This window comes from Tursiops truncatus, chromosome 8 (genome assembly GCF_011762595.2).
Source record: "Tursiops truncatus isolate mTurTru1 chromosome 8, mTurTru1.mat.Y, whole genome shotgun sequence".
NCBI classification, from domain to species: domain Eukaryota; kingdom Metazoa; phylum Chordata; class Mammalia; order Artiodactyla; family Delphinidae; genus Tursiops; species Tursiops truncatus.
In genome coordinates, this window is record NC_047041.1 from 31,189,167 (window position 1) to 31,311,865 (window position 122,699).

Below are 122,699 nucleotides of genomic sequence, written 5' to 3' on the forward strand. Positions count from 1 at the left end.
CCATTTCTTCCAGGTTGTCCCTTTTATTGGCATAGAGTTGCTTGTAGTAATCTCTCATGATCTTTTTTATTTCTGCAGTGTCAGTTGTTACTTCTCCTTTTTCATTTCTAATTCTATTGATTTGAGTCTTCCTTTTTTTCTTGATGAGTCTGGCTACTGGTTTATCAATTTTGTTTATCTTCTCAAAGAACCAACTTTTAGTTTTATTGATCTTTGCTATCGTTTCCTTCATTTCTTTTTCATTTATTTCTGATCCGATCTTTATGATTTCTTTCCTTCTGCTAACTTTGGGGTTTTTTTGTTCTTATTTCTCTAATTGCTTTAGGTGCAAGGTTAGGTTGTTTAATTGAGATGTTTCCTGTTTCTTAAGGTAGGATTGTATTGCTATAAACTTCCCTCTCAGAAATGCTTTTGCTGCATCCCATAGGTTTTGGGTCATCGTGTCTCCATTGTCATTTGTTTCTAGGTATTTTTTGATTTCCTCTTTGATTTCTTCAGTGATCACTTCATTATTAAGTAGTGCATTGTTTAACCTCCATATGTTTTTATTTTTTACAGATCTTTTCCTGCAATTGATATCTAGTCTCATAGCAGTGTTGTCGGAAAAGATACTTGATTACTTGATAAAATTTCAATTTTCTTAAATTTACCAAGGCTTGATTTGTGACCCAAGATATGATCTATCCTGGAGAATGTTCTATGAGCACTTGAGAAAAATGTGTATTCTGTTGTTTTTGGATGGAATGTCTTATAAATATCAATTAAGTCCATCTTGTTTAATGTATCATTTAAAGTTTGTGTTTCCTTATTTACTTTCATTTTGGATGATCTGTCCATGGGTGAAAGTTGGGTGTTAAAGTCCCCTACTATGAATGTGTTACTGTCGATTTCCCCTTTTATGGCTGTTAGTGTTTGCCTTATGTATTGAGGTGCTCCTATGTTGGGGGCATAAATATTTACAATTGTTATATCTTCTTCTTGGATCGATCCCTTGATCATTATGTAGTGTCCTTCTTTGTCTCTTCTAATAGTCTTTATTTTAAAGTCTATTTTGTCTGATATGAGAATTGCTACTCCAGCTTTCTTTTGGTTTCCATTTGCATGGAATATCTTATTCCATCCCCTCACTTTCAGTCTGTATGTGTCTCTAGGTCTGAAGTGGGTCTCTTGTAGACAGCATATATATGGGTCTTGTTTTTGTATCCATTCAGCCAGTCTGTCTTTTGGTGGGAGCATTTAATCCATTTACATTTAAGGTAATTATCGATATGTATGTTCCTATTCCCATTTTCTTAATTGTTTTGGGTTGGTTATTGTAGGTCTTTTCCTTCTCTTGAGTTTCTTGCCTAGAGAAGATCCTTTAGCATTTGTTGTAAAGCTGGTTTGGTGGTGCTGAACTCTCTCAGCTTTTGCTTGTCTGTAAAGCTTTTAATTTCTCCATCAAATCTGAATGAGATCCTTGCTGGGTAGGGTAATCTTGGTTGTAGGTTTTTCTCCTTCGTTACTTTAAATATGTCCTGCCAGTCCCTTCTGGCTTGCAGAGTTTCTGCTGAAAGATTAGCTATTAACCTTATGGGGATTCCCTTGTGTGTTATTTGTTGTTTTTCCCTTGCTACTTTTAATATGTTTTCTTTGTATTTAATTTTTGACAGTTTGATTAATATGTGTCTTGGCGTGTTTCTCCTTGGACTTATCCTGTATGGGACTCTCTGTGCTTCCTGGACTTCATTAAGTATTTCCTTTCCCATATTAGGGAAGTTTTCAACTATAATCTCTTCAAATATTTTCTCAGTCCCTTTCTTTTTCTCTTCTTCTTCTGGAACCCCTATAATTCTAATGTTGGTGCATTTAATGTTGTCCCAGAGGTCTCTGAGATTGTCCTCAATTCTTTTCATTCTTTTTTCTTTATTCTGCTCTACAGTAGTTATTTCCACTATTTTATCTTCCAGGTCACTTATCCGTTCTTCTGCCTCAGCTATTCTGCTATTGATCCCTTCTAGAGTATTTTTAATTTCATTTATTGTGTTGTTCATCTTTGCTCGTTTCATCTTTAGTTCTTTTAGGTCCTTGTTAAATGTTTCTTGCATTTTCTCTTTCTATTTCCAAGATTTTGGATTATCTTTACTATTATTATTCTGAATTTTTTTCAGGTAGACTGCCTATTTCCTCTTCATTTGTTAGGTCTGGTGGGTTTTTATCTTCCTCCTTCATCTACTGTGTGTTCTTCTGTCTTCTCATTTTTCTTATCTTACTGTGTTTGGGGTCTCCTTTTTGCAGTCCACAGGTTCATAGTTCCCATTGTTTTTGGTGTCTGTCCCCAGTGGCTAAAGTTGGTTCAGTGGGTTGTGTAGCCTTCCTGGTGGAGGGGACTAGTGCTTGTGTTCTGGTGGATGAGGCTGGATCTTGTCTTTCTGGTGGGCAGGTCCATGTCTGGTGGTGTGTTTTGGGGTGCCTGTGGCCTTATTATTATTTTAGGCAGCCTCTCTGCTAATGGGTGGGGTTGTGTTCCTGTCTTGCTAGTTGTTTGGCATAGGGTGTCCAACACTGTAGCTTGCTGGTCATTGAGTGAAGCTGGGTATTGGTGTTGAGGTGGAGATCTCTGGGAGATTTTCACCATTTGATATTACTTGGAGCTGGGAAGTCTCTTGTGGACCAGTATCCTGAAGTTGGCTCTCCCACCTCAGAGGCACAGCACTGGCTCCAGTCTGTAGCACCAAGAGCCTTTCCTCCACATGGCTCTGAATAAAAGGGAGAAAAAGTAGAAAGAAAGAAGGAAAGAAAGAAAGAAAGAAAGAAAGAAAGAAAGGAAGGAAGAAAGAAAGAAAGAAAGAAAGGATTAAAAGAAGTAAAATAAAGTAAGATAAAATAAAGTTATTAAAATAAAAAATAATTATTAAGAAAAAAAATTTTTTTTAAGTAAAAAAACAAAAAACAAAAAAACACACGGATGGATAGAACCCTAGGACAAATGGTGAAAGCAAAGCTATACAGACAAAATCTCACACAGAAGCATACACATACACACTCACCAAAAGAGGAAAAGGCGAAAAAATAAATCTTGCTCTCAAAGTTCACCTCCTCAATTTGGGATGATATGTTATCTATTCAGGTATTCCACAGATGCAGGGTACATCAAGTTGATTGTGGAGATTTAATTCGCTGCTCCTGAGGCTGCTGGGAGAGACTTCCCTTTCTCTTCTTTGTTCACACATCTCCCAGGGCTCAGCTTTGGATTTGGCCCCGCCTCTGCGTGTAGGTCGCCTGAGGGCGTCTGTTCTTCGCTCAGACAGGACGGGGTTAAAGGAGCCGCTGATTCGGGGGCTCTGGCTCACTCAGGCCGGGGGGAGGGAGGGACACGATGCGGGGCGAGGCTGCAGTGGCAGAGGCTGGCAGGACTTTGCACCAGCCTGAGGTGCGCCGTGCGTTGTCCTGGGTAAGTTGTCCATGCATCCCGGGACCCTGCAGTGGCGGGCTGCACAGGCTCCCCGGAAGTGGGGTGTGGATAGTGACCTGTGCTCGCACACAGGCTTCTTGGTGGCGGCAGCAGCAGCCTTAGCATCTCATGCCCGTCTCTGGGGTCCACGCTGTTAGCCGTGGCTCACGCCCATCTCTGGAGCTCCTTTAAGCAGCGCTCTTAATTCCCTCTCCTCGCGCACCAGGAAACAAAGAGGGAAGAAGAAGTCTCTTGCCTCTTCAGCAGGTCCAGACTTTTCCCCGGACTCTCTCCTGGCTAGCAGTGGTGCACTAACCCCTTCAGGCTGTGTTCACGCCGCCAACCCCAGTCCTCTCCCTGTGCTCCGACCGAAGCCCGAGCCTCAGCTCGCAGCCCCGCCCGCCCCGGCGGGTGAGCAGACAAGCCTCTCGGGCTGGTGAGTGCCGGTCGGCACCGATCCTCTGTGCGGGAATCTCCCCGCTTTGCCCTCCACACCCCTGTTGCTGCGCTCTCTTCCGCGGCTCCGAAGCTTCCCCCCTCTGCCACCTGCAGTGTCCGCCCACGAAGGGGCTTCCTAGTGTGTGGAAACCTTTTCCTCCTTGACAGCTCCCTCCCCCTGGTGCAGGGTCCGTCCCTATTCTTTTGTCTCTGTTTATTCTTTTTTCTTTTGCCCTACCCAGGTACGTGGGTAGTTTCTTGCCTTTTGGGAGGTCTGAGGTCTTCTGCCAGCGTTCAGTGGTGTTCTATAGGAGCGGTTCCGTGTGTAGATGTATTTCTGATGTATATGTGGGGAGGAAGCTGATCTCCGCGTCTTAGTCTTCCGCCATCTTAGGGAATTCCCAGCCAACGTAATGTCTTAAGCAAAATCAAAAGACTAGGGACAAACTGGGAAACATTTCTACATCTTGTATCACAGATCGAGAACAAATTTCCCATAAAGAACTGTTTCGTATTCATGAGAAAAAAATCCAGCAACTCAAGAATAAAATGGGAAAAATGACCTGAATGGAAAATTAAAAGAAATACAAATGAGCCTTAAATTTATGAAAGATGCTCAGTTTGACTTATAATAAATGACATGCAAATTAAACCTGCAGAGGTATCATTGCTTACCGGTTGAATTGGCAAAATGCCAAAAGCAGGACATCGCACTGTGTCGGTAAGGTAGAACTGGCACTCTTATAATTTACTGGTGGGAGTATGAAAATGGAACAACCTCTAAGCTCTAAAATTTGTCTGTATTCATTCATCAAATTACAAATGCTTGCACACTTTCCTTTAATTCAGCATTCTCACTTCTAGGACTCTAACCTATAGATATACTTGTGTATGTACAAAATGATGCATGTATGAGGGGATTTATTGCAGCATTATTTGAAATGGCAAAAGATTGGAAATAATACATGTTACTAATAGGAAGCCGTTATGTTATATCCACACAACCCAATTCTGTGCAGCTGTGGAAAAAATTGTGAGTTTTATATATTGATATAGGAGATATGTAGGATATATTAAGTGAAAAAGCAAGGTGCAGAGCAGTGTGTATAATATGCTACTATTTGTGTAAGTAAGGTGAGGGGGATTAAGAATATTTGTTGCTGTTGCTTAAGAGGGCTTAAAACCCCTCTTAGCTGACAGAGCAAGGAAATACATGTGTGTATACTCACCCATGTATATACACATATCTATAAATATTTTAATACATAATCACTTGTGTCTAAATTAAACTAAACATGAGTTCATACCAGTGTCTCCAATTCTAACCCATTACCACGTGGATCACTTTAGCCTCCTCCCCTTGCTTCTCTGTAACCCCTGCTCTAACAGTGAGAAACCTGGCTCTCACGGTCCCTCATCAATTTAGTTAATTATTTAGTTTCAGCAGACATTCACGGTGGTATCAGAATTGTTAACACATACGACTGTGGGAAACAACTTTATCAATCAGACTACAAGGTTTGTGTGCAGTTCCTTTTTCCTTTAGTCTTACAGACTCCCTTCATTTCCAAGGTTACATAGGTCAGCAACTTTTCCCCCATTCCTTTCAGTGAGGTTGTTTCATAGACTTGTAACACTTTTAGATTCTTTGTCAATTTCTGTATTCCATCCCGGGATCCCTTACCTCCTAAACGATCTTCTAAATATTTTCATACTTTAAGGATAACTCTTTGTGTTGTAAAGTTATATGGGTTTTGACAAGTGAAGTGCAGTGTCATGTATGCACCATTACAGTATCATACAGAATTCGTACCCTAAAAAATCTAGAGGTAACATTTTAAAAACAGCTTTATGAGATATAAATCACATGTAGTAACTGTACTTACTTAAAGCAAGTGATGAGCAAAGTTTCAGATTGGAGATGCATCACTTTACAAGGTCTTCAGAAATATAAATCCCCTGAAGGAATATCATCTACTCAAAGACAGACATAGAGATGTATAAGTCACAAGTCTGAAGCTTTTTTATTTTTATTTTTTAACTTAACAAAAGTAATACACACTCATTGTAGAAAAATGAGCAAATAGAGATAAATAAAAAGGAATAAAAATGACATATAATCCTACCACTCAGAGATAATCTCTGTAAATACTTTAATGTCTATAATTCTCTTTTAAAAATGTATTTAGCTTTTTTTAAACAAAAATGGATATAAATGTTTAATATTATTGTTTCGCTACTCAATACTGCTTTGTGTTAGTCATGAGGTTGGTCCTAGGAATATAACTTTGTATCCTGTCTTTTCGTCAAAGAGTATGCAATATTATAAACATCTTTTCATGTCAATCAATATGCTTCTTTAACATCATTCCTGATGGTTGCATAGTATTTTATTTTATGGATATTACATAATTAATTTTGTAATCACAAATTTGTAATTACAAATCCTCCATTTTGGAAAACTAAATTATTCCCAGAGTTTTTGCTCTTGTTTTGCTAAATCTTTACACACATCTTCAATTCGTTTCTTGGGATAAGGTGCTAGAAGCAGAAACTACTGGTAATCTTGTTAGACAACTTCAAATTAGATCTCCCATCACTCATCTTTGTTCCCTGGGCCCCTAGGCTGCTGAGTTCCCTGTGGTGATGCAGATGAATGGCCTGCTCACACGCACCACTGCCTCGGAGAAGATCTGCACGTCCCATGTCTCTCACCTACAGGACTGAAGGTCACTTACAGTAAGGCCAGGAGGTTTCATTTCATCCACTGTCATTTGTGTATAACTTGCTTTCAAAAATTCAAAATGTATCAACAGAAAGTCTGAAAATTTTAAAGTTTTAGTCAATTTGCAAAATGTTTTCAAGTAAATTTTTAACCAGCCTCCCGTTTTGTTCTACATATTAAACAATTTGGTGTATGGCACATTGATGTAGTTAGGCCAAATGTGGATTTTTAAATACAATATTTTGGGAATTCCCTGGTGGTCCAGTGGTTAGGACTCTGTGCTTTCACTGCTGAGGGCCTGGGTTCAAACCCTGGTCAGGGAACAAAGATCCCACAAGCCTCGCGGTGCGACTAAAAAATAAAATAAAATACAATATTTTACATCTTATACCCACTTTATCAGTTCTGATTAATATCTCGGAATGTAATGTATACCATACAGACTCAATTTCCGTAGCTAGAACATATTCTAAGAATTCTTTGCCCGTTGATTGTTTGGAACTAGAATGTTTACCCATCAAAAGCAATGTTATGAATGGTTCTCAGTCCCTAAATTAGCACAAAAAATCCATCTCATTTATAGTGCGGCTGTAATATTAATCAGGAGTTCTGTGGTCAAGACCCCAACTCGGGTTACGCCGAGAAGGGAAGTTCCTCAAACAAGCCAGATGCCCAGTCCTGTTCAGTCGCTCCTGGGCACAGAGGCTCTGCTGCTGACAAACACAGGCAGAAGATAGGCACCTCCTGTCGGTGTGAAAGCCAGTACCTGGCTTTGTGGGGGGACCTCTTACCCTCACAAGTGCTGGTTTGACCTTAACTGGCTCAGGCTCTTTAAAACTAGAAGTTTCCATCTGGGACAGGGCCAACTGGGTAGCTGTGAGTGAAAGCAGCATGATGGGAACAGACTCCCCTTGGACACACCTTGGTGAGATAGGCCTGGAGTGATGCTCTCTCACATTTCACTTCCTCTGGGAATCTATTCCTGACTCTCGGTATCTGGGTCAGGTGTCCCACCTATGGGCTCTCTTAGCACACAGGGATGACCCAGACTGTGGCACACTCACCTGTCACTGCAGGTTTACACATCTGTGTGCTTTACCTTGGCTCAGTGGTTCTCAATCGTGGCTGCACATTAGAATTTTCTGGAGAGCTTCAAAAAATCCTGGTGCTCAGGCTATCCCCCTATCCGATTAAAGCACAATCTCTGGAGCTAGAGCCCACACATTAGGGTGTTCTCAAAGCTCCCCAAGGGATTCTAATATTCAACCACTTCCCTGAACAATGAGTTCTTTGAAAGCGGGCACTTGCTTATTCATCAATGGTATTAGAGGAGTTAATAAATCTCTTAGAATAGTGGTGGCATATACTCAGCTCTTAATACCTTGGTTATATTATTATTATTATCAGCAGTAACACTGGCAGTAGCAGTAGCAGTAACTCCCCACTGGCCAGTAGGATTCCTGACGCATAGTGGGCGCCTTACCACCCACTGAACTCACACAAACTATATATTCTGAAGACAAAGAGAAGAGAGCACGAAAAAAATAATGTTTTAGAAGGCTGGGTGATTCCATGGCCCCTTCCACTCTATAAAAATAGATGCTAGAGTAATCATGCAACTGGTGATCTGGGCCAGCTTTTCCTTCCCTCGGTCGTAGTCCTGAGTGCCTGCTTTCCAAATGAGCATCTTGTTGTCCCTATATATGGGCAATTTAAGGAGTTTTTGAGGGTAATTTTGACTCTATGTGATTTTTACCAATGTAGTTAACAGGATAAATTCATTGGGAGTCAAAAGTCTAAGGTTCTGTTCCTGGCTCTGCCACTTATTAGCTGTATGGCTTTGAGCAAGTTTCTCCGAACTTCTGGGCCTCGTTCTTCTCTCCCGAGTTCCTCCATTCTCTGATTTTGAAACCTGGATGAACCCCGTCTTATACCATCTTGTCTGCCTCTGTGAGTCTGATGAATCAGGCTCCCCAGTCATGACTGTGTTGACCTCACTCCCGGCTACCCTGCCCCCTTGCCCGGCAAGGCTCTCTCCCCACCAATGCCCCACGAGGCCTCCCCACGCCTGGGGTGGTGCAAGGGAAGTTGTTCGTATCAGTCCTGACTAGTTCAGCAGCGATGTGAGTTGAATAGTCTTGGAAACAGTTGCCATTTACACCTTTAGCCCTAAGGAAAAACACTCTGCTGTGGCCAAGGGGAAAGGGCAGTACCATAAACAAGTCTCTTCTTTCCTAGATGCTGGTTCTGGGGAATAAAGAGAGCTCTAGGAGTCCAGCTCAGGCTTTAGGGCATTTCTTTAAAAAAGAAAAAGGAAAAAACAGGACCATTTGATGTTTTACTCAGTCAGCTTGGCCTTTGCCCTACTTGTCCCGATCAAGGGAGGTTTCTCAGCCTGGCGGCCTCATCAGGAACAGCTGGACAGATGCCAACAGCAGCCCTCCCACCCCCCCAAACGCCATATACTGTAAACAAGGTGTGAAGTGCTAATCAAACACACATGTCATTCTGGTCAATTTTAAAATACACAAAGCCAATTGGAGAAATGAGGTCAATTCCTGTCAGGGATGAAATAACAGAATTGCCAACATTCTCTTGTTGTACTTAAAATTCTAAATGAGAGGCTTTGGGTAGGACCAGGGATTTTTATTTTAACTATGTACAGATATGTTCTAACGGGATTTGACCTGAACTTAAAAACTGTGAAGTGACAAATCTTTTAGATCCATGTTGTGCATTTGGAACTGTTGTATGTTAGTTTGGGTTTCTTTCAGTTTTGCTCTTGATTTTAAAGGGGTTGTGGATTGAGCTTATTTGTGGAGTTTCCTGGGTGTCATGTTAGAGTTTAATGAGATCAAACACACTCTAGAGTTGCCCATTAAATTCATCACCTAAATCAGTTGTTCTTCATAACAAAACAGGATTAACAGAGCAGCAACCTCTATTTTTTATCTCCATTTAGCCAACACATCTCTCATGGCTCCCCAAATCTTTATGGGTTAACAACGATCACAGTCATAGTTAGATAACTGTGAAATTCAGGTTGGCCTCTCTCTTGAGATGGTCAGCTCCATGAGCGCAGGGATGTTGCCCTGTTCATCACCTAGCAGGTGCTCTCTCTATACATTGACTGAAGAGTTTCTCCTATGTGGGTTGCTTACTCTCTGGCATTTGTTTTACTCTACAAATTCATTTATCTTTTTCCCAGACACGATTCAATCTTCTCTTGAATGGAAAGGCCGGAGACAATTCCTTCAGGACTTATCCCTCTCTGGAGGAGTGAACTGTGAAGGGTACTAGGAACTCATCAACACCGAGCCACCGAGGTCTTGTTGTGACTCCTCTTATAGGCAGCCACCTTTGAGAGCTTCTGGAACCACCTATCACCCATCACCTGTTCTCTGGTGGCACAGCTGCACTCGTCTGTTGCCACGGGTCTTCAGGGAGCCACACAGAAATGAGGTTAAACTGAGGTAGTACTTTAAGATACTTTTCAAGTGTCATCTCTGCTCATACTGGCTTGTGATTGCTGCACACCAGCTGAGTTGCTTGTGCCGTCACTGAAGTGCCGACATCATATCTCAACTCATGGGCAGTGCTGAAGAGTTTCGACTGGATTTTTGCTTTAGCACATATGGAAGCACTACTGCCTCTTGTTGACAGTAAGTCTGTGACTTCAGTTTTCTTCAGGCCTTTTAGTTGGTCCATTTCTGTTCAAAGACCCACCCCCCTCCCCCTGCCACAATGGGGTCATGGCCTTTTAGCCTATGAGTAGCTACTCTTGGTGGACTCATGAGGTTAGATTTTCCATAGTTTTTCTTTGCTTGAGGTAAGTTTCACAAGTTAGGAATCTGCTCAGACACCAGATTTCCTAATTTCTATCTCTGTATGATAAATAGAATTATTACCATCTACAGTACTTCACTGTCTGAGCAAAGTCTGATTATACCATTGGAGAAACTAATTCAGTTGCCTTTGAAATGACTCCCCCTCCTGTCTTCCATTTGCCATGTAGAAAAAAACTGACCCATAGTATTATGGGAGTGGATCAAAGGTACCCTGAGTTCACTGTTAATCTCTGGGACTGTATATGCAGGTATCTATATTTTTTTCTCTCTTGTGTTCAGCCCATTTTGTTACCCTTTGGATAAGTTCAATCATAATGCCCTTAAATTATGATTGGATAGCCTGTACTTCAAATAATTTTTCATGGCATCGTAAGACCTTCAAAGGCCTCCATTGTTCATTGAATATTAAAAATTTTCACCCAGGAACTCAAGCCATACACAGCACATGGTGGCAAGAGGTCAGGTTTTGGAGCCAGACTGCCCAAATCCTCTACTCAAAGGTGTGGGAACTCTATGCTAGTTTTCTTATCTGCAGAACTAGGATAGGACCTACCTCACTGGGTTGTTGCCAGGATTAAATGAGTTAATACATGGAAAGTGCTTGCCTACAGTGAGCACTCAATACATACTATTATCATCTGGTCCTGGCCATGGAGTGTGGTAAACTCCATGATGGCAGGGATTTGTGTCTACCATAAGAGAGTAGTCCCAGGAGGAAGTAATCTTTCCCTAGACAATACTCTCATGGTACATTGTGTGAACTACTCTTCAGCACTTAGCAGTCTTATCTCTTCTAATTTTGTGAGCAACTTGAGGAAGTTACCATACCATTTATTGCTCAAGACTAGAATATTACCTGGTAGTGTGTTTGCTGAATCTACGTATACATGATTCCTAAAAATGGACAGAAGACTTAATAACCTATTAGAGCATTGCCATTGTTGTGGCAATCTTTCTAGGATTAGCTCTGTGTGGAAGGCACAGTCCCGTCTGCGGTGGGGCAAGGGATAGGGAAGAGGCCCCATGAGTATGGTTAGCCTGTACACACAGTTTCCCAGTTATGGGCTATGCCCTCAACTTCTACCAGTCACTTCACATAGTGTGGGATTTGGACCTAGGTTTGAGGCACTTAATTAGGAATAGCAGTAATAATACCTATAACATATCCTATAGGACTTGGAGTGATCAAATAAGGTAACATGTACAAATGTTTTGATAATTATTATAGAATATTCTTCATTATTGTTGAAAACAAACAGCATACTTACATAAAAATGGGAAGGGATAGGTTACTTGCTGTGTATACTAACGAGAGCAGGCAGAGAGGTTCATGCACCTATGCAAGTACCCTGAGTAGACTAAGTTTGAAGGACCATGTTGAATTATCCAATAACAACATATTGTTGTTGCCATCTAAACAAGATGATGAGAAAGATCGTATTCATGTTGAAAAACAATATTGCTTTTAAAGAATGTCAATAGTTTACCAGTTATCCCTATAACATTTTGTTTTGGTCCGTATAACCAGTGTCAGAGGCTGTATAAATTACAGTATTTTCATTTTACCCTTGATAGCAAAAGTTTCAGAGTCTTCAAGCCCCACAGTAAGTGATGGCAGTGGGATGTCAGCTTGATGGGGAAGAACCTGCTTTTGAAATCTGCCATATTTAGCACGGTACAACGATGAAACTGTTGGAAATGTTCAGGCCTTGAGAACTTTGATGATTTTAGAAGACTGATCGGGATTCGGTCAATAGCTAATTTTTAGTTCAAATCAATGTTAAATTTCCTAAACAACATTCCAGATGTAGCCAGGGCTTTCCACTCCATTCCAGATCAAAGATGTGCCCTCAAAGGGGAGTTCGGAGCTGTTTAACATACACATGTCCCATGAGGCATCAGCTGTTTTTCGATTGGACAGTACATGGGCTCATGCTGTGTAAGGTTTGGATTGTAAAAGACAACTAAATCTCAAGTCCATATTCTACTCTGGCCAGTCTTGTTGAGGTTGTATTATAGGGCTCAAGAGACTTGTTGGTGTCCAGAAGAAACACTTCAGCAGATGGCCTCCTTCAGAAGATACTGCGCATGTAGCTTTGCACAGTGTGACTTCAAGCTACTCAGTAGGCTGGCAGTTCATGAATATGATTCTTTGTATCTTTCATAAAATCTAAGGTCCTGATTCATGGTCACCCCAGTGATTGGAATCTCATACAGCTGTGATATTCTGATCATCATTCAGATCTTCATCACTGAGCCAATGAGATGCCTCTGTTGAACCCTGGCTATAGATACGCTTACCTCTTAATTGGTAGAAAGTGGTGCTTAAAAACAAGTTGCTACAAAGCTCACTTAAGGAGAAATGATCTTCAGCCCAGTTTCCTAGTCCATTTATCACTATGTTGGCTTTGGTAGCTCATAGAGATACTACCGAAATGCAGCAGTGCGTTTTCCTCAGATTCTGCCACTTAATCCACAGCTTTGAGAAAATGAATTTCTCTTCTAACTGGCTACATAGAGCATCATTTTAATCCTGTGTAAATCCACTATACACAAGAACTTGATTTGTAACTGATAAAAACATCCTTAAATGGAACTGAGGTGTGATTTCTAATAATATCCTACAATGAAAATTATACTCAAAGGGTGATGTTTAGGGGCCTCTCTGGTGGCGCAGTGCTTGAGAGTCTGCCTGCCGATGCAGGGGACGTGGGTTCGTGCCCCGGTCTGGGAAGATCCCACATGCCGCGGAGCGGCTGGGGCTGTGAGCCATGGCCGCTGAGCCTGCGCATCCGGAGCCTGTGCTCCGCAACGGGAGAGGCCACAACAGTGAGAGGCCCGCGTACCAAGATGAAAAAAAAAAAAAAAAAAAAAAAGGTGATGTTTAGCTCACAGACTACTTTATAGGGACTCTGTGAAGGTCATAGGAACTATAGTCTCAACATAAAATATACTTGAGACATAAGGAAATATGGGTAAAGTTGTGTCCTAACCCTAAGAAATAATTTAACAGCCTTAAAAGTCACGTTAAGTAACAGGACATCTTCCTGATTTAGATGCTATTTTTTTCTTTTGTTGTTTCTTAGAGAGGTTTCCTTTAGTAAGAATTAAGCACTGTCCATTCATTTACTTTGCATATAAACCAGTATCAACTTCACAAAGTTACAGTAACTCTAGTATTTAATAGTTTCACTTAAAAAAAAAAATTCCAAGTGCCAGGTTAGCTGCTTAGGAATTTTACATAATTAGACTCTTTGCTCAGATTATCTCCAAATAGCACACACACAGATCCAGTTTTGTTTCGAACTTCTAACAGGGTCCTCACAGCTTAGATATCAAGTCACCTAGTTCAGGAATTTTGTTTTTGGTTAAAATATGACAGATTAAAAAATTCAGAGTATCTTTTCAATATCATCTTATTTGCTAGTGTCTTGATTCTGCAACTGTTTTCATTTGTGGTAGTATTAAGTTTGCCAGCTTAAGGCTATGTTTATGGTTAGAAAAATATTAATTTTACTTATATCAGAGCTTTTTGTATCCAAATATTGGAAAAAATATTCCATGTTTGATTTGGAAAAACTGTAGTACTAAATGTCACAGAATTCTCATCTGATATCTAATTCAGTAAATTTTTAATTGAAGAAGACTGTTCAAGTTTTTCAGGATTACTTAAATAAAGCAATTAAATGCCAACAGTTTAAAGCAGGATAGGGACAACATGGAGACACCCTGCCAAAGACATGGTTGATTCCAGAAGCAACAGTGCACATGCAACCCTGAAGCCCAGGGGAAAGCAGTATGTGAATTTACCCATAAATACCAAATAAAGCCAGATTTTCAATATAATTGACAGTTGCCAAGACCAGGGATGGTCTAGTTGCCATTACAGGAGGTAAGAAAATGTGATGGGGGTCCCTTGGGGCTGCTCTTCTTTTACAACCTCAGCTGACAAGATGGAAATCAAGGGAGATTAAATGCAACTCACTGGTCTGCAGACCACCCCCTGCAGTTATCACCAATGTTTCCTTTTGTTACCAGTCCTTGTTCTCTCTAGAGGCTATTTCTCCTGAGTATTTTACTGACTCAGACTGACTAAATCAGTTACCTAAAAGGTTGTACAATTCTGGTTCACAGGCTCCAGAATGACTTCAAGTCATCCAAAAGGCACACCACCTCTTAGAGCAACTCCCTAGTAAGAGGTGCAATGTCTATAGATACAAGGTATGGTTTTGAGCTAAAATCTACAACCACTACATTTTGCACAAGGGGAACGATAAATTTCAAGCTCCACAAAATTAGTGTTCTACTATCATAAAGAAATTATACATAATAAAACACTGTTTTCAGATTTGCCTCACCAAAAATGATGTGTCAATAATTGAAGACATTATATACACAAACACAGAAGTAAACCATTTTCAAAGACAATCAAATCTACCTCTTATTCAAAGTTTAGGACCTACCATTTAAATTTGTGTTTTTATTTATAAAATAATAACTGATAATTTTCACTAATATAAGTATTATATTTTGGAGATCATTAAGAGAATATTTTGGAGAAATAAAACCAAAGGCTATTTTGAAAGAAACCGCAGTTTCTTCTGTGCTGTTACATGAAGTAAAATCATTTAAGAATGAAGCTGATACAATTCAGCTCACACACACACACTATTATTGATGAGGATGGTCTACAGGAAGAGTACAGAACATAAAGTTCAAAGAATTATATCCATACTACAAAAGTTCCAAATGCCAAACCAACCTTAAGTTTAATCTGTCTACCAGTTACCACTGTAATCACCTTTTATTACTAATACTTGTTCTACTGGAAGACCATTAAGAAGCCAAAAAAGTTTTAAATATATTAATCGTTAAAAACAACAAAGAACAGTTTAAAGAAAGAATATATTTGAACCATATAAACAAAAAGGTATTACAATAAGAAAAAATAATGTAACAATTTATGTAAGTACCTAACATATGAGCATGCTCTTAACATCTAAAACAAAAAATAAAAAGGTAACATTGGTACTATATATATATATTTGACAAGTGTGCATTAAAGAATTCTCTAATATAAAACATTTAAAATGTGGAGAATACTTTTTCAAGATACAGAAAACAATTGTTAAGATAGGCACACCCACAACTCTTTTAAAACCGTGCTTATGGAAGATAAAATTGATCCGAGCATTCCTTCTCAGATGTGCAGAAGCTCTGAAATTGTAAATCATTTGATATTGCCTCCCACTTTTGCACTGTTTGAATTTCAACATTGATTGGTATGAATTACACAATTAAGTAGTTTTTCAGTGTTTCTGCCAAGGTTCCATATAGAATGCATCTATTTAGTATGAATACTTAAAACAGCAACATCGTTTGTATAAAAGTCACTTCCTTATATTTTTTCCTTTTTTTAAAAAGGCACTATATTTAGAAAATAGTAATTATAACAAATAGTGCTCTGGAAAATCTGAAACTCCAAATCAATGTGCTCCATCAACCATAAGTAGATCTAAGAAGCACTAACTAAAAAGAACACGACTGTAAAAAGCTGATAAATTTAAAGATTATAAAATTGGTTTATTGTAAAAGCAATTCAAGAATACCCAGTTAAAATCTTATCCCAATGCCACCCAATACAACCAAGAAGCAGTTAAACACGTTACATTAGGAATAAGGACATAAAACAAGGAAGAGCACGTCAAGGCTGTGATTCAAACTCAGAAAGAGAAAGGCTTAGGTCTCCTTCAGGTGAGTACAGAGGGTACGATAAGATCAAAGCACCATGTCTGTTAGGTACCACGGTGCTGCTTCAACACTGAGGTATAACTGGGTAAATTAAAGGTGAGAGGAAATGAAGAACTCCGTAGTTTTGTTTTGTGGGTGTACTTGAGTGATTAAAATTTTAGGAACAACTGACTTTAATGACAGCAAGATGCAAGACAAGTCTTTATTGAAGAAAAAGAAGCTTATAAAGTTCTCTATCAAGGTCCCACTAAGTCTTCACAACTCCCCTCCCACCTTCCCACCCTCTCCCCTAATCTAAAGCTACTCTGCTGATATATAAAATGCGATCTTAATTTGTGGCTTAATGGCAAATTGTAAGCACTCCTTCCAAGTAGCTTTGATCTTCTGCACATAAAAAAGCCAACATGCTGTATCATCCATCCATAAACTCAATTATGCATTCTAGGCAGAATTTCATTATTCCTCTAAAAAAATCAATACATCTGCACAGTGGCCATTTCCCCCCAGACTTAATTCAAGATTTAATCTTTCTTCTGTTTTCTTAATAATAGCCTTAGAGTCAATTATTATGAATGATCAACCTATGAATCATTATATACAACACAGTGATTGCATTTTGAGCACTGAAATTACTTAATATAAAACTTCTTACTTCCAACTTTTGCACTCCTCTAAATTGAAGGGTCAAAATGCTTAGATTCTGTAATCAGAAAGAAAAAAAAAAAACAATACTTGTCTTCCTAAGCTGAGGCTTTTCATAGCAGTTTTAGCCAGGAAAAGAGATTTTATGTCTTATAAACCCTTGAAAATAAGGGCTTACTCTAGAAACACTGAAAGACCCTTAATCATAGAGGTGCTAGCTGATACCACTATAATTCACAACCAAGTATTACTTCATAGCTTATACTGAAGGTTTGATTCATGCTCATTTTGTTCCTTTAAAAATACTCTTTGGAAAACATTATTACTCCTGTAGACACATACTCTAGTTATATCTCTTCCAGTAAAAATAAAAGTATAATCATGATTATCTCTATTTCTTTGCTAAATTCAACTACCAATATACATTAATCTGATCACTTTACCAGCTAACTTATGACCTTACAGTATTCTATACACTATCCAGGGTCAATTCTCAGCATACAGAAGCAGAAGCAAGTCTTAGAAGAACGATTTTGTAGGTAATATTTCAATGTAGTCCTTAATGTGTTCATTACAAAAGAGAACTAGAGTACTAGAATTTACTTCCAAAACTAAGGCAAAGGTAAACTTTCAAAGCTAAAGGAAGGTAAACCACTATATAAAGCTTACTTCTGTCATGTACACTATGAACCTAACTCAGTGATTTCCCATCAAGACGTAAATTAGTCTGAGGGACTAACCAGGGGATAATAAAGCCATTTCTTGTTTGCTTCTTTCAAATTCATCAGATAATATCCATTGTGTGCCCAGAGGGCATACAGGACTCCGCTAGGCACTACCCATAGTAACAGCCCTTTCTAGAACACTAAACTACCACCAACATTTGCAGACTGCCCCAACCAGATTTAAACTACCTGTGAAATATAAACTACTAGTCATGTATTCTAAATGCATACATTCAAAGCTACCATTTTAAAATAAATTGGAAAGTAGGGAAAACTTAAAAAAAAAAAAGATACATTCTGCTATCACACTATCATAAACATTGTAAGTGTGTGTGTGGGTATATATAGAGAGAGCAGATTACCAAGATTTAAATAAGATGGTAAAAAAAACCAGGACATGTAGATTTACCAAAGGAACTACAATAACTGTCCCAAGCTACAAGTATAAACAGATTCACTATAATGGTAATTTGCCTAAGTTCTGAGAAACAACAACAACAACAACAACAAAAAAAAAAAAAAAGAAAAGAAAAGAAAAAGAAACCCCCAAACAATAAAAACCCCAACCAAGACAAAAAACAAACAAAAAAGAAACCAAAAACAACAACAACAAAAAACCACAATAAAACCCACCAAAACCTATACTAGAGTATGTGGCAATAATTAATATATTTCTATGGAAATTATCTCAAGCCTTATAAGCTCCTAAAATAAAATCAAGGTCACTATGTGACTAATGATAGCACTAGGAGGAAAAAAAACCCACTGAAAGTAAAACAGTCTTCAGCCTTGGTTTCAGCTATCTCTTCAAATCAGCATAAGTACTTAATATCAGATACAACATTTTTGGCTTGTCAGACCAGTAAGTCATGTTTTTCCACTGGCCAAAGGCAGCTGAAGAAACAATTGCTTGAACAAACTAAATGCTGTGACGTGAAGCATTTGACTTCCAAGTCTGAGTATTTAGTTAAAATGACTGGTGAACGTCTAACTGGGCAAAAGGAATGGCATCCATCATCCAAACAGGCTCACTTCCCCCAGCCCCCAAAACAAACAGTAGTTATAATAGCAAAAGAAACAAAAAAAGTTTTTTTTGATTCTTTAGAGCCAAACATGGAAGAGGTCAGCAATATATTAACAGCAGCAATGGACAAGGAAGAGCAAAATAGTGGATGAAAGAATCTTGCTGGACGTTTGTTCATCTTTTTCTGTATTAGCCAGAAGATCACAACCGGCTTATTTGGAAATTTCAGGTATATCTCCTTAGATCCTTCACAGATTTAGAATTCAGTCTACCTGAGGGCTCTATAACCATGTAAGAAAGCTTTCTTTATCTAGCTTGGTGGCGGCCAAAACAGACTCCATGTCATTAAGGATGTCAGAACTCAAAGCTTCTTGTAGACTTGGCATCAACTCCTCTCCTTCTATGTTCATTCCATCTCCTTCCAGTGTTCCAAGGTCCACATTTGTCCCAGGAATGGCTTCAAGATAGTCTGGGAAACGGTTCTGCTGTGAGGGTAGGGTGCTTTGGTTGATAGTGTCACCTAGATGGAACAGGGAGAAAGAGAACAGGTCCTTTTTGAAAAGCTAACATCAGAGCCGTATCATGTGAGTATACATATAAATGCACAGGGAAAGAAACGCATTCCTGACCGACCTCCTCCACTGGCCCACAGTTTACTTAAGGTCAAACAACTCACAGATAGCAAAGTAACAACGCAAGTTTCCTTTTGCTTCAAAATTGTTCAGATATTGAACAAGCTTGATTGCTTACTACTGTGTGCTGAGCGGTGAAGGGGGTCCTGAAAAGAAATTCCTTAAAAAACTATATACAGCAAGAGAGAAAGAACAAGTATGACACAACAGCATCACTACTTGACTCTCTTCCAGGTATGCACCACCATAATAAGATAAAATATAAAAATGAATGGTATAGACCTGTCTTTCTCTGAAGTACACACTGGGGAACAGAATAAAAGAACTGCACAAAACTATTCCACCCTTAGGAGATTCACATTCACAACAGTAAAAACAAGCCTCCCAAAAAGTCCTTGGATAGGTAAGTCTTCCTAGCTTTGCTTCTAGGTTTCCCAAACTTACCTTGCCAAGAAACCTTTTTGTCCATGACAATGTTAACATTCCTTAACACTTCAATGGAACATGCTTTCAGAAAAACTAATATAAATCATTAAGTGTTAAAGAGAGAAATGGGGGGACAGAGGAGTCAGGAAAGGTGTTATGAATGAGATGGGTTTGAAGCAACGCCTATGGATGATTTAAGATTTAGATGAAGAGAGGGCGCTGTGGATTCCCAGAAGCATCAAAGCCATAAGCTGGATGAGCACAGGTACAGAAGACTTGCCAAACACTTTTAGAAGCTGCCGGCTAAAGAACTAGCTAGCTGGAGAACTGCTTCATTTCCCCGCCAATTCGTGCCCTCTGAGAGCTGCCAAGGCCAGGGTCACCGGGTAAGCCACAGGAAAAAGGGTTCTATAATTACCCTGTGACGCAGGTACTTCTTAGCTTCTGCAAGATCCCTGAAACTATTCTAACAATAATGGAGGTAAGCCCCACCACCTAGCCTTTCCTACCTGGCTTCCTGAGCCCCATATCACCTAAGTTGGACCAAAGACCCTCACAAAAAAGAGGGAAGCAGACAATGAATCACATATAGAGACATATGAATCACATATAGAGATCTTCTCCAAAATTAAGAACACAAATCCAGGGGCTTCCCTGGTGGTGCAGTGGTTAAGAATCCGCCTGACAATGCAGGGGACACGGGTTCGAGCCCTGGCTCGGGAAGATCCCACATGCCACGGAGCAACTAAACCCGTGCACCACAACTACTGAGCCTGCACTCTAGAGCCTGCGAGCCACAACTACTGAAGCCCGTGTTCCGCAACAAGAAAAGCCACCACAATCAGAAGCCTGTGCACTGCAACGAAGAGTAGCCCCCGCTCGCTGCAACTAGAGAAAGCCCGCGAGCAGCAATAGAGATCCAACACAGCCAAATAAAATAAAATAAAATAAATTTATTTTAAAAAAAAGAAAAAAGAATACAAATCCATATAACAGAGACTTCTAATAGGGTCCTCAACTGCTCTGTCAATTAACTCAATGTTTTAAATGCTAAAATATAAAATAAGTCATGTCAAATAGAGCTGAGATATTCATGACATTTAAAAACTGGGAAGAGACTGAAATTACAAGATGCCAACAAAACAAACAAAAAAACCCCACAAAGCAAACTTAATTTGAATTGAAGTTTACAGGATCTCAATTGGTTTTCTTCTGAATAATAGTTTGCTCACAATAGTTTATTGCTCACAATAGTTTAATTTGCTCACAATAGTTTAATTAGACCTGGTAATACAATGACTACTTCTCACTGAAAGCTAGAGGAATAAAGAATACCAACCTGTATCCATTTCATCAACACTGTTCAAGAAGTCGTCTGGGGTCCGAGGGACACTGTAGCTGCTCATGCTTAGTCCGCTGTCTGTGCTCTCATCTCGAGAGTGATAGGTGCCACTACAAAGAATGAGAGTTAAAGACCAACACAAAAAATTTAAGAAATGATTTCAAGGTAAAAATATAAACACCTGCTGAGTACCAACATGATTCTCAAAGAGGATTAGTGAAAATTCTTGCCCTGCAGCATCTGAAACAAGCACCCTCCCTTCAGGGCCCATACAAAGCTCTTTTGCTATGAGGTGAAACAGACAAGTTAATCCTAATTGAAACTGGCAACTTTAGGGGGCCAAAATTTTCCTAAGGTTCTGGGGCTTGGTGGCAATAAGGGAAAAGAAAGATATTTCCAGTTTTCCTAGGTGACAGAAAATTCTCTGTGTAGATATTCTCTAGTATCATTTGAATCTAGGGGCTCCACATGGCTCATTTGTTTCAAGGTCTCAATTCCCCAAGTGGCAGTGGTCACAGGCATAGGTCAAAACACAACCTCCAGGTGGGTGGTGAGACAGGTCTGCACTAGATTCGTGCTAAATTCCTAGCTCTCATGCAGAGAGTTTAAGCCAGAAAAATCAAACCAAAATAAAGAACCAGAATTTCTTTTTCGACTGGGCCAAAACATGAGTCACTGCCGATAAGAACTGAACTCCCTAGCTTGATCTCCTTGTTTCTGTTTGGGAAAGGCGGGGAGCTGCAAACAAACACCTTAGCATGAGATAGGAGTCCTGAGAGTCCCAGATGAAGGAAAGATTAAAAACAAAAAACAAAAAAACTACAAGGCACATACCTTGAGAAAAACAGAAAACTATGAGCCAAGACAGATTTTTACTTTAGGCTAAATGAAAAGTATCACAGATTTACATACAAGTATGGTAAATATCCTTAGACTATTACTTTCATAAATACAACACTCTCCTAACCTAGTAGCACGCAGACACCAGGTGGCATCGCCTGTAGAATTGGGGGTTCTGCTAATTGTAGAAAAACTATGGCAAAGTGTGAAATAAAGGCAATTGTTCGTAATGGTCTCTGACTACAGGGCAAACTCTAACTTTCTCCACAGCTTGGACACTTAAACAGCTGTTTAGCTTACACAAAAGTTAAACAAAAAATAACTAAGCTTTAAAAACAAGATTTAATAGTTGCTCAAGGTCGAAAGCTCAGTCCCCTAAATTTCTTTCCTAAATTACTCAATGCACTTGCCTTGTTCTCCCTCCCCTTCACTCTGTATATTGCAACCACTAGTTTAATGCTTCTGTCAGATTTTGGCAAGATTCAAAAGCCTCACACAGATCCAAGAAAACACAAATTTGCCTCTGAGACCATTTGTATACAATGCAGCTACTTTGGAGAAGGTCTCAGGATGTGGTTTGTTTTTATTTTGCCTGTCTTGATCTGGGACAAGGGCCTGGTCCTAGTCATCACTCTATTCCCACTGCTGAGAACGGAGCACGTATCAAGACACTCAAGACTCTGTTACAGAATAGCTGAATGTACACAGTTGTTCAGAGTTCTTTCCAAGCCCCAGGGGAAGCACATGGGCACTCCTGAGGACCGAGTTCACAAGGCCATTTCCCTGGTTAGGGACTGCTCCCTGCAGCCCCCCAACCTCCCTTCAATAAACATTCACTGAGCATCTGCTACTACGTGATAGGGATTAGAATAGTCTGAGGATACAACAAAAATCTACAACTGATGCTTTCTGAGAGGCTCACAACTTCAGGGAGGGAGGTGCACAAATACGTTAATGAATCATATACAAGGGCTACGTGAGCAAAGTGCTTTCAGAACAAAGAGGAGTAAGCTTGAAACGTACAGGGGAAAGGTTTCATGGAAGGGAATGTGGGAGCTGGCCTTGAAAGACCTCAGAGTAAAAGGGAGATGAGGGGATGTTCCACCACTACTAAGAGTCAACTCCATGGCAAGTTAGGGGAACAAGTGTTTAGGGCTTAAGGAATATGTATAAATCGAATGATGGGCAGTGGGGAAACCATCAAGAGTTTCTGAAAAGAAAAATGTTATAGTCAGATGTGTGTTTTAGAACCTGGGGGTACTACAGAGAGTAGACATGGAATTTTGCCCTGAGACTAACAACACGGGTAATGTTCCACTCTGTGATCTTTACCAGAAAATAGAATCTTAAACTGTAGCTCAGCTCTTATCAAAAGTTTTAAGAAACAATCTGCACAAATGACTATCAGGAGGAAATGCAGTCTATCCATTTTTTTCCAAATGGTCTAATTTTATCCCTGGATCAATAGAGGCCTTCAATAAGACGGGTACTGGAATTATATTGATCTGAAATTTCCTCTGTGGAAAAGAAAGTTCTGTGGCTATGGACCTTTCCTAATTAACCTCAGTTTAAGCTTACAACTACAGTCTTATATAAATATACTCAATTTTTGGCAGAACTTTAAACTGCATATATCAGAAGAGTAAATACAAACTTAAATACCCTTTAGATGGCCTTTGAAACCAAACTTACCAATTAGGGCACCAGCACTAACTAACCTTAAGACAGAGCAAATGACAGAAAATTCTATTGTACTAAATATTTTGGTATGACAAGGTATTTTGTTTTTATCTTAGGATCAGGATGTTTTCAATTCAATTGGTGAGAATTGAAAGGGTAGCATTATAGCCTTCTTAAACAAAAATACCTTTAAATGTTTTAAAAAGTACACTGTTTAAAATTGGTTAAAAAAAACAAAAGCAAAGACCAGAAAGCATTTGTTCCTTACTTTAAAAGCTGAAACTCCATAAATATTTGACAATCTAGAAGAAAGAATTGTAGTCAAATCTTAATTTTAAACGGCCTTCTAGGCAAAGAATATGTTCTGTCTCAGCTTGCAGTTTTCAACATAGCCCTCCCTACATATAATAACATCTTTGCAATATGCCTGAAACCCAAGATTTGTGGTAACTCACTAAAAATCATCCTTAAACTATGTTATTTTCAATACTCTTTAATGTTAATACATTATTTGAAAGAGGCACAACCTTACTTTTTATCTCCTTGACCTATAGCCCTTAAGAACATGAGGCCTTACAGTGCTCCTGCAGTGAAACTTCTCAGGCTGAACACTTACTTGGAAAATTCCTTCTAATGATCCTTACAATGCAGCCCTAAGTAGGTTTAAGATGCAGTTCATTTGCTTTTATAGAAAGGCATTCACATGTTCCTTCATGATTCTGCAAGTAACTGTTTTTCAACAGTATAGGCACAAGCAAACACGTGACTGTGAATAAGTATCCCCTCTACAAGTCTGAACAGCTCATTTCCTCTCACATGAGCCAGCTTTTAATCCTCAAGTTTTATTGTACTAGCCATTTATGGAGAGATTCATTTACAGCTATGGTTTTTGGCCCACAAAGATGTTCAAACAGCTTATTACAAGTACTAAGGAGAATCACCTTAAAACTATGATCTTTTTCAGATGTTGGCCAGTAGCAACTCTTACCAACCTGTTAAGAAAGGGATCTGAGCTATTGGTCGTCATTGTTCTCAATTCCTGAGACATCCCAGGAGAAGATACTGGATTTTGAGTCCCACCATCCTGCTCCAGTGTTGGTAACTGGCTACGGAGAGCTAATTCCTAGAAAAAAAATCAACACAAATGAACAGAATCAATCTATTGATTAACAAAGTTATCGTTAGGTTTAAAGTAATAAACTTGTACGTATAAAGCTGAAGTATTAACATCTAAAAGTTAATGAGTTTCCCAATCAGAAGGACCAGGTTCTTCTATCCATTTCAAGTGATTAAACATTAAATTATATAAACTGAAAGTTTAATTAGTCTTATTAACCCCAAAACATATATACTTAACTACTTAGCTTCCTTTTGGTATTTTCCTTTTCTGGCAGACACTCCTAAATCCCTCCTTTGGGGTAGGATGGCAAGTCTGATCTTTACAAAAGAGAATTCTTCTTACAGTTTATTTTTACTCACCAACCCTCATATGGTTTTATATGTTTGGCACCAGTAATAAAAATAAAGTCAAAAGAACAAAATTTGGTGATTTACCAAGACACCAACACTCCTCACTGCCCTCCTGCATTGTTTTACACTTTGGTATCAAGTAACTCATTCTGACTTCAGGTTTTTCAATCTTGAACTGTCTTCGGGGGCATCCAACAATTTCTCAGCAAGATTCTACCTGGAAACTGAGCAGAAGCTATGGGCCATTACTACCCTGATCATTTCAGAAGGGCTGCCTCAACGTGCTTCCAAACATTCCAGGCCTCAGCTTTATATTTGCCTGGGGCTTCAAGGCTAGTTCACCTCACTCTGGCCAACTCTTACACCTTCATACCTCACCCCCTGCAGCCTTCCTGAGCCAAGCCTGCTCGCTGAGGCACACACCATCTCCAGCATCCTCACTCCCAGTCACCACTGGGTCCAGAAGCAGTGGAGATATTCTCTGAGCTCTGCACCACCACTTCTAGACTATGCAACAACCACTTCTTTTTACTCAGGTTTCTGCCTCCTAGATACCCCATCCTTTAAATGGGTTTCTTAACCGGAGGATCATGACAGAATGCAGAGGGTATGTGAACTTGGATGGAGAAAAAAATTTACATCTTTATTTTCATTAACCTATAACTAAAATCTAGCATTTTCTTCAATTATAAATATAGGCAACAAACAGTAGTATTTACTATACCTTGGACTTTTCATCAATAGAAAACATTTTCATATCATGCTCTAGTTGTTGCAAATGTATCATAATACCATTTATATTCATTACTATTTTAATATTATATTAATTTTAAGACATGCCACTGTATCTTATTACTTATACATTACATAGATGATTCACTCAACATGAGTTCCTTGAATTTCTGTATTCCAGTGATCTTCATCCCTACCTACCTCAATCACCCACTTACACAGCCAAGACCTTGTTATTCCAAAACCAAACCTACCTCTACAATCTTTACTCATGTTTGGGACAATGATCATTGTTTCACTTCATTGCAACTGCATCTATCACCCGGGAACTGTCAACATCCATGCACAAAATCTATACAGTAATCTAATGCTGAAATTCCTGGCTCTCTAAATTGCAATGATATTGACCACTTTACCATTGTATTTCAGTCATTAACTTCCTCGGTCACACCCTGAGCTGGTTTAGAAACTTCTTCCCCAGAAATCTTACATGTACTCATCCCGCTTTCTGGAACCGTATTTTTTCTTTCCATCCAGTTTCTTCTGCCTCCTACTATTCCAATCTATTGGCTCTCCTTCCCTACAAGTTTAAATGCAGGGCTGATCATTTTAAATACACATGATTACCTTTCAGATTCCTGATACACACATAATTTTATTTCAACACAGCAAATTCCAACCATGAATCAATATTAAAAATGTGCTTGCTTCATTTCTATACTGAGACTGCTAAGAAATGCTACAGAAAAATCATATAACTATCCAGACTGTTATAAACTAATAGTCTTTGGCCTTGGCTGGGCCCTCCTTAGTACCACTCATTGTTTTTTTGTTTTTTCTTGGGTCCTTGGTTACTTTTTTCTCACATTCTCATGATTACTACTCCAAATCTGGCACACTCTCTCAAGACCCTGTTGACTTAAGTGCTTTTCCTTTTTCAAGCTCTCTCGCATTTAAATAAGAACACTGAGGTCATCAGGAACAATCTGTTGTTTTCTGGATCCTCCTGTCATCTCTTCCTGCTCCCCCAAAGCCATCTTCATTCATCACCTTTATAACTTTTCTTCCAGTCTCAGAAAATGGATTCCCTCCCGCTGTCTCCTGTTCTAGGCCAACCCACACTCCTAGCAGCTTCTGGGGATCCATTTTACTTGTTTTCTCTATCTTCTATCTTTGATGTGCCCCTTGCCCCCATTTTCACCTTACAAAGTGAGAAGTGACTTTAAAACAAAGTGCACTCCCTGCAGGTCTTTAATATGAAATGTTTTCTCTTGGTACCATGTCTTTCCATATACTCTTGACTAGAACACTTTTCTTTCTTATTATTTAAGACACCTTAACCTTTAACCTTCTCTACGTTAATTCTCCAGAATGATCCCATTTCCATCTTCGGATTGGATTAGATTAGACAGATAGATAATATGTCTTTCACACCCTGAGCATATGTATGTAACATGATCTTAGCACTTAACACATGATATTGTAATTATTTCTTCTCTGTCCCTTAAGGGCACAAAATGAATAAATGAATGACTATTTTGGAGCATAAAACAAGAGCTTCTAAATACTTTGAAGAATTTATGTTGCTATTAAAATATAAGGATGTTAAAAACAATAGATTTTATTTTACTTTAAAATATTTATTTATTTGGTTGGTTGGTTGGTTGCGCTGGGTCTTAGTTGCAGCATGCGTGTGGGATCTAGTTCCCTGACCAGGGATCAAACTCAGGCCCCCTGCATTGGGAGCACGGAGTCCTATCCACCAAGGAAGCCCCAAAAGCAATAAATTTTAAAATGAATAAAATTATAGGCTCTGGATGAGGCTGATGCCTAGGGAATGTATGCTCATGTTTCTGTGTACCTAGTTTTGAACCTTGCAGCACAAAGCAAATACATCATTACTGAAATAACTTAATAAATTGGCTATAATTTTCATATTGTTTTTACAACTTTTATTTTACCCCTTTTGATGGTTTCCACTTTTTCAAGGTTTTATGAAGTTAAAGCTAATTGTTATGTGCAAAATCTCCATGTTCTCGCTACTTGGAATTCTGCCACATTGCTTGTTTGAAGCTATCAGATTTTTACTTTTTGCTGCGTTTAACAACTGAATTTCTACTGTCAGCAGACAGTAAAGAACCAACTATCCACATTTACAGTGAAAGGTAATTTAGAGATGTGAATAAGAAGGCCAATGTTTACAAGTTGCCTAAGAAGACAGTCAACCCCCTGAAAGGCTATGGAAATACTTCTCATCAAATCCATATTTGAGCCAGGACTAAGAGTAACTAACCTAGAGATTCATGTAAACTGAACTTGAAAGGAATAAGGGGAAAAAAGTGCCACTTTATTTACTGGTGGTGGTGGTAGGACGGTGTTAGCATTATCAACCAAATAGTGAAGAATACAGCATGAAAACAAACGTAATGTGGTAAGGCCAATGATATAAATAACATATACATAGATTATAGAACCCATATACCAGGTATGGATATTCAGCTCAGGTTTGAAACTTCTAGTTACAGGAAAGACAAACAAACAAAACCCCAACACCAACCAACCAGGGTTGATTAGAAGTAATTTTTGAAGTATTATTGAGGTATAATTGATATATAATAACTTACACGTACATCATCCAAAAATGGGTATATATTCTTACATAGCTCAGTATTTGCTAGAAACAAAATTACTTTAACTAAACTTGACTACTTGGTAGCCCCCTCCCCAGGGCATTCGTTCGTTCGTCCTTCCTTCCTTCCTTCCTTCCTTTCTTCTTCCTCCCTCCCTCCCTTCCTCCCTCCCTTTCTCCATCTCTTTCTTTTCTTTCCTTCTTTCTTTCCTTCCTTCCTTTCTTTTCTTATTAGTCATCCATTTTATACACATCAGTGTATATATGTCAATCCCAATTAATTCTTTTGTTAATATTTTCATCTGTGAACATAATTTATTTCACTGGGTTCAATAAGATGAAACATTTCTGTTGATATTTTAAGGAAATTGTCAAAAATTGGGGAGGAAAACCATATGTATTTTGTAGGAAAACAGGCCAACTTCCCCCTCCCCTTAACATATATCAATAAGTTCAGAGTTCAACTGAATATAAAAACAGTAACATCCACTTCCACATAAACACACACACATGCATGCATGCATACACACCCCCACATAGAGATGTGGAAATCTGCGAAAGTATCCTACTCCATGCTTTACCTAGTCAGACTTTGAAGGAGAGTCAATGTGGAGTCAGAACTAACTGAAAGAGCTCCTCCCTAAGCTGTCCTGCTGCCAGTGAGGAATAGTTAAATCATGGGTTTCATTGTGAGTAAGCTTTGTAATTCCTTGTATCCTTAGCCAAGGATTGTAAATGTGAAAGTGAACACACTGCATAAAATTAATAATTTTAGAAGTAAAATATTTAAAATTTGTTTCAGAGTTGTACAGAGTTTTGGCCAGTGATTTTAGAGAAAAATAATTAATATGGATAAGTATGAAATGAATTTAAATAATCTGAATTTTTTAATCAAAAATATTTCATATAAACTTTCTCCATTATAGGCATTTAAAAATAATTCCTGGGCTTCCCTGGTGGCGCAGTGGGTGAGTGTCCGTCTGCCGACGCAGGGGACACGGGGTCGTGCCCTGGTTCGGGAAGATCCCACATGCCGCGAAGCGGCTAGGCCCGTGAGCCATGGCCGGTGAGCCTGCGCTCCGCAACGGAAGAGGCCACAACGGTGAGAGGCCCATGTACCACAAAAAAAAAAAAAAAAAAAAAAATCCTCTATATATCTACATGTACCTATGTAGAATAAACCCATTCTGTTGCAATAAATTAATTTTGTCAAAACACATTTTGGATGAATATGAACATCATTTTGTAATTGAGTAAATCTGGCATAGCTGTTTTAAAAATCAGCCTTGGGACATAATTGGATTGTCTACAAAAACTGATTTCAGTTGAAACACTTCATGTTGAAAGTTATGTCTATCTCTAAGGAGTTTTTTATCCTGAACAAATGTCTAATATTAGAATACTGAGCTAAAAATACAAGTTCGTTAAGCTTCTCTTTTTCCCAAAGGTAGTCAGAATAAACAGTTTGACAGACTTTCAAAAATGGAGAAGTAAGCAAGTTATAGGAAATTCAGCCAAAATTTATCATACTTCTGTATTTCAAAGGTCAAACAGTTCTTTTAGAGTATTTGACTTTTTCTAAAGGAAGCAAATATTTTTAGCTCATTTTCTTCTGTAATAATACAAAAATGTGGTGGCTTTTCCCATTGAGCTTGTAAATCTTAGCTAATCTGGGACGCATGTGGAGTCAGAGCTATCTGCAACTATAAGTAAAACTGATGGTCCCAGCTTGGTCTGGAGGGAACTTTCCAGGATGGTTTATAAAGGAAAACATGATTTGCCTGGTTCACATAGTGGACTTTTATGGACTCAGGATCCAGCCATGAGCCATTGGTCCTTTTTGTATTTCCCTTCTCTCATTTAAATAGGAGTATCATTTCTCATAGGGTAAAAAAGATACTTTAAGATAATATATATCTGGTAGTAAAGTATTTTGGCTCCATATAAAACTGATGCTTTGGTTCACATCATTTAGAAAAATAAGGAGAAAGGCAGTAGAAGAAGTCAGTAGTCTGGAAACATTTAGAATATCTCTAGGTTATTAAATTCTTTAGAGTATCCAAGAGACATGGAAGCATATGTCTACACAAGTCAAAATTTAGAAACAAGTCAAATATCTATCAGTAGGTGAACAGATAAACAATTGTAGTATATCCCTACAATGGAATACTACTTAGCAATAAAAAGGAACGAACTATAAATACAACATGAATGAATCTCAAAATAATCATGCTAAGGTGAAAAAGTTATGATTCCATTTATAGAAAATTCTGTAAAGCTAATGTCAACTTTACTTTCTTAAAGCAATTTTATCTTCAGCAAATACTATGTAAGAGTGTTTCATTTCTGGATAATATACGGCACACAAATGAAGGTCCCCCCTCTCCAACCTAATCAATTTATTTAAGGTAGGTTAGTTTAGCGAACTAGAAATCCAAATTTAGAAATGAAGAATAACTCTGAAAATACACATCTTTTAAACAGTTTGTCTTAGTAACAGCAGTTTATGTCAACAATTTAAAAAACAAACAAACAAAAAGCCATTTCTTCCAACTGTTCAAGATAGGTCTTGCCATACCCCATTTTCCAACACAGCTTTAAACATTCACAGAATATTTAATTATGTTGGAAGTTATTAAAACATTTAGCCAATGTTTAGAATGCTTTTTGTTTTTTAGTATTTGTGCCATTTGCCAAAGTATCTTCAACTTCAGAACAACCTTTTTGACTAAAAACATGTGTATCTATGATTCAAATTCATAGAATGATTCACAGAATCATTAGAATCTATGATTTATTCAATATTAGGACTTCAAAAAGAAGAGAGATAAACTTGGAAAAGGTATTAATTGGATTCTGAAAAAGCTTTTCTAGTATCTGCTAACATAAAAGAGTTTGGAGGGAAAAAAAAAGCCAAAACTTTGCTATTATTAAATTCAGAAAAAAAAAAAAACTGTGGTGATTATTTTCACATGGCTCTGAACAGGGGTCCTGTACTATTTTGCTCTATTTGACTAAAACTATGGACATCTGAATCTCTTCACCATTTCGGGCTAACAGTGTAGTACAATATCCTCAACATTAATACTGTGGGTTTTATCCAGCATTAACCCAGTAACTGACCCTGGTGTGTATTTATTACTGTCCACAGGAATGGCGACTACACAATATTCATTAGTTGCAAAAAATTTATAGCTATAATTTCTATGAAGAGTAAAGCAATTATTTGCTCAGAGATAAGCTATCTATACACAGCAGTCTTGTTTCTATTTTCTGGGTCGTTTCAAGCATTCTGATGAGGGCACTTGGGGATGCGTTTTGACCTAGGCCTTATGAAGGAAATGGAGAATCTTTATCAGTAAAAGGGAAGGGGAAAAGTCAGGTACTCCTTATGGGGAAAAGCTCATGAGTGGAATCATGGCAACAAGACAGAGGAGTGCACTTGGCTGAAGGAAGGTAATTGGCTTAACCAGAATTGAGAGAGAGAAAGAAGGCTACTGACCACAGACCACAAATGAGCTAGGTTGCAGAGTTTAGGCTTGATCTCATACGTATTAGGGAACCGCAGGTACTAAGAACCACATTCTTAAGCATAAGAGAAGGTAAAAACATTCACACTCAGGGGGAACTATCTTTCCTCAAAGTGTTAGTTTCAAAAGACTTTGAAACAGAAGCTGGGATGCATTCCTAACCCACTCTCTCAAAGGTTTCCCTCCAGTCACAGAGGAGAAACTGATGTATTAGTAAGAGTTATACAGAGAAAATTGAGCATTCCATACATGTTCAATCTCATGGAGCAAAGACGATGTTTATACTTTTAAAAAGTTTTTTTTTTCTTCTGAGACCAGAAATTGCTTTAGAAAGAAAAATAGTGAATAATCAAAATGAAATTTAAAAATTTAAAGCTCTATGAGGAGAAATTTTTCCAAAATTCTGCCAACAAACCCTAACAAATTAAGGCAATAATTTCCATTTTTAACTAAGAAAATATACTAACCCCTTTAAAGTTGTCTCAATTTTTCAGAATTTTGTATTAACCTCACCCATACTGACAGTAGTTTATAAGACCAGGAAATTCTACAACAGACAGGTTTTGTTAATCCTATGCAGAAGTACTTAAGGATAGCTTTTGAAACAAGTAATTTGTGAACATTCTGAAGTCTGGTACCTTCCCACAGCAAATGTGGTATATAATTACAAAACAATGCCACTGGTTTCATGTTGCTTGTTAACTTATCTGCACTGATTTCTATTAGAAAAGTAAAAACAAACAACAAACAGAACCCAATCCCCCCACAGCACTGAACAGGAGTGCCTTGCGCTCAAGTATTGAATGGATCCATCCCTTTTTCTTCATTATTCCTGTTTTTTGAGACTGGAAAGCTCTTTCTGGCTTTCTTGATTATCCTGGTAACCTTATTTAGAGGCATCTTCACTTAAGATATGACCCTTCTTTGTGGAATCTTTCCTGGCACCTACCTTAAGATAATCTAGAAAATATGTAGGATGAGAAAAACACAGATACTTGCTTGATACAAATACAACCATATTCTGGGTATTTGAGCAACTCCAAATTTAGCCCTATACTGGAATTTCATACATTTTCACAATTGTGCCAGGTAAATACATTGACAACTGAATCTTATATAACAAGGCAGTATTTTATTATCCACATATGCAAAGTTAAATTTAAAAAACCTTTTATAAAACCTATCTCTTTCAGGTTTTCTGCTCTGGCTTAGACAAATCTAAGGAATCAACTCTGTAATTTTAATACCATACAAATTTAATAGAAATTCAATTTACAAACCTTAACTTTTCTGAAGCTTTACTACTAAAAGAAGTATCTAAAAACTCCTGATAATTTTAATGAGCAACTGTTTACACTTATACTGATGTAAGAAATAAAGACCTGAAGGTATTTAATTACTTATCAAATTTAAAGTTTAAGATCTTAGTAGGAAAAAATAAAAAGGAAACAATTTCAAAACACTTTAACATGGAGAACCTTTTGCTTGATTCCGAATCTCATTTGAATTAATTTTTGCTCCTATGTTTCTACTTCATTTATTACAAATAAAAGAAACACTTCAGAGAAAAAGCAAGGAAAAATGTCTTCACTTTATATAAAGATCCAATGCTACAGTGCTCTTCCCAGTCAAATGTGGTATTAGAGGTCCTCATTGTAAGAATGTCTGCTCTGCTTTAGCAAAGATGACGTTCATTAGTTATTCCCTGGATTTCTTGATTAAAGGAGGCATTTATGAGAGAGACAATGAATAGAGTTTTTCCTCTCACAAAGTAAACTGGTCTCTATGAAGATTCTATCTGGTGCTCCAAATGGACCAGTTAACAGTATCTAAAATGAGTGGAGTTCTGCCAATTCCCACACTTCCACAGCTCATTCTAACACAATGCACTTGTTAGCCTAGTGCAGAAGAGCTCCACAGAATATGAGGTGTTTCATGGTTGCTTCTGGCAATCTGAGAAAAGTGCAATAATCCCCCAGCTCCTAATTCCTTCAAATCTGTGAACCCTGAACAAACAGAATCTCTTTGGTTTCAAGAATGAGATTCTTTCCATGAGTCAGATAAGTGCCTATGTTATAGAAGGAAAAAATGGCCACAATCTTTCCATCTAAATAAGGTACCTTCACAACCAGTGTTCCTTTGGGTTCACCAGGGAGGAATGCTGATAAAAGCCAACAAAGAAACCCAAAACAGTACTCAGGTAGATCCTTTGCTCTTCTGATAATTTTAATATTCTTTCTTTGGAGTGTTCACTAAAAGAAACTTTTCCTTTCCTCGTAGTATGATTATAATTCTTAATAAGATTTCCTAAAGTAGCCTACCCAAGTAAATAACCTGTACTACCTTTGTTACTGTTCAAATTATTAACCTCTATAAATCATTGTAAGTACTATTTTAGGCTATGCAAATAAAAAATCAGGCACACTTCAAGGCTGACAGGGTGTATATACTACATATCAAATGTGGGGAAAAAAAAGACCTCGACGGAGTTTTGAATACTACTCTGGGAGGAGTGGGGAGGGAGCAGATAGTGTAAACTTTCTGGGAACAGCAATGTTAACTTAAGTATCATGGTAGAAAGATGCCTCAAAGTTACTCTGGGCTAATCTTCAGTGAGGACAGGCCCCTGGAGCACAAGTTTTTCTCTTTCCTAATTTAATATCTGTTTTCAATGCTAAAACATCAGATAAGAGCCTACCTGACATTTTGGAGAATTTGCTGTGCTGGGATTGATATTCCGCATTGCCTAAGAGTGAAAAATAAGATGGATAAAAATTACTTTAAGCCACATGGTTTGGCTGTGTAGGCTGACTTACAAATTGTATCCAGACATATCACCATAGCACAGAATTCCCAAGCTAGCCCAAGAAGAAGCAGACTGAGGACAGGAGCCAACGGAGTCGCCACATAACAAACGGAAACCTCAGAAGTGTTAAACAGCATTGAGGATAGGACAGTAAGACTTTAGGTGTCAGGGTTCAAATAAAACTGGATATTGGTCAGGTAGGTTCTTTACTTCTGAATATTAGATGAAGCAGGAAAAATATAATTTGATGCTTCAGTGATAAGAGAAACTATCAATGGAAGAAGTTCACAGGAAGCCAAAAGGCTTAAGATATACTGAATTTATACTGATTGCTAAAAAACAAAACCAAAAAATCTTAGAAAACACACCATTAGTATAAGAATAGAGCAGATCTGTCACTTCAACAAAAGAAAAGACAACACAGTAGGTGGTAAAGAAGAAATAAAGAAGTTACCTTTAAAGGAAACTATTCTGTCTAGGACCCATCACCCAGAGTAAGAGTGAGAATAAGATTTAGAAAAATTCTTTAGAATGAAGAATTTTATAAGTAGCAGCATTTTGCCCATTGGGCGGGAAGGGGGTGGGGGAGAGCTGAGCTACGGCAACAACAAAATGATGGATGGCCCATTCCCAGACTTTAACCTTTCTTATTAATAAGGTTTCTTTTTTTTTGGTAGTCTTTAATTCGTATGTGAAATTATATACGTATACGCCATCTAGTACTCAGTAACAACAAAATGAAAACAGCCTGCGTAAAACATACCCTTAAATTGCTTTATTTCTTCTAAGAGCTATATAACTATAATTTTGATGGTGCTACCTTGTTCCGATGATAAAGTTTTATTTAAATGAAAAATATCTTTCCTTTATAGTAATATGTTAAAAAGTCCATCAGAGATACATTAATCTTGTTAATGTGCTTCCTTTCTCTACCTTCTTAAAGGCGGATGAGGGAATATTTCTTTCAAGACCACTTCTTGACATCATATGCTGGCATCATCTTTCTTACTCACTTTGGTGCCAACCACACTAGAATTACACTGGCAGGTTACTGATAGCACAAACAGTTTAAAGGTGTGCCTGTCTGGGATTCCATGGCTTAGTTTAATTCTTAGGTACTAGTTCTTCAAATCCCAAATCTGAGTTCAAAGACTGTATCAAGTTCATGTATTTCCATTAACACGTGACACTATTAAAATGTAACACTCATGAAAAAAAAGTACCTTGTTCAAATGTCTGCATCCTGACTACAAAAATGGAGAGTATAATGATATTTTTAATGCCTATACTTAGTATGCTATGACTTACGTGAGGAAAAATAGTACAGATATGTATATTTCACGTTCGCAAACAGAGAGAATGTCTCTGGGGGGAAAAAAAAAATACAAGAAACTGATAGCTACTTACAACCAGAAAAGAGAACTAGGGAAATGGAAAAGGAGATTTCATTTTCACTGTACGTTTACCTTTTGTACACTTTCAAAATCACATCATGTTTATTATCCAAAATATTTACATAAAAATTTAAAAATATACTGCTTTGAGAAGATCACACTCCCAAAATCTGAACTTAGATTTTATCACTCTGAAATAAGATAAAGTAAAAATTCATTTTGAGATGAGGGATTATATATTCTTATAGCACATAAAGACCAACAGTATTTCTGAAAGAAAACTGATAAAAATGGTCGTAAAGTTTTCCAGCTCTCTAACGTTAGAAACTACCCATCCCAACATGAAAAAATATCCATAAGTAGATAATTTTAAAGCACTGTGGGATCTTCTAAACTTGGGATAGCCTGTATTGTTTTAAATAAAACATCTTAGATTCAGCAATACTGAAACATTTATCATTTGAGAAATATCATATTGTGTATTCCCCTAGACAAATAATTCATTTAAAGTAAAAGATGTTTCTCCCCAAGTGATGTCCCAGAGTTTCCCCCTTAGTGAAATCCTCAGATATATAGTAGTCTGCAATTCCATGTACAGACATACCTCATCTTATTGCACTTTGCAGACACTGCAATTTTTGTTTTTAAACATACTGAAGGTTTGTGGCAACCCTGTGTCTAGCAAGTCTATCAGAGCCATTTTTCCAACATTTGCTCACTTCATGCCTCGGTGTCACATTTTGGTAATTCTCACAATATTTCAGTCTTTTTCATTGTTATTATATTTGTTATGGTGATCTGTGATCAGTGATCTTTGATGTTACTATTACAAAAAGATGACTCACTGAAGGCTCACATGATGGTTAATATTGTTTAACAATCAAGTATTTTAAAATTAAGGTATTTAATTTTACATTAAATTTACTTAAATTTACATTAAATTTTACAATAAACAATTTACATTGTTTATTTTAAGACAATGCTATTGCACACTTAATAGACTACAGTACGGTGTAAACATTAACTTTCATATGCAACGGGAAACCAAAAAATTCATGTGATTCACTTTATTGTAATAGTTGCTTTATTGTGGTGGTCTGGAACTGACCGGCAATATCTCCGAGGTATGCCTGTATATTTGAGGAAAAGCACCCTTGCTTCCTTCGATTTTTGCTTGACTGCAATGAATACGACCAAAACATCTCTTTGTGATACAGGTTTACAAGTTATAGCCTATGTGATCAAAGGCCAGTTAAGAAACTAGAAACTAAGATGAAAGCTGGATAGAATGTTTCTGTGTCACTCTAGTTTCAGAGAAACAACATTCTTCTGTAACTAATAAATGTCAAAATGAAACACACCCAACTTTATGTAGGAAAACAAAACCCCAAGAGTGGAAGGCTGGTCTCTAACCTGTGGCCTCACCTGCCGAAGCAGTTCTTGCTGCTTCAGTCGCAGTCTCTCTTTCTCCATCTGCAACTGCTGCAGCCGCATCTGTTGCTGCTGGTTGGAATTGCCACCACCCATGACTCCTCCCTGAGGGCTCTGGGGGGCCAGGGGTGGTGGCTGTTTCACTGGAGCACTCTGACTGATTCTCTGGTTCATGGCTGAAATGAAACAGAAGATCTATCCTAAAAAACTAGCAAGAAAAAGGATATTTAGTTATTCAAAAGCAACTGGGGATATTCAACATAGCCTTTTCTGTAGTAACACTATAAATAACCTAAAAATCCACCAATAGTACAATGGTTACATTAATTTATTATTATTGTAGTCATCTTCGTCATTATCCTAGGATGCAAGGCAGCCATAAGAGAAAAGAAACAAGTAACTCTAATAGGCAGTGACATGGAACAGTCTAAGACATACTAAGTTAAAAGCATAGTACAGAATAGATAGTATTAAAAAAAAAGGGGACAGGTGGAACATATATTACATGCATATCCAGAGAATCTGAACTGAAGGACAGCCAAGAAGCAATTAACATCTGTTGGTTCTGGACCTGGGGAACTAGATGACTAGAGGACCAAGTTCAAGAGAGACATTTTTTATAACTTTTCAAGTTTGAATAATGTGAATATATTGCTTATTATAAAATATAATATATATTTAATTTAAAATAAATCTCTCGAAGTAACTGAGACAAAGCATCCTAAGCATTAAAGCTCATCAAGATTATTAATCTTTAAATATAACTCTAATAAATCAAGTAGATTAAATGATCTGATGCATGCTCATAATAAATTAAGCCTACAAGAATCTGGATGGGACTTCCCTGATGGTGCAGTGGTTAAGAATCCGCCTGCCAATGCAGGGAACACAGGTTCGAGCCCTGGTCCGGGAAGATCCCACATGCCGCAGAGCAACTAAGCCCGTGTGCCACAACTACTGAGCCTGCGCTCTAGAGCCCATGAGCCACAACTACTGAGCCCGTGAGCCACAACTGCTGAAGCCACGTGCCTAGAGCCCATGCTCTGCAACAAGAGAAGCCACTGCAAGGAGATGTCCGTGCACCACAACGAAGAGTAGCCCCCGCTCGCTGCAACTAGAGAAAGCCTGAGCACAGCAACGAGGACCCAATGCAGCAATCAATCAATCAATAAATTAAAAAAAAAAAAAAAAAAGAATCGGCCTGACAATGCAGGAACATGGGTTTGATCCCTGGTCCGGGAAGATCCCACATGCTGTGGAGTAACTAAGCCCGTGCTCCACAACTACTGAGCCTGCGCTCTAGAGCCCGCGAGCCACAACTACTGAATCTCGTGTGTCTCGGGCCTGTGTTCTGCAACAAGAGAAGCCACCACAATGAGAAGCCTGTGCACTGCAATGAAGAGTAGCCCCTGCTCACTGCAACTAGAGAAAGCCTGCACACAGCAAGGAAGACCCAATGCAGCCAAAAATAAATAAATAAACAAACAAATAAATTTATTTAAAAAAAAGAATCTGGATGGCATAGATTGGTCTCATTCAACAGCTCAGGTAGTCATTGTTATTTTTTTAGTTGAACATAGAATATACCATTTGACAATTAGAAACAGACTGGATTCCTACACTAGTGAATTTCTCTCACTGATACAACATTGACCAAACTGTGGATTGTGGTAACCTTGGTGAACAGATGGAAGTTTTATTATGTGAAAATGGCAATAAGAATGATGTATCACCTTTTCAGACACATATTCAACATTTTAAGGTGAAATTTCAGGTCACTGTTTCTACTAAATGTTTAATACACACTGACCAAAGAAAACCTCTGGCCCAAATGACTTCACAAACACTCGAGGAAGAAATAATACTAATCTTATAAAACCTTTTCCAGAGAACAGCAAAGAAGGAAACTCCACAACACCTTTGAGACCAGCATAACCCTAATACCTTACAAGGACATTAAAACAAAGAAAAATTACAGATCACGTTCTCTAATGAACCTTGCTACCAAAATCTGAAATGACATTCACTGACAGCTCTCATGACGTACTGGCTCCCAGCCAAGTGGCAAACTCCTTCTGGTGATTTTTCACGTGTCCTCTGTTGAAGGCACAGAGGCTGCTTGGTAAATGCCAACTCTTCTTGGAGGCTACTTGACCAAACCTCCCCAGCCTTCCCCAGAGTCTGCCATGTGCATTAAGAATCATCTTCCTTCAGGGCACTGCCCTGGGACATTTGTTTACTGACATTTCTCACATGACTGTAATTTTTTATTTACAAATTTGCATCTGCTCTTAGACTGGAGTGCCACAGGAGTGGGGAGAGTATCCTAATTGTGTATATATTCTCAGTGCCTAGTCCAGCATCTTTGCACAAAACTTGTGCTGAAAAAAAACACTGTAATGTTTCTAAGTCAGTTAAGTATTCACTGACGCAGATATTTAACTATTTAATATATGATAATATAGAAATCCTACCAATTTCCCCTTAGACTGACCAACTCTTCCATGAGACTGCATAACATTGATATAGAACCAAGGATATTAGAAGAAAGGAAAATTACAGACCAACTCTCTCCTAGCATGCCTTAGTTCAAGTCAACCTACTGAGATAGTTATATAAGGTGATGGTATTTTTGTTCTTACTCTTCCCCTCAATTTTTTCTGTATTTCTTTTTCTAATTTCTTGAGTTGAACTTACTTAGTTTAAGTCTTTTCTTAGAGCACTTAAGTCAATAAATTTACTTTTAAGTACAGTATTTCCTGCATGGCATACAGTTGAAATAGTACGTAAAATTCATGATTGTTCTACCCCAAATATCTGTAATTTCTATTGTGATTTCCATTTAACTCATGAGTTACTAAGGAGTACACTTTTATGCTCTCAAGCATACATTTAAATTTTTAAAAATAATTTCCATAAACAAATAGAGAAGCAGAAAAAATAATACAGATGATGAATCCTCATGTAGTCATCATCCGGGTTCCCAATGATCAATACATAACCAATTTTGTTTTACATCTATTCTCATCGACTTTTCCCTCAATTATTTTCAAGCAAATAATACAGTATTTCATCCATAAATAATCACAATATGTATCATTCGGGTTTTTGCTTAGATTCTTAGATCTTATAACTATATTTTCTGTCTAATGCTGAAAAATTTGCTTCCAATAACATTAATATGTACTATCCTTCTATACATATGCAAGTATTTCAAAATAACATATGACCGATTATTAAAGTTATGATCAACAAAATGATTATTAAAAGTCTGGTCCTTAAGATATTTCATTAGGTGTATCCAGCCAAATCACTGTGGTTAAGTGTCATCTGAAATAATTCTTTTCTGTGTGACTCAGCCAACTCAATATACAGGCTCACTTGTGGATATGCTTCTGAATTTCAGACACTGGCTTTACTTGCCACTCCCCACTGCTCCTAGCAGTTTGTTTATTCCGTTTATAAAAATCAAAGCAAACACACAGATATGGTAGCATACTTCTTAGATATATGGTGGCATACTCTTAATACTTAACTTCATTTTGCCTTTTTGCTAATAACATATCCTTGAGACTACTCCAAAGCAGTATATAGAGGTTCCCCCCCGCCATTTTCTTTTAAAAATAGCATAGTATTTCATTCAACTAATTTCCTATTAGGTACCACAGTTTTAATTATAACCTATATGTTTAATAGCTGGTAGAGCAAGCCATATTTTTTTTGAAGCTAACTTTTTATTATTGGGATCTAATTTTATTGCTTTGTGGTTAAAAGAATCTGGTCTGTATACTGATTCTTGAAATTTGTGACTTGACATGTGGTCAGTCGTTGCTTTTGTACCAGGTCAGGGGCAGACGGCTACACGCCTGGCTTTCACCATTGAGAGTGTTTCATGTATCTCTGTCTTTGTTCTTAACACTTTGAGTTCCTGATATCCTGACTGGCTGACTGGTCCCTAGCCCTGCCCTTGCTCACTGCTTTGTGTGGTTTTGTTTTCTGACCAGCAGAGACTTTTTCTAAATTTATGATCCCAGTTAAGTCTTTCTGGTTATCTCTTTTAAATGTTTTGTCTGGCATAGCAGAGAAGGGATGTCAAAAAAAACATGACTCGCTGCTTCATATTGTTCAAAGCCTTATTAATCTCTTTTATGACCAAAAACAAAAACACCCCACATTTATAAAATGTCTTTACAAAGAATAAATGGCTAAAACCTTAATAATTACGGTTTATAGTTAGTATTTTACAGGGGAATGGGTAGAAAAAAAGCCAAAAAATTTTAATGGCTAAGATTTGCCAATCAATAACCTCATTTAATACAATTGCTTATACTTTCCTGTCACCAACATTATTAGATGCACAATTGACAGGCCTCATAGTATGATATAAAAAATATGGCCTTTAGAGTCAAACAAACCATGATTAGAGTTGGGCACACCAGTTCGTGGTTCATCTAATCCTCAGTTTCCTCAGCTATACCTGCAGACATTAACATCACCCTTTCGGATCACTGTGGGGCTTATAAGTAATATGTAAAGCATCTATTATAGTCCTGGAATACAACAGATGCTCCAAAAATGTTAGCCTCCTCCCTTTTCCGAATAGTTCTTTCTAAACTTTAAGATTACCAGTCCTGCAGATAATCATCTTGGCTTGAATTCCCATACCTTCCCTCCCCCGTCCTTCCACTTCACCATGCCACTCACTGTTTCTAAGTATTCTATGATTCATAAAGATATGCATATTTACCTTTCCTGTAAGATCTAAACAGAAAAAAATAGGTGGGGGAGTTTGAGCCTTAGCTTAACCTCCCTAGGGATCCTTCTCTTTTGGTGAACATGTTCTTGGCATTCCCATAGGGCACTCCCTCAACATATTTATTTTCCCAAAGAGATGTTTTCTTACGTTGTGCTATGTCAGGTTCAATCATATGAGTTAAATATGAATTGGGGGACTGATCTGAGTATCTATCACACATGGTGACCATCTCACAAACTGAGGCCTAGTGCAAACAACTACTGGGGAAAAAATGTTTTCCATTCCAAGCAGTTAAATAAATTAAAAAATTTAAAAAACTGCTAGGAAATAACCCATTAGTAAGTGTTGAAATGATAAAATCTGATTGATTTCAAAACAGATTCTAGAGCTATACAGTGTTAAATATTTCATCTATTAAGAAACATTTTTAAAAAAGCTCTTGAGCTTTCCATACTGATTTTTATTAAGTAATATAGCATTTAACAAGTTAATGTAAATATTCCTTGTGAAAACTAATTGGACAATAACAGTATTGTATGAAAATAAACAGGTAAATATCCTCTGCTTCCCACCAGTTTCTCAGAATTAGATACCATTAGCAGTAATCATTAATGACAGTGACCACTGCTGATGGCACACTCAATTGGTTGGGAAAGTCTTTTTCAAATCTAAGCTTATCTGACTATTAAAAACCACAGAAAGGGAAAAATAAGCGTATCAAAAGATGGAGTAAGAACTCCACAGAATTAAACAGAAATTTGCACAAATTATGCAATAGAAATAGTCTCTCTGGCTAATAATGGTGAGCACTTTTGGTTGTGTTTACCTAAATGCTGTTACCTATGGATACAAGCAGTGCTACAAGCTTCCATATAAAGAGCTCACTTAAATGACCAATTCAAACAACCGAGTTTATCTACAGAAGCTGGGATTTCTTCTCTTCAGAAGCATCCTGTTCTTTACCTTCCGACTATCTCAAGCATTTCAACAAAGCACAGAGCAGTGCACCCACATGGGGTGCAGCAGAGACCTCACAAGCAGGCAAGAAACAAAACAAGCTTTGTTTCTTGGGGGAAGGGGGCAGGGCAGCTAAAAAAGAAAAGAACTGCATTACCACCTTCTTCCCCTCCATGACCAACTACCAAAATCTCAATGTTTCCAGTTTTAACAAAATTTCTAAAAGGTAAAGGAGAAAACAAATCCCTAAAATATGACAAATTTTTTTTTAAAATGCTACATTTTAAATTCAGCCTTTGCTGCCTGAACTATGAAATAGTAACTGTTTCAAGTTTTTCTTAACCGATCAGTCCTGACAGCTTTATGGTAGCAAATCATACACTCAGCAATTACTGAAAAAGAAGAGACGACCTTCTCAAAAACAAAGGAGGTCATCACCACGGGTTCTTTCCAGATTTTATTCTGAACATCTGAATTTTCAAACTTCACACAAATTTTAGATTTGCATAATTTGTATCTTCAACCTTGGAATATTACAAAGTACTACAGATGTGGTAATCAATCGTAGACTTCGAGATAATAAATTCAATCCTAGTAACCTCATTAAGTGTAAATTTAAAATCAGAAAATTATTTTGAGCTTTTAAAATAATAACTCACATCAAATCTCCCACAACACAAGAAAGCACCTTTTTACTTTGTCTAATATTTTATCAAGTTTCAGATATTACATGGTTACATGTTAGAATGGCTATATTAGTTTGCTTATAACATTTAGAAACAAATTTTAGGTTTTTCCCCCATACCTACAAGGGTACTTAAGACTGTAAAATTAAAAGAAATGAATGCTTTTCTAAAAACACAAACTAACAGGCCAACTCTGTCAGTCTTAAAACAGTAAAAACAAAACACAAAACACCCACTGCTAACTAAGTCTTTCAATATGACCTAGGGGATTGAATTGTCTACAAAAAGTTGCTACTAACTGGCACAAAAATTTATGTATTTAAATACAAAATGATGGTTTTTTCAGTGAAAATTACTTACTATTTGATTCACACTGAAAATCTGTCTCTTACACAAGGAGCAAAAGGCCAGGGTCCTTATCTCATGACTGAATATAACTTTTTATTATCAATATGCAAAAGACATCTCCCAACACTCAATTAAGCTACACCTAAATGATAACACCATGCCCAGGAATGACTTTTTTAAAAAAGTTATACTGAGATATTTCACCCCTTTAGTAATTTTAATATATTCATAGAATTGTATAACCATCACCACTATCTAATTTCAGAACACTTTCATCATCCCCAAAAGAAACCCTGTATCCTTTAGCAGTACACATCCTATTGCCCCTCCCCCAGTCCCTGGTAACCATTAATCTACTTTGTTTCTTTGGATTTGTCATATATATGGAATATATATGACATGTCATATATATGGAATCAATTTTGTGACTGGCTTGTTTCACTTAATATATTTTCCAGATTCATCCATGTTACAGTATGTACCAGCATTTTATTCCTTTTTATTGCCAAATAATATTCCACTGTACAGATATACTACATTTTGTTAGTCTGTTAATCAACTGATGGATATCTGTGTTATTTTCACTTTTTGTTTATTATGAATCACGTGGCTACAAACATACAAATGTGCAGGTTTTTGTGTGGACATGTGGTTTCCTTTTTTGGGCAATATATATCTAGGAATGGAATTGCTAGGTCATATGGTAACTATATGTTTAACTTTTTGAGGAACTGCCAAACTGTTTTCTAAAGTGGCTGCATCATTTTTCAATCACATCAGAAATGTATGAGGGTTCCAACTGCTCCATATTCTGGTCAACACTTGTTAATGCCTGTCTTTCATTTTAGCCATCTTACTGAGAATAAAGTGGCATCTCATTGTGGTTTTGCTTTGTATGATGTGGTTACAGTTAACCTCCCCTAAAACTCTACCCCAGGTCTTACCATAAGCAAAATAATCTCTCCCTCCCACACTCTGTACTTCTCTCCCTTACCAAACATCAACTTCCAGGCCCCCTAACCTGGGTTAAAGTATTTTAATCTTTAAACTGTTCAAAAATACCAATAACACCTTTTTTTAGGTCAATTCGACACTGTCTTCCTTCAACCACCTATCAAAAGTCTGGCATGAAAATTTATTATAATGGTATTTTTCAAACAATACAATTGAGAATGGAGCTTCAAAAACATTCAACAGAACATTTTCTCCTCATCACCTCATTAAGCAGTTTGGGGCAGGACACAGGAGTTGCTAAATGAGGTGAGGAGAAGGGAGAAAGCAGTCTAACTAGACTTCGGCTCTCTCTGTCCCCCGGATATAACTGTGTTTTTTCCCTCTACTATGAAAATAAAGTTTAAAGGCTAGTTTGGAGAGAAAGTACAGATAATGAAACTATTAGTCTAAAGAGAAGGGGAATAACATTTTAAAATCTACCTGCCATCATGAATTCATGTTAATGAGCAAACAGTTCCATTAACAGCTTTATTCCTAATTACATATAATGTATTACTATTAATCCTCTTTCGCTAGGGGAATTTATAATTTAGAAGAGATGAATCCGAGTTCTGACTGATAAGCACAAAAACTGGCCCTTTTACATAGTGTAGAGCTTGACTGGCTTTTTCTTACCTTTTAATGTCCCTCACAGCACCTTATTTATGATCCCTCATTGTACTTAACACATTTTGTAATAATTATTTATTTTGTAGCTGACAACCCCATGCATGCCTGCTAGCATAGTACCTGGTACATAACTGGCATTCATCAGTTGAATGAGTAAATAAATACTCAAATAGTTTCTATCCCTAGTTAGTAGGATGCTAATTAGTAATACACAGGAGAATCTCCAAGCTGAAGCAAGTCCAGAATGAGTTCTGAAGCAACCTCAGCAACCAAGGTAGCAGAACAACAGGAGTATAAAACAAAGCAAAGAATATGAACCACTCCTCTTCTAAATCATTCCAATTTATTTCAGCAGAAATCTATTTATTTGACTTTTCCCTCAAGAAGTCTATAATCTCTTTTTCTGTTTCTTATAACTGAGTCTCTGGGTTGTCACAAAAAGCAACATCACCAAATGGCTCTCGTCTCCAGCACATTTTATGAGATATTTGCTATTAATGCAGAGTTGATATAAATATGACTTGAAACATAGTTTTCTTTTAAAAATGAATTAAGTTTTCTTGTGTTTGATGTGAGGGGCTTTAGTAACACAAATAAACCATTAATTTAAATTATCATTCAGTGACTTTAAGTTTTAAAATTCTATATGAAAAACTCATTATGTAAACAAAGAAAAATATTTCTTCACTGTATAATTATTTGTATCATTGAACCATCATCAAGTAGAAACTACATATTAATTTAACTTCATTAACGTATGTCTATTCACCCTTGGCAAGTAGGAGAGACTGCTTACCATGATTGATAAACTATTTTGACACCATCCTCCTGACTGTAACATAAAAAAAAAAACAACCTAAAACTGCAAACCTCTAATACTGAACTAATTTTGATATTCTATAACCTTACGTATTAAAATGTTCATTTCGGCTAGTGTTTGTTTTTTAAGTAAAACAAAAAAAAAAATGTAGTGAGGGCAACAATTAGTAACAATCTCCAACAGTATGTTTTAAATAGGACTTCACTAAGCACATGGCCTAGAAGTATACTTCAAATCAGCTTACATCAGGCTCCTAACATGGTAACTTTATGAGAGTTCTAAATTTTAGAAACAAAGCATACTAAAAATGCATCATCTTTAAGGCAGTTTAAACTCCTATATATGTCAGAGCTGATAGCGCGGACAAAACTTAACTATTCCATCTAGCGCTGCCCATCCCCCATCAGATTTGTTTGCCTGGGCATACCCACCATGTGATAAGGCTTATCTTTAAAGGTTGAAAGATTTCCTGGTCTCCTCTTCAAAAGTAATTCCCAGCTGTGACCAGAGGGCCAAAAGCTAAACTTAAGTGGTGCAATAAATAGTTCAAAAATATCTCTGAAAGCTCAGTGCACTCAAATCCATAAAGCTATTGAGAAGTAACCTTAAGCAAGGATCCAAAACAGTCACTGAAGAATTCATAATCTAGCATATTATATTAATTAAGGACTGGAAATATTCTTAAAAGCATCTAGTATATGAGTCCAATTAAGTCAAGAGAAGTCAGGTATCTTTCTGAATGAGTTGGTTACACTGTTGATACCAGAAGAACTTGGGTCTCTTGATTCCCAATTGAATAGGTAAATTTTTCTATGACACAATTTAATTCATTTGAATTCACATGTAGAAAAGAGGATGCTAGCTAACTTCTACTAATGGATTTTTGAAGGGCGTATAAAATGTCAGGTCAGAGCAATGTCATAACTATTTTTCTCACTGGATAATGTGCATTTAAAAACTACATTGAGTATCACATTTAAAGAGGCATCCAGAGAAGGGAAGTCTTAATGCATAAAAAAAAACAAAACTCAGAACTCTTAATGCATAAAAAAACTGGAGAAACCACAGTTAAAAGAGAACACTCTGGGATTAGAAATGTATTCACAAATTTGAAGGGAAGTAAATTTCTGAGTAATAAAGGGACACATATTTTCTGGTCATTAGAACCTTCCTTAAATAGAATGGACTGCCTTGTAACGGGGTAAGCTCCTAGTCAAGGGAAAGGGAAAGGTCAAAGGTGAGGTTGGAAGGTAATCTCTTAAGGATATGGTAGAGGTGAGGCATGATAATTCATCTAGATGGCTTCACTTCTGTAATTAGAAACTCATTACCTTTGGGTAATTTCCTTAAGATGAGTCACAATACAGTATATAAGTAAATGCTTCAACCATTGTCATCTTCCTCCCTCTGAAATTTCCATGTGTTAGTATTGGTGACTTAGGTGTGCTTTTGAAAAGATTAACTGCATGTAATCTAAATTTCTTTAAAATTCTGGGTGTCAAAAGATCAAGTCCAGATTCTAGTTCTGTCACTCAACTATATAACTGTGGGTAGTCACAATTTCCCTAGATCTCAGAGAAACTCAGATTTGGGGCAAAATCCCTACCTCTACCAGTTATTTTATTTTATTTTTTTATTGCGGTACGCGGGCCTCTCACTGTTGTGGCCTCTCCCGTTGCGGAGCACAGGCTCCGGATGCGCAGGCTCAGCAGCCATGGCTCACGGGCCCAGCCGCTCTGCGGCATGTGGGATCTTCCCGGACCGGGGCACGAACCCGTGTCCCCTGCATCGGCAGGCGGACTCTCAACCACTGCGCCACCAGGGAAGCCCTCTACCAGTTATTTTTCAAAAAATATACGTTGGTGGCTTGGGGAGTCACAAGGACTGGGTGGCACTACGGCATTTAGTGGGCAACCGTCAGGGATGTTGAACGTTCTTCAGTGCCCAGGATACACCCTCCCTCCTCCTTTGAGAAATGTTGATTAGAAGAATTACAAATTCCTTTTCAGGGCCAAATTTTATGAGGTTTATTTGTTTTAAGAAGTTTTAGTTAGCAACAGCTCTATTTACCTAAAACACACTGAAACATCTTTTCCTCCCTACCCTAAGTAGTTAATAATATAATTCACAACCAAATACTGACATTTTAGGATCACCAGGCGAGATTTAAAAGAGGGTAAGGAGGGCTTCCCTGATGGCGCAGTGGTTGAGAGTCCGCCTGCTGAGGCAGGGCACACGGGTTCGTGCCCCGGTTCAGGAAGATCCCACATGTCGCGGAGCGGCTGGGCCCGTGAGCCGTGGCCGCTGAACCTGTGGGAGAGGCCACAACAGTAAGAGGCCCGCGTACCGCAAAAAAAAAAAAAAAAAAAAAAAAAAAGAGGGTAAGGAAAACAAAACAAAAAACCAAAGAACTTGTTTTTAATGCACGAATATAAAGAGACTTGCTTCAATAAAATTCAAATGATTTGATGTTGGTATTCTAGCTACCCAAGACTCCATTAATGGAGTTACAGATTTAGTTTCTACAGCCTTTAGTGTTTTTTCCTACCTCTACCAGAACAGGCTTAGGTACATTTAGGTACATTTTCATCAAAAGTAAAATATTACTTATAACAGCTATCAGAAATATTTAGTCTTCAAGGAAAAAGGTTAATGAATGTCTGAACAGTTAAAAAATTTAACAGACCTTTAATTATTGATGCAAAATATTTAACTTTGATAAGAAAGATGTGAACAACTTTTGGCTTTTGACTTAATAGCAAGTTTTGGGAAACTTTGAAACCAAGGACCAAAATCAACACGTAGGTTTTAATTAGCTGTGACATTTCCATACACAGAATTTCTATGCACAGAATTACTGATAGTAATTATAAAGGATATTCTGAATTCGCCAACTAGGTTGTTTATTACCTCCTTTAAGTCTCAAAAGATACACCTTTTAATCCAAATCTCTAGTTCCAGTTCTAGTTCTGTTTATTTTATTTACACCCAACGTGTTTTTAATCCCAGTGGTCCCATCAGCACTTATTTCCAGAAACACAGATTCTAACACTACTTATTATGTCCTTTTATATAAACAGGGACAACAACATTACATAAAAGATCAGTTCATTGACCATTAATATTCTGGAATAGAGTTTTCATTCTGAAAAACAGGAATTATAATTTTTGTGTATGTTTTCATTAGGGCTTTTACTGGAAAATATTCAAATGGCTATTATTATATAAAACAATAAATAATTTTACAACATACAAGAAAATATTTAAACCTGAGACTCTTCATGTTTGCAAGTATAAAATCTCTAGGAAAAAGAGTGTTAATAAGAAATAATTTAATGACCTGCATAATACTCAAGCATCAACTTTCTTTAATACAGTGTGAAAACATTCCTAATATGATTCCTTAAAAACAAACAAAAGCCCTCCTTTTTTCGAAGTCAGTAAATATCAGCTAATTCTTATTGGCACTGGATGTCACTTCATGATTTGTTACAAATTACTAATCAATGCTGTAAAATAATATGTCAACGATATATAGTTTTTAGGGAGGGGCAAGATAAGGGTATGGGATTAAGAGATACAAACTACTATGTATAAAACAAATAAACAACAAGAATACATTGTACAGCACAGGGAAATAGTCATTATCATATAACTTTAAATGGAGTATAAGCTTTAAAAATGTTGAATCACTGCTATACACCTGAAACTAATATTGTAAGTCAACGTAAAATAAAAACTTCAATAAAAATTTTTAAAAGATACATAGTTTTTAAATGTTAAAGAATAAAAAATCAGATAAAAAAGAAACAATGCATAACTAATTATTTAATTTCCTGAATTTATGTTACATGGATAATTTATTAACTTCATGTGGGATGTGAATTATTCTAAATATAATTATTCTAAAGCAGCTGATAAAGAACAGAAATATAAAAGAGGCTGGTGTTTGAAGGAGGTGAGTGATAAAGTCAAGCTTATCAGATGTAAGGTGTATCTTCTACTCTAAAATGTCAAAAGACATAGGTCAATTTGACTTAAGGTAAAAAATGGTAAATACTTTCATATAGATTTGGGGAATATAGGAAAACAAATTTCACAACCATGAAAGCAATAACCTATCATTTGTTGGTGTCTGCATGGTTCAAAGGGTCAGAAAGGGGATAGTCTATATTTTTTTGGCAGATAAAATGCAATCCACCATAGAACTTCAGATTTCAAGGAAAACTCCTTCAAATTCAGCAGCTAACAGCTTGTCTCTATTTGCTGTCACTCTGGATCAGAGAAACCCACACTTTTTTTTTTCCCTTTCCTGCTCCCCTTCAGTTACACTTGAGCTCTCTGACTGAAAAGGTCTGGAACAGATTAAAAGTCGGGCCACAAAATAAAAAGCTTTGGCATGTTGTCAAGCCTGTCTGGAATACACATACACAGTGGGCCCAAAAAGGGAAACTAAACGCAGTAAGAGTATTTTATGAAAACTTTTCTTGGCATAGCTAACTGTACGCTGTGTGTACATACGTGTTGAAGGTGGGAGGGAGATTATCATTATTTTTTTTTGGTACTTTCTCCCATTTAAAAAAAAAGACCAAGCTGTGTGTGTAGTTAATGAATCTACTTAAGCTCACAGCCAAGTTGTTTTATTTCACTTTTTATTAACTGAAAATACTTAAAAAAAAAAAAAAGCTTTGTTCCAATTGCTGATTTCTACAGTTAGCTAAGGGTTAATCATCATTTTTCATAATCTCGTGTAGAGGGAAAAAAAATCCCACAGTACCATTTTTTAAAATTTCCAAAACATGGACAAGCAGAATTCATTTCATTAAAGATGATTTAAGGAAACATGTCTGTTATCGTTCTAGTCCATACAAACGGCAACATTTATTAAATTCTCTACCTTACTTGGTTTCCTGTTTCAACCACAAGGGCTTATTCAAGCATTAAATAGAATCTGAAGTTGCAAATTATTAACATGCCACATTACTTTTTTAACACTCAAATAGGTCTTGAAACTCAAAAGGCTAGCATTTAAGCCAAACCGGATATCTGTCAAAATGACAGTCTCTGCCCTGATCCCACCTTTGACTTGACTTGAATAGGGGATTCAATCAGTTCATAAAGCTGGCCAATCAGTAAGCTTGGGGCAAACCCAAATGTTGGGGGTTTAAAAAGGTATACATATAGATATAGGAGAACTGCTCAGAATGTTCCTGACGGGGAAGTTATTTTACCCAACCAGCTCTGGGTAGAGTTTTTCTTTCTCTTTTTCCCCCAGGACTGTGTTTTGATGGCATTCACAGAGTTAATTCCTCTTTCCCATAAGGGCCCCACAGTTGTTGTTAGGTCAACCCCTGTAAAGCTTCAAAGGTTCCGAGTTCCCTCAGTCTGACCTACTCAGTGATCTGCACATTGTTTTCATTTAGCTGCATCCAGTCCAAGACGAAAGCTTTAAAACCACAATGATCTGCTCCTTTTTAAATACATTTTTCCATGGCTTTGGAAAAATGTCTCAGAAACCCAACTGAAGAAACTGAAAACAGTGAAAAAAAATGTGTAAAAAGGCCCTAAAAAAATGTATACTATTATCAAAATATGCACATTTGGGAGGCGAGTATTTCTTTGTGCAAATGGTGATTTTTGTCATTTGATTTGGAGGGAAATATGGCTTATTTTGGGTTTGTTTCCTAAATGAAAAACAAAGGAAAAACCCCCTTTACTTAAAAAAGGGGGGGGGGGGCAGAAGCGAAGAGAAGGAAAAAAAGGCTTTCATTGGTCTATCTCTAGGGTGACGGGGTACCCACCCCCCCTAGGATAGAAAACATTATAATACCCAGGCACAGGATGGTACTCGTTGCTCTCTTAAGTTAAGCATAAGCAGACACCACGTTACTGACAAAAGTTGATATCCCAGGTTTTAGATGAAGCGACAGACTGATTATTTCTGTAGCTAGAAAGATCATTTTAAACACGATCACTGCGTTTTCCCAAAATGTGAAAGGAACAGCGAGTCTGGTTAGTAAACCACCACAACATTCCTCCAACCCCATCCCAAGAAGTCCAAGCTAAAAGGCTGATTTAGACCTGAATTTCTCAAGTTTAAAGTGAAAGGTATAAAAACAGTACTTGGATAAGTTGGATGGGCATTTTTTAAAATTATGAAGCATTGCAATTTAATTTAAATGTACCTTCCCAAATTCACATACCAAAAAACAGTCATCAAAAATATCTAAAAAGATTTTGAGATGAACCTTTACCAAAACGAGGGTCAAGCCTGGGGTCTAGCCAAGAGGTGGTCTTGTTCTTATGGTTTATATAGTATATTTCTCCATCCTGAGTCATGGCTTGTTCCCATCCATCAGGAAGAGGACCTATAAATACAGAAAAAAAATCACGGTTGGTTTTTAACTTGGTGCATCTAAAAAAAAGTGAGAGGGGTGCTAATTTAAAAAGAAAACACATCCTGACATAAAACAACTCATTAATGCAGAATTAACAATGTGCTCAGAGAAGAAAGGTAAACCTGTATACTTGATTCTTCTCCACTAAAAGGAAATTACCCAATAATAAAATCTATACCCCCAAAGACACAGATGTAAAAAAGGTCAGATTTTTAGAAAATGCTCTGGAAGTCATGACCCAAATAACTGTTATTAGTGTTAATATAAGACATGGAGTGCTGCAGCTCAGGGACCATCCCCCAATCCAGTCAGTTTTGGGACAGTATCTTCCTAGAGACCCCAAAAGGTTCTTTAATAAGGAATATATGCAAGTGTTCTCAGAGTACCTACAGTATCATAAACATTCTGCTTAATATAAAGCACAGTTTAGCTAAGACTGCCAAGTACCATTTATTTCCATTATTTATGTGACTGACTCACACCAAGAAAACTATAATAGAGAAAACATGGTTCAAAAAAGCTTATTCTTAAGCAGACTGGAAGTTGCTAGGAGGTGGGGATTGTGGCTAGAAGTTTAAGTTTGTCAGAGACTTGGGAAGGGTGCAGAGTAAACACCACAACTGCCGGAAGGCAAATTTCTCAGGAAGAAAAAGAGAAAAGGTACAAATTTCAAAGCTACGGAGTGAGGAAGTAATACCTGGGAGATAGGGCTAAAGAATATAGAAAGTATAAGAAGATTATTCTATCTTTATGAGGGAAGGGAGGCTAGATAGTTGCTTTTAAGAGGTAATAGCAATGAAAAGAGAGGCCCAGTATAAACCACTAAATTCAGGCATATTTCCTCCTTGTCTCTCCCACTCCCCGGCTTCCACTTCCCACTCCCACCAGGAATCAGAAAAGGCAAAGGTAAATTGGGAGAGTCTGAGCAAATGCCTAAAATTTTCCATCTGTGGACCAACACGAATTGACTGCTTACTGTGTGCCAGTCCCTGTGCTAAGTATATTAGGTACATTAACTCGTTTAATCCTTACAATGACCAAGGACATAAGCAGTAGTACTATCTCCATTCTAATGGGGAAACTGAGGCACAGAGTGGTTTAGTCGGTACATCACAAAGCTAGTGTCAGAGATGATAAACTTAGCAGCCTAATTCCTGAGACATTTTTCTCATAACAACACTTCTTTTTATTCACCTCCCACATCCAAGATCAGAGACTAAGTATGTTTCCTGTGCAAAAATGGAACAAGTTCCTTCTTTCTATACTGGCAGTCCAACAGCCTTAAGAGTAATGCTGAAAGAGTAACTTTGGTTAAACAAACCACTCACACAGGCCCATGGGACCCAAGGCCCTAATTCTAGGCCAGTTTCATTTGTATTAGGAACAGACCAATTTGCTCCTATAGTATTATCAAAGATCTACTTTGATGGGGTCAAAATCCTGTTAGGGAATGCAGGCATGTGGAACCAGAGTGTTCTGTACTCCTAGACAGGCCACAGGGGGAAGACCCTTCTCCAATCCTGAATATGGAACTCTGCACACAATGCTAACCATGTCCAGAGTTGAACTTTGCTGCAGAAATCCTGTGTTTACTAAAAAGTGAATGGGAAGCAGATCTGTTTAACACATGTAAATCAAACAAACCACTTTTCTCAGCAGCCTTCAGTGTCACTTTGGGTTCTATTTCCCCACTAGGAAGACAGAACCTCCAGAACTGAATATTAAGGGTTTGTTACTGACTTTAATTGCGAAGATGGCTCAATTGTAAAATGCTTCTGAAAAACAAGTAATTAAAATTCTAACTTCCTAAGATATCATGATGATGAACAAGTCAACAAAAGTCACTGGATGCCTTTGGAAGCATCAACCCAATGGCCCTAACAGACCTCATTATAGCCTCCAAACCTGCCTCCTGAGTAAATGGATTCCCTACTTTTTTTGTTTTTAAACAATACCACTCTCTACCTTTGTTGTCTGAGTTAGAACCAAGAACAGTATCTTGGATACAAATCAACTTTCCCTTTCTGCTCCACCCACTCCATGCTGTAGACTCCACTTAACACTCTGATCTGTTACAGCCCGTCTCTAAGAATTCAACCATCAATAATTTTCAGCTCTTTTTCTTAACCACTACAGATCTTTGTTCCTGGTGTCTGACTTCTTGTTTCCTCTCCTCATTCCAGTGTCTCCTATCCAGCAGCCACCAGGGTTTTCTTCTTAAAATACTACCCAATCAACATTTATATGTTACTCACTGATTTTAAAAACGTTTCCCTTGCTCTCTACCATCAAAAGGAAAATGCCAGCTGGACTCATTTCTTAATAAGTCTTCCTCACACACCCAACCCTCACTCTACTTCCCCAAGTTTTCACAAAATCATGCCATCTCCTTGTATGTACTATTCATGTTATCACAGACAGCCTTCTGCCCCATCTCTTATAAACTCTTATTCACCTTAAAAGAGAAAGCTCAGATGTCACCCCTTTGATTCAGCCTTCCCTGATTACCCCACATAAAATCATTAACTTCCTCTTCTACTCTGTATTAATGTTTTAACAGATAGAGCTGTATTTATTTGCTTACATGTCTGCCTTCCTGACAATGACCAGGCCACTTATCTTTTAACTCGTGTCCAGTATCTGAGTAATTGCTCACTAGATATTTAATGGAAGAATGAACATCCTGCCTTCTAATACTTTGAACTTTCTATAAACAAGCTTAAAATCATATAGTACATATATGGGGTTGGCCAAAAAGTTCGTTTGGGTTTTCCCATAAGATGTATACGGAAGATAAATATCACAAATATATCAAAAGCTTCAAATTGTCTATGCATTCACACACTGACATGAGCCACAAACATTCCTTCACAGCGACTGTACTCATTAGCCTATCACAGAACCAGATTTTGTCATAAACTATAAAACTTTTAATACAAAATTGTATTTATATATTTATAATTCATATACATGCCCTATCTGTGATTTTAAAAAATAAAAGCTACACACTGTACAGACACTCTTAACTCATAGCTGTAGGCAACATTTTTGGATGGAATTTCTCCCCCAATAAAATCAACGGCATATTTTATGTACATGAAGGCTAAACTGCATAAAGACAGTTCAGTTTCCCAGATATGCATCTCCTTTTAGGGCAGGTTTATAAATTTTAAAAGGTGGGCTTCCCTGGTGGCTCAGTGGTTAAGAAATCTGCCTGCCAATGCAGGGGACAGGGGTTCGAGCCCTGGTCTGGGAAGATCCCATATGCTGTGGAGCAACTAAGCCTGTGGGCCACAACTACTGAGCCTGTGCTCTAGAACCCGCGAGCCAAAACTACTGAGCCTATGTGCCACAACTACTGAAGCCTATGTACCTAGAGCCTGTGCTCCGCAACAAGAGAAGCTACCGCAATGAGAAGCCCCATGCACCACAACAAAGAGTAGCCTCGCTCACCACAGCTAGAGAAAGCCCACGCACAGCAACGAAGACACAACGCAGCCAAAAAAAAAAAAAAAAAAAAAAAAAATTAAAAAGGCAAGACAAATGTACACCTCAGAATCACTTTCTTAGCTACAAGAGTTGTCATGTAATTTCTGTGAAGTTTCTGATACATGCATTTATGTAATACTGGTATTGAAGGCAGTAAAGCAATATATACTTTTAATGTCGTGGCCTAATAAAGGCTTCATTGTCATTCCAATCTGATTCTTGATATAGTGATTCATAACTTCTCTAAAAATTAAAATTTCAATGGGACACTGTGTTAAAGAGACTCTAAATAGATTTCTTAAAATATTTCCCTGAAATATCCTTTACATAAGACAAATTTCACTAACATTAGATTAAGTAAAAAGGGAAAAAAAAGAATTAAATATGGCACAAGATGTTAAGGAAAAACCCAAAACAACTTTTTTTCAATTAATAAGCTTATAAGCAGAATATGTGAATGACGTTATTAATGCAGTGTTTTTTGCACCTTAAACCTTTTGTTCATAAGTGTATTTCACTTTTACAGTTCATCTGAAATTTTTAAAAAGTGTTTAAGATTTGTAGAAATGCATAATGGAAAAGTGAAAGTTTCTTGTAATCTATTCCCTGGGGGAAAAACTGAACAACTTTAGTTTTGTGATATGTTCTGGATTTTTTTCTTGTGCACAGTTTGTGACACACATGCATAACCACTGATGTCATGCTCTACCTGAACCATACTTGCTATATTCACTTAATATATATTATAGACATCTTTTCTTAACACAACACATAAGTCTCTCTCATTCTTTTTAATGGCTTCACAGATCTTACTGCACAGATATATTAGAATTCATTTATCCCTTTTCCCAGTGTTACATATCAGTTCTTTGTAAATTTTTTTGCTCTTATAAATAATAGTGCAATGCACAACCTCTGGGGGGCAGCAATGGCAGCAACACCTCTACCACTAACTAGCTCCATTAGTACCATCACACACCATGTTCTTAGCCATATCATACAGATGAAACACAGTTACATTCAGACAGATCACTTGCCCAAGGTAAACAATAAAGTAAACTTCCCTAAGGTAAAGATTTAAACCCAGGCAGTCTGACTTCAGAGCTTCTGCTTTTAAACCATACAACACACTGCTTCCCAAAGATATAAATACATTCCCCAAAACTTATGCAGGTGTTTCCATACATTAAATTTGCAAACAATCAAAAACAAAGCTCTAACTAATTTTAGACATGAGGATATAAAGGAGAGACAAGCCCAGTATACAAATAAAGAGCATAGTGATTTCTGCCTATTTTCTCATCATATTTCTAATTAAAGAATTAAATAATGTACATATGAAATAGAATAATTACTATATAATTAATTTTATAAGCACTCAAATTGATACCAAATATACATACTAAACACAAAAGAATGCTTTTATATTCACGTATGTTGTTCATTTAACATTGGATAAAAATTTAATGTTGTGTGTAAAGAGACTGTCTAAAATAGGATGTCCGGGCTTCCCTGGTGGCGCAGTGGTTGAGAGTCTGCCTGCCAATGCAGGGGATACGGGTTCGTGCCCCGGTCCGGGAAGATCCCACATGCTGTGGAGCGGCTGGGCCCGTGAGCCACAACTACTGAGCCTGAGCGTCTGGAGCTTGTGCTCCGTAACAAGAGAGGCCGCGGCAGTGAGAGGCCCGCGCACCGCGATGAAGAGTGGCCCCCGCTCGCCGCAACTAGAGAAAGCCGACGCACAGAAAAGAAGACCCAGCACAGCCAAAAATAAATAAATAAATGAAATTTAAAAAAAATTAAAAAATAAAATAAAATAGGATGTCCGCTTTATAAAAAAAGAAAGCTACTACTGATAAAGGCAAAGGAGTAGAGGAGGAAAGATTACCTTTAAACAGCTTTGCACCACAATCGAATTCTTAGTAATAGAAAAAAGAAAACTGAAAAGAAACAAATCTTCAATCTTAAATGTGAACTAAATAAACAACAATCGATCTGGGCTTTATTCACCCACAAAAAGAATTTTCAGTTAAATGCTCTCTCTTTAGAAGAAATTTGGTGACCTGATAATGCAAGGTTTCTATGTCATTATGGTTAAACTAACTGCCGAATAACCATAAGAAGGTGAGAAAGCAAGAGTGATATATTTTCTGAATCATCAAGCTGCACAGGCTACTGAAAGTTTGATGCAAGCATCTGTTTGGTCTAGAGTTGGAATGGAGTAAGGTCAGTAAGTCTAAGGGGAAATCTAGGCTTCTCACAAAACTAGATTTATAATAAGAGGAGACTACAGGGACAGATCAAAATAAATGTAGAATACCTTTGAGTTCAATTTACATCTTGATTTTAGTGTCATAAATATTCTAACTTCTCCAAGAAGGAGTATATAAAATGAAGCAAACAGAAGTAGCAATATTTTATTTACTTAAGATAAATACAAGCTGAGCCCCACCCCTAGAATTTCTGACTCAGTAGGTTTGGGGCTGGGCCTGAAAATTCCCAGATGATGCTGATGCTGCTGGTCCAAGGAACATACTTTTGACAAACACTGACCTAAAAATAACTACTTAGAATTCTTTGGCTGGTATAGAACTGTTTCTTGAATTTATGTAACTTGTATAAAACTATAATTATTCACTGTTAGGCATCATGGGCAGTTCAGAGGCCGAACTATCAAGCACTGCATGTCTGAGAATGGCACACAGCCACATCTGCTAGAATAAGATGAGGCAAATGGCTCAACATCTATCAGGATAAATAAAGTCATAAGAAGGGCGATGCTTCTTTTTTTAAAAAACTGAAATGGCTCAAGCAACTATCATGGAGAAGTAGACCAAAATACATTATCTTGTTTGTCCTCTAATGACCAGATGGAAATGAAGAGTAGGACTCTGGAGGCAAGTAAACTGATGTGATCCATGGGAACTACTACTCGTAACTTAGCTTTAAACCATTTTTAGCTGAGAACTCTTCACTTTCTCAATTCAAATGAAGAGTCATCTCTCTGTGCTGGCAAAATATTTTCTTTATTAACTAATGCCATAAAATTGATCACACAGTATTATTTGTTTATATGCATTTTCTTCCAGGCTAGACTGTGAAATACCTAACACAGGAGTGTATATTTTGCATTTTTCTATTTTACTGTCGAGTAGGATGCCTACTACTCAGCAAGGGCAGGAATTTACATGTTGGCTGACATTAATGTAATCAAAACAAAATTCAATTAAAATTCTTTATTTATGCTTGTCAGAGAAAAATATCCCGTTTCATCCTCTCCACGTAAGTTCAATTTCTCCATTATTTGGTATCACTTAAATTGAAGGCACAGGGATATAGCAAATTCTTTTATTCAGTTAAGTATTTATTGAGTCCCTACTATATTCAGGCTCTAATCTAGACCCCTGGACATACAGAGATAAGCAAAACAGTTCCTGTTTCATGGAATTTATGTTCTAGCCAGGAAGACAGGCAGATATGTATAGTACAATGTTGGCTAACAATAAGTGCAGTGAAAAAAAAAACAAAAAACAAAATGAGTGCAAAAAAAACAACAACAAAAAACAAACCAGCATGAGTGCAAAACCAAAACAACCAAAACAACAAAAACATAAACCTGGAAATGGTGTTTTCAAAATGTGGACTAAGAAGGGCCAAACTGAGAAAGTGACCTTAAAGCTGAGACTCGTACACAATGCAAGCCAGCGTGTGGTGATGTGGGGCATGAGCATTCCAGTCAGGGAAACAGCGAGGAGGCCAGTATGAAGGGGGTAGAATAAGCAAGGAATGAGGTACGGTGATTCACTTTGTTTTTATGATCCAGACTTGATCAGAAAACCTCTCAGCATTTTAACCAGTAAATAGTTGAATGGGTTATACCTAAAGGGGACCACCAATACTAAAGGATAATAACAACGTCTCCAAACTCATGGACAACCTCTAAACATGTGAGAGTGGGCAATAAACATTTTCATCCCAGATTATGCTTACATACACTAAAGGCAGGCCCTTTGACATGGGAAAGATATGGGAGTTTTCCAAGGCTGGGCTATCATGCCTAACCACCACATCAAAGTCTTTTGGAAAAAGGAGGAGATAAAAAATAAGCCCTGGATCAAGAAGGTAAACAGAAAGAGGTCATCATTTTAATAATATGTAAAGAGGGTGAGAAATTTGAATTAGGACAAGCAAGAGAGAGCGGTAGGCTATAATTAAAGTAATTCATAAATTAGAATTACTTACCCTTGGGGGAAATAAATTTTTATGTAGGATTTACTACTATTGGTTGAATGATAACTACTATAACAAATACTAACTTCCTGCAATGTTTTGAAAACAAATAAAATATTCTATGTCATAATACTGAAGGTGACTCAACATCAACTTCCTGCTCTTGCCTAAGGACCTTCTTGCATTAGTAATGACTAACAAACCATTTGCAATGTCTAATCAAGCCAGAAAGTCTTGATTATGCCACAAGATGAACAACCTCTCCCTCTCACCTGCCCCACAATTCAGGAATAAAGATGTCACCCAGGACACTGAAAGTTTACTAAACACACCCCTATCATGGTTCAAAGTACAGGGCTATCAAGAAGTTGTTTCCTTAGAATGTAAGAGGAGTGGCTGGAGAAGTAGATGCAATACATCTTTCAAAGGAATCTAACTTTGAAGAATTTGTTTTGAAATTCTGGTCTCTTACATTTATGATGAATCACAAACTCTATTATTATACGTAAAGCATTGTTCTAAGTTTTTGCAAGCAAATTAACTCATTTAACAGTCCCATGGCATAGGCCCTATTATTATTCCCACTTTACAAATGAGGAAACTATTGCCTCAGATCACTTAGCCCAGACTAGTAACTGGCAGAGCCTGGATTCAAACCCAGATAGTTCTAGCTCTCCAGAACTCATGCTCTTAAGTACTACACTGCAAATACGACAAACATTAATGAAAAGTAGTGTTTTTTAAAATTTCTTTTCCTAGAACTTTCATGAAATCCCATTGCTTCAGTCATATTCACATAGATGGCTCCTACATCTTTAATGCTTCTCACAAGGTCAACACTAGTCTTTCTTCTCCACCAACTGGACACCAACACTTCAAAGAACATGTCCTCATATTTTGAGTTGACGTTACTTTAAAATTCAATTGCCCCTGTTCCTCAAATCAAACTTTACTGTAGACTTTCGTATTTCCATGACTAAACTTTAGCAGTAGCCTACCAATTGGTTTTTTCTTTTTTCTTTTTTTTTTTTTTTCGGTACGCGGGCCTCTCACTGTTGTGGCCTCTCCCGTTGCGGAGCACAGGCTCCGAATGCGCAGGCTCAGCGGCCATGGCTCACGGGCCCAGCCGCTCCGCGGCATGTGGGATCTTCCCGGACCGGGGCACGAACCCATGTCCCCTGCATCGGCAGGCGGACTCAACCACTGCGCCACCAGGGAAGCCCTACCCATTGGTTTTAATCAACTGCAACATTAAACATTATATGTACCTTAAGAGCATCTTGCCTCACACCTTCTCTGGGGAAGTAGCTCTATGACTCAGGGCTCCCTAAAGCCCACAGGAAAGATTCTCAAATCTTAATTGGGTTATTCAAGGTCCTCTGTTGTCACGCATTACATAGCACAGTGCACAGGTTCTGAAAGCATCACCACTACCATTCATACCTCTCCTCACCCAGTCTTCTTTCAGTCCTTCAAACTCTTCCTCCTCTCCTCTCTCCAGGACCACCCTGCAGGCACCTTTCTCCCTGCCCTCCTTGCTTAGCTAACGCCTTACTCGTCCCTCCCCAATGTGAATGCCCCTTCCTCAAGAGGGCTTTGCTTACATATACAGTAGTTTCCTCTACTATTGCACCCGGTGCTCTCTCTTTGGTAAGATGATCCTATCACATTAGTAATTTAGTAATCCATTCAAAGTTAGTCCTCCTGCTGCATGGCCTGTCTTTCCAGTACTTAGCAGGGTCATGCACTTTTCACCTCCACACATATCCCCAATGCACACACCCCAGCCTGTCTCCTCCTAGCCTCCACTATTTTTACCCACTGAAATTCCACTCCATTTTCATGCTGTATCTTTGCAAAGCTTTTCTCAATTCCTATCCCACTAGTAAGAGTCCTCCCCACCTGTGAACTGAAATTGCACTTGTTTTTGATTTCGTGGATGCTCACTGAAGATTGTCTTGTATTTGTTCTTTTACACTGAGTTTAATTCAGAATTTATCATTCTGCCCTAGAATACAGAAAAAGAGTTTTCCTTTTTTTTTTGAGTGGGTATGTTCAATTTTGCAAGGTTGCTCAGGACAAGGATGGCATCATTCATCAGAAACTACCACCAGGTTAGACTGTGATTCTTTGATCTTGCAGACGTGTGGTTTTTAAAGTATTTGAGAACTAAAATATATGCACCCCTGACTCTTCTGCAGTTTTGCTTCTAAGGGAGTCTTTCATAACCACTAACATCTGAAATTCATATGCTTGACCTCATAAGTCCTAAACAATCCTTAACAAAATTCTGTCCACACTACTAAAATTTTTAGGTAGACTCAATGGAAAAGGTTGTCGTGTATAATAAACCCTATAATATCACTGTCACTAACTTTTTTTGTGGCTTCAATAAGCAAAACACGGGATAAGCGTGTATAAATGCATTTGTTGAAGAAAAAGCAGGTTATAAAATCAAGGTTTGGTAAAAAAAATGATTTCTCTTCTGGCTTCCAAAGTAACTGTTTTATTTTCAGGGTGAAAACTGATTTAAAGTGTGCAGCTCTAAGTTATGAGCTCAGGTTTTGTCATTTTTGTGTACTGACCTAGAGGCTGGAAACTAAAAAGATTATAAATATACCGATGAAAATCTGCTTCAGGCAAATAAATGCAAGGGTGGTAGCCAAGCCATTTCTTTTTTTTCCCCCTCGAGTTCAGGTGTTCTCCTATGTCATAAGTAGCTAGAAGGTTCTTCTGCCCAACTACTAGAACATACTGATGAGCCCAAACCCCCTGTAGATCACAATGCAGTGTAAGAGGAAACTCTGGCCCATACATCTGCAGGCTTAGATTGGAATTCTGGCAATGTTACTTATCTGTATTCTACTCACTAGCATATACTGTGTCCCCAAGCACCAAGCTCATGTCCTGTTTTAGCAGATGCCTCACTGAACTCTACTCATTTGCCTACATCCTGACATTTCTCCCCATCAAGCTCTAAGTCTTGAAGGAATCACCTTGATTTTTTTGCTCTTTATATCCGTAGAGCTTAGCACTACCACCAAATACAACCGAAGTTTGCTGAGCTGAAATGATTAAGAACTTATCTGTGAAAAGAAGCATTGATTGATCTTGGTCAAGTCATCTCTCCGATCTTTAGTTTGTGCTTTTATAGATGACAGACTTTTTTTATAAGTTGGTAACGTTTTGCAGCTTTTTTTTTTTTTGCAGCACGTGGGCCTCTCCCGTTGCGGAGCACAGGCTCCGGATGCGCAGGCTCAGCAGCCATGGCTTACGGGCCTAGCTGCTCCGTGGCATGTGGGATCTTCTCAGACCGGGGCACGAACCCATGTCCCCTGCATCGGCAGGCGGACTCTCAACCACTGCGCCACCAGGGAAGCCCCTGCAGCATTTTTATATTAAATGAGCTCTCATATGAAATGGTGGAGTCATCCATTTGTATTAGGCACTTAGTAAAGGTTTTTTCCCAACTGAAAATAGAAATATTAATAAAATAAAACAAGGAATAACAAAGTGGATCTTTAATAACATTTCTATGGTTTTAAGTTCACCATTCTAGAGTCTTCTATCTGTGTAGTCCATGAACCAGCATTATAGCACCTCCTGCAAATCTGTTAGAAATGCAGAATTTTACATCTCACCCCTGACCTATGGAATCAGAATCTGCATTGAAAAAAAATCCCCAGGCGATTCCTTTACACGTTACAAATTGAGAACCACTGATTTAAAATATGGAAAACTAACAATGCTTACTTTAAAACTCTTTTATAGAACTACCTACCACTAACCCAAATTTTACCAGTATAGCAAAAGTACCATTTGATGTTACTTGGTTAAAAAAACAAAAACCAATCATCTTTGATGCATTATAAATGAAATTAAACTCTAGAGACAGCATACTTTAAAGAAAACTGTGAAAGGTTTAGATTCAGACAGACCTGGTTTCAAATCCTGAATCCAAGATTTAATTATTAGCCTTCTAACCTTGGGCAAGTTACTAATCTGCTTGATGCTCACTTTCTTTATCCAGAAAATGGAGACAAAGATCTTCTCAATTAATTGTTGAAAGGATTAAAGGAGAAAGTGCTTGACAAAGGGAAGGGCTTATAGTAGGTACTTATAAAAAAAAAAGTCGTTCCCTACTCTTTCCTGGAAGTTTTGCCATTTTGTTCTAACAATATATTTAACTTATGAAAACTTGTGTATAATAATATTGAGATAGGTTTATGAGAAAATAAACCTGGATCTCAAAGAGGAAATGACTGAATAACAACAATAGGGAACCCATAGAAGGTTTTCCCTTAGATAGTGGAAGAACCCTAGAGAGGAGTCATTTTTAATGGGCTCCCAAATTTTTCAGGATAAAGCTCAAACTTCTTAGTTGATCACACAAAGGCCTTCTTTAGATGTCCTTAGTCTCATCTCCCCACCATTCCATCACTACTTATATGGTGCTGGGGGGTGTCAGGCTCAGTAATCTCTCACATAATGCTATCTTTATCTTCCCTTTTCTTCCGTAAACTTAACTCCCACTCATCTACTAAAATTCAGGTTCTAAATTCAACCACTTCTCACCACTTCCCTTCCACCACCTTGGTTCACTGTTTCCCCTGAGTTATTGCAATTGCCCCCTAACTAATCTCCGTACTTTTAGAAAACTTACTCAGATCGTATCACTCCTCTGTTCAAAACCTACAAGTCCCTATATAATAGGGCTTCCGTGCTACCTTTCAGTGACTGTTCCAGTTGCAATGGCCTTCTTACTGTGCCTCAAATGTGCCTCAGCAACTCTAAATCAGCTGTTGTGTTATGCATGGAACATTCCTCCCCTTTTGCCCAGATATCTTCATGGCTCTCAGTTCATTCAGATCTTTGCTCAAAAATCATCAAGTATAGAGGCCTACACTGGAGAAACTATCTAAAATGATCATTTCCCTCCTCCATCCCCCAGTCAGTCACTCTCTGGCCCTTAACTGGTTTACTTTTCTTTTCTCTTTCCATTTGTAACTACCTGACACATTGTGTACTTGTTTCTATTCTGTACTCTCACGATTTAGAATCGTGTCCTGCACATATTTTCAATTTTTGTTGAGGGAACGAACAAACCTCTGGCTCCTTAAAGATGTCTGCTCTACCCTCCCGACCACTTATTCACTTGTTCCTCCTCCACTTTCTCGGCACTTGGTGCATGTCTCCCATAACATTTATTGTTATAATTATATGGGAAAAAAAATGTTTTACCTTGACTCCATAATCTGAGGCCATTACAATGATGTCTAGTACAAAGTAGAGCATTTGATATTTGTTGAATGAATGATGTGGAAAGAGAACAATTCAATTGTCTCAAGGTGAATAATAAGACTGTTAAAAATCATCTGTCTCTTTGTCTGTTATAACTAGATGAACTTCGTAGAGGAAAAGGCCAAGTATAAGTTCAGAGAACTTTCTAATATGCAACTCTTCAGATTTTCTTCAGCGTAACTTGAGTGTTTTAGATTTTAACTTAATAGCTTACAGAGTTTTAGTATGTAAATTTATAAAAGATTAGCTTTCTATAAAGTTCATTTAGACTTCAGACATGTTCAAATAAAGCAATGACCTTTTGGTAAAATTTTAACCTAAAGTTTTATCACCTCTTTACCTTATTGACATCAAAAGAAAATATTTTGGAAAACTCTATTGTTGCAGGATTTTTTTCATTTCACTGATGCTGCCTATATATGGTAGTCTATGGATATCATTTTTAAAGAATTAGCATCTTAATCTTTCACACAAATATTTCTCTTATGAGTCATAAAATTATTGTAGCAAGAGAATAGCCAGAAGGATTTAGAAATCAGTAGGAAAGACAAAAATAATATTCTAACACTTATCAAGAGAAAAAACAGGCATTTATTTGGTTCTTAAATGTAAATAATTTAATCTCTTTCTCATCCTTTCTACTCCAAAGCTGAGCAAAGTTTCCAAATAATCACTACAAATAATCACTGGAGAAAAGTTGAACATGGACACCTATATTTTTAAACACCACTATCTAATAACTCATTATACTAAGAAAGCTGGTGGCAAGGATACATATCAAATTTTTTTCTTTATACTCTTTACAATATTATCCTACTCTTCTAAGTTAGTCTCTTGGTTAACATAACAGAAATAAGCTTATATCCTTTTCTTCTTCATTAGGTTCAGTATTTACAATAAAATCTCAGTAACTTTCAGAATTCAAATGAACTTTACTTTCCCAAATGATTACTTAAGAGACTTCTAATAGATTTTTTAAAATATTTGTTATTCATGCTCTAAGATCAGGTCAAGGGACATCAACAATCTTGAGTTTCTATATATCTCCCTTTGCTTTAGAAGAAAACCCCTAAAGTAAAGCAAAGACAGAAAGGAATTACCTTGTCTGAAATAATAGGGCATATAACTAAATGTATGAATACGGTACTGCCTAACACACTTGAGATTTAGATAATTATTTGGGATATCACAATTCCCAAGTGGACACAATCTTAGGAAAATGTTGACACTATAAAAAATACTGTTCTGAAGGTACTGAAAAACCAAGTAACTATATGTCCACTTTTCAACATGATTATTTTGGGCTTCTTTAATAAAGGAATGAAGAAATGAGTACTACTTTAAAAATAGTTCTATATCGTACATGCCAATAGCTTAAGTAATACATAAGCACACGCCTCGATTCCAGAATAACTGAATTTAAAGTTCTGCTGATATATTTGGGGTGAAGGGTGTCTTGCTCTGGGAGTCATTTTAGAAGTGTAGCTGGGTAGAATCAGAATAAAGAATGATAATTTATCAGCCAACATCTATTGTTCCATTTGCTAAATGTTGCTGCCTTGCCCAGGTATTCTGAGTTTTAATATTATTTAGAAAATACTTTTAAGTTAAAAATCATGACTGGAATCAGTTAATATCAAGAGTGATCCAGGGGGACTTCCCTGGTGGCGCAGTGGTAAAGAGTCCACCTGCCAATGCAGGGGACATGGGTTTGATCCCTGGTCCAGGAAGATCCCACATGCCGCGTCACAACTAAGCCTGTGCGCCACAACTACTGAGCCTGCACTCTAGAGCCCGCGAGCCACAATTACTGAGCCTGCGTGCTGCAACTATTGAAGCCCATGCACCTAGAGCTCGTGCTCCACAACGAGAAGCTACCACAATGAGAAGCCCACGCACCGCAACTGAAGACCAGCCCCCGCTCGCCGCAACTAGAGAAAGCCCGTGTGCAGCAACAAAGATCCAATGCAGCCCCCCCCTCCAAAAAAAAAAGACTGATCCCCAGTATATAGGGAGTGAAAAGCTCTCGCCATCAGAGTAAAGTAGAGGCCATTAGCTGCTCGGACACAAGTGGCATGTTTCATCAAGCAGCAAAGTCATGAAGCCATCAAGATTTTAAAATACCATGTGTAGGGCATCACGGGGTTTAACAAAGACTTCAGAAGAACTCCTATATACTGAAGATATGATAATTGCAAGCTATGTCATCTGCAACTTGCTTGGACATTCTCACTGAATTATTTTTTCTATTTCACAAATAAATATTTTTACCTTCATAATCCCTATACATTGTTTACTGATAACTTTTATTAAAATGAAATGGACTGGTCCATATTTTTAAACAGGAAAAATGGTTCTTGTTTCCATATTACTAACCATTTTTTCAGGAACTTAACAAGTAAATCAAGATACAAACTAAATAAAACAAACAGTTTCTTAAGGATTATATTCATTTGGATTATGCTTTTGCTTTTTACTATTTTCCCTTTTCCTGTGGCCATCTTTTCTTAATTTACCAAAATTTGCAGATGAGAAAAAAGCAAGCACTAATTCTGGTTTCAAAAAGATTATTTGGGATAAGAGATTGAGAGTAATAAAGTATACTGCCTTCGTCTCATACTTCATTCATTGCTTTGACTTTGGGCTTTATTACAGTTTTATTCCTGTTTGGTATACTTAAGTGTTGTTCCATATATTACGATTTCAGACTGACAAACAATTTCCATCTTACAATAATAAAAAACTTTAAGAATCAGAAAAGGTTTGACCCATGAGAAGAAAACCATATTTATATTTAACACTCTTATCAACACTCTCACGCTTGGAGAATCTATGTGAAACTAAAAGCCAGAAGACAACGCATGACTTGCGTAAGAACCAATGATGCATATTTGATGATAAAAAGCTTACAGAGATAAACATAACCCTAAAAAATAGTGTGGTAACAGATTTAAAAACTTATTTTAAATGAAGTAACAGTAATTACCAGGCAATGTAAACTGATTACACTGTAAAATATCAGATCAGATCACATTTACTTTTATATATTCAATATATTATACCAAGCACGGTATATTGTTAATACTAATTTCTATGTACCCATCACTTTATATAGATTGTGTCATTTAATCTTCACAATAGCCCTATAAATTCAGTGTTACTATTATTATTGTCACCCCGTTTTCCAAGTGAAGAAATGAGGCACAGGTAGATATACTCACTTATCTAAGATCTCATAGTCAGTTAAGTGACAGAGCTGGGATTCAAACCCATGTCCACCTGACCCCAGAGCCCTTGATCTTAACCCCTATTCTAAATTCCTTCTCAGTTCACTCCAAAGGTGAAAAGTAGAACTTAGAAGTTTGTGAACTACAACACATGAAGTAAGAATTATCAACTCCTAAAACCTGTGGTCCGCTGTGCAACTTCCCATACATCTTTACCTCTTCTGTGCTTTTTAAAGTTAAGAAACTCATATCAACTTTCTACCTGTTATTTTCACATTTCACATCTGTCCTATGTCATATTTTCCTTGGTAACAATCTCTCTTTCCCATTTGGTCTTTGGTCCTCTGACACAGATTACACAAAGCAGAAGTAATACGGCAGGCAAATATCAAGGAAGCTCTGTACTACCCACTCTGCTTGCTTCTGAATATTTTCCCCACTGCAATGGAGGTGCTTAGCAAATTCTTCCAACACACATCACCTTCCATGATCAAGAGGGCATTTTCTCCACCCATCTTGATATATTTCCTAGGAATTCCATGCAGGTTTTCATAATGGGGAAATCAGAAAGTGCTGCATTGGTAGATCTGGGCATTAGTCAAAAATAAATGCCAGACTTAAAACATGAAAATAATGAATCCCTTAAAATGTATCTGTAACAAGACATCTGACTTTGGATTGTTAGCAAAGGTAAATTTTAAAAAAGCAGACAACTGGTCTCATTGATTTTGTATAATTTAAATCAAGGTTTACACAATTTTTAATGGTCCTAAACAGTCACCAGTCCTTTGGCACCAAGTTATTTCTGGATTATCACAGAGTATATTTTCTTGACTTTAATGCTGCTTTAAGATTCAGCAATCTTGTGGGTCACTGTTAACAAGCTACTAATAAAAAACTTAACATCTTCATATAAATAGAGCTGGTTAAAGGAGAATTACCGCTTTTCTCTCCCCAAGTCCTTATCTTCTAATGTCTAAAACAAAAACCACTACTGTTTACCCAACTCTTAGTATACAGAACTATTTTATATAGATCCCAAGCATGCATCAAAAGGCTACGAATGTGCTATAAGCATAATACATTTTTAATATAACTTGTAAAGGGCAACATCAAGTAATTTAACAGAACAGGGTTTGTGTATACTTTTATATGTGTGTATATAGTATTATATATTTTAATGTAAAGTAAAATAGAACTATTATCTTACTAAATTATTCAAATTTCCTTTAATAATTTTCTTTTCCTCACTTTTCAAATTCCTTTCACAAAGTTCACTGTCTTGTCAATTAAATGGACAGTTAAAGAATATAAATTTCTTCCTAGGATCAAGTAAGGAACCCTTTCCAGGTGCAGCTTTGTTTTAAGTGATTTCTCAATTACATATATTTAGAAATTTGGCCAATTACAAATCACACATCTCCAGTCTAGCAATGAAATTCATCATTTCAACCTCATATTTTGAAAAAGGACTTATAAAAAGCAAAAGTAAACTAATCATTTTTGCTAAACCAAATCTGAGTGAAATAAATTGGATTTCATAAAATCTTAGAACTGGAGGAAATCTTAAAATATTATTCAGTTCCATTAAAAATTATGCAGAAAACTGGAGAGTCTGGAGAAAATACAGTATTTTAAAGGAAAGTGGCCTGATTAGAAATAATTAGAACAGAACACAAAGCTGGACTCAAATATTTGAATGAGGAGAGTTTTTTAAAAAGACTAACACTAGAAAGTTCTTGTTAAAATAATTAATGATAAAAATGTAAATCAAGCTGCATTTAGCTTGATTAACCCAGTAAAGTGCTTCAAAAGAGCTGTGTACCTTCCTCTTTTATTCAAAGGCTTCAGATTACCAGGTTCAGAAGGCATTCCCTTTAGGGTGAAAATTGTCTGTAGACACCCTGCTTAACTGGAAACAGGCTTGCTGCTTTGTTACAGTAAATACCCTGGAAATTTATTTATATACCCTCACAATTCTTGCTCACTGGCTCCAGGCTCTAAAAACTCAGAAGATTATTTTCCAAGCACAGAGGAGCATCAATTTTGCTGCTTTTCTCAAGGAGAAATCCTTGACTGAGAGATAAGATCATTTTCTCTTAAAGCTATTTGAGAAATCATGCTGTGTAACCTCAGTGGAGAATGCACAGCCGCCAAACTCCATGGGTTTGTTACAGATGGATAAGGACAAGACCCTGGGTTGAACCCTTATTAAAATGACATTATGGCTATAACTTTATGTGAACATGAGGTTATCAAGATTATAGTTCCCATGACATTCATTCCCAAGCATTTCAACACCATGTAGAAGTCTTCTATTTGTTTTTAAATAGTCACTCAATGTTTCTCAGATGTGAAGTGAGACTAATAACAGCACCTAACTTAAATGACCATTATGAGAATTGAATGAGATTGTACAAAATGACCTCATCAGGAAGCCTGACATATAAACAGGGCTTCCTATTATTATTTAATACCTTCTACTACCATTTAAACATGCTCAAGTCTCTTTCGGGGTGGCTTTTCCCATTTCAGGCCCTCCCTCCAACTCTCTCTGTCTCATACAATGCCCCCCCCACCCCGCTACCCACCCACTACAATCGTGCTTCTTGCCACTTTACTCAAACTGTTCCTGCCAGTCACCTCTTTTATTAATATACAGCAGTAAGCATGTCTATTAATTTATATGCAGTATATAAAAACACATTTCATATTTTATAAAACGCAGAGCTGAAATAAAAGATACACAAATATTCTAAAATCCATTAAAACCAATTTGATATATACTTTTGGTTTTAAACATAAATCTGAACACAAATTCTCCCCATTTCCTTAGACCATTACTATTAGAAAATTTAATAGGAAAAACATAAACAAACCAATGTTCTAAAAGAATCATAATCAACCTTTTAGATGCAAAATGCCTAATCTTTCAAAATAAAATTTATATTAATGAGTTGTTACTAATTTCCCAGGTATAGTTTTTGATGGATTATGACAAAATAAAAAATGTGCGTCATCTTCTTCGGATTATAAATACGAAGCAGCTTTCAGAACTTTTATTTGGAAATTTGATAATTAAAAAAATGGTTGTCAAGTAAAAATATCAGTCAATAAATACTTGCATAATTTTTTGCTTTTGAAAAATTTTAACTCAAGTGTCACATATAAAACAGGTTCTGAGGATAAGTAAATGTACTGATATTAAAATTAGCTAAAATGGAAGATAAAATGGAAGATTATATAAACTCTTCAAGAGTTTATATAAAGAAACTTTATGACAAGAGAAGCTCAGTCATGAATCTTGCCTTGACTTTCATTTTCTTGAATCCTTTCAAGTGTTCAACCCACCAAAGGCAAGAACATAGAGTTAATGCAACAGCAAAAACATTCTCACACATTGTCACCATCTTTAGGGGCAGAAGGACATTTCAAATTTTGTGACCTTTCCTGGTCAAGGAATCCTTGTGACAATGAACTGTACCACCCTCTCCAACTCTACCAGTCCCTTTCCAAAGGCTGCTGTTTAAGAAAATCTACAGTGCAGCTTCCAATAATATCATGTTGATCAGTTTATTGGGTAGGGAAGATGGATGGGCTGTGAAGGAGGAAGCCATTAAGGCCACTAGGGCTGCCAATTACAGCTGCCATCTGTGCCCTGACCCAGGACACTCAGTAAAGGGGATAAAGTGTGTTTGTGTGTGTTTGGGTGGGGTAAGGGAATGGTCAGAAATCCAGCCCAAATGCTCAATCCTTGATGCCAGGCATAGGGCTGCATCTTCCCAGAGGAAGGGGTACCTTTTCCTAACATGCACAAAGATGCATAATGGGTAGCTATGGCCTTGGGCCCATGTAACAAAGAAGAAGCCAGACAATTATCTAACTGACCTAGGGAAGAAGGAACTAAAGATTTACTTAGTATCTACTCCGTACTAGAACTGTAATATAAACGCTTTATATGTATTATATGATTTCCTTTAATATCTTCCTCTCTATAATAAGGGGCATGACCACTACCCATTATATAGATGAGAAAAACGGCAGATTTAAGTAAACTGCCAAATAGGAGACAGAAAAAAAATTTATACTCAGGTTTATCTTCTGTGAAAAAGGTGGAAATGTGTTAAATAACATGTACCAGCCCTAAGAAAGATGCTTTGAGCTTTATAAGTTGCTACCTTCCAGTTATTCTCAAGGTAGAACAAACATCCACTTTAAGAGGTGAGTTAAGAACACCACAGCTTGGCTTCCCATCCAAACCACAAAAGGAAGAGGGAAACTTCAACTCTAAGAGACACAAGAAAGTGGCACAATAAAACACAAGCATGTCAAAGTTAACCAAACTAGGAATTTGAGATAGTCACTTCAGAACTGAAACTTTAAAATCTGCTGGCTTTCAGCAGGTTATTTGAAATAAGATAAGTTTCCCTTATGAAAGTGGATAGAAAATAACCATCATCCATGCTCCAGTTTCCTTAAAAGAATAACTACTATTTTCCACAGAAAGTTTTATCAATGCACGAGCATTACTTGGTGTGCTCTAATTACAGCATTTCACTCACCTGAGGCTGAATTCATCATGTTCTGCTGCACTGGTGGACTGGTAGGGGATGTAACGTTCATCTGGGAGAGCATGGCCTTCCTGGGGTCCTGCCATGTTGTTGTTTGATCTATGTGACTGAGACAAAACATCCACTGCATTAGACAACAAATACGAGGCCCTAAAAACAACAACCTCACTTATCAACATAGGGTAGCTCTATGAAGCAGTAGGCAAAGGATTCTAAATTAGCTCTGTAAAAGCATACAGTCTTGTCACCTCACTGCTCTCACCCTTCCTCTGCAACCTTCTGTCATCCTTATATCTCTGAACTTTCCCCTCTTAGATCTTGCAAGTGCAAAATTTGAAAAAGTTATGTCTGGAGTTTTAAGTGAAGGGAAACCATTTTCACCTAGCAGACAATTATTATCCGCTTCTAATTTAAAGATAAAATGTGATTTATAAATTAATCATCTATAACAGTAGTCATATGAGCAAAACCCAAAATTCATAAGGGAATCACCCACTTTTTTCCTCCTAGAGCTATAAATGCCAATTAACATATAATTTTAAGACCTAAAACCCTTTACACTGAACAAATAAAACATGAAAAGATGAAGTCTTATTATAGTACATATTCCAAAGCCAAAACAGAATTACAAACTTGATTGTTTCCTGTGACTGCTGAAGGCCTTTGTTATTTGCTAAACAAAACATTTAAACAGTTTCTACATACTGTTAACGTACTGCAAAATATCTTACACACATGCATATAGATGTCTTCATCTATAAAAATGGGGAAGAAAACAGCTAAAAATTATATGAAATATGTGACTACAAGGCATCTTGCACAGTATTTGGCATATGAGCATTCAAAAAATATAGTTTTCTTCCTCCAGCAAAGAGTAATTGTTTCGCTGAAACAAAAACTAAAAATATTATACCCATGAAACCACCTGAAAATTTATCTTGAAGAAATAGCCAGGGAAGTATTCAAAGATTTATGCAAAGTTCTGTTCTGTATAATTAATAAAAGCAAAAATCTAAAAGTAGATAACAACATCTAACCAGAGGGACTAATTAAATCTTGTTACATATAACGTACTATATTGCAGCTATTGAAAATATTTTAGAATAATATTTAATAGCATAGAAAATATTCATAATACAGCTTTTAAAAGTAGATTGTAAAACAATTGAGGCTAATTGTTTAAACGTGTGTGTACTGAAAACACATGGGAAGGATAGACATCAAAATGTTTTAAGTGTTTAGATGGCAAAATTACAGAACTGTTTAATAATAGGAAAACCTAGAAAGACAATCATGAACTCATTATCTTTGAAATGGGGGAGGGAGGGCATTAGAAATAAGTTATTAAAAAAAACCCTCAAGGGCTTCCCTGGTGGCGCAGTGGTTGAGAGTCCGCCTGCCGATGCAGGGGACGCGGGTTCGTGCCCCGGTCTGGGAAGATCCCACATGCCGCGGAGCGGCTGGGCCCGTTGAGCCATGGCCGCTGACCTGCGCGTCCGGAGCCTGTGCTCCGCAATGGGAGAGGCCACAACAGTGAGAGGCCCACATACCGCAAAAAAAAAACCCCACAAAACCCTCAAATCATTTTCTCTATGGCTGTTTAAATTTCAAATCTGATTTCTCTCTTCCTGACTCATCCCATGATAAATACCCATGTAAATAGTAAAGGAAATGACATCCTGTCGTTAATTTTCCTGAAATGGAACCAGAATGCTCTCTCATCAATAATGTTACCATATCAATAACACAGTAAAAAAGGATCTTAGACTCTGGCTAGAATGGACCTTAAATATTATCTACTAGAGATGGGAGAATTCTTTTTCCTAAGCAAGCAGAAAGAAGATGAAAACAGGGGGGTAAAAAATGTGGAAGATTTGTACACTTGGGAATGACAATTGAAGGCTATCACAGACCAACTAAAAATGCTAAGAGAGAATATTTATTTAGTAGAGTATATAGTCTCTCAAATATCACCTTATCAGCACTTCTTTACCAGTCATATATGCTTTTTAGCAGTTGCACTAGCACTGCTCAGGTCTAGACAATACAGGCAAAACCTTGTACAAGTGTATATGTAAACACCTCATTCTAAAAGATCACATCCTTATCAAGCTCAGTTAAGAGTTTATTCCTTTTCCATCCTCCATGTGAGCCACTGAACAAATTAAACCCTAAAATGTTTCCTATTCAGTGCTTCTCATGCTTACAGATATAAAGCAATACACGATAATTAATACAGTCATACTGAAGGAAAGAAACTTGAAACCTGTAAGACAACCAAAATTTAGGGAAATGTTTCTGTTTCTCACTGCCTGTTACAATGTTAAGAAACCAGGAAAAATGGCCAGTGATTCATTATTATTGGCTCTTAAATATGAATGAAATTGTGTGCCACCTGCCTACTCCTTGTCTCCAGTACTTCTTTTTTTTTTTTTTCCGGTACGCGGGCCTCTCACTGTTGTGGCCTCTCCCGTTGCGGAGCACAGGCTCCGGACGCGCAGGCTCAGCGGCCACGGCTCACGGGCCCAGCCGCTCTGCGGCATGTGGGATCTTCCCAGACCGGGGCACGAACCCATGTCCCCTGCATCGGCAGGCGGACTCTCAACCACTGCGCCACCAGGTAAGCCCTCCAGTACTTCTTAAAATCTGTTACCTTTATGAGGGGTAAAAGAGAAGAGAGAAGCAAGTTCTGGATTCTGACTGTTGAAGGTTTTCTAAATATCTAAAAGGTTTCTCTGAAAACTAACCAATTATGTAAATCATATTAATCCATTTATAACTAGCTTGCAGTCCACTTGAGGGTTTAGGACCCTATTTTGATGACTAAATGACCATATTCCAATAACAAGCACATGAATCTTCCCAAATAGTGGAGCCAATCTGTAAGTCTGTTCTTAAGGCGTCTTTCGCCTTTAAATAAATTAGTGTTTTGAATATAATGCAGAGAATGTATAGTTTTACTGCTCTCATAAAAGTGATTATTTTGCTGAAATACTACTAAGTGTACAAATGCTAAAATTTCTCCTCCTGAAAAGGCTTCTGTTGAACCTCAGTAAGTTAGTTTAGAGCCCTATAAAGCTACCCTATGTTACTTCAGCTAATGTCCCACTTACTCAAAAAAGATCTACATTTTTTTAAGGAATAAATATGCCATTATTTAAACTGTCCCAACTCTAAAAGCATGCAACCATCTAGATGCTAAAGGGAATGTGAAATAAAATTAGCTTTAGAGTTTTTGTCTTCACTTTTTCTATAAGATTAAATCATGAATACTGTTTTATCCTAAAAAGTCAATTTGCAGAAGTATACCCCAAAATATCCAGTCTTCCTTATCATAAGAATGAAAATCTTTATAAAAACATTTCATAGGACAAAGAACTATTTTTGCTTAGACAAAATAAATAGTTTGCTAGGCCTACTCTTCCCCCAGATATTTGCACGGGACCTTCCCTCATCTCCTGGTCTTTGCTCAAATGTCTTACTCTTAGTGAGGCCTTCCGTAGCCATATCATCTAAAATCCACCCTATTTAAACTTCTACTCCCTCTTCTTTGCTTTATTTTTGTTTGATAATCCTTTATCATTATCTGACACATAATTTACTTATTTTGTTTGTCTATTTCCTCAAACTAACAAGCTCCAGAGAAAAAGGGACTTTTATCCATTTTATTAACTACTGTATCTTCAATGATTAATAAAGTGCTTGATAAATATTTGTCAATGAATTAATGAAAAGAAAGCTGTTTTCTTTTTGCCCTAAGAACATCAAACTTTCTCCCAAAGTCCTTGTCGCCTTACTGACTTTATCAATACCCACCTTCTTTTCCAAAAATGTAATTGCAGGTAAGGATTCTAGACCCACTAGAAATAGTAATAAGGAGATTATTGGTGACACTGGCAAGAGCAGCTTCAGTGGCATGATGGGGGTACAGTGCATAGGAGGTAAGAAAACAGACAGATTTAGTTGTGTACAAAACCACAAATGGATGGATATGAATTTTTGTTTTTTTCCGGAGGAAGAAACTCAACTGTTTAAATGTGAATGAAAACAGAGTAGCTGAAGATGTGCTAAAGGATCAATGAAGAGTTATAGTCATCCATTAGAGAGTGAGAAGGAACAGAATGTAGACACTGCTTCCACTGTAAGGAGGTGAGGAAGAAAGGATAGGGTAGAAGCAAATAATTTCACTGGTTGGTCAAAGTTGATCGCATTCTGGTGTGAGGACTTCTACTCTCTTATCGAGAGATATAGCATTAAGAGGATTAAGGAGGCTGGCATTATTGGTACCTCCACTATGAAAAACTGAGGGACTTGCACAAGGTCACATATCCAGTACACAACAAGACTACATCTGGCACCCAGGAATTCTGAAAACAATTTCTGTACTAGACATACACATGAAAAGGACAATATTCAAAAATGTAAATTCTTTGTAATATACATTGAATAACAAATAATTGCATAAATACTAAAGAGGGAGTATAATAAAAAGGCATGGTATTGAAGATTCAATAAAAGAATTTACAAAATTTACAAAATATTACAAAACAGAGTTTCTATTACTACTAGAATATAAGCTCCTTGAAGAAGGTGTACCTGGGAGAGTGCCTGGTACATAGTAGGGCTCAATAAATAGTAAACGCAATGAATATTAGAGCAGTGTGCATTATTTAAGAATGTAGGTGATTAAGAGTTCACATAAATGTTAATCAGAGAATGGGCTGAAAAGAATTTTCACTTAAACTACAGATTCTAAAAAAGGTCAAATTATAAATAACAGAATCAAAATATACAAACCAAGGAGATAAAATTAAGCAAAACTCATAAACAGTATTTTCAGAGTTAAAAATATGAGTGGTTATATATAACATAGAAAATAATTTAAAATTTAGTTTATCTTGTTCCTAAGAATAGTCTAGCTGCTGAACTTACTACAGGAAAATAGATAAGTGTGAAATTCTCCAGCCCCTTCAAGATATGTAAATAAATTATTCTTTCCTATTACTTTGGAAAAGAAAAGGTGATTGGATTTATGATCAAGATAAACCCTATGATCTTACTCTGGAGCAGCTAAGACTGGGAAACAATGAACCTTTCAAAGTTTAGACTGATGAAACATAAGCAGCTGTACTTTGACCAAGGTCCACGTCCAGCAGCAGTCTCTCCTGCGTATACAGAGCCACCTCTCCTGTTGGCTTTTGTCTTTTACTTTATACTACAGAATCTGGCCTTACGTATTGGATGACTTAGCAGAATCCATGTAGAACCAAAAAAGGGGCAAAAATCTAAAGTGAATCATTAGTAAACTGACGTTTTGCATAATCCCACAAAAGTTAATTGAGGCTACAGTATATAGAAATATTTGAAGCGCTTTATATCCTCCTGTGAGATGTGAACCTTATGAAACTCAAACGTGGGCAGGGAATATAAGGAATTCTGATCTTATAAAGAATAACAATATTACTGTCACATCTTCAAATTATGGGGAAATCCATAAGATCATGAAATGCTACCTGAAGAAGCTACAATGGGGAGACCCAAAGATCTCATCTCTCCAGGACCGATGTTCAACAGGAAGATGATACCATGCTATTGTTTCATGAGTCTCTCACAGAGATTGAATAAAATAATCACTTACTACAATTTATTTTTATTTTTTAAAAATTTATTTATTTGTTTTTGGCCACGCTGGGTCTTCACTGCTGTGCGTGGGCTTTCTCTAGTTGCAGCGAACAGGGGCTACTCTTCGTTGCGGTGCACAGGCTTCTCATTGCGGTGCCTTCTCTTGTTATGGAGCACGGGCTCTAGGCGCTCAGGCTTCAGTAGTCGTGGCTCGCGGGCTCTAGAGAACAGGCTCAGCAGTTGTGGCGCACGGGCTTAGTTGCTCCGTGGCATGTGGGATCTTCCCCGACCAGGGCTCGAACCTGTGTCCCCTTCATTGGCAGGAGGACTCTTAACCACTGCGCCACCAGGGAAGTCCCTTCCTACAATTTGTTAAGAGTAAGTGATATGCCCAAGAGCAGTGGAATAGTATGCAGCAGAAATGGGATTTAAACTCAGGAATGAGAACTGATGCAAAAATCTGCACTCTTTGTACTATATCAGACTTCCTTTTATGCTGTGAGAGTATTTTGGATGTTGTTTAGATTTCTTAAGACTAACCTCTACATCACTACTTACCTGCCTCTAATCCCTACAATAATGAAGTATAAGGAGACAAAAATCTCTGCAACAACACTCAGTAGACCAAACACCCAGTCACACATAGCCAGGATTAAAATAAATGTTTTTTACCTTCTGGCTCAGTGTTCTTTTCACTTTACCTTATTGGTCTCTAAAGAGGAAAAGATTTTCTAAAATGATAATCTGCCATTTGCAGAATAAAATTTTTTCAGGGAATGTAATTCAAAAAGAGAATCAGAATCCTTTTTAAATGCTTCCTTGTTTAATTTGCCAACTATTAAGACTATTCCAAGACCAGCAAATGAGCTCTACCATCAGAACAGAAAGTTGCCTTTATTATAAAAATGCACAATCATTAGAGGTGTTAATGATCAGTTACCTGATGGCACTCGTAAAGAGACAAATTGGTTATGGGGATATTATGCCTACCATTTCTACTCACTTAAATTGGTGGACTGCAGCTCTAAAGTTACACTGGTTTTTCTCCTTCCTACTTTGTTTCTTACTTTAGAAACAAGATTATTGGCACCGGTATAAATTAATATACAGATATGATAATCTGCAAGTTGCTTCCCTATCTAGGCATTGTCTTCCTGTTATAATGTAGTGTCTAATTTCCTAAGAAAGTAATTCCTCAGAATCTAATAAAAGTAACTCTCCCTACTATTAACTTCAACAGATATTGTCACAATGGCACATAAACATTTTAAGAAAGGAGTGAACCCACTTTGGAAGTGGGTCATGGAGAGATGGCTTAGATAATGTATTAATAAAAAAAAAAATCCTTTATGCAAATCAAGTGTTATCAACGCTATAATCAACAGCTATATAAGCTTAATATGAGTATCTGATTCTTTTGAAATATCTGCTACATTTCTTAAGACTACTGTTCTTCCTCAGGTAATCTTTTCCCCAGCTGGCCCATAAAACACCTAATTTCTACCTTACCTTTTCAAGACCCAGATCCCTCCTTTCAGAAGTCTTTGGAATAGTAAGAAAGCAGACATAGATTCAAATCCCAGTCTCAAATTTGCCAACGATAAACTGGGTTGTACAGGCAGGTCGTTTAGACAAATGGTTTCATCTTCGTTAAAATAAGACTGATTTATTTACTTACTTCCCAGGGTTTTGAGAATTAAATTCAATAGCATACACAAAAGCAACTAGTACTGTGGCTCCCAGTACACAAAAGGCTCTCAAATATTTCTCCAGACTTCATTCCTGTGCTAGTCCAATAGTATTTAAAATAGGAAAAACTTCATGGTAGACAGGTTAAGTCAAGAACATGTTTAAGAATGAGATGACTTCAGTTAAGTGAGAATGACAGGTCTGGGGCTTTAAGAGCTCTGAAAAAGAGTCTGGTTTCCCCTGATAGACGATGAAGAGATGCAGTAGACACTATAGGTTTCAGGGTAGGAAACAATGTTTCCCGACCATTAGTTCAACTTGCACAAGGCCATCAGCTTAGAATAAGAAGGAACCATGCAGGTACGACCATACTGGCTCCCAGGAAAAGAGCAGCAAAATAATTTGGGAGTAAAAGAATAATCTCATTCATATAACCAAATGTCTTAAAATATTCATTGTGAAAAATCACTCCATACAAATTTTTTTTTTATTTAAGCCATAAAATGGTCAACTCTATCCACCTAAACCAAGGCAAAGAAAAAGCTACACTTCTTATGAACCAGGCAAAGCACATCCCAACAAATGCTAAGGTGCTCTTCAAATTCTTTGTTGTATGTTTCATCTATCAAATACTAAATGCATAACCCTTACTTAAGGGATACAGAGCAACGTAATGGGAAATGAGTTTTGTAGTGATAGAAACTACTGATGACTATCTGTACCCTCAAAATTTAGGATAACCTGATGCTACTCATTAGTGAACGTATTAGAGAATTAAAGTAATGTAGTTTTAGTAAAATAATTTTAGTGATTAACATTGATACTGACAAAGTTTACACACCTCAAGGAATGGATAACTAACAATTTCCCTTACATCCCTACTCCTTAAAGAGTGTGGGCCTTGAGCCAGCAGAACTGACAAAACCTGTGAGGAAGCCTGTTAAAAATGTCAGGGTCTCCTCAGGCTCCACCCAACACACTGATTAAGAATCTGTAGCTTAACAAGATCCATAGGAGATCTGTATGCACATTAAAAGTTTGAGAAACACTGCCTTAGACACTACTTGATCACCTATGCTGTGTTTTAAGTATGACTAATGCCTGGAGGGTAAATATTCTGTATATGTATATGAAGAACTACATGGTATAGATATTACAGTTAAAGCAAAACCAATAACCTGTGGTAAAAATTCAAAGTTTAATTTGCATCATTACTGCAGAAGGGTACACTGAAATCTACTAGCCACTGACTGTAGCACTGTAAGTGTATTCATTTACATCACAAGGAAACAGCATTCTCACTGTTAGATCACTGGTGATAGTTCTCTACTCTTTCATGCCTACTCTGAATTTAAAACAAAACAAAAAACACTGCAGCTTTTCAAAAACTGATTTGGTGTTGTACTGATAATTTTTATTTAAAGCAACAGTTCTCAATTTAGAAATTGGGGGAAGGGCATTTTTCGTTTTCACAGTCTTACAAATATACAATGGGGAGAGGGTACTGGATGCTAGGTTTCCTGCAGTGCAGTAGATGGTCTTCCACAACTTTGAATGTCATGCCACACATTCTAAAAAGCCAAATTTTACACAGAACTCCATTTTATACATAGACAAAGTATGTTTTGCACAATTTTAGTTACATACCAAATTTTTCTGGAAGGCAATCAATTACACTTAGTTTTGTTTGGAAATCTGTTAACAGTATATACTTTTTGGATAACCACATTATCACAGCAATGCCCTCTTGGTATTTTAGTTACCAACTCAACACACTTGATCTTTATTCAAAACTGTCATGTTCATGGCAATTTTAGGTACAGATGCAGGCACTTGACTACTTTATTATAGCTTCAAATACAGAATACCCAAAGCATTTATAAATTAATATACATGTTATTTTTATCATAAATTACTTTATTTCTCCTCCATATTGCATAATTCTGATATAATGTTGACTTTTAAAAATTATGTATGTAGTTAAATTGTTACATATGAATTTCATTTTAGGATACTTTCCCAAATATTTATTACTAAAAGAGGCTGATGAGACTGACAGGGATAAGAGCCACTGCATTAAGAGACCATTAAACTATCAATATAAATAGAGAGCATTTTTATATCATAAGTCTAAGATGTCTTTCCCATCAGATCATGAATTTCTGGAGGGTAAACGATCTCAGCCTCCCTTTCTACATTTCATACATGAACACAGTGCTTTGCATAAGTGCTCAATAACCTGTCTGATGAATTGAAAGCTTATTCTACCGGGTTATTCTTTAACCACCAAGGAATACTGTGACCTAAATCCTAAATGGAGTCAATATGTATGGTTTATTCCCTTTTCATAATCCACTTTTGAAAATGTTTTTCTTCTAAACTGTAAAACCTACTTTTCACAAAATCCCAACAATGTAGTCCTAAATTGGTTGTACTTCACAGTTACCTAACAAATTGGTTCTTTCCAACTCTGCCAAGATTCTGTGACATCAGATGGCACAAACTGGTCATAAGAATTTAACATAATTTACAAACTAAACCAACAGAAACTTTAAAAAATTACATCTGACAAATGTTTAATCCCTAACACACCTTTCAGACCTTGTGTTGAAATAGGGGAAAACCTAAATTAAAAAAATTTTTTTTGGCAATAGTGACTTGCTTAGATAGATCCTTTGACAAAATGCGTATTTGTGAACTTATCTTTTGCTGCTTGGGCCTGTAATTGTGGGAACTGTGAGAAGTTCCTAATTCTTCCCAATAAAGCTAAACAAAGATGAAATGATAGAAGTGTGCCCTGTTTTTATGCTTATAGAAAACTGGGCAACCAAATCACCACCATTCCTCAAGAAGGTGAGAACCTTTGTACTGAAGTATATGTAAGACCACAAAACCTAAGTATCTAATGAGAAGCCAAGTGACCAAACTAAAGAATTCTTTTTATCAAGCAAAGCTGACTTTTAGGAAACAACAAAAAATAAGAATAAAACCGGATAACCAGGAATAACACAAAATAGATATGAAAAATGTTTTCATTTAAAAACTTCTGTTACTGCTGTCATGCCCTCTAAATACTATGATGGCAGGACTGGTTCTAAAATTTAGAAGCATGGGCAGTCAGCCCAGATTTATTGCTCACTTATCAAGCCCATGTTTGTTGTGCAAGTGTTATTTATAGAGTCACATGCTAGAGGCTGTTCCCAAGCTAGCCAAACCTACACGCTTAATTGACCCTAGGAACAATGATACATTATTCAAGCTAATCCTTCTATGAGCTACAGTTCCTAAGCCACAACCATATGCTTTTTATATTTGTATATGTCTACCATGAACTATTTTTAGAACCCTCAAAAGTTAAGAGATATACACATACTATAATTTCTTGATAAGGATGAGAAAACTTACACACTTTGCTTCTATGACAACAGTTTTTATAATTACTGGAAACCAATATCTTATATTGAACTGTAAATAACTGGACTATCACTAAAGGCTTAAAGATGGGTTAAAATTATGAACAAGTGTAGGCAGAAACACATAAAAGCAAACGTGACAATTGATTATACTCTGCTCTACAAATTGTATAACCACACTGCAATCTGACCCTATAGCCTTAGGTTGAATAAAATTAGTATTTGCTCACAAGTATGAAATCAATTTAAACACAAACTTAACCATGTTGCCATATAAGAGTGACATGCTTATATACATCTCCCCTTGGAAATTATTCCCTAAGGAAGGGATAGGATGGAGCAGTTATGAGAATAATGCCAAAGCTACAGTGGAGGCTTCTTAAAACACACACAGTTCTTTCAATCTTGATCCCACATGGCTTTTATCTGTAGTTACGTTCAGCAACATTCTTTCAATAATGACTGAGAACATTCTCCCCAAAAGTTCAAAAAAAAGTGTTCGTCCTTATTTCATGTTATAGAAAATGACAGATGTCATCACAGTAAGAATTGAGGCTCATAATTTTGTTAATAGAACAAAGACCAGAATTCAAGTCTCTTGATTCTCAATTATAAGGTCTACCTAGATTCTTTCATAAGAGTCATCTTAAAAAAAGAAAGGAAAAAAGAAATGGCTGAATGGCAGAACTATGACCAAAAATTAAAAACAAAACAAAACAAAACGCTAAGAAATATTAAGACACAGAAAATCTATAAACATTATTCAAAATACAGTCCTGAAACCACTTGCATCACAATTACCTGGAAGACTTATTAGCTCCTCAGTATTTTTAAGCACAATAAGATTGGAGAATAATTTATCTAACATCTATACATATTCTTTCATTATCTGAGATCCTTACATACAATAAGACATTTATTTACCATAAGAACTAGATGAGGAATACAATCTCTTCTAAAGATGGTTGATAATTTTCTCACATTCCACTGTTATCCTTAAAGTGATATTCCTCAGCAAATACTGTTTCAAATGAAACTATATGTCAGATGTCAAAAAGAAGTAACTTTCTTATACATGTTAAAGACCTTGGCAGTATCATCCTTTCATTTTATAATTGTCAGTCTAGGGGTAAAAAAAAAACAAAACAAAACCCTGTGAAGGTAAGGAAACAAATCTGTTGAGTACCAACTCTCACCTCATCTACCACGACATGACTTAGGCCTGAGGCCCTCAACCAGGGACCAAGGAAGACAGGTTTAGGCAGTCAAACAAAGCTATAATCAGCCTTCTGCATCTCATCAGACGCAGTTGGCTTCCAAATAAGGATCTGTTCAGTCTGTTGGCTCATGTGTCTACCGTGAGGAAATCACATTAAGTTACAAAGCTGGAACCATATTCATTGCATATTTATGGCTACATTCAAGTTTTCAACTGTTATCAACAGAACAGGGTTTCAGCCACCCAAAACATTAACACAGGATGAGTCTAACAGCCTAGGAAACATTTCCCAAGTGGTAAATCACCAGGAAAGCAGTTAACAATATCCACAATAAACACTTTTAAGCAAAGTAGGCAAATGGCACGACTTTTAACATAAACCCCAGGACCTCCTACCACCACCATTTTGATGGAAATGATACAATGAAAGAATCTTATATATATATTTTATTCTTATATATGTATTTTCTTTTAATCACAAATTGCTTTAAACAATAGTTGGATAACACTGTAGAATGTCTTCAATCATCTAAAAACAATCGTACTGAAATTAGCAAAATAACTTGGGGAAGGACCCCAAAATCTAAAGCAGTTAAATTTATATACTCTACACCCCTTCAGAATGAATACATATAATGCACGTTGAACAATGAGAGATGGTTTCTATACAAATAAATAGTAAGCATAGAGTCTTAGTCTTAACTGCATTTCATTAAATGTTATATAAAACCTTTTAATTTCATGTCTTGTTATTTAATTGCAAGATGTCATTTTAGGGCATGCTGGTTGCTCGGATAACTGAAATTTTAATAATGCCTTCAGGGGTTCCACAAGGGGTTTCTCAGAACAGAAAGCAGGACACTGGTGGAAAAGTGCTACATTTATTATTTAACTTGAGACTTAAGGTACCCAATCTCAGTCAAGTCATTCAACTTTTCTGGACCTCACCTTCAGTAGCTGTGATATATGACAGGCCTCCATTTAATAAGAACCAATACTTCACTTTCTGAACACCTACTGTACAAAAACCAAGCATTTTATCCATATGACCATTTTCAAAGTAAATAAATATCTGATGGCAAACTTGGAAAAATTATCTTGAATGGAGTGATAGAACCACTTAGCTACATTAAGGTTACTGGTAAAACTAATAATAAATAAATGAATAAATTTTACGTGAAGGACTTTTGCAGGTACTAATAAGGTGGTTTGCCAGGCCTGTGTATTTTAAATGTGGCAAAAGGGAAGTAGGACTCTTTCATTCACGGCCAGGTAGACACCCAACCTTTCTTGCATCCAGTAAATTCTCTTTATATGGTCATGCCATGCTGCTAATTTTTTTTTTTTAATTAAAGAAAATAAATGCTAGACAGTCATCCAACCCAGGTTTACCTTATTAGGTAGAGCTGACTTACATAGAATACTCAGTAGTCTATCTATACTAAATTTATAAATACAGATTAAATGTCTCCTTTCTGTCTCCTCTGGGCTTACTAAAAGAAGAAAAAAACCCCCACTTTATAAATTGCCTAGTTCACCAGAATCAGAACATTTTTGCTCAAGCTGAAAACTGGGATTCAACTTGGTTTTTCTAAGTTGCAACTGAAATGTGATCCTGTCAGTGCAAATACAGTTTTCTTCTTTGAACCTTCCAAGTTAAATGACTATGAAATTCAATTATACTATGAAATATATTAATACCTTTTTGAAGCCGATTTTTATGGATATTTGTAGAAAATGTTTCAGTCATAGTCATTAAAAGGAAATTAACAAAAAGGTTATACTGTAAACACTAAGTAACATGGTCACTTAGGGACTGTCTCAATCTGAGCCATGCCCGTAGGTCGAATCCTCACTTTCATGAAACATGCCCAAAGAGTAGTTTCTTAGGTATCTAGTTTTTAGGTATTTTTTGTTTGTTTGTTTTGTTCTTTTCTTTGAGAGTTCCTATGTACTCCCTCTACTCTGATTAAGATGAGAAATGCCCACCAGCTTACTGAGAAAAAATCCAAGGTCTAGGAATCTAAAAAGTTAATGAAGAGACTACTTACTAGATTAGGAGTTTTACTGAAATTCTCCTTCAATAACTAAAATGATTAATAACTGAAAAAGGGTCCCCAAAGCAGGAACTTAATTTGGTTATCTGTGGAACTCATTTTGTTAAACTTCTAATTCACATATAATGGACATATAGAAAATAACTGATTCTTTAACACAATATCAGAACATACTATTGGATTTTACGGTAAGATTGAAATACCTAAAGTATAAAATAAAGGTTTCTTTGTATCTTAAAAACAAAAACAAAAAAACTCCACCTCTATACAAGAGTTTTCATAAAACATTTTGTCCACTACAAGTTTGGGAAGGAGCAGCAGTTGAGTGGTAGAATGGGCTATAATGTCTGCATATTATGAATCACTTATATCTGTGAAATTGTGGAAAGTTTTTGTCACTATTGCTTAAGACTGACAAAACGGAGCTGTTGGACAAAGACAAACTATTAAAATGGTTTAAAGGATGGAACAGACTAGGCCTATTTGGAATGCTTCAGTCTATAAAGACGAAGTCCAAGTGGAGATATGATTAAAATCACAAATGGAAAGGAAAATTCCAAAGTTCTCAAAATATGAAAAACACTTCACACCTAAAGGAAAATTTCAGCCACCAATCACTATTTCATGCCTCCATGCCTTTGTTCATATAGTACCTTGGCCTTCAATTCCTTTTTCTCCCCCACTCCTCTCTTGTCAAAGGCCTTTGAGCTGGCTCAAATGTCAGCTCCTAGGAAGGTTTCCCTGGGCTCTCTCTGCCTCCACTCGACCCCTTAACAGGTCTAACTGCCCCCTCCTGCCTTCATGGAAATTTCTTTAGAATTACTACTATATTGATCAGAGGGGTTATTATGCGTACGTGTTCTTCAATCTCCACTGTAATATACATTCATAAATGTTTTAAGGAACAAAAGAGGACATACATGGAATTTTGTACATTTATGAAGCCCTATGAAGTGTGAGGCATTATTTTTTTTGAAAAAGTACTAAACCACCATAACAAATATTATATTAAGGCAGAGAAAACATCTAAGAGTCTAAGAGTTTAGTTTCATTAGCATTAGGCCAAACTCTCATTCTATGAACATTTCAGATGCATAAATTGAAGTGGAAACACACCTGTATCAAGAGTTTTTATGTGATCAACCAAGTGGCATCAGCCAGAAGACCCAGTACTTGTCTAGAAGAGTTCCTCAAGATCTCAGAATTACTTAATCCAACAGACTCATATTACAGATGAGGAAAATGGCAAACAAAAGAAGAGAAGAGAAAAGGAGAGAAAAAGGAAAAGAAAGAAATGCTGCTAGCTCAAGCAATCTTCAAAACCATGTAAAAGCCTTGCAAAAACCATCAACATTAGGCAGCATAAAAGATCCCAAATCTGCACAGCAAAAGACACTAGCAACAAAATGAAAAGACACCTATGGAATGGGAAAAAATATTTGCAAACCATATATATCTGATAAGGGGTTACTGTCCAAAATATAAAACTCAATAGCAAAAAACACCTACATAATCTAAATAAAAATGGGCAAAGGACCTTAATAGACATTTGTCCAAAGAAGATATACAAAGGTACATGAAAAGATGCTCAGCATCGCTAAACATTAGGGAAATGCAAATCAAAACCATGATGAGATATCACCTCATGCCTGTGAGAATGGCAAGCATTAAAAAGAATGGCAAGCATTAAATTACAGGGAAAATGTCTGGAAGTTACACTAAGGCCTCTTCTGTTTACTCCTGGACACACAGCTGTCTGGCCTCCAGGTAAGTGGGCTGTGATACACTGCTTACAGGTTGAGCACTATTCTTGATCTTCTTGTAAGTCCAATTTTCCCTCACTTTGTAAATGACAAAATTGAGACTCCTGATGGTCATTCAACCACCTGCCTGAGATCATGACACTAAGTGGGTGGTAAAGGGAGAACTAGAATTCAAGTCTCCTGTCAAGCAACTTTTCTCTCCACAACCCCAACCCTCTCTCATACCACAAAACAAAACAAAACAAAAACAAACAAAACCTAAGCCCAAGCCAAACAATACTGCCTGGACTACAGTTCATTTGAAACACCTACTGAACACTACTAAGTCAAGGTACTGCTGACATCAAATGAACAGGACATGGTCCCTGACCTGGAAAAGTCTCCTTTCAGTGGGGAAGATCCACTAAGATAAAATTTTAATAAAAAATGATAGAAAGGGAGGCTCATGGTGTTTGTGGAAAGGTTCTTGGTCCAACCTAGGGATACAGAGGACACACAGAGGAGATAACCTCTGACCTGAGTGCTGAAAAATCTATAAAACTAGCTTGTTGATGAGGCTGGAAAAGCATTCCACAAAGAGGGGGGAAACACAGGCTAAATCACATAAGTGTGGTTTTTGTCCACTTAAATAAAGAGCTGGAGTAGATTTTAGTTAAACCGCTCTGGCTGAAAAAGATTTAACATGACTCTAGCAATCAAATATGTCTCCAGACATTACTAAATGCCCCATGGGAGAGAGGGGATAAAACCTATCCTGGTTGAGAAGTACTGCTCTAGACTTAAGAATAAAGATCATGTTCTATTCAACTCTGTAGTACCTCTAGTTCCTAAGAGTCCCTTATATGTTCAATAATGTTGATTCAGCTAAGCTTTTTTGTACCTGTTATATTAAAATGTTATCATTTAACAAATACTAGGCTAATGGATATAAATATATACATATATGTGCATGTATATACACATATATACATATATACACATATATACATAAACATGGAAGAATTTTAAAAATAGATCTAGGAATACATGAATCACCAGGATAAGGATGGCTATATACCTCTAGAATATACACAGAACATCTATATTATTAATAAGAACAGATATGGTTCAATGTCCATTGCAGGAGAGATTATTAGAAAACACTAATGATCTTAATACTTATAAGTCCCTATTAACTCTACGTGGCAGATACATTTATTGATCACCAAAAAAAAATCCCCAAATGCTCCCCCACGCTTCTATGCCCCTTACAATGAGGAGCAATCTAGTAACTTGTTCTTGCCAGTAGGCTATGCTAAGTTCCGTGTTTCAGGCCAAAGCATAGAGCAATATGTATGAATTTTCCATGTTTCTCTGCCCTTTGTGTGATAACAATGAAGGCAATGCGTCATAATGGCAGTCACAAGAGAGATACATATTGGGATGCCTGAATCACCACTAAGAAGGAAGCACCCTGGAAAGCACCAAATCAAAAAATATCTTGTGAGTGAGAAATAAAGCCCTTAGACACTGAGATTTTTTGGGTCATTTGTTACCCAGCATAACCTAGCCTGTCCCAATACAAAATACAAAAAAGCGCTGCTAGTATCTACATGTCCATTCAGATGTTTGAGACATGAGAGTATGTAGAAGAATCTTTATGGGCTCTAAACTCATATGACACACACATAAAATAAGTGTTCAAAAATTTTCACTATGAACACTATCTTTAATTTAAAAGATAAGGAAGGACATGAATAGACATTCCTCCAAAGAAAAAATACAAATGGTCAATAAGCACATGAAAAGATGTTCAACATCATCATTATCATAGCCATTAGGAAAATACAAACCCAAACCACAATGAAATACTACCTTACACCCATTATGATGCTTATTATCAAGAAAACAGCAAACAAGTATTGGCAGGGATGTGGAACAATTAGGAACCCTTGTGCATTGCTGATGTGAATGTAAAACTGGTGCAACCACTGTGAAAACATTTGGCAGCTCCTCAAAAAATAATTAAACATAAAATTACCGTATGATCCAGCAGTTCCACTTCTGGATATACACCCAAAAGAACTGAAAGCAGGGACTCAAGCAGACATGTGTGTATCAATGTTCATAAGCAGCATTATTCACAACAGCCAAAAGGTAGAAACAACCCAAGTGTCCATCAACACATGAATGGATAAACAAAATGTGATGTACGTGTACAGTGGAATATTATTCAGCCATAACATACAAAAAAAAATAAAGGACAAATATTGTATTATTCTACTTATAAGGCAAGTTCATAGAGACAGAATGCAGAGTAAAGGTTCCCGCACTCCCACCCACCATGGGGAGAATGGAGAGCTACTGTTTAACATAATAGGTACAGAGTTTCTATTTGGGATGATGAACAAATTCTGGAAATGGATATTGATGATGGCTGCATAACACTGTGAATGCACTTAAACACCACTGAACTGTGTACTTAAAAATGGTAAATTTTATGGTATGTATGTTACATACCACAATTATAAAAAAACATTTTTAAGGTAAAAAATTAATCATGCAGACTATTTGCCGTTTCTTTTTCCTTCACAACCTAAGGCCTGGTGAAATTCTTCTAAATGTAGTAATGAACCACAGTTCCAATCCTGTCTACCAAGAACTGCCTCAAAGGAAGTTCAGTAAACTTGCAAACAGGGAAAAATTCATGAAAAACAAGATCTCTATGCAATCTCTACTGACTTCATAAATCCACTTGATACCACTGGCATTGGTAGTAGCCTTTGACAGCTAAAAACAGGTATGACAAGCAAGTAAGGCATCAGAAATTCTTGATGAACTAAAGTAGAGCTATAAACAATGAGCTCTAGCCACAAAATTAGAAAAGTAGACACAAAACCAGAAAGACCAGCCTTGTGGACAATCAACAATGAGATATGCTCCCTTCAGGTAAAGGTTTCAGGCTCGTTTCATACCCAAGAGGCATAATTTTAATTGACTCTGAAAACAGTGGATTTGGGCACAAGACAAAGTAGAATATTAAGCTGTGTAGGGTGAAAGACTGGGTACATAATTCTGTGACACTCCCACACAATCATCAAAATCAAGTAATAAGCATCTCTTAACAGAATCCTAAAGCCATTAAAAGTGATAAATATACTCTATGTAGATTGAAAAAATGGTTTGATAATTTCATCAAAATAAAGAAAACAAAATTTCACACTGATTACAACTACTGTTTAGACATGTTTTCATAAGGAAGCGTGGACAAAAAATACGCATGTGTAAGAATTTTTCAAGGATTAAAGCATACATCAGACCAGTATACAGTATACAGGTATTTTCAATTACTGCAGGCCATGCACAACTATAGACACTGTGGGAACTACAAAATAAATACCGCAAGATAGAACCTCTGCTCTCGAGGATGTCATCTAAAGGGAGAAAGAGTTATCTAAAGGAAGAGAGTTGGATGAAACTATTAAATAACCAAATACATTGTTTAACTCAGGCTTAACTTGATAACTAAAGTTATCTGTCATTAAATTTTATATCTCAACAATTTGCAACACAGATAATTGAGCACTAAGCCATCATTTTTAAAGTTCCCAAAATACTGGTTGGCAATACTTCAGTTGGCCAAAGATCAAAACATCCTGAGACTTCTTGTATGACAGACAAAAGACACTAAAATGACACTTCTAATTTCTCTGGAAAGAAGTGAGCACACTGCTTGCAATCTCTTTCTTAGCAAATAATAGCAGGAGTTAAAAAACTGAAATGTAAAGAAAGCTAGTTTGTGTTCTCCAGTCTCCTTGTGTCAAGATTCATGAGTTCTCCCTGGCACTGATCAGCTGGCCCCGTGGCCATTTTCTTACATCATTTCTGACAGCTTTTCCTATTTATTTAGCCTTGAGAAGTTGTATGCAGTGACAGCCTCATGTCCCTCCACAGGATTGTCCTGGTGTTGCAATATCGCCCAGTAAAATACATTCTTTCATCTGTGCAATTAGACAATGAAGGTTCCTGAGCACCAATTACAGGCAAAGCCATCATGTGGGAGTGACATAGGGTACAGAACAAGGAAGATTCAGTCCCCAACCAGAGTCCTAATACTCAACAGAATAAGGGTTAGGAAGGAAATAAATTTAATGTTTTATATAACTGCAAACAAAAGCAATCATTTTAACTTCCCCGAACAAATTCTTCCCACTTTTCCATGATCACAAAAGCAATATTAAATATTTACATGCCCCCGCCCCCCTTTTTAACCTCCTATACTCAGCAATAACAAGTTTGGCCAGTCATTTCACATCCATCTTAATTAAAAGACTTAGACTTGACTCCCTGCCTCACAGGTCACCTTCCATACAAGTTGCTAGGCCAGCTTCCCTTAAACACAATTCATATCTGTTCTCTCCCCTTCCTTTACAACAATAAACCTGGCTCCCCCTGTCATTATCCCTTGGCTTAACCCTTAATTTGACAACCCACCCCGGCAATATCTCATCAGCTTCTTTTCTCTCTTGAAGATATAATGTCAATTTCTTATCCAGCACACACACAGGTCATGCTCATCTTGTTCCATCTCTCTGTACAAACCATGCCTCTTCTTTCTATCATCCTATAGCACCTTCAAATTCTGACTCCCAAACAGCTCCACTACCTGTGCAATAAAAAATGTAATTTGTTTTTGTTTTTAAAAGTGGATTTATACAATGATCAGGAACTGGCAGAAGATGAGTAAAGACATTTAGTAAGATAGTATTTTAAAAAGCATATCAAATACTAAATACTCTAAAATGGTTCTAGTGTTGCACAGCTATCCCAAAATTGACACCAACAATGAGTAGGTACCATTAACTCTTATGGGATCCTTAAACCTGGCACATTTATGCCATCCTAAAATCGCCAGTGTGTGGTACACAGGGAGCACACGGGATTTACTGAACTGAATAAACCACTGCTAAACCATGTCTTAGTTGCAGGTCTTGTTTTTTCAGTTCTTTTCTATTATACAAGTTCTTTCAGAGAGAGAAATTAAATCTAAACCTATTTTCCTTTTGCAGAAACACAGGCTATCATAAATGTACACTTATGTCAGCTTTGAAACCAACGGCCTTCTTAGGCTCCCAGAAAGTCCTGAAACCAGGTATTTCCAGATAAGTCAGACATTACTTGCAGTTTTAGAGATCAAAGCCCTCTCTTAGGAGTCAACTAAGAAATACTAAGATTCCCAAGTTTAAGCATGCTCTATTATTTTCAGATGTTATGAAATGGGCTAGAGTTTAAAACACACTAAAAACATTCAAAACTCATTTTTTCCCAATACAGACTGAACGGTATTTTAATTATTCTAAATAATCAAGGGTAGCCAAAGTTAGTACAGACTTATAAAATTCACAAGAATGCTTTAAAAGCTTTTATAAGACTTTTCTAAAGCTTTATTTTGCTGAAATTCCACAATATTCTCACGTAATTTCTAAAACATAAATGTAAATGTTTTCCTTCTCCTTTTCATGACTATCATTCTAAGTTTTTTTGTTTTTTTGTTTTTTTAATAATCAGTTTTTAAAGTCCACGGTATGGCTGGCAGAGATACTATGTGGCTAATATTAAATATAAATACAGGTTATAAAATTTTTGGTAATAGCTGTTGAGTGAGTTTTAGGATAATTCTTTGGTGGAATAAAAGGATGGTGGAGAAAAAAGAGCTTCCTAAAAACCTGAAAAATAAAAATAAAACACCACCACAGATGTTCTGCCTGTTCAGAAGTCATTCTCAGAGTCAGAGATCCAATGCTAAAATTGAATTCTGCCTGTATTTCTTTTTTTTTTTTTTTTTTTGCGGTACGCGGGCCTCTCACTGTCGCGGCCTCTCCCGTTGTGGAGCACAGGCGCTCATGGGCCCAGCCGCTCCGCGGCATGTGGGATCCTCCCAGACCGGGGCACGAACCCGTGTCCCCTGCATCGGCAGGCGGACTCTCAACCACTGCGCCACCAGGGAAGCCCTGCCTGTACTTCTTATTCAATCAGTTGGTCAAGTTACTTAATCTCTTTGAACCTTATTTTCTTCATTTGTAAAATAGGAATGTTGCCCACCTTCTTTAAGTGTAGCAGGTGTTCAATGTTAGTTCATTTCCTTTCAGGTCTGGATTTATTTCAGCAATTTAATAATTTCAAAAGGTGAAGAGACCTAGAGAGGTCATTTTATTAACGCCAGTACTCTAGTATGTACACTCCTTAACAGTAAGAAATCACTTTATCTTGTTTATCTCTCTACAGTGCCAAAACAGGGACTAGAATTTACATCTAGAGATGACTAGACGGAGTGTTCTACTATATTACATTATAAATCCTCACGGGTCTGTGTTGAGGATTACATGAGAAATGCAGCTAAAGCACGTAGCATATAGTGCCTGGCTAAATACTCGATTATATTTCAGTATAGGGTAATGGTTAAGAGTATGGCCTTTGGTGTCAGACTGACAGAGCTATAATGCTGACACAGCCATTAGCTATATAATCTTGCTTGAAGTGTGCCTTAGTTTCCTCATTAATAAAATGGGGATAATAAGAGTTGTTGTGAGAATTCACTGAATTACTCCATATAAAGGATTTCAACCAATGCCTGGCACATAATAAACACTCAACAAATGCTAGTCATTACGGTTACTATTGTTGGTATAATTTAGAACAAATCATGGCCTTGAAATTCACCTAAATACATTAAAAATCAAATGAATGGATAAAAGCCAATTTCGTTGAACAATATTTGAACATAAACTATTGGGTGTTATATTGGAAGAGAAATGAAAGATACAGCCCCAACAAAGGGTACAAGTTTCAGAACGGAGGCAACCACAGAACCTCAATTCTCTGTAATATGTAACAGAACACAAGTACCTTACTTTATCAAACCTAGGATCCCATGAATTATAAGAAGTACCCTAATTTCAGAGGTTAAAATGTGAAAAATATACATACTAGAATTGAAGAATGCTACAGGAATAAAAATGAGTAAAGTTAATGCTACAGAAGTTTAGATGGGAAGGTTCAAATATTGTCAATGCAAGCTACACCAAAAAATTTGCACCAGTATCTGAGCTGGAGCCGAGTCTTAAATGATAATAATTAGGAGAAGTTGGGGAGACCAGAAGGGTAAGCAGCCCAAATAGTGGCAACATGCCATGCAAAGTTACAAATGCATGAACAAGCATGGTCTCTGCAGTGCTACTGATTGGTGGTGCGTGATGGGTAGGGGGAGAGGGTGAGCAGAAGAGGTGGTAGATAGAGATGAGTCTAGAAAGCAGATCTGGGGCCAGGCTATGAATCTTAACCTCTAGGCTGGTGGTTCCACTGATTTGTACAAGGGCATTACTTATATGTGACTTAACTAATTTAACTAACCAAACTAATTCCTTGACATACCTGACTCAACTAACTCAACCTAACTGACTTTTGATTAAGTGACCTATCTTAACTACCTGGGTCAGGGAAAAGGGCTTCTCTTCTCTGTCTCTCTGGTGGACCATGGCTTTGCACAACCACTTTTGTCCTGAAAGACTCCCAAATATTCAGGCATCAAAACACCACAAATTTTGAAAAGCATGAAGAACAAGAGGAGTAAGCAGGAGAATAGGAAAAGTAGAAATACATATAAGGCAGCTTGGACATGAGAGTAAGAACCCTGAATTTATGAAGTATTATTAATCTTGTCCACCAACTGAAGACCTGTAAGCCTTGCTGTGCTTTGATTTTGAACAGTTCAAACAAATATGGTCAACAGTTTACAAATATTTCATGACTCACAGATGAACCTATTTCTTCATGCTTCCTAATAATCTTTCTTTACCTTCAATTTTTTTCTCAGTTCAATATTTATGGTTTCTAGGGCTTAACTTTCCAAGGTGAAAGACTTAGATTATACATGTATTACATGTTTCTTTTCAAGTTGGTTATATTTAACATAAAAATGGACACTTCGTTCCACATTTGAAGACAACTTCTATGGGGTCCCGGCTGAGACAGGTCTTAGGTATCAGTGGTGTTTCTGGTACACTAGAACTCCTTCCCAAACTCTTTGAAGAAATTACTCACATTTTCCCTCTCCTCCTCCCTACAAAGAAATACTTGCTTGTCCACTCAAAAGACATACAAAACCAACATGTGTATTTGGGATTCTGACCAATTATAGGAAAACACCGTAAGCGCTGAGTCCTACTCCAATCATTAAGCAGAGTACTTCTATTCTTAGGAAACAGCAGGGTTTGGTTCAGTTGGCAACACTCCTGGCCTCTGGATCAAGAGGTCACAGTCTCACGTTTCAAATAAGAACTCCAGTTTACAACTCTTGCTAACACTACTGCAGAATAATTCAAGAGGGATTAAACAAAATGACAGTTCCATCAAAAACCAAGTATCCAGTAAAACTTCAAATCTAGAAATATAATATGGAAATAAAATGAACACACTAATCTTTCTTTTAAACAAAAGACTGTAACTTAGAAATAGTAGAAAGGGAAAGGAGGAGAGAGAGGGAGGGAGGATGGGAGGGAGGGAGTGTGTACGTGTGTTTTGGTCAAAGGTAGGATAAATGAATTATATTTCATAACTATATTGACATTTGCTTTTAACACTGCCCTGTTCCAAAAAGGGTAGGGCAACATCTGCAATAAAAAATTCATTAAAAGTAAGCTTCTGGTCTTTAAATATTTCTATTAAATAATTTAGATTTATACTAGGGTTGTGGGCTAAAAATATAGGAAAAACTTTTGCAGAAATGAGAGGCCGTATCAAGTTATTTCATGTAGACAATCCACAAGCACACAACTGAGACAGGGTGGCACCAAGTGATTAACAGCCCTTTACAAAAATAGATAAATAATGTTGCAATACATGAGCTCTCATTTGAAACACTAGGCTGTATTCCTGAGAGCAGAAACTTATTCTGTACTTTAAAAATAGGCATCCCAGGGCTTCCCTGGTGGCGCAGTGGTTGAGAGTCTGCGTGCCGATGCCGGGGACGCGGGTTCGTGTCCCGGTCTGGGAAGATCCCACATGCCGCGGAGCGGCTGGGCCCATGAGCCATGGCCACTGAGCCTGCGCGTCCGGAGCCTGTGCTCCGCAACAGGAGAGGCCCGCGTACAGAAAAAAAAAAAAAAAAAAAAAAAGGTATCCCAGTAAAATCAATAAGCCTTACTTAAAATTCATACACCAGGTGTCTTAATCTAAACATTAGAGGTCCTAATATGGCACAAGGTAAATTTCCTAAATAAAACTATTTTTTCCCCTACTTAAAATTATGTAATCAAATATTTTACTCCCAGGTAAATAATTCTGCCCTAGGATAAAACTATATAACTTGAACTAATTTTGCACATAGTTGGGAAAAAATTATCTATGTGTGTGAGTGTAAATAATCTTTTATAATGCCATGAATTTTCAGTTTTCATTTAAATAGGTTTGTCTGGTATCATTATTTTCAGCATTCAAACAGCTTTAGTTATGAACTCTTGATCACAGGTCTGGAGCCAGAAGGCATCCATAAGGTCATCGTGCCTCTTCTCACACTGGGTTGCCAATGCTGGAATGCCCTCTATCACACACTTGCTTATTCTTTAAACGTCTTTATAATAAAGGCCACTTTATCTTAATCAGGTACTATAGAAGAAATGAATCCTATTGCTTAACATCCCTAGATGTGGGAAATTCCAACTAGGACAATTCCATTAAGAAAGTTATAATAAATGAGTGTCAATATGAATTTGCTACTCTTTTCACAGTTATTACATGAAGGCAGAGGAACATGAGCCTAACTCAAATCCTTACCAAATTCTAATCCAATGTGTAAGTACTAACACGTAATTTGTTCAACTAAAACACTGTTTTTCAGATAATGCAAGGTGTCTAGGTAACCTCTTCTCCCTTAGTACCTATAGCATGTGACCTGCTCTTAGCAATAAACAAAGCTGGGTAATAAAAGACAACATTTATAAGGTCCTTTACAGCTTATGCAGTACTCTTGCATGCATTATCACAAACACATAAACTAATAAAGGGACCTTAAATCAGCAGCAGCTGGGGGGTGGGGAAAAAGTGTGGCTAAACTTCAACATCTGTAAAATGAGGATCCACTCATTTCACAGATTGATGTATGTATTTAATGATATGAAAGAGTACAGTCTCCCTCAGTATCCTCAGGAGACTGGTTCCAGAACCCCCTCAGATACCAAAATCTGAGGAGGCTCAAGTCTCATTTAAAATGGCATCATATTTGCATATAACCTACACACATCCTCCTGTATACTTTAAGTCATCTCTAGATTGCTTATTAATACCTAGCACAATGTAAATGCTAGGTAAATAGTTGCTGATGCATGGCAAATTCAAGATTTGGTTTTTGCAACTTTCTGAAAAATTTTTTTCTGAAAATTTTCATTCCTCAGATGCTGGAACCTGTGGATGTGAAGGGTCAACTGTACGTGTATAAGAATACGTTCAATCTGAAAAGTCTTTTCAATTAATTCAACAACTATTTAATAAGTAGAATCATATATCAGAATCGCTCTGGAAGCTTCTGAAAGAGTAGATAATTCATCCATTCTGGTGTCATTTCTTTTAAGGAACATGGTAAAGAAATTAAAACATCCTAGTTTAATTCAACAAGTGTTTACTGATCACCAAATGAGTATAAAATATTGAATGAAACTCTGTGATAAATACAGTGTAGATTTAGCTCAGTCTACAAAAAAAAAATTGTAGGACAAAAACAAAAAAAGTTTATGATCGTAAAGAGATTTAATAGAAAGAGCTCACGCAATGGAATGACACAGGCCTCGAGAGGTGAATCTGTAAGTTACTTCACCTCTTCAAGGCAGAGGCCCAATCTATAAAGTAGGAAACACCTACAGGATTATGGAGAGGACTAAATAAGATAAAGTATGGTAAGTATTCATTGTTAAGTATTCACACAGCAAGTACTGAAGGCATGTAACTTTAAAGCACTAATATCAAATGTAGTATATAAAAAATTTTTGCATGCTCAAAAGGAAGTTTCTGTAACTGTTTTTCTTTGAAATTTAATATAAATATAGATCACTAACCTACTCACAAAATATTAACATCCTTCCATACAGTGGAACAAATAAATCAAAACACTGCTGACGATGGGCTAAAAAAAAAAAATTCTAAGTTGTATTTGACAATCAAAACAGTCCGGGGCTTCCCTGGTGGCGCAGTGGTTGAGAGTCTGCCTGCCAATGCAGGGGACACGGGTTCGAGCCCTGGTCTGGGAAGGTCTCACATGTCGCGGGGCAACTAGGCCTGTGAGCCACAACTACTGAGCCTGCGCGTCTGGAGCCTGTGCTCCATAACAAGAGAGGCCGCAACAGTGAGAGGCCCGCGCACCGCGATGAAGAGTGGCCCCCACTCGCCACAACTAGAGAAAGCCCTCGCACAGAAATGAAGACTCAACACAGCCAAAAAAAATTAATTAATTAAAAACAGTCGAAAATTAAAACTGACTATAAAGAAAAGATTCTGAAAATATGGCAAGTGTCTGGGACTACTATGCTGTGACTCTGACAAACAAATTGGCTCTTCTCTCAGAGGCTAAAGGCTTTTTTTTTTTGGCTCTAAGAGACAGTGACTGCCTCTCAGTTTTTGTGCTACAGAGTAGTTACAAATGAGAAAGAGCTGATTTAAATCTTGAATTTCTTTTTTCTAATATTTATTTTAAGTTTAATAGATAATAAACAATTAGTGATATGTTAGTATTTTCTCATACAAAATATTTCTTAGAATCAGTTTGTGTTCTTAACAAAACCATACCCCCAAACTAATCACTGATTCTTTATCTAGAAAGGTCAGCCCTCTCTTTTCTAATTCTTTTCTAACTCCTTTGGCCCTAAATACCAATTCCATCTTAAATTTCTACCTACATCCCTTAACGTCACTGTTAGAGCTCTTTTACTTTTCATTTTCCTTTACAGTTAAGTCACAATAACAAAAATCCCTCCTTTAAATATACCCCTCCTATTGCCAACATCACTAAGTGTTTTTGCTTAATGGTGGTATTTATATATTAAACTTAGTATACTTTATGCTAAATGTAAAGCACTGTAAATACAACATCACATCAGGAATTTGACATTTATATATAGATTGGGAATTTATGTGAATTTTTTCATTGATTTTCACAGCATCTTAGAAGTGGAAAAGTTCTTAGAAATCATATATTCCAATCCAGTAATTTTACAGAGGAGGAAACCAAGGCTCCTGAGTAGGTAATTAGCCACCCAGCCATATTACTAAACATTTATTATATGCCAGACACTAAGCTAAGTGCTTGAGACATGATGGTGAACTGACTGGGCCTTGTAATATCCAGTGGGGGAGACAAGTAACGAGGTAACTAAAATTCAAGAGGGAAATTTTTTTTTACCAGACATAGGATTTTACTAAAATCACATGTTGTCAAGTTACAAAACCATTCACAAATAAAGCAAAGTCAAAAAAGGACTCAATATTCAGTACAGAATAAAATCCTCTCTATCTAATCCTATCCATCCCATCCTTCAAATACAACCAAAGACCAGACTCTTCTACAAACCTCTAACAACTCAGCACAACAATCTCTTTTTTCTGGGTTACTAATCTAGACTACCCAGGGCTTACCATATTGCTTAGCAGTCAACTACACATTTCCTTGTACCATTTTTATTTCACACACCTTGCCTCCTAAATGAGACAGGGACCACTTGGTTCTCAATCTGTATGTTCCGTAGCTCCAAGCACGGTGCTGAAGCTTTCTGAAGGCATCAAAACAGATGAAAATAAGTCAGTGCTTCCAAAATGACTGGGAACAACACTGAAAAGCAATTCTCAACATTTTCTGGTGAGCAGTTAGTAGGTATGTGCTGGCACCATGCTAGGTGCAGGGGGATACAATATCAACAGGTTGTAAGTGAAAACATACTCCTGATGCAAAAAGGTTCATGGGAGGCCAGAAGAGGGGACTCCAAGGCAGACTTGGGGCTAGGAAAAATCTAGGAAGACACTCTAGGGGAATTAATTAACATCTTGAGCTGAACCTTGAAGGAATTTGTGTTTCATTTAAATAGTTCTTGGGGGACTTCCCTGGTGGTCCATTGGTTAAGAATCCATCTTGCAATGCAGGGGATGCCAGTTTGATCTCTGGTCAGGGAACTAAGATCCCGCATGTCGCGGGGCAACTAAGCCCGCATGCAGCAACTACTGAGCCTGCATGCCACAGCTAGAGAGAAGCCCGCGCACCGCAACAAAAGATCCTGTGTGCGGTAACTAAGACCTGATGCAGCCAATCAATCAATCAATAAAAAGGAATGTGTGGCAATATTTAAATAAATAATAAATAAAGTTCCTTGAAAAGGGCTAGGGGGTCCGAGGGCAAAGAAATACAAAAAGCAGTTTCCCAAAAGCTATCATTCAGTAAAATATAGAAATGTCCTAAAACTCAACTTAGGTCACAGAACTAGGAAATTACTCTCAATTTTAACTACCACAATTAAGAAACTCATTATTTCACTCAATCTAATTGTGAAATTCAAGAGGATTATTCAGCGATTAGGGTGCCATTTTTAAAAGGCCTAGTAATTTGGAAGTCACCTTATAGCGATACTGTTCTCTTTTTCCTTTTAGTCTATGTTGTTGACTATCATGGGTTGTTTTGCGGAGGGGTTGGGGTTGAGGGGAGTTGTAGAGACATAGTAAGTTAGGAAATAACTCACCTTTTATAGATAATGTCTGTGACTAGAAAACCATTTCAAATATCCTAGATCAGGGGTCCCCAATCTCCAAGTACTGGTACTGGTCTGCGGCCTGTCAGGAACCAGGCCGCACAGCAGGAGGTGAGTGACAAGTGAGCAAGCGAAGCTTCATCTGCTGCTCCCCATTCATTGCTCCCCATCGCTCACATTACTGCCTGAACCATGCCCCCAACCCCATCCGTGGAAAAACTGTCTTCCATGAAACTGGTCCCTGGTGCCAAAAAGGTTGGGGTCCACTGTCCTAGATTATCATAGTTGCAAATGTCAGTACTTTTAAAGAATTTGAATTAAAAGCAGATTTCAATTCTTATAACATAATTCCTGATTTTATCAACTGATGCTTTCTTAAAATTATAGGTATTGCTAAAAATGATTTTTCTCATTTAAAATTTTCCTGAAATTGAATCCAGAACAGTGGAAAATACATTTTTTTTGTTAAAAAGATGAAGACAATTGTGGAACAACGTCTAAATATTTTAAGACATCAGACTATAATACAGACAAGCTACTAAGTTTTAAAAGTTTGACATCAAAGAGTGGAAAGTTTGCAAAATTCACATATTAGAAGTGTCCTGTTTAAGATAAAACGGCTACTAATTTTACCCCGAGTGGACTGAAGCTTAGTGGTTTTCAATTAATCATTTGCTGTTAACTAATCAAACATAATTTCCAACCACAATCAGACAATCCAATTTCATCCCTTGATGACAAAAACCCACAATGAGACCATTTTGTTTTATTTTCTATCACTATTAAAAAAACAAAACTCTATAGAGAAATGTTGTTAGGTAGGCAACAAAGTTACCTAAACTTTGAAAATCAAACTCCTCTCAAACATAGACTCCAGATCTAAAGGCTATATACATTATCGTGGAATTCCTGTAATAGTTATCTGTTTCTGTGAGCTTAAGCAAAACTGCTGGACAAGTTCTGCATTTGATAAGGTGACCTGATTTTAACTAACTAAAAGGGAGTGGGGGATGGAGGAGTCACTCTATTCTTGGATGTTGAACTATTTCCTGAAAACTTAAAAACTAGCTTCTGTTCTATAGTCCCTTAATAATCTGTTAAGAAAGTAGGTTGAGAATGCTTGAAACCTTCCTGCTCTTTAAAAAGTAAGCAATTGACAATAATTGAAGAGGGCAAACTCCGCACGGCAGCAGTCCTGAACTCTTACTCTGCCCAGGCTGCAGGGTGGGGGCCTTAGTGACTGCTGGCATGTCATCACCGACTTGCTCAGCAACTTTGCTGTAATGGCTTCAAATTGCAGGCCTGAGGAAATGCTCCATAAATAGCTGCTCTTTTTTCTTGTAAAGCCTCTTCAAAGACCCAATAGAACTCCACTACCAAAAATGGAGGAGTAACCATGGACATTTAAAAAAAAAAACAACCCTCAAGAGAACAAGTAGGAATATCCTGCTAACCAGGTTACTCATTTTGGGAGTATGAATCACAGTGCTGAAATCTGATCCACTGTTTAAATTCAACTTTTAGGTAACAAAAATTACAAGGGATTAAGTCAGTTTTTATAATCATGCAATTTCATGAAAAGGAAAAAGAACTGTTGTTTTTATAGGCCTTTAGAAAAAGGGATGTATACTAAGTTTGAAATTAAATGTTTGAGAATGTCTTTATTAACTCCCAGTGGAGCAGTGCTCCTTCATGTCCATTCATAAGCAACCTGGAAACCTAGACACTTGTGGTGTGGTCACAGAAAACACTTTGGGGAAGCAGCAACCCCATAAATATAAACTTCTAAGGTAACTGTGAGCACTCATACCTCCTGCACTACTTATGTTTATAGATATTTACATATATGTAACTTGATAATTCAGATAACTTACTAGTCTGTAAATCAACAAAAATTCAACGATCAGTCAATTAACAAACTCAAATCTATTTGCAATAACAATGAAGATTGTTCTTACTTGAATTCAAGTAGGGAAAGAAAGCAGCAATGTAGTGTTTAAATCAAACACAAGTAAGTACCAGGAAATCCAGGTTCCATTTCTGCTACAATTTTCCATGTGAGTTCATGCCTTAGTTAATTTAAACAAGGCAGTTTTTAAAAATAAAATACCAGAGTCAAGTTTTAGAAGAGAGTTACAATTAGATGTCAATTAGAATTCATGGTCTTAAATATAAATGCTGACATGTAATCAAAAAGCCCATATTCTGTCTAACTTACTGAATGGTTTATAAATAACTTGACTGATTTGATGGCATCTCAAGAGGAAACACTTACCAACTTATATTATTCACCAAAAATGAGATTTTACATGTTAACGGTATAAACTGTTTTCCGGTGACATGCTTTACCCTGAGATTTTCAGGCCTCAGGTGATAACTCACCAATCTTGAACATTATTTTTTAAAAACTTCCAATCCAAGTGTGGTAGGCTGAAAAACATGGCCACCATATTTTGCAGTACCTCCCATCAAGAGGCAGTCTACTTCCCAAGCCCTTGAACCTGAGCTGACCTTGTCACTAGCTTCAACCAACAGAATGTAGGAGAAGTGACATTATGCAATGGCCTCAGAAGGCTTTGCAGCTTCTGCCTTCATCCCCCTAGAAGGCTCCCACCAACACATAAGGAAACCTCTGTGCCCAACTGGGCAACCACCTACAAGCCAAGAGGACAAGCCTCAGAATGAAACCTAACTTGATCTTAGACTCCACAGCCTCCACAACTGTGAGAAGTACTAGGTGGTAGTTTAAGCAACCCAGTCCGTGGTTTTTTGTATGGCAGCCCAGTTTAGTAAGTCAACCAGTGAGAGCAAATGACCTCCATGTGGCTTAATATAAAACAGCTGAAATCCTGATGGCCTAATATGTTGCTGTCAAATATACTCAATTCTTAATTACTGGAATTCCTGAAACTCCCAACATCCTTCCAAAACCATGTTAAACTGAGTTTTAGGTAAAGAATTCTGGCTGCTCTGTGTCCCATAGAAGTTTTATTAATAAATTTAAAATAGGAGTGTTTTAAAAGACACAATTTAGCTTATAATAGTGATAGGCAGAATATTAGATTTGTTTTACAATTTATTTTAATAAAATTAATATGCACTCAAATGTTTATTTGGTTTTGGTAATGTACAATGGACTAAATTATCTGATTCTGCCTGTCTAAAACAAATTCTAAAGCTTAATTTAAAAAATTCTTTAAATCTCTGAAAGAAAATGTTTCAGCAGCTTTCCTACCAACTTTAAAAAGTAAAAATTGTAACTTTTTACAGCATATTTTACTATTAATTCAATTTGTCCAGCAATAATATCAAGGAATGAAAAGGGTTTATATTCATTTTGCGAATTCTAATAAAGTTTACTTGGTAAACAGATAAACATTAAGCTAAACTTAAAAGTACCAGAAAAATGAAAACAATCCCTTTTAACTAGCATTTCCTGACAAATAATATTGTCAAAAATTAGCAAAAAAAAAAAATCTTAAATAGGCTGTAACATGAAAATAAAGTTAAAAAATGCATACGGGATACAACTATATTTGACAATGTTCATGTAATGATGGTCTGTAATAGATGGTCTTCACTTTTAAAACTTTGTTTTTTCCCAAGCAGTGAATAAAACCATGCCATTTAGTGGTTTTTCAAGTGTTTTGATATTAGAATTGTTTTTTTAAATGCCCAAGGTCAGAGTGCAGATTTAACCACAATTAATAACTTAATTTTGATGAAAGTAAATGCAAATATAATTTATATGTTGTATAATATATTATATTAGAATACATTAACATTACATAATATGTTAGATGCAAACATAATTCAAAACGGGAAGGGCAAGCACTTTGGCTGTTACCAGAAAATCTTTTTGCAGCTGTCTTTTGTTTCCCCACTTCCTATGCCCCCACATTCATTGAGCTGAAAATGCTAATTCTATAAGCATAACTTGAGTACTGTCTCTTCGAGGTCCCAATGCCACAACCTCATTACTTCTCCCCTGAATTCCCATAGTAATCTACTCACTGGTATCATTTTTACACCTACGTAATTTTATTTCTTATTCATTTAATTCTAAAGCAGTCAAATATTCCCTGTCCATGGAACAAATCTGTAACCCTAAAGTAGAACTATTATTCATTTATACCCTAAAAATAAGCAATTATCTTTCTTTTTTAAAAAATTAGTTTATTTATTTTTGGCTGCATTGGGTCTTTGTTGCTGCGTGCAGGCTTTCTCTAGTTGTGGCAAGTGGGGGCTACTCTTCGTTGCGATGCGAGGGCTTCTCATTCCGGTGGCTTCTCTTGTTGTGGAGCACGGGCTCTAGGCACGCGGGCTTCAGTAGTTGCAGCACGCGGGCTCAGTAGTTGTGGCTCACCGGCTCCAGAGTGTAGGCTCAGTAGTTGTGGCACACGGGCTTAGTCGCTCTGCAGCATGTGGGATCTTCTCCGACCAGGGATCGAACCCGTGTCCCCTGCACTGGCAGACGGATTCTTAACCACTGCGCCACCAGGGAAGTCCCACAATTATCTTTTTTAATAGTTGTAGTTATTTGAGTTTAAGAATAATCTCAAACTTACAAAATTAACTTTAAAAATACACAAGTAAATACTCTAGCATCTTTTTAGCATGGAGTTACACAGCAATAATAATTAAGCAGGGACTATAGGCATCAATCAGGGTGACTATCAACCAATAGACTGAAATAAATGAGCAGCCTAAGGGACATCATCTACCAATAAATATATCAAGAGCTACATACACAAGGCTGAACAGAGAAGACAAAATCTATCTTTATTGAGCTTATAGTTAGTTAGCCTCCACAGCTTCTCCATTGAGAGATAGTTAGCAATGAAAAGGTAAACAAGATGACTTGCAATGAATGGTGTCTTGAGACCCACCTGGTCTATCAAGACTGATATATTATTAATATTGTCCCAACTCTACAGAGGGGAACTCAGTGAACCCTTAAACAATGCCTGCTACATAAAACCAAGAGGTTAAGTGTTTATGAAATGAAGAGACCACTAAGCACACATACTGAATTCAAAGAAGCTAACTAAGAATAAGCAGGGTGAAAGAAACCACAACCACGTTAATGTAAGTGACCCAACACACACCACCCAGAACCAAGTGGGTCTTTTTTGAGCAAAATCACCCTGTGTTTGAGGGAGTAGAGGGAGCTGGGCAAATTCTTATCTGTAGTGTGATGGGCATTAACTGAAAACTGAAGAATAGACAGGTACACAAAGGGCATGCTTTGTCTTCTGTGTCTGAAGGACAATATTGTGTTTGAGGACAATAATATTAATTTCACATATCATTGTCTAGAAACAGTGATTATTGTATCACCCACAAGAAGAGATTTGTACCAGTCTTAACAGGAAAGTCTGCACACCCTCCGGCTGGGAGGGGTTAACAGTCCTATTACATCATCTGGAGCTCATCCAGACTACACGATTTCAGAAACATAACCTGTATCAGTCTGAACATGTGTAGAGGAAAAACAGAAACATCTGTATTTTGGCCAACTCTTCCACAGATTTTTTTTTTTTCCATCTTAGAAAAAAAAAATTAGCCAGGAGAGCTTGGTAAATCTTAACTGTGACCCTATCACTGGTAAGGATTAGTACCAGGCAAGGTCTCAGAAATCTCATTTAGCTCATTTCTAACATTAGTACTTTGCTATTTTAACACACTTCTTTACTTATTTAACTAAGTTGTGTTAATTCTGTTCCATTCCTCTACCCCATTCAACTTAATACCTTTTACAACCCCCAGGTATCCGCCTTTTCAGTATCATTTAGCACTCTTCTCTGATGTTAGAGTGTTCTGGTCTGATTTTGCATTGGTCAATTAAGATTTTATGCAGATTTTAAAAGGTTTGCTTCCTCCTCTTCTATAAAAAAATGTCCATATGTAACTGCTTTTTAACTACTCAAGGAAGAGATTGCTGGAAAAGTGGATCTGAAGAAATTTCACTTGAGATCAACAACAAAGGGTCCTAACACATCTCTGTTACTACCTATAGTGAATCCATTTTAACCTAAACCCAGTTTTCATAAAATTCTAACTACTTACATCTCCATGGTTAGTTTATATGTAAAAAACACTCTATTACTATTACTCTATGACATCTACAATGGCCTACTGAAGACAGCACAGGCTACTTTTCTGAGCTATCAAAAGAGCACTTGCTAGGGAAAGCAACAACCTAAACTAAGATAAAACCAAGTTATACACCTCTGGGGGTTAACCTACATAAGTATACCAATAACTATTTAATGAACTTAGATATGCATAAATATTTTCTTTATCCTACCATCTATATTGATGAAAACCAGCTGAAAGGAAGGAATGAAAGAAAACAGATGCACTGATTTCATAAGGCTATTTTACTTTAAAGCCCAACTTTTTTAAGTTGTGTATACTAGACAAAAAACTTGAAAATGACATAAAAACAGATAGGATCAGCTCCATTATTCTATGTACTAATAGGAATTAAGTCTCCAGTCTCTCTGCCCCTTCACACTATTTCAGAATCCAAACCCTCTGAACAAATTCATACACTGCTGGATGCCAAGCACCCCAGTGTCAAAGTACACAGTTCCCCCCTTTAAGAAAATCTAACATATGAAGATTTAAAGTAGCAAAACCGATGCTGAAGACCAATGTCACTGAAGTAATCATTTGCCTGGTAAAAGCATTTATTTAAGTACTGATTTAAAAGTGATCCTGTAGGGACTTCCCTGGTGATCCACTGGCTAAGACTCTGTGCTCCCAATGCAGAGGGCCCAGGGTTTGATCCCTGGTCAGGAAACTAGATCCCACATGCCTCTACTAAGAGTTGGCACGCTGCAACTAAGAGTTCACGCGCCACAACTAAGACCCAGCGCAGCCAAATATATAAACAAACAAAGAATAAATATGTTTTTAAAAAAAACTAGTTAAAAAAAAGTGATCCTGTAATATTTAAGTCAAATAATACGAAATTGGCAGTAGTTACTGTTTGGGGCTTAGAAAACTGGCAACTTTATAGAGTCAACCTAATAATTGCAAAATTGGATTCACAAAAATCAAGCCTACAAAGAACTTTTAAAAATCTATTGCACACCCCCTCCCTGGCCTAAGCAGGAAATGGGAAATTCATGTTCCAGAGAAGTAGACTAAGAGGATCTGGATTCACATACCTGGCACAGCCAAGAGCAAGGATGAAACCCCACACTCTCAACCCTAAAACACTGGCTCTCCATCTTAACACCCATTACCACCAGCAATGCTCTCTAGAGAGGGGACTGCCAGATTTTTATCTGGAGAAACTGACCACTACAAGAGAACCTAACAAAGATAATGACATTTAGGGCCTCCCACAACTTCAGGGCCTGGTTGGTTCCTGTTACATTACTCTCCAGTGAAGCCTGCTTAAGACATTGAAAGCAGAAAAAATTTAAAAAGAAACACCCACTATAATATCCTTAGAGAGATATTATATTACTACATCCATGAAATAAGAACAGCATGTTATTAAAAATAACAAAGGAACAATGAACTCAGAAAAGATTCCCTGGAAATTAAGAACGATAAATACCTTTTTGGGGTGAAAAAAAAAACTGAAAAATTAAAAGCTAAAGTTGAAGGAATCTCCCAGAAAGCATAACAAAAGGCGGGAAAGATAAGAAAATTCAAGAGTTATTCTGACAAGCAGGAATTCCAGAAACAGCGAAAAGATTAAAAAGACTGGAAGAAATTATCCGGGAACTAATAAAAGAAATCTTTCCTAGGACCAAAGGACAGTTAGGGCAACTATACTGCAAAACTTTAAAGGGCACCACTCACACTGAAGACTGAGTTTCCAAACAATGTAATCTTTACAATGAATTTTAGGGCTTCCCTGGTGGCGCAGTGGTTGAGAGTCCGCCTGCCAATGCAGGGGACACAGGTCCGTGCCCCGGTCTGGGAAGATCCCACATGCCGCGGAGCGGCTGGGCCCGTGAGCCATGGCCGCTGAGCCTGCGCGTCCGGAGCCTGTGCTCCGCAGCGGGAGAGGCCACAACAGTGAGAGGCCCGCGTACAGTTAAAAAAAAAAAAAAAAAAAAAAAATTTAAATGGTAGTGTAACGTGTTCTATAAATATGGAATTTTTAAAAGGGGGGAAAATCTCAAAGGAGCTGGAAATGTTTGCCTCTGGAGAATGCAAGCCATAGATAAAGAAAAGTGAGTTAAAACTGCTCTTTTTCATTATAACCCTAATAGCACTAAGGGATTTTCTGAATCTATGTATATGTTACTCCCCTAAAATTAAATTTCAAAATATATGTTTATAGATAAGACTATATAAACAAGTATGTTCAACCATCTCTCCTTGGCAGAAGAATCTAGGTGCTTCCTCCCAAACTTTCTCCTTTCCTGAATTTTCCAATTCTCTCTAACGAACATGTGTTACTTTTGTAATTAAAAAAATACACCTTATTAAAAATCCACAAAATCAGATACATGGGGAAAGAAGCGAAGGAAGGAAGAACTTTTATAAATATAAAACAAAAGAACCCCACATTCATGCTTGTACAGAAAAAAAAAATCCACCTCTTACCCCCACCTCCTAGATAGGGTTTAGCTCCTTCCCAAAACCCTGCTTCATACTACAGTCACTTCAGGATATGTGAGAAGTTACATTTCAAAGAACTTCGTAAATCCACATTCAATTGTGTGAAAGCACAAAGTAGCACTCTGAAGAAAGCCATTTTTACTCTGAAGCCCAGATCAACTAGTCTATAGTAAGTTTTCATGCATGTATCAAAAAGCTCATTCTCTAAAACGTATATTTACTGGATAAAGAAAGACCTTACTTTAAAAATAATCAAAAATCTCCTCACCTTGGGTTAAGTAAGAAATTGAAAGAGGAAGAAAGGAGCTTTTAACAAAATGTACCCTCACCACCCGCAAAGCAAGACCCAGCTGAAAAATCTGAAAAGTCTATTGATTAACACTATCCTGTGAAGAAAAAAAGAAGCACACTAAAGTGAAAATAGGTAAGTAACAGCACTAACCACAAATAAAGCACTGAAAATATTTGGTGAAAGAAAACAGCAATATTTTAAATAGATACGCCTATTTGCATTATTTTGTTAATTTGCAACATTATTCAGAGAAACAACATCTTATTATTTGATGTGTTAAAGATTATGATGCTTCTCATGCTAAAAGCCAAATAAGGATTAAACTACTGACCACTTTTGTGTAAAATATTAAAGAGAAGGGAATAAAAAAAGACCATTGTGATTTATACCAAACTTCTTTTGTTTGCTTTTAGAAGGGGTGAAGCCCTACGCAAATAGAAGTGCTTCCACGGTAGCAGTACTTGTTCCCAGGAAACTTGGTGCTACAGTACTTGAGCAGAACCACGAAGCAATTCTTCATAAAAACAGCAACGTCCCTTTCGTGGCTTGAAGTTCCGATCAATCCTCGAATCAGAAGCCTTTCTTGTAAAAAGTGCATCACTTAGTAACCATAGTTATTGAACCACACAGCTCTTTAAGACCCTCCTTTATACAATGCTACTCAACTACTATTAAACTTTCAAGTCATAATTAATGGCTAAATTATGCTATTACTGAAGGTAGCAAATTAAGTTTGAATAATCTTAACTGATTTTTAAAACAACTTCACTTTGATTTGCCCTAAGCCTAAACTTCACTAAATATTTTGACAACTAAAAGGTTAGATTTAGAGTTTACCTCTTCCCAAAAGTCTTAAGATAAAATATGTTTCAGAGTCATACTAGCATTACTATTTGGGGATGCTAATTTACATTATTTTTCCAACTATACTGTAAAACATTCTTCTACATTACTAATGAAGACTGATCTCAGGGTTTCAAAAACTTTTTAAAGTTTCAACTATTTGAATATTACCTAGGCTTTTTTCTTTATAGTTAACATGAAGCTTTGGGGGAGAAATATGCTTTCAATGTTACTTTTTAAAGAAAATTTGCCTACCATCTTGCAGCTAATTGAGTTTGCTGAAATTAAACATCTAGTTTGATAAAGGTTAAGTACTTTTTTAGTTCACTCTAAAAATACTCATTATTTCCCCCAGTAAATAAACTAATCTCTATGTTCTATTTACTGTCACATCCACTATCGTCCAACTGTTTTGTTTTTTTTTTTCTACCACTGTATCCAACAGATTCACCAGCATTTTTCTACCTAAATCACTGTGGCACCATGGGCCATTCTTCCCCGGGGTGCCCACCCACCAAGCAGAAGCAAGCATTTTTTCTGAGAGCTGAGGGCATACTTTTATCTCCTTTCTCCACTCAGCCTCAATCAGCAAGATAAATGGGCAGGGACAGTCCTTCCCTCAAATAGGGAAATACTCTGCTTTCGGATTTTTAAAACAAGTATAATTGACTTATTATATTAGGGAAATGTTTTGTGATTGCAATTTCAACTGTTTATGGTTATTTTTTTCTTTTGGCAGCTTAATCAACAGTTAAGGGCAATATTACAAGCGTTTCATTCTTAAAGGGAAATCATTTGGATTACATTTGATATAACAAGAAACCAAAGAGAACAGCTTATTCTCAATGAAACTGTTCCTTTTTAAAACATCTAGTCTTTATTACGGTAACAATGTATACACTGTATGTGTTCATAGTCTTCTGCTGGGCAAGTGTTTGGGAGAAGAAGCAAGACCAAATTACGATAACAAGAAACAGTTTAATTCATCTCCTTTAATTGATACATGTCTGAAGTAGCTTTAATTAGGGCAGTGGAGCATTCACTTCTGAAACAAGATACATGGTCAATAGAAAAAGAATCAAACCATTTGTAGCAATTAATAACACCTGCAAGGTAAGTTCATTTAATGTTGGAATATTGGCTGAGTTATATGTTGCAGAATGCAAAAAATCTCTGAAAAACATACCTTTTTAAACTGTGAATCAAGATACTCAATAATTTTAATAAAATCCCAGCCACAAGAAACCTTGAATCTTCAAGGATTAAAAACACTGAGGCCAGTTATTCAGAAAATGATAGATAGTAGAAATGAAACAAAAATGACTTCTTAAAAATTAGAAGATTATTAAAACAATGCAAATCTCCACACTTCTAAAATTACTGGATGAGATTTCTAAAATCAAATTATAAGGTCCTATATGGTACATTTTACACAAGAAGTTCTTTGTATGTGGTAATAGTTGCAAGGCATCAGAGTCAATAAAATAAATCTGAGAAGTAAGAGCACTCCTTGTAACAAGAAATATTATAGAATACTAATTCAGGAAGTTATTCAGCAGCTTATAAAGAAATAGGAAGTTGTTGACCAACTACTTGAAGAACTATTTCCTGTAGGAAAACTATAAGACAGATGAAGAAAGCAATAATTCTCAGAGCAATAAAAGAATTATTTTAAAATAAAGCTCAATACACAATGTTGAAGAAATTAGTTTTAAACAGTAAATTCAGTAGAACAAATATACCCAATATACAGACTAAGCTTTTTAAAAATACTTCACAATCATACCAGAACTTGAATATGTGTCATTGATAAATGTAGCCAGTACCATACTTCCTCCTTATCACTTGCCAACCTAAGGTACAAGTCTTCCTCGGAAAATCTCACTGACCTAGGCAGGGCTTTAAAAATCCCAATAGTTGCCTACCTATAATCCTTCAGTAATTATGCTGCCTTGAAACAATAGGATGGGCCAACTGACTTCAAAGTCATTCATCTAAGGTCGCAAGACAACAACTAGTTGTTTCCCTGCATTTCCTGACACGTACCAAATAATCAATGATTTTGCCTGCTTTTACTGACCAAGACACATCTAACAGGGAAAACATTTCTATTCCTGAAGGTTTGATATGAGAAAATTATTCCATGGTGTCAAAAATCTTCATGTTTCTCATATAATAAATCTACTTTTACTTCCACGTGAGAATCCCTCAAAAATCTTAAAGAATAATCATGTTTATCTCTCTTCTTCCCAGTTTTTCATTTCCATGGTAACCATTATCCATATGGCATAATTTTCGTATCATTTTGTCCTGGTTTACCTTTGCTACAGGCTCACTTGAGCGGGGTGCTTGGGGTGGTGTGGTGTGTGCGTGTGTATACCCTTCATTAATCCATCTTTGAGAGAAACACTTCTCAAAGGAAGAACCATTGGAAACTAAAAAATAAAGTATAGAACATTTCAGGTCAAAACAAAAAGATCATTCAAAATAATAAAAATGTAGGCCCATGTCACCTAGAAGCAATTATTACAAGATACAAAAGACTAGAAGAGGAGCATAAATGTTGCTCTTTAATCATAGACTTTTAGCTATAACATCAACCAAAGAAGAGAGGCAAGCCAGCTATTAAGCTGTTTAAAAATCTCCCCAGGTCAGCATGTGACCCAGCAGGGAGAGGTTCAAAAAAGTACAGCCTTTCTTTTTCCTAACAACCTGGTTTGTTTCCACTCCTTTCCCTTCAAGACACATCCCTCACAGCTAGTAGCTCTTTCAATCATTTACTCTGGATGTCTGCTTGAGAACAAATAATCTTGCTCATGCAGATGAGTCTGCCAGACTTGTGTGTACTTTCCAGTCTCAGGCCCTTTATTGTTCTGGTTGAAACCTGACCCTTTGAAATGGATACCAGGACACCAGAAAACGAATTTAAAATATAAGAAAAAAGTTGGAGGAAAAGGGGCAAAAAACTGCAGAAACTTTTTAAGATCAAACTTTTCCCTCTGCTCTTCTAAATAAGCTTGTCACAAAACTGTATCTTACACTGCAAAGTAACAATCTGCCCCAAAAGACAATCAATATAAAATACTAAGACACACAACAAAACAATATCATTATTGTATTATCTGATCTAATGAATAAATGTTACATTTCCCTTAGGAGTAGACTGTCAGGACAGATCACAATCAAAACTTGGACTGTTTTTTACTTTATTATCTCAACATGATTAAACAATACTAAGTAAGCAACTTTCTGAAAACATCAATTTCAGTCTATAATAATTACTTTTAGGAAACATTTTGTATATACTTATTCCAAACACACCAAATAAAAATATTAAGGTCCTACCTATAATTTCAAAACAAGAAGGGACGAAATTCTATTTTGATCTTTTCAGCTTCAATGAAATTTTGCCATTTTTTTAAACACACAAAAAAATAAGGCTGATAAAAACAAATAACCCAATGGCTTTGTTTTTGTTTTCCCAGAGAAGAGAGATTCTGTTTTGAAGGCCTGCTAGCTCGAAGAAGTTTGACACTGAGCTTGTATATCAAGCGGGAAAATTCATATTTCTCTTTACCCTTTGAGGGAAAAACAAACTGGTAAATCACATCAAACTGCAGCTAAAGGGTCTGTCATCTCACAACCTAAAGTACTATAATATTAGACTCCTAGGAAATTCCTCCTTATTTTTATAGTTCTCTTCTACCAGTAAAATGGTAGAAAAGGTAAGTAGTACTGCACATACTCATAAACCTATGCCAGCCCCAAAACTCTCACAATTTGAAATTCTTCATGGTATCCTTTCAGTTTTGAGCTAGGCTAGTTAATAGGTTTGGCACAAACTCAAAAGGAGAACATCCAAATTGCCACAAAATAAAAGATTATTAAAAGGTTATGAACCAGGAATCCATAAAGCTTTCAAAACATTACCTAAAGAAGGTATTTAGCTCATACTGAACTGAAAAAAGAATTATGGAAGATATAACTGAGCTTGACATAAATATTAAGTACAATATAAAAATAAATGACGTTTTATATCTTTGTACCAGAAAATTATCTCCTACCATTATTTTCACTTACTTTAAGAAGTATCTCTGACCAGAAGATGTCTTTGCCATCTCCCAGCCCGCTGGCAGAGGTACGTCATCAGGTATCTCAAAAGAAGACTGTCTAAGGTGTTGAGCAGTGGGTGTAGCTGCTGGGCCAGAGACTACTCCCGTGGGTGTCAATGTCCCAGGAGATACGGCTCCCAGCTGCAGGGAAGCTGGAGAGGAATGAGCTCGAACATGCTGTGGAGTCAGGGCCCCTGCAGTGCCTGCATCAGTACTGGCCTATTAGGAATATTAAAACAAAGATTTCTTAAAATTTGCTTTCAAAGAGAGTCCCTTTAGATTTCTTAGATAGATATTTGGTTGCAATGAAATTCTAAATCCAAAGGCACATTTCAACATTTAATATTTGACACAGAGGAATACAGGTTTGCAGATGGATACTTTTAAATGTTTACGTGAAGGCCAAGGCAGTATGGTGCTTTTCCAAGTTCTAAAATGTTCTAGGTATAAACAAAACCCAAGGAATATAGCTATGGATTCTTTTTCTTTCTTTTTTTTAAACTAGGTTTTACACAGTGAATGTTTTTTCCAAGCCAAGTCCTAAACACACAACAGTTGTCATTTTTTTCTCACCATGGACAAATGTCATCAATAAAGCAACCATCAAAATTTATACAACTTTTAAGGAATACAAAAGATCCAGAAACATCCGAATATTCTTAAAAGCCTCCTAATGAATGAAATAAAAACCCAGCCATATATTTGTACCTAGATGATAAAGATGCCAACAATTCCATTACAATATAACTTAAGAATTTACAAACATATTTACAACTGTGTAGTAGCAGAAAAAATCCTGAACTCAGACCCTAAAGTTCTGGGTTCCAGTCCAAGCTGTCTAGTGTGACACTGAACAATATCATAATCTCTGAGCCTCAAGTTTTCTCGTTTGTTAAATAGCTTTTTTTCATGATGGAAAAATGAGTATATGAATTTATATCCAATAATTTGTGAACAATAGTATTTACAACCCACATTTGTAGTATTCATAATCTAGTACAGTTATTTAAATTCCTTAACTGAAGAGTTAGGGTTTATCAAAAAGTTAGAATTTCCTAGATTCATATAGGCAAGTAAGGAAGACTAAAAGCAATCAGCAGATGCATCTATGCCTTGATGTTAAATCATGTACATTCTGAGTTTCCAATCAGAATGAATTAGGACTCATTAGCAGAAATAAAAAGTCAAATTTATAGATGCACGACACTTGGATAAAAAAGGCATTAAAACAAACAAAACTACAATAGATTATGAATAGTATGAATCCATAAACTGCTGATATAAATTACTGTGCAATTATTTACTAGAAAAATAAGTATTGCAACTTTTAGTTGCAATTCTTTACGGCTTATAGATGCCACAAAATGGGGAATTCAATCTCCTATGGGTATTATACTTTCAAAACATATTAACTAACAGCATAGTCGTGTAGACTGTGGGGTGCAATGCCAACACATTTTTACCCATAATGAGTCCAGAAACTCATTTCCAGGGGTAAGAGAAAAAAGCATACCTAAGTCTACTTCTTACAAATTGAAGTATTTGGGGCAAGCTGCTAAATTGTTTTTCCTTCCTCTTCCTTAACGCAGGTTTTTGTCAGCAGGTTAAGTGAGTTTTTCTGAGTTCCAAAACCCCTTGGTCTGAGGCAGGAGAACACACCACAGGCCTGCTGCAAATAGGAGGGGCGATGGGAGTGGGGCGATAACTGTTCTTCCCACTCAAGTTACAGCCGAATGGACTAACTACATCGCAGTATTTGGAAAACCAATTAACTTCTGGACAAAGTTCCTATGCTGAAGTTTAGCCTGAAGCAAGCTCTTTTTAAAAAAGTAAGGAAAGGAATAAAAACCTGCACTAAACAAATCTTCTGGGACAGGTCAGAATGTTAACACTTTCATAATAGTTTCACTTTAATGTTGGATCACGTTGACAAAGTAATCGAACGTTGTGTATGTGGAACAGCCATGTTCATATCCTCAATAAGAATTAAAGAGCAATGGCGAGCCTCGAATTAGTCATCACTTCCCAAACATTAACTTCTAATCACAGTTGAACTAGGCAGGACTCGGCCTATGAGTCAACCTGCAGTGCGTTATCAAAGGCTTCTGTTAAAACCAAAGCACGGTAAAGCTCAACTCAGGTCCTGCGCAACGTGTAGATGTGGCTAATTTAAAAGCATTTCGGCAAACTGTAAATAATAGTCTCCAACGGGGAAGCCAACACGTGAACCAACTAAGTTTGATAAGAGTAAGCCTGCCTGACTTCCAAGGCGCTAGGTAAGGGCAGGGGTGAAAGCACTAACTCCATAAACAACTTCCAGGAAAGTCTGGATCCTGTATTCAGAAAGCGCCGGGGCCGCGAAGAAAATAAATGCTTTTGGGAGGGGGAGGGGGAGAAAGAGCGAGAAACTAAATGGACTGGTTCAACCCCCACCCCTAATCAACACTGGAAAACAAGAGAACAATTATTTGACTCCCTAGGAGACTGAAGTGGACCGAGAGGCCCCGAAGGAAAGGGGGCCCAGGGCTCAACTTCACAAACTCGGCCGCCGCTGGCAGCTCACCCACACACAGATGCCAGAGGCCCCCCTCCCCCTCCCCGGCCCCGCGGCGGCGGCGGCGGCGGAGGGAGCGAAGGTGCGGAGCGCGGCGGCGCGCGCATTGTGCAAGCCCACCGCGGCCCGGGCCCGACTCTCCCCACCCCCTTCCTTCCTCCCCACCTCCCCTGCCACTCCCGCCAACCTCCCGAGAACCCCAGGAAGAAAGAAAAGGCAGGGAAAAGCACGCCCCCCGGGGCTGCAACCGCTGAGAGAAACTACAAGGGGAAAAACAAATCTCGGCCCCGGACTCCGGGACGAGTGGGGAGCCCGTAGCCGCGGCCGGCCGGCGCCTCCAGTCCCCCCGCCTCTCCGCGAGCCCCCATCCCCACCTCTCTAGCGCTCCCGGAACCCCCCTCCGCGGCCAGGGCTCGCGGCCGCCGCTCCCGAGCGCCCCCGGGCCTGGGGCCCGCCCGACGGGAAAGTGGGGAGAGGGGCGGCCAGGTTACCTGTCGGGAGTGGGACTTGGGCTCTGGAGGCTTGAAGAAGGAGTCAGGCAGCTTCCGGAGCCTCATGGGCACGGTCTGGGGCACGTTGGCCGTCTTGGGGTTCATGACGGCGTTGAAAAGCGCCTCCAGGTCGGTCTCCGAGTCCCCCCGGACGTGCACGATCTGGTGCCCGGCGGGGGGGGCCTGCGGTGCCGCCTGGGACCCCGGGGGTGCCGGCTGCCCGGGCCCGGACGGCGGGCCCTGCCCCTGGGGGGGCTGCGCGGGCGGCTGCCCTTGGCCCTGGGGGGCTGGCTGAGGCGGCGGCTGCTGCTGCCCGGGATCCATGGTTTCTCCCTCCCCCGACGCGCACCCCGACCAGGCGGGCAAGGGCTCCGCCCGGGCGCCCCGGCTCGACGGGCCGAGATGGGAGAACCGGCGAGGGTGGCGGGCCGGCGGCGCTGGGCGGCGGGAGCGGCGCTCGCCTTGCTCTCAGCGCCGGGGGGCTGCGCCGCGGCCCCGCATCCCCCGCCCCGGCGCCTCCGCCCCCGCCCTGCGCCCCGGCTCCACTGGTCTGGCGGCTGCGCTTCGGGAGGGGCTGCGAGAGACCCGGACCTGCGCGCCCGAGAACTTTTTTCCTTCACGCCCTTGACGGATGCCGGACAGCTAGTTGCCTTTCCCCTCCCCCTTTCTCTCTTATTTCCTCTTCTTGTTCCTTCCTTCCTTCCTCCCTTTCTTTTCCCCGGCGGCGGCTGCGCCCGACTGAGACAGAAACTCGCCTCAGACGCCAAAACTAAAGTTGAGAGAACCGCCCGCCCGAGCGCTCGCGGCTCCGCCTCCTCCCGGCTCTTCCTTCCTCTGCGCGCCCGCCCGCACAGGATCCGCGGCCATCCGCGGAGGGAAACTTTCCCCTGCAAGTTAACTACATTCCTGCAGACTCCCGGCCTCCAACGCCCCTCCCGGCCGCACGTGACCAGCCCGCCAGCGGGCCGGGCCTCCACAGTGCTTCATGGGGCTGGGGCCTGGGGGCGGCCGCGGCGGGGAGCGTGCCTGGCGATCAGCGCCGGGAGGGCGGCCGGCCCGACGACCAACGTTGGGTCTGGTCTGGGTCGGAGCTCTGATCTCTGCGGCGAACGCGGCCGCCCTTGGCCGCAGGAAGTCCTCCCTCCCAGCCCGGCCCCTTCCCCGCCAGTTCTCGGGAAAGGCTGAAAGGTTTCCAGCTCGCCCCGAGATGCGAAACAGCCAAGGCCGAAAGAAGTTGGGAGGGGACGTATAAATCCACTTAAACCCTCCCCGCTTTTGCCCGACTTGACCAACTGGAGTGTCAGTGTGGGCTCAAATCCTCAAACTAGGTTGAATTTAAAATGGTACCCGTAACAGACATTGATTTTAATAAGGGTCCATTTTTTCTTAACATTAACTTGATTTTCTTTCCACTCAATATTCAAAACCCACTTGAAAGGGATAAACGATTTCTGTAATTTGAAGCTTTAAGACTAGATCTGTGACTCAGTGTGATTTACTAAATAACCAAAAACTGCCTTTTTTAAAAGTGAAAACTTTTTTAGTGCTCAGACTTGAAACACAGTCTTGAAAATCTCAACGGAAAAACTCAGTGTTTAACTTCAGTTGCAAGCATTCCTCGGTGTACCTGTCTTTCATCCTTGAGGGAATGGGAGCCTACCTCTCTTTGTTATCCCTGTGCCTGGCACAAGGGTGGATTCTCTTAAAGTTGACCGAATAAGAAATGAACGGGTGAGGAGCTCACCCCAGGCACCTGGTTCTCTTTGCGGCAGTGTCATATATGCAAGTAGTTCACTTGAAATCACTCAAAAGCAATGAAAATTTGTTGGGTTTTTTTTGTTTTTTTGTTTTTTTGTTTGACGGCGCCTCTTGCGAACCCGTGCCCCCTGCAGTGGAAGCACGGAGTCCTAACCACTGGACCGCCAGGGAATTCCCCAAAATTTGTTTTTTAATTCATACATTCTGATTTTTTAAAAAGCAGCTTTACTGAGATATAATTCCATACCATACAATGCGGCCATTCACGCAACCCAGTATTTTTCGTGTATTAAAAGGGTTATGCAACATCACTCTGATTTTAAATCCATTAGTTCATTCTAAAGAAAACTAGCTTCCTGTTTTACTGATTTTGTCTGCAACGCTAGTGAAACAGATGTGTAAACAGGATTAAACAAGGAAAGGTCCCCTGAGCAAAAAAATAAACTCTTCCTCCAGCCAGGACATGCCCTGGATAAATCTGAAGAGGGATCTGTATCACTCGGTGCGGTGGGGCAGGCCAGGGAAAGAGCCTCAAGATTTTACGGCAAGATTCTAATCAACTGCTCTGGATTACACTTTCATCTGAAGAAAGGGGTCTGCCTCCATGATGCCCATGACTGCTTTTTATATTTA

At 37.5% G+C, this 122,699-nt stretch overlaps 1 protein-coding gene across 12 annotated transcripts; it reads right to left on the bottom strand.

Annotated features, from left to right (window-relative positions):
* Positions 1-15,330: 15,330 nt before the first annotated feature.
* YAP1 (Yes1 associated transcriptional regulator) lies at positions 15,331-120,632 on the bottom strand. 12 transcript variants are annotated; one of them, XM_019923769.3, is made up of 9 exons: positions 120,309-120,632; positions 117,232-117,482; positions 73,896-74,011; positions 52,943-53,056; positions 37,493-37,674; positions 34,566-34,613; positions 24,499-24,629; positions 20,984-21,096; positions 15,331-19,106 (listed from the first exon to the last, which is right to left on the bottom strand). In XM_019923769.3, the coding sequence occupies exons 1-9, from the start codon at positions 120,630-120,632 to the stop codon at positions 18,868-18,870; spliced, it is 1,518 nt and encodes a 505-aa protein (XP_019779328.1). In that variant the 3' UTR covers positions 15,331-18,867. The 12 variants fall into 12 exon arrangements, with proteins under 12 accessions (XP_019779328.1, XP_019779326.1, XP_019779327.1 ...); XM_019923767.3 differs by having other exon boundaries at positions 37,481-37,674; XM_019923768.3 differs by having other exon boundaries at positions 52,937-53,056.
* Positions 120,633-122,699: the final 2,067 nt, after the last annotated feature.

Excerpts from the sequence above, each read along its gene's own strand:
- YAP1 (XM_019923766.3), bottom strand. The coding sequence starts at position 120,632 with ATGGATCCCGGGCAGCAGCAGCCGCCGCCTCAGCCAGCCCCCCAGGGC. Across the intron at positions 74,012-117,231 it reads GGTCAGAGATACTTCTTAAA|TCACATAGATCAAACAACAA; the intron begins GTAAGTGAAAAT and ends GTTTTGTCTCAG. Across the intron at positions 21,097-24,498 it reads TCAGATCCCTTTCTTAACAG|TGGCACCTATCACTCTCGAG; the intron begins GTTGGTAAGAGT and ends CATTCTTTGTAG.